Here is a 144,179-nt window from a genome sequence, read left to right as displayed (position 1 = left end):
ACATTTCTGTTCAACCAGTCCTGTACACGTTGCGTAGAGCTACAGCTTGACACGCCTGAGCACGATCGTAGCTCGCTCATCTGAACTGCTCGTTCTCGTTTTTTCTTGATGAATTCCGCTTTTTTCTGCTCACGCTTGAGCTCCAGGTCTTTCAGCAACAATCCTATCTTGCTCTAAGGAGACGCGCAGTTCTTCTTCCTCCAGTTCGTCGACGAGCTCCAAAGCTCTGATTTGACTTTGAGTAACCGACGCCGCTGCTTTGCTTTTATGCGATCGCTTGCTACCGGACGCGAAACTTCTCAGCGATTCCGACACCAACTTACTCTCTTTACCCTGCTTATTACTAACGCTATCAGCAACGCGAGACACCTCCGGAAGTACGGATTTTGTAACCGGGGTTCGCTGCATTCTCGGTTCTCGTTCTAATTTCGGGATTTCGATATAATAATCTACTAGATTTTTTGGCACTGTACCTGCGTTGCACCTTTTTGGCCGTAGCAGGTGACTTTCCATATAAACTGGACGTTTGTTCTCGAAGGACCAATGTTTCAGGGGCTCGCTCGGGGTCACACCGACAGGATGGGCTCACCTGGGAAACGGGAAAGAAGGACCAATGTTTCAGGGGCTCGCTCGGGGTCATACCGACAGGATGGGCTCACCTGGGAAAAGGGAATCGATTCTCGCTGAGAACACTGGATCGTCCTTTGCCGAGAACACGGAATCAATCCTCGCGATTCTTCACTCACTACTTTCTCTACTACTGCTACTTCTCGAATAATACTTCGCAAAACTGTTTTTCACACAACTGTTTTATTGATCTCGCTATAACAATGGTTGTTAGGGGAATGAAAATTTCTTACGTGGGCCTGTGCCATGGCTTACTTGTCGGCAACAGATAGAGTAACAACACACCCTATGGTTTTCCACCATAGCATTTATTGTAAATGTCATTTTTACAATAGAAAATGGGGGTTGTTATGTATCTTTACCATAAAAAAATCCTAAAATTCTGGAGCAAATTCAAGTCAACTACCATTCAATGTATGGTGTTTTTATAAGTGAAATCTCTAGTACCATTGATTTTATTGTGCACGTATTGTAGTTCCAATACAGCATTTTCAGCAGGAAAATACGTACACAATATAATTTAATGTTGAACAGACAAATTTATCATTATTCAATGGTCGTTTATGGTGATTTTATTGGAATTTTTTATCAGGGCGTTCCGGTCGGGAAAATTTTCTCGACTCCCTGGGCATAGCGTATCATTGTACTTGCCTCACAATGTGCAAATTCATGCAATGGCAGGCGAAGAGAGCCCTTCAATTAATAACTGTGGAAGTGGTCAAAGAACACTAAGTTGAAGCGAGGCTGGCCAAGTCCCAGTGGGGACGTAGAGCCATAAAGAAGAAGAATAAGAAGATAACCTTAAAACTACAGGAGCGTTTGGTACGGTATGTCCACGCATCCTTCCACCCCTGTGGATTAGAGAATTGGGTTCTTTAGGTGTATCCAGATTATTCCATAATCGGAATCTCCGTCCAAAAATTAGTCGAAATTCAAAATTTCATCATTTTTGGTGCCCGGGAACTATTTTTAAAATGCATTTAAAGTTTGTATGGGGAAATTTTTTTGTTCGGGATGAACTGTCATTTTATCGATTGAACTGTCATTCTATCCACAAAAATTAAAACTGTTTTATTTATTTAACCATCAAAACAAAGGTACCGTAATCCGGGGTAACATTGATCAGAATTGTCGATCTTTTTTGAATAATTCTCTTGTTAAAACAAATGTTGTATGTTTTATATTTTTAAAACAAGTACTGGCCCTCTGAGTATGTGTTAAGCTACTCGAAAAAGTATTTTAAAACTTTAAAACATGTTTAAATAGGCTTTTTATTTGAATTTTTGATTTTGTTGATTTGGGGTAACATTGATCAGGTCAGTGATCAATGTTTATTTGTGTTGAAAATACCCTTACTTACTAAAATTGGCGTCGCTGATTTCGAATATCTTATCCAAATTCTTACAAGTTATGTACTATAAAAGACATGATTGTTATGTTTGTGGTATTACCCGCATAGTAAAATACAGTTTGCCATGCCTTCCAAACAGTAAATTCCCTCTAACTGGTAATGTTACTCTATGTCAAATAGGCGAGTTCGTGTTTAAACATATGAATCCGAAAATTTCGTACCATAAATACTAATTTGAATCAAGTATATCAAACAGTAACAGTATGGCATAGTATACATGCGCTGTTAAATTATATGGGAATAAAAGTCGCATAAACTCACCTCATAACATATGGTTAGCTTTCATATTTGAGCAACGCACTCACACCTGCATGTTTCACTGTGCACAACATTTGCTCAACAGTTTGGCAAATTGTAACGCTCATTAGTAGTAGTGAGCGGCATAGCATAATTGACAACAAACCGCACTTCTTTCTTATCAAGCAGCAGCAGGCGACTAGTTTAAAGAAAATAATATCTTCAAAATTTGGCCTAATCAGCTCCAAGTTAGAAGGAATCTTCGTGAAAGCGTGAAGATTTGTCGGAGCGATAAACTGGATCACAAGGTAAGTTAGTTTTGAAACTGTTGAAGTTCGTCTTACTGAAATACTCTCGTACTCCGTTACAGCTTACGTCCTCGAAGGAAAATGCCACACGTCGGCTGGAGGACATCACTCAAAATGTGCTGCAGACGTACCAGCAGGTTACAAGATCTTGCGATTAGAAATCTGCTCCCACCGCAGGAAGTTTTAATCGCCGCTACCGGGTATACGATGGGTAACCCCGCGAATCGAGGAATTTCAGCAGCCCTCGGAATGGCCCGAGATGCTTCTCCTTCAATGCAGGTTGCGCTACTCGATATGATGGGAGGCGTAAGACCTCCTCGTAAGGTAAACCATCTTTTCCATCCATATAATGATAAATATTAATTGAATAAAGAAAAATATTCGGTGAACGCACAACAGCCTTTTTATTTTTAAACGGTTCAAATGCACAAGACCTGTATATCAAAAGCTTAAAAAACCATGGAAAACCATAAATCAATAATAACACATACAGTGTTCGTTTTTCTTCCAAATTTATTGTAAAACTGCTCTCTAACCATTTTCTATGCAGTGAATTGTCTGAAAAACTGGATAATATATTGACCGTATTCTTTACTGTATTGCGAAAAATTTGTTCGGGAAAACGAGCGATTTTTTATGGTATCCAATCTTAACCGCCTATTCCATATTCTGTAAATTGGCGGATAACCATTTGTCAAACTAGCAAATCTGTACCTGGAATGGTTAGCTTACTGTTATCTCCAATAGTTTGAGAAATGGTTAAATGACAATTGCTAATGGTCATCTACAGTATCAGAAACATTGCATTTACAGTTTGTGATTATGCGGGTATGCTTCCAGTTCAAAACCGAATTAGCGACATTTTTTCTTCGACTTCCGCTGCTTTTGCCAACACAAAAACACAATGTCGGAAGTGGGGCGCTGTATTGTACACCTGGTGCACAGCGCCCCACTTCCGACATTGTGTTTAACGCAAGGCAAAAGCAGCGGAAGTCAAAGAAAAAATGTCGCTAATTCGGTTTTGAACTGGAAACATAATAATGTGGGGGAAAGTTTCCAAAAAGTGTTCGGAACTTCGGCCGGAACGAGGGCCGGAAAGTTTCATTATTCATTACGAAATTTACCATGAACATAATGCAACAGTGAATAATTAAAAATTGAGCTGGAAATTATGATCCAAAATGAAGGAGGCGAAGTCGACAGTTGATGCTGGTATGGAATCGGCAACCAGATTTTATGCAGTGGGGGAAGAAAAACAGAAGCAGTGTACAAAGTAAATGGTGCGATAGGTGATTTAGTGATTATGGAACGTATTTGTACTGGGTAAGTCAAAATCATAATTGCTCCGTGTTCGGATTTTCTATGCTGGTTATTATGGCCAAGTATCGTTTTTGCTTCTGTTTGACGTTTGCTCACTACCGCCATCTAGTGGCGGTCCGGCCAAACACAGTACGTTTAGCATTGGGCGATTACGTTTTCGTGACGATGTTTTTTTAATGAAACTTGTTCTAAGTGTTACGTCTGTTTCTCTGTGCTACAACTATACAACTTTAAAATGATCGTTAAAAGCATGGTCGATGGAAATTTCGCAAGTGTTACGTCTGTTTGTCTGTGGTTGAATGTTCATTGGTTGGGGCAAAACCCAAGAAAAAAGCACTGTCAATGTCAAAATAAATCTCAAAACGAGTTTGACGTCTGACCGCCGTCGCATCACAGCTCCTGTATACAGAACGTTTGCGCAAGTACGTGAGTGTTTTTGACATATTTCTCGTCACTTGCGTGTGTCTAGAGCATTTTGATCAGTTGTCAGTTGCCCCAAACGAACGAACACGATTCGCTAATCGGGGCGCAGTCGTGACCCAACCAGCGAATCCAGACTGTACCCATTTTCAAGTTGGGCCGCCCAACTTGAAAATGGGTATTTTTAAATGGGGCCTCTTGAAGAGCGACAGAGATAGCAATGAAAAAATGGGTATTCTGACGCGAGCGTGTAGAGTAGTTTTCAACGAGCGTGTTCGATATAATCAATTTTGGGTAAAATGGACAGAAAAAAATAGGTCTTTTGAATTTTTTGTGTACATCCACTTTTGGGTAATGTAAATCACTCAAAATAGGTAGTTTTGGTTTTGCGTGTATAGTGAATGTTTTGACATTTAAATTTTCGATATTTTCGTCGATATTTTCCAGCTGTCAAAGTCGCTCGTCGGTCTTTTCGTTCATGTGTGCTTCTAGCATCAGCATTTTGTAAAATCTGTAATTCGCTGCTAAACAGTTAGAATATTGCTTAAAACAAGTGAATTTACTCAGAAACTAATCACAAAATGGTAGGTTTTCTAATTATTGCAAGATTTCCCAAAAATATTTTGAATTCTGTTCGATTTTGCAAGTGAAAAATATGCGAATAGTGTTCACACGGAAACATGCTGTCCGTCGTTCCCGTTGTTCCGCTGTGTGACCAAATGTTTCTTCAAATTAATTTTGTAGGGTATTTTAACCAATAGTGGACCCCTTAGTAGCTGAAAATTGTTCTGATCATTAAAACAGTATGATATTCCAATTAAATTGCCCCTGTCAACGTTTGCACAGCAAGTTCTATGTCTTTCCTGCACATTGCACACAAAAACCTTACCAAACCACCCTATATTTCCCATAAAATAATCATTTCAAATCTGGCTCAAATTATCCTATAGTGGTCCCCCCGGGGTCCACTATAGGATTGTTGGGGTCCACTATAGGATAAATCGTATTCTCTTACCATGTTAAAACGGAGACAATAGTGGACCCCCTTGGATTTAACCAATAGTGGTCCCCCAGATTTGTTTACATTTACAAATTTGTTCAAAAAATCAAATTATTGCTTTCCAGCGTAGCTCCACCACTTGTAACTACTGGCTAGGAACATGATCCATTGTCTCCCGGTGGAAGTTCACCGGTAAAAACAGATTTAAGCAGTAAAATTAGGAAACATATAAGGGGGTCCACTATAGGTAAGGGGTCCACTATTGGCTAAAATACCCTATTATAAATTTCTCCTTGCGTTACGAATTGTTTTCATATAATAAAAAAAATTGTGTTTATATCTCAGAATTGTGAATCAGAGTACCAAAATTCTCGCTTTTCAATATTTCTAAACAGAATATTCCGGAAAAATTGAAATGGTGTGGGCGCACCTACACTACTACACCACAACTTCATGTATTTTACGCAAAAAAAAAAAAAAAAATGATTCACCGCTGGTGCTTTTTAAACCGGCAACTTCGTGGTTGTCAATGATTTTAATTTCCGTTTCTATACTTTTTAGCAACCACAAATTGTTCTGTTGAAGGAAGGCACTGACACCTCTCAGGGAAAGCCTCAGCTGATATCCAACATCAACGCCTGCCAATCGATCGTAGATGCTGTAAGTACCTTTCGTGAATTAATATATCATTGTTGTATATATACCCAAGTATATAGTGATTTACTTAGGACACTACCCGTAATTGGGTGCGGTACCATTTGGGCAGGAAAAGGGTCCTATTTTATGCCCTTTCCGCTTATAACTAGATACGTTTTATGCCAATTTACTGGCTCTAAATGTGCCGTGGCTCCCGACCAAATAGTTCGGCGCTCTACATATGTTTTGATATAAAACGATGGGGAATTTAGAAGCTAATTCTTACTTTAATTTTATTATTGTTAGCACTAAGTTGCTGTCGGAAGTAACTTCATTGACTTCCGCTGCATTTCCTATGCGTTAAACATAACGTCGGAAGTAGTGTGCTGTATAGAGCATCAGATTTATTATACAGCGCACTACTTCCGACGTTATGTTTAACGCATAGGAAAGCCAGCGGAAGTCAATGAAGTTACTTCCGACACCAATTTGGTGCTAAATCCACAATAACACTTACATATAGACCTAGTACTCTTACTCTTACTTAGTAGTCAGATTTTTTTTTTGTACAATCAGCTTATGGCGTAATTTACAAGATGGACATTTCTATTTCCATCGCACTGATATGGATGAAAAATAATCGTTTATGCGCTACAATAAGTGAGCAAACATATGGATAAGTTCTATTACGATTTCCCTTAGAAGCAACGGGTTCAAACCGATATGCTTCCATTGGTTGAATGTTTTGAAATACCTACTTAGTTCTGAACACATCTCTCTTCTTGTTGCATAACAAACTCATAATCATGTTAAGAACCCTCATACACACGGAGAGACCAAACTACCCAAAAGTGAGTTCTTTCCACCCAACTTCGGGGTTGCGTGTGTCAAGCCAATTTTGACTTGATGGAATCGATGTTTTTGTTGGGTTGTTCCCGCTTGCTTCCATGTGAAAAAAATACCTAATTTTAAGTTTTTTCCACCCAACCGAAATTTTGACTAGGTTGTATTCACTCAAATTTGAGTACTGTGCTAGAAACTCAGTGTTGGCTTGACGCACGGAACTGCAAAAGTTGGGTTGTTTCTCTCTTCACTCTGACAACAATAGAAAGAGCGCATGAAAAGGGAGATGAAAAAGAACTCAAAATTGAGTTTAAAAGTACCTAATTTTGATTTTTTCAGATCTTCACGTTGATCGGTTCAGTAGGTTTCGATGTAATGACAGACAGACTGACAGTCAGAAATTTATTTTACCAAAACAATCTCCCCCTTCCCTTATCATTAATGTCAGGCAACCCGACGTCTCCACTAGACAGAAATGTCTTGCCATTTTGCTGGACAGATGTGTCATGACAGAAATGTTCTCTCGCTGTTTGCATGGAAAGCGGCGGTGTTGATCATTTCTGTTACGTTTTCTCTTTCTGGCAGCAAAATGGCAAGACATTTCTGTCTAGTGGAGACGTGGGGTTAAAGCCGCCGGACTGAAGAGGTTGCAATGTCTGCTCCCAAATTACACGGTGTATTATGAACGATGTAAGTTCTTGGATTTGCATTGGCGACTTAGTCACATGACTCTCATGCGCATCAATAAAATAAAATAAAGTTGATAAGCTTACACACTGCAAAGCAAACGACTTTTTGAGTCACCTCAGGTTTTCAATCAGTTAATACTGCTTTTACTTTTGACAGGTTCGCACAACCCTCGGTCCCCGTGGAATGGATAAGCTGATTGTCGAGAACAATGGCAAGGCGACAATCTCCAACGATGGCGCTACTATTATGAAGCTCCTCGATATTGTGCACCCAGCGGCCAAAACATTGGTGGACATCGCCAAGTCCCAGGACGCCGAGGTAGGCGATGGCACCACCAGCGTTGTGTTGCTGGCCGGTGAGTTTCTCAAGCAGTTGAAGCCATTCGTCGAGGAGGGTGTTCATCCGAGGATCATCATCAAGGCAGTGCGAAAAACGCTGAGCTTGTGTATCGCCAGGATCAATGAGTTGGCCTTCAAGATCGAAAAGCACGACAACGAAAAGCACCGTGCCTTGCTGGAGAAGTGTGCCGCCACGGCAATGAATTCCAAGCTTATCCATCAGCAGAAAGATTTCTTCTCGAAAATGGTTGTCGACGCTGTGACCACGTTGGATGTTCTTCTGCCACTGAACATGATCGGTATCAAGAAAGTGACCGGTGGTGCCCTGGAAGACTCGATGCTAATCGACGGTGTAGCTTTCAAGAAGACCTTCTCATATGCTGGATTCGAAATGCAGCCGAAATCCTATGACAATGTGAAGATCGCTCTTCTGAACATCGAGCTTGAACTGAAGGCCGAGCGCGACAATGCCGAGGTTCGTGTGGACAACGTTCAGGAGTATCAAAAGGTCGTTGATGCTGAGTGGCAGATCCTTTACGACAAATTGGAGAAAATTCACAAATCTGGGGCGCAGGTCGTTCTCTCCAAATTGCCCATTGGTGATGTGGCTACTCAATACTTTGCTGATAGGGATATGTTCTGCGCTGGGCGCGTCCAAGAAGAGGATCTCAAACGGACACTGAAGGCATGTGGAGGAGCTGTAATGACCACCGTTCAGGACATCGACGACAAGGTTCTCGGAACGTGTGCTCACTTTGAAGAACGTCAAGTCGGTGGCGAGCGGTTCAACATCTTCCAAGGTTGCCCGAATGCTAAAACGTGTACCCTGATTCTGCGTGGCGGTGCTGAGCAGTTCTTGGAAGAGACCGAACGGTCTCTGCACGATGCAATCATGATCGTAAGGCGCACCATTCGTAATGATTCGGTCGTAGCCGGTAAGTGAAACTTTGTTTTTTCAAAAAAGTTTTGTATTTTTTAGTGGAAGTTCGACTCATTTGCCTAAAACATATTCCAGAAGTTTTACATCAAACTATGATGCACGGCAAATTAGGTGTTTTACTTTTCCTTTTGTCACGTAATGAACAAATGGGATGTTGTGAACTAGTGATGCACTGAATATTCGGGTCGAGTATCAGCTAATTAAATTATTCTTGCTTTTCTCTTTGCCGTAACATCTCAACTGAGACATCATCTGCTTTTTAGCTTGTGTTTCAATGTTGTATGAGTATTCAACCCACAGTTATTTATCTGAGAGCTACCTTTGCTAAATGACCTTTTTACTTATTTACTACTGAATTCCCCAGGAAATCAATGAAATTGCCAGTGCGAAAAATTCCTGCTTCGACCGGGAATACGTCACCCACAGCATATGATATTGTTAAATATTCACGCTTTTACCAGTTTGATTATATGGATCTTTACTGAGTATTCGTTTAGCTGTAGCCGAGAGCAGCCAAAGCGAAGCGTGTTTTGTGCTTGTCATCGTCATTTGTTTCGATCGACATCATAAGCGGACCCCACACGAGCATCAATACTTCAATATAGGAACTTTATGTCACAATTTTCATCAAACCTTCAGCTTAATCGAAAGATTTTCCAAAAGTACATTGAGGAGTTTGACGGAAATTTCGACAAAAGGTACCGATATTGAAATATTGATGCTCGTGTGGGACTCTCTAAAGACTCAGTGTATAAAAATCATATTTTTACATATTTTTATGAAATATTTTGTGTTACTTCGCCAACTTTGCGTTTGAGGAATCCCCGGTCAACCAACTGGAATCTCTTTACCGATTTGGTTGCAGCCAAGTTTCACGAATACTCACCATCCATTGACACTCCAAGTGGTATAGATGATGCCGTTGATACTACAACAACCGTCATCATGGAAGCTTTTGAATGAGCTTGCCCTCTGTGATCTGTGAAGACCACAAAAGGAATCCCTTGGTGGAACTCTGATCTAGAGAAGCTCAGGAAACAATGTAGAAATAGTTGGAACAGACGACGTTCGGCTGGATCGGAGGCTTTAGGTCGGCTCGCCAGGCCTACCAGAAAGCTCTTCGGTCTGCTGAACGATCCGGCTGGAAAAAACCTTTGTACAAATGTTTCCAGTTTGAGAGAAGTCAGTCGGTTAAACAAAATCCTTGCGAAATCTAAGGATTTCGAGTGAACAAACTTCGTTTGCCAAATGGCGATTTTACTTCCCCTGATGAGGATATTCTGGAATTCTTATTCAGCACACATTTCCCCGGATGTACGAAAAAGCTTGTAATTAATTAGAAGGCACATAATGTTTCTAGCTGACACATCTACACCTTCCGGAGCGATGTTGAAGAGTAGGCATGAGTGTCCGACACCTTGCCGCAGTCCCCGGCGAAATTCGAATGAACTGGATAATTCACCCGAAACCCTTGCGTAGTTTTTCACACCGTTCATCGTTGCTTTAATAAGTCTAGTCAGCTTCCCAGGAAAGCCGTTTTCGTCCATGATTTTCTATAGCGCTGTGTGGTGGATGTTATCGTATGCCGCTTCGAATTCGATGAACAGGTTGATGCGTTGGGACCTGGTGTTCACGGCATTTCTGGAAGATATGCCATACGGCGAAGATCTGATCCGTTGTCGACCGGCCGTCGATGAAGCCGGCTTGATAACTTCCACCGAACTTATTCGTCTTAGGTGACAGACAACGGAAGATGATCTGGGATAGCTCTTTGTAGGCAGCATTCGAAATGGTGATCGCTCTGAAGTTCTCACATTCCAAATGGTCGCCTTTCTTGTAAATGGGGTAGATAACCCCTTTTCTTTCATTCGTAGTGCAAAATAAAATGCTTTTTTTTGTGTTAGGAGGATAGAAAAGACATGAAACAAAGGGGATGCGTGTTAAATAGCCATATTCTAATGAAAGCATATGCTCCCAAAGCACCTAAGCTTAGGGTGGCCATCTTGCCCCATAACCCGCTACCCTCTTCCAGGGTATATTTTCCTATTTCCCTGTTGTTATCCCCATCTTATTCCTTATGCCCTCCCGTTTCCCTCAGAGAGATGTTGAAATAGGTCTTTATTATGGCGATTGCCCAAATGTCCCAAATAAAGGATAACGTACTTCTGAAGCCGACCCGTTTGCAACTCACTTAATTTTAACGGAAATTGAACATGTACACATTCAAGTCTAACGAAATCATTTCAATTGCCTCGTCTAAACCCGCGATTAATGTGAGTTGATTTCAAGTCATCAATCAAATGAAATCAATTCAATTTAGTTTGTTTACGCACCGGGCGAATTGAACAATACTTGCTTCTACTGAGATGCATTCAAGAGCAGTCAAGTGGGAATTCAAATGGTTCTCCCAGTCTAAACACATTTAATTCGATTGAACATTCTTACAGAGTTTTCAAGTCAGATTCTCGTTTCATTTGAGCAGTGCAAACCAGGCATTAGGGGGCTCCCTTAACCTACTATACAGTTAAACGATATTTTTCAATAGTTCCCATTTTAACATTTCCAAATTTTGCAAAAAAAAAGGACGGACTAGTAATGGGGTCAGTGTATTACAGTAAAAAGTATTCAATTGAGCTTTTCCTTGTATTTCTTTTACAGGTGGCGGCGCCATTGAAATGGAGCTATCGAAAATGCTACGTGATTATTCGCGAACAATTGCCGGCAAGGAACAGCTGTTGATTGGTGCACTGGCTAAAGCTCTGGAGATCATTCCTCGTCAACTGTGCGATAATGCCGGTTTTGATGCTACCAATATTTTGAACAAACTACGACAGAAGCATGCTCAAGGTGAGATAATTTCAACAATTTTCGACTATTTCAGCTGCTCCCTTTGTGTGATAGTAGTTCAAAAATTAAAAATTGTCTGGTGTATAAACGAGTACTGCTTTCTTTCATTTACCTTGTATTGTTTTGTAAATTCATTAATTTATTTTTCAATGTCGTCCTTCAGGTTGTCAATGGTATGGAGTGGACATTCTCAAAGAACACATTGCGGACAACTTTGAAGCATTCGTCTGGGAACCGTCTGTAATCAAAATCAACGCATTAACAGCTGCCTGCGAAGCTTGTTGCATGATCCTTTCGGTAGACGAAACCATCAAGAGTCCCAAATCCGGCGGCGGTGAAATGCCACAAGCTCCTATGGGGCGCGGCATGGGACGTCCTTTCTAAAGGAAATAAATAGAACTATCTATTTAAGCTCAGTTTGTAGCGTCTTCTAAACTTAAATCGTCGTATCTTTACTTTTTATTTGAATCACATCAAAACGGATCGCTCCCATCTTATCTTAGACACCCTAATGCTTTAGCATCAAATATCGTTTGTTAATATCCTTCAGTGTTTCTTTCATACATACTCAAGTGCATTGCATTGTATTAACATATTTCTAACGTACGCTTTATCACCAGTAACGGCTTTGAAAAATAAACAACAAACACATTGAAAAACAGTAATCATAAAATAAAACGGAATCGCGCATATTGATGATTGCACATTTTCTGAACAACCCTTGTTTATTTTTTGTCTGAAACTTTGTATTTCATGATGACACCCCATCCCCTTCAAACACTTTTAGTTGACCCTTCACCAATAGCGAACCCGTTTAAAATAATCCTACATTACCAGTTCAAATTTGTATTTCATCGGTGAATTTACTAGAACAGTAAATATAAAGAAGATCGCCCTGAGACCTGGGACTAAAAAAGGTTTTGGAAACCCACCCGGGTAGACGACCGCGGCTTGGACGAGTTGTCTGGGGTTTTTAAGCTGGTACTCTTCCAGAACCGAGCAGTCCCAGCCCCAAATTAGAGTCTTATTGGATCCGTCGCCCAGAGCAGGAATCGATACCTCGCCCCATTACATCATGCGTGTGCAATATGCCTGTCCACCTTTTCAAAAATGTTCTCTGATTCTCAAGTCCACCCCCATATATTGATTGGCAACCTAAAAGAAGTAACTGGTCAAAATTTCTGCCAAATCCATTGAAATTAAGAGTTGCGTCAAATCAATTTTGTGTTTTCCGGCTATTTTTGATCTTCAAAAAATCATAACTACACTAAAACTTGTCAAAACTTAATTCTCTCGGCACAAATTGAAAGCTATACTTGTTTGCTACAAATTCTCCGAACAACGTTTACCAATAAAATTGAAGGAAAAATTTGTAATTATCACATTTGTAATAAGAAAAACCTTAACAAATTGATTTTTTGATTGATTTTGTTCTGGAACACCCTAATATACTTAATAAGTTGGATTTTTTTAAAACGGCATCAAATTCTCTAATATTTTTTGGTTATTTACTTCTTTGATACCAATGAATGCTGTAGGAGTTGAGCAAAAATTACCCAAAATTCGTGAAAGCCAAATGTGTCCTAAAAACTAGCTTTTTGGGGGCAATCATGCTTTGGCGCGCAGAAAGTGGGATCGCGTCAGCACTGATATTGATAGCCAACACCTGTCAACACGCATGTTTGTTGACACCCGTGGTAGGGTGTAGCCAAGGCAAGCTACAAGGAAGCAAAGCTACTACGTTCAGTACAATTTCGCGCCACAGCGTGATTGCCTCCAATTTGGAGGCTCCAAAAAGCTAGTTTTTGGGACGTCTTTGGCTTTCCCGAATTTTAATATTTTTTGTTCAATTCCTACAGCATATTGATGTCAAAGAAGGCAAATAACCAAAAAGCATTAGAGAATCTGATGCCGTTTTAAAATATCTAACTTATTACGCATATTAGGATGTTCCAGAGCAAAATCTATTAAAAAATCAACTTTTTAAGGTTTTTCTGATAACAAATGGGATAATTACGCGAGCAGGGAATGAGAACTAATTGAAAACAAATTGAGTTATTTTGATATCACGAATTTTGATAACAAAGTGAGTTTTCATTTTGTATGACTTAAGTGTTAACATAACAAAAACGATAACAAAATAATGTACTGGAATATCTAATTGAAATCAGAATGAGTTCTCTTTGATAACAAATTGATATCTCATTTTGTTATCCACAATTTACGATTTGATATTTCTCAGGGAGTTATCAAATCTATAGGGTAATAACTAAAAATTAATAACAAATTTAGTATTCATTTTGATATTTTATTAGGCATTAATTTATATGAATAAGTAAAAATTTAAATAAGATTTTATTTCAAATTCAGTAGAATCTCGTGATTGTAAATTTGTTTTGTTTGATACGATATCATTAGAATATGACCCCTATTAATGTCGTAGTATTATCGATTTTAACATTAACATTTCATCAACAGTCATTTCTAACACAAAGGAAAATTGTAAGGAAATCGGATATGGTATCCTCATTAGACTGGGTCAACAAAGTCGATTTTTTGGAACAAAGCTTTTTCGATTCCTTTTAGCGTCCAAAACAACTGTGCAAAATTTGGGAACGATTGGCTGCTTCCCCGTATTCCGCATTGCGATTGAAATTTGTATAGAATTTAGTATGGGAAAACGTGATTTTTTTTCATTTTTCTCATAAATTGAAATTTTTCGTCTAAAACGATATACACTCCCGTTCAAAAGTTTGGGGTCACCCCCTCAAAAACATGTCATTTTTTAGGCCCATATCTCCGCCAATTTGCGTCCGATTTCAAAACCCTAGGTTTCATTCAAAAGATAATAAGTCAAAGAAACTTTGAACATGATTTAAAAGAAACTTTTTCAAAAAATTGTGTATGTAAACTTAACCCAAAGTTGCCAAATTTTCTAAAAAATGAATATAAACTTACGGCAGTGTCACTGAAAGTTGGGTCGACCAAATTTTAAGATGAGAGCGGTAATATGACCCATTTTCTATTAGCTTTCAACTGCTTTTTACAGAACTTAGCTAAAAAATCTAGAAAAAAAGATATTAAGTAAATTAATCCTTGATGTCATCGACCAAAAGTTTGGGGTCACTCCTCAATATGCTGTATCGGCCAAAAGTTTGGGGTCACTATCGTAAAACATGGAAAACGGATTTGTTGATATCTTTGTCATCTTTCATTCAATTTTAATTCTTCTTGGCTTATTTGAAACAAAATGAATGATACTTACTGCATAGACATTGAACCACACATATTTGTTGAAATTTACATACTAAAACATAACGTAAAGTTGCCTCATTTTTTGAAGCGTGGTAAAATGTGCTAACTTTACATAACATTTTTATATACAAAAATCGTTAAATACGTTAAGTTGAAGACATCAAACGTAAATATAGTTAATTATCTTTGAAATGAGCCAAAAATAATTAAAATTGAACTATAGATGACGAAGATATCACCAAATCACTTTTCCATGTTTTACGATAGTGACCCCAAACTTTTGGCCGATACAGCATATTGAGGGGTGACCCCAAACTTTTGGTCGATGACATCAAGGATTAACTTACTTAATATCTTTTTTTCTAGATTTTTTAGCTAAGTTCTGTAAAAAGCAGTTGAAAGCTAATAGAAAATGGGTCATATAACCGCTCTCATCTTAAAATTTGGTCGACCCAACTTCCAGCGACACTGCCGTAAGTTTATATTCATTTTTTAGAAAATTTGGCAACTTTAAGTTAAGTTTACATACAAATTTTTTTGAAAAAGTTTCTTTTAAATCATGTTCAAAGTTTCTTTGACTTATTATCTTTTGAATGAAACCTAGGGTTTTGAAATCGCACGCAAATTGGCGGAGATATGGGCCTAAAAAAATGACATGTTTTTGAGGGGTGACCCCAAACTTTAGAACGGGAGTGTAACTAATGACGTTGAAGTATATCCTAAGATATGCTGAAAAACTTTGCCGAAGACCACAAAATGATCCGACACTTGTGAAAAAAGTTATAACGTACAGATTACACGGTGGTGCTTAACAATTAACATGTAAAGGAATAACATCAATAATAAAATCTCAATTTTTGGCCTAAGTTACCAGGCGAATAACTTTTTTCATAAGCGTCGGATCATTTTGCGGTCTTCAGCAAAGATTTTCGGCATATCCTAGGCTATATTTTAACGTCATTAGTTACATGGTACTAGGCAAAATAATTCAACTTATGAGTAAAATGCAAAAAAGTACGTTATCCCATACTAACTTCCATACAAATTTCAATCGCAATGCGGAATACGGGGACGTAACCAATCGCTCCCAAATTTTGCACAGTTGTTTTGGACGCAAATACACCTAAACCTTGATTTACGTAGCGAAAAATAATTCTACCGGCAAAATAATGATCAAAATACACATTTTTATATTTTTGTACACTTCTCCTAATCACGAAGATGTTAATGTAAAACTGTTGAGTTTGCTCATTGTCTTAGCGGTAGAATTTTTTGTCGCTCAGCCAAGCATGGACGTATAAAAAGGACAAGGTGTATAGATTGAAAAAGCTTTGTTCCGGATTGATACGATCAAATTTAAAGTTTCTCCATACAACGTTGACCCACTCTAATCCTCATAGATATCCAGTATAATTCAACTAAATGGTTATGGATGATGTACATTGAAGTGACAAAGAAAAGTAAATTTGAAGTCAAATGACAACTGCACGTAATATTTTTGTATAATTACATTTCAGCTTTTCCTTCTGATTATAATGCACTGCAGTAAAACAAATGTGGGAGGTGTTCACTACATCCCAGAGGCAAAGGCATCGGGACTCAAATTGAATGACATCGAGCAACGAATTGAGTCACATTCGGCCTCTCAGCTCTTTCCCTCGTTACCCGAGAAAAAATGATGACATTGAAAAAATAAGGAATTCGATTGGAAAAATATTTACTACATTAATTCTATCGGGTTTGGCATAGTCTTTTGGCATAATGATCAAATTTCATAATCTGGCAGAACATTCGTTTGGCAAAATGGCCGTTTGGCATAACAATAAATTAAATGGCATTCATCATTTCCATGTATGATAAATATCTGTGTTATTTTCAAAAATGTTTCAAACATCTCGGGATTCATAATATTGGTACGGAGCTACAATGAATCCTTTTTCACGCAAAAAAACTTTATAAAGGTAAAATATGTGACCTTCGACAGTAGAATGACCGCGAATTACTTCGGTTGGCCTTATCCAACTTCATTTGTCTTTAAGTTAGAATTATGCCAAATGAACAATATGCCAATTGGCTATAATGCCAAATGACTTTATGCCAAACGACCTAAAGTGTGAGAAAATTTTGAGTATAGACTGTTTCAGAAATTATAAATACACTAACGATTGAATGCCATTTCAATTTGAGCACAATATCCAAAAAGTTTCTTCTAGCTCTTATAGTATACATTCTAATGAAGCAAATAATACCAATTTTGTTGATGTTTCTTGTAAAAGTTTAAAAAATGGGGCTCTGTAAACTAGATGATTAAAATTTGAAGTTACACAAAGTGGTCAAAAATGTAGCGTAATAGAAAAGAAAAAAAATCTCACAAATAAATAATTCTATTTCCAAACACAATGAAAATTACAGTTTCGATAAGAAAATATATGTCTCGATTGGATAAAACAATTTTTGCTAGAATATTTGATCAAGAACCATCATTACGGGCATTCTCAATGCATTGTTGTTTCAAATTTCTCAACAACTCATGTGGCAACAAACGTTTACAAACGAGTCTTATTTACTGCTTACTGGGTTTGTTTTTATGGTATGACAAGCTATGCCATCTGAAGGATCAAATTAGATGAAAAAATAAATTAGTTAAAATTAGATGTGTTCAGGAAAGCTAAACAACTGTGTAGTTCTTATGTTTCGATGAAAACCTTAAAAAATAAGAAACTTGATGTCAGAAAAAAAAGTTGTGCAAATGACTTTATCGATTTCTCCCAGGTTAAAGGCATTTTTTTGACAACTTGTGGAGAAAACGAATATGATAAAAAGTTAGATAACATCTTTTGAAAAAACACCTTTGTGCGAATGGAAATGTGGAGAAATAAGTTAATTGATAGAGAATTCGATTGTTCTTCTAAAAATCATGACAATTGAAAGGAAATACAAAAATGTGGATCACCATATGCTGTGTTCTAAAAGAAGTTGGTTGAAATTATCAGAACAGTTCATTTTATTTAATAAACAAAGTGTATTTATAATTTCTGAAACAGTCTATACTGTGGAACTCTCATTATTCTCATACGAAAGTGTGAATAGTGCAGTTTTCAAAAAATATAGAATTGGAGAAATAAAAATCAAACTTCAAAATATTCGGCAATATGTTTAGTTCAAAATAATTAATATAGGGGAACTTTTGTATTTACTCTGGGCAGTTTTATTCTCTTCGTTATGGAAGGCTTTTTGAAACCTGTTGAATTCAACGTTGGCCTCAAATCTTTCCCAACCAAGTTGAGCTATACGACCAAGTTTCAAGCAATTTGGCCGATGAAAAACCCCGCATAACGAAGAGAACAACACTGCCGATAATTACCAGTTACCCTAAAAAGACTTATTAAACCAATTTAAATCAATAGCATGACCATTACCCAGAATCAGCAATTGCAAATTATGTCAATATGGAAGTACAATACTCAGGTAGATTTAACAAATATTTTGTGAATATAATTGATGTTTAATATGCTTTATTATATTAAACCTAGTATTAAACCTATTTTTGATTTTTGAAATCAAATCTTGTTAACATCGAGTTTTTGAAATGATAACAAAATGATATCTCAATTTGATATGAAATAAAAAACAATTCGGAACAAAAACTTGTTTTGATTTCATTTTGTTATCAGTAACAAAATGAGTTATCAATTTGTTATAGGTTTGTTCTCATTCCCTGCTCGGGGTATGTTTCCTTCAATTTTATTGGCACACGTTGTTCGGAAAAGTTGTAGCAAACAAGTATATCTTTAAATTTGTGCCGAAAGAATTAAGTTTTGACAAGATTTAGTGTAATTACGATTTTTTGAAGTTCAGAAATAGTCGAAAAACGCGAAATTGATTTGATGCACCTCTTAATTTTAATGGATTTGGCAGAAGTTTTGACCAGTTACTTCTTTTAGGTTGCCAATCAAAATATGGGGGTGGACTTGAGAATCATGTTATGTCCAGAGTCATGTACGAGTAATACACTGACATAAATTTTGTTTGATGAATTCGTTCGATCAGCTTCTCAAAGTTTTCAATTACCAATGGATTCAGCGCCTCACAGCGGATGAGGAGCCTTAACCGTATAATACACAAGCACGCCTTTAGACGGGGTATAGTTTGAGCATTTTTGTAATTTTTACTTTGTGGACAATCATTTTTTTTATATTTTTGGCTGATATTTAGGACTGTTCTGTATATCTCAGAATGATTTTTGGTATCTTCCAAAGCGTTTTACATTTTGTAAAAATCATTTAAAAACCTTTCAGAAACCATAGAATATTTTGTAATGAATCGCCACAATTAATCCATTTTAATTTTTTCCCAAATCATTCTATCATAGTAAAAAAGTTTAATGAAGTCAAATACACTCTAAAGTTGTCAATGAAAAATAAAATAAATAAAAGTATTTCAACAAAAATCATAAAATCTCAAAATGTTTTCATCTAAAAAAATCCGTATCCCGAATTTGCTTTCAGGAAAAATATAAAAGTGTGGGGATGTTCAAAAATAAAAAAATAGAAAAATCAAAAACCGAAATTAACAAAATTGAGAATTTAAAAGAATCATCTTCCAAAACATGTTTAAATCGATTTTAGATGACGAAAAATGATATTTAGATCAACATAAAAAAATTGGGTATTTTTGAAAGGTCGACTGGATTCTGTCGGCGATCCTGTTGACTAGTTTATTTTATGACTTATATAATGAGCTTTGAAAAACATTTGACTTAACTTGGAATAATTATTAAGATGAAAAGTTATAGCAATTTAGTCAATTTTATGTTTTTTTGGTCCATTTTTGATATGCATCCCATTACTTTTTTCAATTGATTATCCGTTATTTTGTTACTTTCCTTCAAAACATATTAACATTCAAGGCAATTAGCGTGAATTTAAATGAACTATAATTTCCATCTCGAAGTTTGAAACTATATAATATTGATCTTTTGAATAATTTGGTTTTATTTGAGAAAATAATCTAATCATTATAATTTTCTTCCGTGTTAAGGACAAACTTGTAAGAATCTCAAAATGGCCGCCACAATGGCCGACTTTGGCACCTACTCACGATTTTGAGCGCACAAATCTCGTCGTAAACAAAACCAGCGCTTCTTATTTATTGCAAGTGAGCAAGAACAGAATAATGAAATGCACTGTTGTCTGATGTTTGCATCTTGAGATTTGTGCGTCTGAATTTCTGGTGCACTGTTCAAGCGGGATTTCAAGACGTTTGTCCTTAAGAATTTTAAGTTGTCAAAAGTTTTTCGTAGCTCATATAAGTCAATAATGCTTAAATTTTCATTGCATTCGGTTAATTGCATTCGGAGGCAGGGATGCCAGATGATTTTTCCAAAAATCTGTATCAGGATTTTAGAAAATCTGTATATGTCTGTATTTTGAAACTGTGACTGAAAGCCAAAAAAACACCAAGTTTCCGTAAATCCTGTCAGACCCCGTTACAAATCTGTGGGTTCAACATGTAAACAACATGTTTGTGTCCCGAATTTCGCATGAACATTTCTATTTGCAGTAAGTTTTTAATAAACGGTGTAAATAGCAGAATATTATGGTTTTGAATAGTAAAATAAATATGTCAATTCTTAATAATTCTGAACTTTTACGTCGCCGGATTTCTGTGAAAATTTCTCCAGGGATTCTTCCAAGAATTTTCATTGGAACTTTCCTGGGAGTTTCTCAAAAAATACCCTGAAACTGGTTCACGGGTTCCACAGAAATTATATTCGAAAATCCTTATGGGATTCTTTAAAGGATTAAATAGAAAATTCCTTCGGGGATTGCTACATAAGCTATGCTTGTATATTTTAATATATGTATTTTTTTGAAATATTTTTGGGGAAATTCCCCCAAATTTTTTTCAGAAGTTTTTCTATAGCATTTCTCCAAAAAAATATCAATGAATTTCTCCAGGGGTTTCTCCATGAATTTATTCTCACGTATGTTGAAAAGATGCAATTCCAGGAGATATTTTTCTTTAATGAACATTTAGAGATTCTATCAGAAATTTAGAAACTTTCAGTTTGTATGAAGAACTAGTATAAGTTAAAATACACAAAAATAGAGAGATTATGAAAAATAATCTTCAAGAACCATTCCAGAAATTTTTGCTTGAATTTCTACCTAAAGGATTACTCCATTTTTTCAGAAATTTTCTCGGGATTTTTTTTGGAAATCCCTCAAGAAATTCTCGAAAGATTTTTCTGTAAAGTTCCTCCAGGAGTTTATCCAACAGTTCCTTGAAGTATTCCTCTAGGCATTGCTTTGGAATTGTTCAGACCTTTCTTCAGGGATTTTTTTTCATTTTTTTCCAAAAAATTTTCTCAACAATTAGTTCTGCAGAAATTGTTGAGAGAATCTTTTGGAACTACTAATAAGCTTTATTCAAAGATTTTTTTCTAGAAATGTTTCGAAGTACATATCTTTGTGTCTCCAGTTCTTGTAGGTTTCTCAAAGATTCCTTGAAAAAAATCTCTTTTTCGATTTTTTATTGGTTCTATAAAATATTCTTCCAAGAAATCTCTTCATAAACTGCACGAGTTTTTTTACGATGAATCCTTCAGAAGTACCTCCAGCAGTTCTTGCAAGGATTCCTTCAGAAAATCCTCCAGGAAATCTTTAGAAACTCATTGAAGGATTTCTTAAAACATCCACAACTACTTTTGTCTGCAATGTCTGCATTTTTTAAAAAGATTTCTTAGAAATTCCCCCACGGATTTCCCAGGAATCACTACAGAAATTTCACAAGGATTCATTTCATTTTTTCTAAAAAAACTATGAAGGAGTTTCTGCAGGAATCACTGAACGAATTTCTTTGAATATGTCTTCACATACGAATTTCTAAAGAAATATAAGCAGAAAATTCTGAAAGAAATCTAACTCTTAAGTAAAGAAAAGTTAGTTTCTTTTAACTTAATCGGGTTAAATACTGTGCCTTTAAATTCCACTAAGAATTTGCATCCTTTGACAGATACGTATTACGACCTGAACTGTAAGGTCGTCTTCGGTATCTCGTACTTGACTCGACTTCAGTCAAGTCCAGTCGAGTCAAGTGCTGAAGACACTGAAGACGACCTTACAGTTGAGGTCGAAATACGTATCTGTCAAGGGATGCACATATTTAGTGGAGTTGAAAGGAGCAGTACTTAACCCGAATTTCTTTTTTTACATCATAGAAGAAGTACCTGGAGAAACATTTCGGGAAACCCTTGGTGGAACGCATTACACAACATTTGCAAAGATCCCAGAAATAAATTCTTCAGGAATTTCCTAAAGAATTTTCGTAGAAATTCTTTGGAAATATTCCTGAATGAATTTCTCAAAGAATCCGTGGAGATATCAATGGAGTTATCCGTCGACAAAAATTTTTCGATAACTGTTTAAACAAATCTCCTGAAGAGTGTGTAAAGTTTTTCTTGCTGGAAGGAACCCATAGAAATCTATTCAAAAGAATTCCTGGAGAAATTAATCAAGGAATATCTTAAGAATGCCCTCTAGAAATTTCTCAAAAAATCCCTGCAAGAATTTCTTAATAAAAACCCTTCTCATTACCGGTGTTCCATACACTAGACGCCTCTCCGCCTTTTACCGAAATTAGAAAAAAAACCTCCCATGCCGCTTTCTCTGTGCTTCAACAAGCTAAGATGGGCAAAATTGTTAGGGCGTGATATTCACACCCAAAGGACCTGAGTTCAATTCGCGTTCGCAATTCTTTTCTTCTCATCTGCAAGGTAACGTCATGAATGTTCAAATATTTTCATCACATATGATGTGTTAATTTTGCTACATTCGATGCATCATATTTTTGCAGGTTGTATTCGTACTCTGTAGTTTCCAAAAGCTCTATTGATTTTTTATCTTCAACACAATTTTGAAAAGGTGTGTACTGGCTATTTCTTCTCAGGTTCGATTCGATATTATTATTTAAAAAAAAAACTGTCATTATTTCCAATTTTCAACAAAAACATTATTCGTCGGTTTTCTCATTATTTTCATTCAAAATATAAGAATGAAAAGCATAAAGAAAACCAGATCTTTTGCTTAGCAAAGTTTCCAACTTTTATTTCATTGTTCATGTACTGAAGCTTAACTTTTCCTCACATCTTCATATTTCACTGGAAATTCGCAACTCTTGCAAATTGTCCAGCAAACAACAATACACATAAAAAAAATCAGCAAATATATAGTTTATTCGATTTTTCCTTATACTAACATAATATTTGAAAACTTGCTAAAAAAACTTCATTTTGGGCGAAGGTTAAAAAGTTTTATTTTACAAGATTAAGATTTCAACGTGATATAAACATAAAAAAACGCCCTTAACGAATGCTTATTACATATCTAGGACGTTTTATGTTTCGTTATATTTGTTTTATTAAATTCAATTCTAAAGAAAAATTTCCTCTAATGAAATGATTGAAAATTGAGGTCAAATGTGAAAAATATAGATAATTTAATGGGTTTGTACTCTCAATAATTTTTATCACTTTATTTTCCATCTTGCATAAATGTATGAGGAAAAAATATGTGGAGGAAAAATCTGTATCAAGATCATTAAATCTATATTTTTTTTCTGTACTCTGTATCCTGTCTGTATCAACCTCTAAAAATCTGTATAATACAGAAAAATCTGTATATCTAGCATCTCTGTTCGGAGGTCAATTGAACTTCAAAATTGGCTATCGAATAATTATACCTTTTCTATTTTTTTCTAACTTCGTGTTGGATTAGGCTATTCTATCTTTTCTAAATTTCTAAGTGACAATTTGAGATTTTTTATGCACTTTTCGAACAGTTACATCTATGTGACCATTTTAGAAAAGTGAGAATTTTGCCTGTCCCGATCGTTTTGAATCCTTGTAGAAGTCAAGCAGACAAACATACGGGCAATCTTTTGAATTCACACTGTAAATTCACAACTTCCGGTTTTACGTGCTAACAATTAAGGTGTTCTGTTAATTTTGTCATCAGCTATGTATTTCCAACGAGAATGAGAAACACATGGAGCCGCATGGTTGTTGGTGCCTATGCTGATGGCAACTTTTTAAATCACAAAAAAAAACGATGAAACACATTTCGTCAATATTTCTGCTAAAGTATTATCTAGTTTCTGTTAACACTTTGAATGCCTAACAAATTATATTTACTATTTATCATTGAAAACGACGAAAGTTTGAAAAATGGCATCTTACCCCACACCCTATGGCTTTTATTTTGACTAACCAAAACCAAGCTAGACGTATAATATATGTATAGGGAAGTGGAACCATCTCGGCAGGGGTCCTATTTTGGGCACTTTTCTGTTATAACTAAGCCAATTCTGAACCAATTGACACAATTTTTAGAATGCGATGAGATACGTATAGTATCTAGCCGTGTACAAAATTTCAAGCCAATTGGTTTGGAATTGACTGCGTTATAGCGAAGAGTGCCCAAAATGCCGGCCGCTGCCCAAGTGGTTCGCTACCCTACATATATTCATACGAATTGAAGATGTCCCATACACTGGCTTCTCTTGAATTTGTATGCATTATTTACGTATACTATAAGGTCGACTATAAGCTCCCATGTATAGATAGGTAGGTAAACTCCGGTCTCATATCAGACGGTAAACAAAACGTGCATACGAAAGTTAAGACGCAATAAACGAAGCAAAAAAGGCGTCGACGTGTGGTCTATTTTAAGCGGTGGTATTTTGTTGCTGTTGGGATATTCCAGATTGTTTGGGTTTCACCGATAGCATTTTGATTTTGATGTAGGTACGCAGAGTTTTGATATTGAAAAGATCGACGGGTAGGTGAAAATGAAAATCGATTCTCTTTTCTTTCTACAATCTGATTTTATGTAGCGTTCTCGCTTTGTATATCTGGTATATCTATATTTACTTCATCGTCGAGTTGGCGTACGTCAGAACTGGAACAAAACGTAACTCTTAGCTCAGTGTTCTATGAGCACTTTCACAGTTATTAATTGAGAGATTTCTCCTTCAATGGCCATCTTGCATAGCACGATGATTACGATTTCAATAGCAAAAGATTCTGAACCAACCGGGAATGCAGCCCGTCACCCACAGCATGGTCTTGCTGAACACCCCACGCTTATTGTTCCGTCTGTATGAGACCCTACTATTGAAACCAAAAAGTACGGCGTTGCATTTACCTAGATGCATAGGCTATCGGCGGCTATTCTATATTAGCATTTTGTTAACCATAGCAATCGATTTTTGGTTCACCTTTGTGGTGTATGGGTTAGCATGGGATACGCTTGTATTAAAACAAATCCTCGCTCAAGTTCGCTATTTGGGCTTCATTTACGTCTCATGTGAACTGTTCAAAACTCCATCGCAATCATTAAAGCCATATTTAAGTGCGATCGGTTCGGAGTTGCACATGCAATCAAAGTGATGTGATAAATATTACAAGATTTGTTTTTTCTGTGAGGTGAATTTGTACTACACTTTAATATACAGGGGGTGGCCAAAATGTTTGGGATAGGCAACTTTTTTTTCTCTCACAAAAAAGCTCAAAACGGTGTAACTTTTCATAGAGTGCATCAAAAATTCTCAAATTTCAACTGTTAGTTAACCTACTATATGTGCATCATTGGTACAATTTTGAGCTCGATTAGTTAATCTTTCGCGAAGTTAGAATCGTTCTCGTAAAACACTATTTTTTAGACAACTTATTTTTGAACTGTCATATCTCGGAAACCAGTGAACCGAATTTAATGAACTTTTGAACGTTTATCAACAATACATTGATGCTTCTCATGTCATTAAAACATTGGTACTTTTTGAACGTTGAAAAAGGTTATCATGGATTGAAACTTTTTGGATCTTTCTTTAAAAAATGTAAATTTTTTACATCAATGTCATTAAATTTTAGTGTTGATATCCGAAGATTTACTGCTTCTGTTCTGGAGATATCTCTGATATGATGTATTAAAGCCTAATTGGATTGAAAGAATAACACATTTAGTAATTTTTTGATGATATTGTAAATTTGACTTATTTTCTTCTATATGGGTGAAAATGTCAAACCGGTATAACTTTATTCGTCGTGAGAATATATTACATTTTAGATCGTCGTATCAAGTATCAAAACGTTAATAAATAAAAAAAAGAAAAAAAGAAAAAAAAAGGAACAGTACTTAACGCGATTTTCTTTTTATTTACAGATATTCCCCTAACAAGCCCAGGTTAATCATCATCATCATCATCAATATGTTGTTGATAAACGTTAAAATTTTCATTCAATTCGATTCACTGGTTTCCGTGATATGACAGTTCAAAAATTAGTTGTCTAAAAAATAGTGTTTCACGAGAACGATTCTAACTTCGCGAAAGATTAACCAATCGAGCTCAAATTTGTACCAATCATGCATATATAATAGGAGAACAAACAGTTAAAATTTGAGAATTTTTGCTGCACTCTATGAAAAGTTACAACATGTTGAACATTTTTGTGAGAGCAAAAAAGTTGCCTATCCCAAACATTTTGGCCATCCCCTGTACATGATTAAGAGCATAGGTTAGGTGGGGGTTATTGGGGAGATTTGCAGCCTGAGGCTGGTTTATCTCTTCAAGAGCAATTCAACCAGATATGCAAACAAAATATGTTTTGATGTTTCATATTTTTACAGATATGAGCAACCCAAATGCTCTTACTTTACAGCAAAAACTAAATTTCACGAACTTGCTGACGTCAACTCAATATAGCGAGGATTGATTACATTCGCATAAATTATGCGGCATAATTTCAAAACTTTCGGCAATACCTTCATTTACAAGAAATATAGTTTAATAAACGCCTACATGGTTGAACGTTTCAAGCGCCATCAAGCTGCAGAAAACTGAAACTCTGCCATTAATGCTGCACATGTGCACATGTATATGTTTACTAGTTTTTTTTTTCATATTAACTCCAAATTTGCCGAGCGTCACCTCAGACCTTATGAATTCCGCTCCAATTTGTTGCTGTTGCTTCTTCTTCTTCTTCTTTGTGGTTCTACGTTCCCAGTGGGGCTTGGCCTGCCTCGCTTCAACTTAATGTTCTTTGAACATTCTCCATCAACATCTTCCACAGTTATTAATTGAAGGGTTTTCTTTGCCTGCCATTGCATGAATTTGTATATGTATTGTGAGGCAAGTACAATGATACACTATGCCCAGAGTGTCGAGAAAATTTTCCCGACCGGAACGGGAATCGAACACGCCGTCTCCGAATTGGCGATCCATAGCCTTAACCACTAGGCTAACTGGAGACCCCTAGTTGTTGCTTAGTGCTGGGAAAAATCGCGAAGTTCTTTCTGCGGAGCCAAAACCATGCAAACCACAGCTACCCATGGTAATGACCGCAAAATTGCTCGCTACTGTAGGGTAATTGTTCCCATCGTTGCGGTAGTACCTATTGTTGCGGTAATGGCAATTGAGCACTTTTTCGACTGAAATGTTACCAAAAGGTATTTTTAATAGATGTATGGTGCTTAATTTATGAGATTGCTCCATTTGTTTGCTTGAGATTTGCCCAAAAACCTATTTTAAAAAAATATTTTCATAAATGTGTTTGCTGCTGTGTTCCTATTGTTGCGGTAGTGTTCCTAATGTTGCGGTATCCCATATGATTTCAATGGGATACCGCAACAATAGGAACAAAATACCGCAACATTAGGAACACATACCGCAACATTAGGAACACAATGATCTAAAAAAACGAACGAAAAAAACGAATAAAATGCTCATAACAACATCAAAGTGGCAATATTTCGTTATTTTCCCGTAGATTAAGGATGGATTTTATTATTTTCAATTCAATCCATGTAAAAAGTTTGCTTGGGGCGATACAATTGTGGTTTAAACATGAACCCAGCGCTTAACTCCTCCATGATCGGATCAATTACCCTAGCCTAGTTTGTTGAAATTCATCGGTAACCATACGTTGCTACGGTAGCTTGCTACAGTGGTCCACTGCACGAATATATTCTGGCCTGCTCACCCTCACGGAAAATTTGACGTTTTAGAGGTGCCGGCACCGCTCAAACGTCAAATTTTCGGTGAGAGTAAGCAGGCCAGAATATATTCGTGCAGTGGGCCGTAGGTCGCTAAACGACATTCTAGCTTCGACATCCGAGCAGTGAAGTCGACAAGTGTGCTCAGAGTCCCGATTAGCGATCCGCCCAAAGACCCACACGGTAATCTTAGGGTGCCGTTATAGTTACGCGTGAGAGTGAGAGTGCGCGTGTGCGAAGCCGCAAAAAAGAATATCAACAACAGCAAATCCACAAAAATCCTTTGGACGCGCACTCCCACTCTCACTTTGAAGCGGCACTATGTCATCGCCGTTAGGCGGACACCGCTGGTTGCTTACGGATTATCTGTTCTCGCTGGCCTGTTGGCATTCCAAGCTCGAAGTAAGTTTTCCCGCGCTTTTCCCCGTTTTCGCGTTACTCTCACAAAGAGATTATTCGCTCGCGTGACTTGTCTCCGGCACTTGCCCACCTGTTTGGTGTGGCAAGGGAGAAAAAATCGCTGCAAGAAACAGCAGCCGTTTTTCGTTTTCCCGAATCGCCGACGACGATGGGTCGCGGCAGGCCGCCGCCCCAGGACCCCGCATCGGGCCATCAAGCTGCAGCCCATGCCTCGGATCAGCAGCACCCAAACAGCAAGCGGCAACGCTTGGATGGACAAGGCTCGTCAGTGGAGCAAAACGCCAGACTGCTGGCGAAGAATAAGTTTGCCACCCTGCCGGTGGATCAAAACACCCCCGCGCCCCCCAAGCCACCGAAGGTACCACCGATCTTCGCTTCCACGAAGCAGCGCTCAGGAACGAGCTGGCGAAGAAGCAGATCCACCCGCTCTTCAAACTGTGCAGTACTGGGACGAAAATCGTCTGCACCACCATCGCCGATTACCAGGAGGTCGGCAAATTCCTGGTGGATAACCGTGCGGAGTTCTACACGCACGATGCCCCCGGAAACAAGCCACTGAAGGTGCTTCTACGGGGCCTCGAGGAGTACTCCCCGGAGGAGATAATCCAGGAACTAAAGGTCAAGAAACTGAAGCCCCTGAACGTGTTTCCCATCAGGCGAGGAGAAGGCTCCAACGAACGAGACCGGCCGTATCTGGTCCATCTGGAGAAGGGATCCATCTCCATGAAGGACCTACGGGAAGTGAAGGCTCTCTTCCAAATCATCGTAGAGTGGGACAGGTACCGCCCAAAGAAACGCCAGGTCACTCAGTGCGGAAACTGTCTTGCCTACGGGCACGGCACCAAAAACTGCCACATGCGCCCCCGCTGTGGTAAATGTGCCGAAGAACACCCAACTGCTTCCTGCGCCCCGATGCTGGAAGGAACAGCCCCAAAATGCGTCTACTGCGGGGACACGCACGAGGGAAACAACAGAGCCTGCCCGAAGCGAGCGGAGTACATCGAAATCCGCAGGAAAGCGTCCGCCAAGAACCAGCGCGGCCGCTTCCGGCCACCACCACCTCCGGTGAATCCGGCCACCACCACCACCAGTGAATCCAACCCGGAACCCATCAAACCACCAGCCGGTCTCCCAAGTGCAACAACGCCTTGCGGCCGCCGCCTCTGCTGTGCCTGAGCAGAACCGTACCCCTCCTGGCTGGGGAAACCAAGGACGTAGCGCCCCCACCGCCCACCCGCTGGACGATGGCACACTCTACCCCCCGGAGGTAGTCACCGAGCTTGCCATGTGCCTGTTCGAACGGCTGGGAGCATGCCGCTCCAAGCGCGAGCAAATCAACGCTGTCACCATGACGGTCCAAACCTTCCTTATCAAGTATGGGCCCTGAGGATAACATCCGTATTCTCAACTGGAACGCTCGCTCTGTAAGGGCGAAAAAACTCGAGTTGGGTGAATTCCTCGCCCAGCACATAATCGACGTCGGAGTCGTGACGGAGACACGACTCAACCCAACTACCAACTTCTCGCTACCAACACACATCATAGTGCGACTGGACCGACCAAACTCCAACGGTGGTGGCGTGGTCGTCCTCATTCGACGGGGCCTGCGCTACAAAATCCTACCTCATCCCAAGACAACCGTCATCGAAGCCATCGGTGTCGAAATCAGCACCCTTCGTGGTGCCGTTACGCTGTTCGCCGTCTACGCACCTAGGCAATGCGTGGACAACAACGGGACATCGAATCAGTTCATGGATGACCTACGGAAACTGACCAACAACAGAACGAGCTTCGTCGTGGCCGGGGACCTAAATGCTCGCCATTCCTTGTGGAGAAACCACACCAACAACAAAAATGGGACCCTCTTGGCAGATCACCTCAGCTCCGGTACGTGTGCCCTACACCACCCGGACGAGCCAACGTTCGTCTCCCCGGCAGGCACAACATCAACACTGGATGTATTCCTATCGGACCTGCAACTGTCCAAGCCGGTCACCCACCAAGAGTTAAGCTCGGACCACCTCCCAGTTACCTGCGAGCTGGAACGCGAACCGATGTCGGTCCCGCCGGCAATGCGTCGAGACTACCACCGAGTCAATTGGGTGGCATTCAGCCGCCTGGTAGATTCCCAACTACCAGAAGAACCGAATCTCCAAACTATCGAAAGCATCGAACAAAACCTGGACGTGTTCGAGAACGCCATCCACTCGGCCGAGGACTCCTGCATCCGGTGGGTCCCAGTGAGATACAATTTCACGAACATCGACGACGATACCCGTCAGCTGATCCAACAACGGAACACCGTCCGAAGGCAGTTCCGACGGACCGGCTGCCTGCTGAAAAAGCTGGAGGTCTCCCTGCTAAACAGCCAGATCAAGGACCGGATGGACGTGATCAGGAACCGGCAGTTTTCGAACCACCTCGGCCAGCTGAGTGACCATTCAAGACCCTTCTGGAAAGTGGCCAAGATCCTGAAGAAGAAGCCTCTCCCCGTACCCCGTAACGCCATCGCCCACAAATTGGTCGAAGCGCACAACCTCGGCGCGAGCATGCAGAGCCCCCACGAAGCAGCGGTTCAGCAAACCATCGCCCAACTCGAGGCGAACAACGCTGCACCCTTCGACGACCAGGTCACAGAGGACGAAGTCATGGCAGCGGTCAAACGGACGAAGAACATGAAGGCACCGGGCAAGGATAACATCTTCAACCTGGTTCTGAAGAAGCTCTCCAGAAAGGCGTACCGCTTCTTGGCGGCGGTCTTCTCCAGATGTCTACAACTGGGCTACTTTCCATCCAGGTGGAAGGTAGGCAAAGTGATTCCCATCCTGAAGCCCGAGAAGGACCCGACCAACGCGTCAAGCTATCGGCCCATCTCCCTGCTATCAGCAGCTAGCAAGGGTTTTGAGCGCATCATTCTCCAGCGCTTGATGGAGCACATTGACGAACACGACCTCATCGTTCCGGAGCAGTTCGGATTCCGACGAGGGCACTCCACCGCTCACCAGTTGGTTCGAGTTGAAAACGCCATCCACCGCAACACTGCCCTATCCAACAACACGGCGATGGTCCTCCTGGACGTCGAGAAGGCCTTCGACAACGTCTGGCACGACGGCCTCGTCTACAAGCTGGTGCAGGCAGGATTTCCGACCTACCTGACGAAAATGGTAAGCAATTATCTCGCAAATCGATCTTTCCGAGTCCATTTCGCAGGAACAGAATCCGAACTGCAGGCGGTCCCAGCAGGAGTTCCCCAAGGCAGTCTCCTGGGCCCGATACTGTACAACCTGTACACGTCGGACATCCCGCCACTCCCCGGTGGGTGCATATTGGCACTCTACGCCGATGACAGCGCGATCGTAGCAAATGGTCGAACGCCCGCGATCTACAGATCCCGGCTCCAGCAGGGCGTAACGGCCTACGTCGGCTACCTCACGAGCTGGAAAATAAAAGTCAACGAAGCCAAGAGCCAGGCCATCGTCTTCCGGCATCGACCATCACCGAAGCTCCTCCCTCCACCGGACTGCTACATCCGGATCAACGGCCACATTGTTCCCTGGTCGGATGAAGTTGGCTACCTTGGGGTGGTCATGGACAACAAAAGGACATACCGGACGCACACCGAGAACCTGAAGAACAGATGCATTGGTCTGCTAAAGTCTCTGTACCCGCTGATCTCCCGGCGGTCCCGACTTTCGCGACGAAACAAGCTAGCCGTCTTCAAAACCGTCATCGCCCCCGTGGTGAACTACGCCATGCCTGTGTGGGGAACGTGTGCGGAAACCCACAAGAAGAAGCTGCAGGTGGTCCAGAACCGGCTGCTTTGCCTTATTCTGAACGCCCCCTACGATACTAGGATCAGCGAGTTGCACCGAAACGCAGGCATCAAGACCGTCAAGGAACGGATCGAGGAAGGAATCGACGGCTTCATCGAAAGCGCTGCTCAATCAGAACACCCGCTCATCCGAGCGTTGGTTGATTAGGATTTTTCAAATTTTTTAGGATAAGTAGGTTAAGTAGAATAAAAAATTGAAATTACCAAGTTTGTAAACACACAAACACACAAACACAAGACACTCGTTATGAAACTAAATTAAAAAGCAACATCAAAAGCAATCAAACAAAAATCAAAGGATGAAAAGACAAGATCTGTAACACTTAATCATAAAATTTATTGTAAACACAAAATGACTAAATAAACAAAATTAAAAAAAAAAAAAAAAAAAATAGGTCGCCAATGTTAGGCAAATTACCTCACTTCTAATTGACTGTTCGTAGTAGTGAACCGTGGAGCCGTATGTAGGATTCGGACCGTGATTCGGACAGGATTCTTATCGCCATCGCAGTCTCGGGACAAACCGTACTCATTTAATCCAGATTTCCGAACAGATCAAATACATCCAATTCACTGACTGCGTTTTGAGAGAGGAGTTAAACGGGCTTCTTTTACTGGGTATTCAGAGAAAACAATGCTTTGGAGCGGGTTGGGCATGTCTTAGCTGTAAGAATTGGTTGGGCTACCGGGACAAGGTGACCCGGGGGAACGTAACCATTATAGTGACAGAAAGGTTTTCACTGGCAGAATCGAGCGGACAACCGCGGATAAAACATTTTGAGAAATGGCAGTTCGGTGAAGGAACAGACTCTCCTGCTGCACGGGCGAGGCCTCGGAAGGACCTATGCTTGGATGGCATAACGAGAGGTTGTTCGGTGGAAGAATCAGACGGGCGATTGGTAATCGTTCCTCGGAAATACAGTGGTCCGGTCAGGGATTGGTCAGTTAAAGGGGAATGAAAATTCAACGAGCTCTACATATTTTTAACACGTTGAGAGTTTTAATAACGAATAAAGCATTAAAGGAAAAAAAAAAACTACTCCTAATGAAGTACGTAAAACGAATTTCACTAACACTCGTGTGGAGCTCCCGCACTGTGGCTGCTACCGTAGAAATGGTTTAGAACGCCTACTGTATTGATTCAAAAAAAATTCTCCCGGGTTTCCAAAGACAACGATTCAATCATGAAATCAAAGCAAACTACTGTTACCATTCCCAGCACTGCTTATGGCAGTTTAAAACATCAAATTCAAGTGAAGATTTTCCTTATAGATTTCTGGGCCACCCTAGTACAATAGCATAGCTTATAAAAGTTGGAATTTCCATCTTCCAGTTTTTCTGGACAGCCGAGAAAATGCAAATAGAAGACAGCTGTATAAAATTTCACGACCATCCTTCTTTTTTTTGGCGTTACATCCTTACAGGGACAAAGCTTGCTGCTCAGCTTGGTGCTGTGTTATATGAGCACTTTCACAGTTATTAACTGAGAGATTCGTCTGCCAATGGCCCTTTTTATGTGTATATCGTGTGTCAGGCACGAAGATACTTTATGCCAAGGAAGTCAAGGAAATTTCCATTACGAAAAGTCCCTGGAGCGACCGGGAATCGCACCCGTCACCCTCTGCTTAGTAATGCTGAGCAGAGGCGCGACCACATCCAATTGGGTGGCTAGGACAAATGTATGGAATCATAGGCATGTTGTTAGATTTAGTCCTCTAAAGATGAAGTTCATTGTGAAACTCATGCAAATTGTAGGCTATACAACCTTGATTAATTTCAAGCGAAATTCCATTTCAGTTCCAGAGAAATGTACAAAAAAAATCTGTAGAAGCCTTCTACGAGCAACTACTTAATTCTTAGAAGGGAAGAAAGTTAAATGTGAAATTTGTGGAAGATTATAATAGTAATTATTCTGGCAATATCTGGAAAAAATATTTATAAAGCATCCCTAGAAAAATATTCGATGAAGACCATGTAGCAGCTTATTTTTGGACCCTACTCCTTAGAAAAATCCTGGTGGAATCCATCGAGAGCTTCCAGATGGATTCCCAGGAGCAATTTCTTGAGAAGGATAATCATTGCTGTATTTGTTTCTGAAAAAATTCAATTATTTAAATAATTCTTTAACCCTCTAATACCCAAATTTTTTATTTTGATCTAAATATCATTTTTCGTCATCTAAAATCGATTTAAACATGTTTTGGAAGATGATTCTTTTTAATTCTCGATTTCGTGAATTTCAGTTTTTGATTTTTCTAATTTTTATTTTTGAACATCCCACCACTTTTATATTTTTCCTGGAAGCCAATTTGGGGAACCGATTTTTTTAGATGAAAACATTTTGAGATTTTATGATTATTGTTGAAATATTATTATTTTAAATTTTTTTCACATAAAACTTGATTTTCCGTGTAATTTTAGGGAAAATAATTTTAGAGTGTATTCGATTCGCTTAAACTATTAAACAAGGATAGAATGATTAGGGAAAAATTTAAAATATATTAATTGTAGCGATTCAATACAAAACAAACAATGACTTCTAAAAGGTGACTAAAACATCAATTTTTCAATAATTTTTAAAAAATATAAATACGCTTTAAAATACATCAAAAATCATTGTGAGATATACAGAACAGTCCTAAATATCAGCCAAAAATATAAAAAAAATGATTTTCCACGAAACAAAAATTACAAAAATGCTCAAACTATACCCCGTCTAAAGGCGGGATTGGGTATTAGAGGGTTAATTACGATATCCCTGAACTATTTTTTAAAGCGCTTTATGGTCAAATCGTGACAGTATTTCATATGGAATCTCGATCGAATTTCCTATTCGTTGGGATCTTGATTAAAATTTACAGTTTTTAAAGTAATTCGAAGAGAAATTACTACAGAAATCCTGACAGGGAATATCATTCGAAAATATTCGTTGGAAACATGGAAGGATATTCCCATCACAACCGCCCTGAACACGCGTCATTTTTCGCTTTTCTTGCAACAAAAACCCTTCTTAGATATACCATACAAAGTAATGATCAACGATCGGAACACGTGGAAATCTGGTGGGCCAACAGTTTCATTGTATTTTACCCAGACGGATCAAATTAATGATAGAACTGGGGCTGCAGTGTATGGACGCAGCGGCGTGGATGGTAAACAACGGCGGGGAGACAACGGCAAGGCGGAAACGGTGGTGGCTGGCAAGGTTGGCGTCGATAGCCACCGAGAAAAGGCCATGGTTTCTGCCATCCGTGGTGGCCGACTTCGTTTCGAGGAAACAGGCCCGAGAGGACTGGGGGTTGGGCAACTGGCTTGAAAGGGCTGCCACCAATCGGTAGGTTTCTGAGGAAACTATTTCATAGGAATGAACGGAATATTCATTGGGGAATCCATAACTTCTTAAAGGAAGACTTATGAAAGACTCTATGTGGTAACATCTGAATCTGAAAGTATGCATATCACAATCTTTGAGGAAATCCTGATCAACGTATCTAAAAAATCTCTAGGGGAATTGCCTTGTCTTACACTAACTTAACACTCCTGTTTTCTTTTAGGAGTCCATCCAATTTTTCCTTCAATTATTCGTCTAGAAATTATTGCAGACATGGGTTTCTTCAGATTTTTTTATCCAGAGATTCCTACAGAAATTCTTCCAAGAATTCCCTAAGGAAACTCTCCTGTGATTCCCTTAGAAAATCCTCATGGGGTTTCTTCAGAAATTCACACGGGAATTCCTTCTGTGATTTTTTCTGGAACAACTTTCGGAATTATTTAAAAAATGACTCCAAGAACTCTTCTTGGGATTCCTCCAGAAATTCTTTCAGGAGTTGTTTCAGGTTTCCTCTGTAAAGTCTGCCAGGTATTCCTCTAGTCTAGATATACCTCAAGCAATTCCTCTAGAGATTCCACCAGGGGTTCATCCAGGAACTCCTCCAGGAATTCTTTCAGGGATTTGACAAAGAATTCCTCCAGGGATTCTTCCTGAAAGTTCTCCAGTGATTTTTCATGAAAACCCCCCAGAAATACCTCTAGGGATTTCTCTAGAGATTCCTCCAGAAGTTCCTTAGAAGATAGCTCAAGGAATTTCTCTAGAGATGTCTCCAGAAATTCTCTCAGGTATGTCTACAGGAATTCCTTCAGGAGCTCCTCCACACATTCCTTCAGGAGTTCCTCTAGGGATTGCTCTTGAAATTCCTCCACGAATTCTTTTAGGAATTCCTCCAGGAACTATTTTAGACATACCTCGAGGCACTACACCAGGGATGTATAGAGTGTATAGGGATTCCTCCAGGAATTCACCCATGCATTTAATTCAGGATTTAATTCTGGGACTCCTCCAGGAATACAGGGATTCCTTTTTGAAATTCTTTCAAGAATTTCTTCAGTAATTCTTCCATGAGGATTCTTCCGGGAATTCTTCCAGGGTTTCCTTGATGAATTTTTCCAGAAATTCCTCCTCCCGGTATAATACAATGCACAATCGAGATCACTTGTGGCCAAAACATAGTCGTTTGTCCAGATGTAGTGATGAAAAAAAATATGCTAGAAGAAAACTGTTTTCGATTCCGTAAAAAATATGGAGGGAACAAGTTTCCACAGGGATCAAGTCTCCTCAGTCTGTCCTATGTAGTATTATGGTGCTGTTTGTAACACAAATTGTAGTAATCTGCATTGGAATCACAGGAAATCTACGACGAAATCGAATTCCAGAATTGTTAAATTTAGGCGGGACCTATTGCAATTTATTATATTTAGAGGAACACAGTTCAAAATGCCAAGGTGAGGTGAAACTGTTACCTTTTCAAATCATTCCTGTGATTCATTCATGCGATTTGATAATTACTACTATAATTGAATGGTGTCCAGATATGTTTGCAATAAAACATTCTTCTAGAAACCAGGCAGGCAAACCCACAGAAAATCTTTTGATTACCGATGAAAATTTGGTAATTTTCGGCTTTTCTTGCTTGCAGTTAAGGTTTCCTGATGATTTTAGGATCAGCCATTTGTTTCAAAGGAGATTGAGATACACATGGAGGCGCATGGTTGTACCACTCTGTTAGGGGTCATTCAAATATGACGACCATCGTTTAGGGTGGAGGTGGTCTGTAAAAGTGTGACACTCTATGTATTGAGTATACGAAAAAGCTGGACATAGGGAGGAAAGGAGGTCTGAAGAGCCTGAAAAATGATGGACTTATTTTTTGAATGTTTTCATACGATTCAGTTTTGAAAACGATACAAATGTAATACTTTCGTGAATGTTTCTCTGCTGAAGTATCAAGCAAATATTGTTTAGTTGCTGTTACCATTATAGAGGCCTAACACATGAGGCTATTTGACATTGGTAAAGGTGGAAGTTTAAAAATGCCATCTAACCAAATCTTACCCTAACCTGACTGAATTTCCTGTGATTTTTTTTTTACAGAAATAGATTAATTCATAGCTCCTGCTAACAAGATTTTTTTGCGAAGCTACTGAGATCGGCACAAAAAAGATCCACCATATAGTGGTTTCAGTTTCTAGTGAAAACTACATGCAAAAATGATAAAATATATCTTTCAATGAATGCATTACATCCATTTTACATTGTTTTAGTAATCTGTGTTGAACAATATTTTGTTTTTGAGGAATAAAAATGATTTCTGATGAGATTGGGGAAATTGCTTAAAAATTGGGTATGACAGAAAAAAATATCCACTTGGCAATTAATTCTGAAACTTCAAAATTTCACCAAATTTTCACACGTTTTGCTTCTTGGTTTATGATGTTGTGATGTTTTTGACATGTGAAATTTGTTTTGACACGAGTTTCACCAATTTTAGGGTGATATGGGGCGAGTTTATTGTTCATGATTAACATAATACGTAAAATTTTCTCTACACTAGAGAAAGTATCTGTAAGCAAGAATGAACGCTATTAATATACAATACAACAGAGGTTCCCAAACTTTTTGCTATCGCGGCGCCCTTTGATATTTCCAAAAAATTCGCGGCGCACCAAGGTTTTTTTTTAAATTTTGGACAACATTCACTTTACAGTGTGTAAGACAAAATCGTGAAACACTTCTCTAATATCATGTTTTCAGAATTCAATATTTGGAAAACTAACTATTTTTTAAATTAATTTCTCAAAGATAGTTTAAATATTTGCAAGATTTAAAAAATCATGTTGATTTCATCATAGAAGTTTTAAAAATAAGAAGAAACTCAGATGCAAAGGTAAAACAAGCTGCTGAACTTCAACAATTCAGCCAACAATGAAAATGACTACAAAGAACTTAACCAAAGCTTCAACTTTTTGCGGAAAGTAACACTTTTATTCATTTTACAAAATTTCGGTAAACTGGGACACATGAAGGGATTGTAAAGACCTGCCAGATGGGCTTTGATTGAACTTATTTTCATAAATTTCAACTTGGTCCTTTAGACCTGGATTGGCCATATATAACCCCATTGATGAAACCGAGCATAACAAACTTATTCGAGTTCAGCGAGGTTGCGGCAGTACTGATGCAACAGTCCGGTTCAAAAAGGTCAAAGCTAGCTCTTCACACTACCAGATCGGCAAACCTGCATGCCGCTAAGCTGTTCCAAAGACCTTGTAATTATTCTGAAAAGAACGTAAATAATGTTCTTAAAATTAAAAACTTTGGAAAGTTATAGTAAAATCTAAAGCTAAGCTAAAGCTTAAGAACTCCAAAAACAATTTCAAAAACTTGAAATTTTAAAATGTGGTTTCAATTGATATGTTTAAAAGGATACCAAAAATCCTATAGAATAATCAAAGAGTCAGGAAAGATTTAAAAAAATATGTGAGCGACACTAGTTTTACTATTAAAAAAATTAATGGTGTTCCGCAATACAAATGAAGAGTTTGTTTTTTTTTTTGTTTCGTCACAAAAGCCAAAATCCTGCGGCGGACCTGGTAAAGGTTCGCGGCGCACCAGGGCGCCGCGGCGCACAGTTTGGGAAGCACTGCAATACAACAATAATTCAGCTTGCAGACATACAGGAATGTACTTTTTTGAACAATTTTTATGAGTTTTGGTCGACTAACGCAAAGAAATGCACATGTTGTGAAGATTATAAAGGATTATTTGATATTATTCGATATTTTTTGATAACTCAAAACACTCTCACGTTTGTGTATCGCTATGATCACCTCCATCTGCTTGAACTAAAGCTTGCTGGAGGTATATTCCATCATATACACTTTGATAATTACTAAATTTCAATGTATTGTGAGTGGTACAAACGGGTGTTCAATCATAATGTTAACTTTAACCATCAAATTCCACTGTCGCTTCAATATACCCATTCTCAGAATCCAAAGTTTACAAAAAAATAAAGCGTCAGATCATCTGGCTGCCTTCTGCAATATTTTTCGTTGGAATTCAAGGAATATATGTGATGAAGACACCAACATGATTTGACGTTAGTCTCTCTTGCAATCACTCATTTCATGTATGCGCATAATTTACCACCAGTTTGTTTTTATTTTGCAAGTTAACATTATAAGTGCGCACCATGTGTACCACTTGTGATACATTGAAAACTTGTAATTATCATTGTGTATATGATAAAATATACCTCCCGCAAGCTTTAGTAAAAGCAGATGGAGGTGATCAATGCGAGACACAAACGTGAGAGTGTTTTGAGTTATCAAAAAAAAAAAAATCGAATAATATCAAATAATCCTTAATAATCTTCACAACATGTGCATTTCTTTGCATTAGTCGACCAAAACTCATAAAAATTGTTCAAAAAAGTACATTCCTGTATGTCTGAAAGCTGAATTATTGTTGTATTGTATATTAATAGCGTTCATTCTTGCTTACAGATACTTTCTGTAGTATAGAGAAAATTTTACGTATTATATTAACCATGAACAATAAACTCGCCCCATATCACCCTAAAATTGATGAAACTCATGTCAAAATAAATTTCACATCACAACATCATAAACCAAGAAGCAAAACGTGTGAAAATTTGGCGAAATTTTGAAGTTTCAGCATTAATTGCCAAGTGGATCTTTTTTTCTGTCATACCCAATTTTTAAGCAATTTCCCCAATCTCTTCAGAAATCATTTTTATTCCTCAAAAACCAAATATTTTTCAACACAGATTACTAAAACAATGTAAAATGGATGTAATGCATTCATTGAAAGATATATTTTACCATTTTTGCTTGTAGTTTTCACTAGAAACTGAAACCAACTGAAAGGTGGATCTTTTTTTGTGCCGCTCAAGATCTGTTATTTTTTCTCCAAGTGTTGAAGAAAGTCCGTAAGTTGCTAGACAGATAGATGCAGCCTTTTCATGAAAACCCGAGCATATCACCACCGACGGTGGTGATTCACCATTACAAAAACATACTGCCAGTACACAGTTTTATATTCAAAGTTTAATAAAAGTCTAAGCAAGACATTTTTCTAGCATTATATTTTTCTTTATTTCGTGAAGTAAAATTTGAGGTGGGGTCCCTGAAATGTGGAGAACCGGGCCCGCCACACCTCCCACAAATTTGGCACAGTTTAAAAGTAAGAGAGACACCAAGTTTAGCATTAATATTCAGATTACTTTAGATTCATCTAAACGATATAAGATCACACGATCAAAAGGAAGTCATTAGGCAGTGATATTTTCCTTGGATACTTATTTTATTGTATATTTTTAGCGATTTCGGAGGTCATGTAACGATCGATTTAGGGTCGATTTCTTCACCTCGGCTTTACGGGTAAGCCAGGCTTACCCATAAAGTTAAACCTGGTTTAACGCTTAAGCTAGGGTGAAGAAATCGGCCCTTAGGGTGATTGATTATGTTGTTGCTCAGAGAATTCTTAACTGAAGTTAGCTAATCTTACACTGCACAACATGAGAAACAGGGCTGTGATATACAATGCAGCTTCCAACTTTATTGAAACCTTTAGCGATGAGACGCACATTCCTGATTAGTCGGATCATCCTGGTGTCCACCGTGAAGTGGCTGGGATGTGACCATCTTGGATCGATGCGATGTAGGAAAACTCTTTTGAATAACTCTTTACAATATTTTTGGTTGAACTCCACGCGTTTGGATGTGGGAATTATGAAGAGGGAGTTCACGTGGAGTTCGGGGAGGAAAAATGGATCAGGGAAATCTGGAATTTATGAGGAGTGTTTAGGATGGGACTTGTTTTATTGCTTTTTGGAAGGGAGCGTGCCAAGGCACATTGTGGGATTGAGGTGGTTATTGGGTTTGAAGTATATTTTTTTCTTTGTTTCTTTTTTGCAGAGCATGAGATGTCTTTTTTTTTTGCTCTGATCTTTTAATGAATGGACTGGTTTTTTTTTCCATTCGAATGTTTTTTTTTCTGTTTTACAAATAATAAGGGATCACAATATTTGTTTTGTTACAAATTGATAAAACAAGTAGACTGCACCTGACTATTTAAGACCAAATTTAATACATGTTAGCGATTGAGAACTATTGTCGTATGAAATACTAACTTGTTAGAATAAATTTTGAATTTTGTTTTGGACCAATATGAAATCGTTTTCCAAATTGAAATTTTATAGGAAGCTTTGAGATATATCAGGACTACAGTAGTTAATGATTGTTGATACAGTACATGGCAATTTTGTCTCTTGTTGTGAGGATTGGTTCAAATTTCACTTACTTGTTCGTTTACAAAAGTCTAGTACAGATTAATCGTAGACGTGATTGACCAATTTAAAAATTCATCAACCACAGTTTTAATCGTTACTGCTTTTTTACTTCTACTAGCGATTTCCTATTCCTTTTTTTGTGAATCCATCCAACAATTTAAAAATTCCTTCTCATTACATGTTTGCCTCGTTGAAAAAAGCAGTAACATTAAATGAATAGGGATCACAGAACAATTACGAACATTTCTACCTTTTTGTCTCGTTTCTATAGTTTATATGCTAATATTTATTACGCTTACGATTCTAAAAGATTTCCTCCTTCGTTTATTATTACAATCTCATTTTTCAATGTGTTTGCCTTTCCTTTTGCCTATAGACTTTACCCATTAAAGCAAAGCAACACTCACGCGCAGCATACTTTTTATTTTACTAAATTCTGTCTCGCTTTAAATGCTCCATAACTCTAGACGCTTCTTTTGGAGACAACATTACGTTTCTGTAATATACAGAAGAAAAAAATAATTGAAATGCGATATCTCGTATGTGCGTGTGAGTTTACATGACTTTCTCATTCTAGTTGCGAAGAAGACAAATGGCTCACAACGGTTCGCGGTGCCATTGTCGACAACGTACTCATTTCATTTACTTTCGCTTCACTTGTCTTGTAATTCGTTCTTCTTTCTATACGGTTCATTTGACATTGTTTTCTTTTCATCATACAGCTTACCATAAAAGTGTAATTCTGTTCAAAATAAAAAAAAATATTTTAGCAGTATTGGCTGTATTTCCGTATCGCAGATTAATTGTTTCTTGTTTTTCGTTTATTCTTTGCTTGTTTATAGTTCAGTGGAAATTATGCCCATCTATCAGAACACTGAACGAGTATTACTGTCTGCGTTGCTGGTTTGTTTCCATAGATTCAAATCGTGTGATCAATATTGTGTTTGTGTGGTTCTAAACTATTGTATGATTAATTTGAATTTGCCAGCAAAATGTTATTTATTCAGACATGTCGATGATTTTGATTTTTTTTTATAGTTTTTATAGTTAATCATCGGGCAAGATTGAAGTGTAACATATTTGAATGAAGTACGCATTTTAACTCGGAACAATCTGTCACTGGTATTCAAATTCTGCGCCTGTATTTGCTATACATATTTTTCTCAGAAAACATCATGAAAAATACGGCCGCAGATGTTTGTTCACACTGCAATCTGAAAAATATGTTATTCAAATTAACACCATTAAAAAAGCCATCTAGCAAGTAAAACCTCACTATCTTGAAGGCATAATTAATAGTAATACTTTGAATTACATGTTATTCAGTTTCCAGTCTGAACATGACATAATATACACATATAGAATATTGACAACTTGCGTACATTCTTATTTGTACTCGGATTTGTTGAGCTTACGACAAATGCTTCAGTCGCACCCGTTTCCAAGGTAAAACATAAGTATATGCTGTATAAGTTCAAAACAACATTTAACTTCTGTTGTTTCCAAATCATTTGATATTTTAATTTGTGGTTACCTTGTTCGCGGACAGTAGATTTGCCACATTTACCGCTATGAATTTGCGTAGGGGACAATATTTGCAATGTGCAATATATGTTTTGATCCATCCGAGAAAATGTCTCCTTTCTTCAATGTTTAATTTTCGGTAGAATGAGAAAAGATAAGAAAACATCTTCTAAGCTGATTCGGGAGGAAATGGAAAGTGGGATTCCCTTTCAGAACAGACCACCTTTAAGAAAATATAACAGATACATCGTTGCAAATAAGCTATTTTACTTTGTAGTTTCACCAAATTTAATAAATATAAGAAGATCTAACCTGAAAAAACTAATTTCATTTTTTTGGCATCAAACATGTCTGAATAAATTATTTTGCTACATGGTTTATGCCCAAGAACCTAAAATTACGATACTTCGTATCAAAAATTTACTTATTGTTCTTTCAGTATATAAATGAATAAACACTCAACATTAGATGTCAGCCAAACGAATCAGTTTACAATTTTCCTACGCACTTAAGGGACCAAAAAATGTACCAAACTTGGTATGTCGTGTTTGTGTTTGTCGTTTGAAAAGGGGCGAATGGCATTGTTGCAAGTGTGTGAGAGTAACTATCTTGTAGTTTCACGTGTTAAAAGTCTGATAATATATGTGATTATGTTTGAATTTCCTTGCGCTCTCTAGTTTCTATACAGTATTTACTCCGTGTAAATTTTCTATGGTGTATCAATTTAGACGCGTTTGTGACCCAACCTTAAAAGCTAAAAAGCAATATAAAAACAAAAATGATAAGTTCTCTTAATCTTATTTAAGTTACACACGTTCAATAATTCTTGATCAACCTAAAACAATACGTCATGAGCGATTTTCTCAAGTGTGATTGGATTATCAATAGAGGTGAATGTCTTCGTATTATCAGGCTGATCAAACCTCAGGATATCGCGTGTTTGAAACAAAATTTTATTTAAGAAAAAAAAAATAATAATAAGAGGACATATGAGATCAAACAAATATTTGCAGTTGGGAAGTAAAAATCTGATTGAAAATACTAATTTTAATAGATATAAACGTAGGGTCTAGATTGCAAATATTACTTTTTTGTTGTTGTCACAAGTTTCGCGCTGTCTCTGCTTAAAAAAAAATACATGTGGTTTTTGGTTTTGTTCTAAATGATAACGAAAGATTGACCGTTGTGTGCATTTTTGTTTTTCAAAACACTGAGTTTAAACATATTATTTTCGAATATAGTATATTGCACTGGGCTGAAGCATACTTGCTATATTTTTGGGACGTAATTGTGCCAGTAAGTATTTTGAAAAGAAAAATGGAGCCTATTCTGAAATTAAAAATAGTTTGTTCGTCAAAGAAAGAAGGTGTTGAAAAGTTAATTTATGTTTATCGGCGAATTCATTGATTGATATTCTAGGACATTTTGGTAGCAAAGACACACATAAAAATTATAACGTCGTTGGATTTTTTTTTCATGTAAATTTCCAACATTTCCATTTATTGAACAAAGGTGGAAGCAACGAATGAATCGTTATAAGGTTGCAATGATTAACAACAACTGCTACTTACACCGAGTCATTAAGTTCCACTTTCGTCGGGGAAATTTTTTAAGAGCCGACATTTCGAAAGCATGACGGTATGGGTGATGGTTGTCCCGACGTTCATTACATTACGATTGCTGAACCAATGTAGAATAAAATCAATCCTACGTCGAAGCGACAGGTATAATGTAAATCGATAACATCAATTAACCTATTGCCACTACCGTCCCCTTCAGACTTTCGTAGTTCTTATTTATGACGCTACAGAAGCCAGTTATGAATTTTTATGTGACGCCTTTGATTACAACCGCATGTCATTTCAATCAAATCTGATAAAGTCCTTTTTTGAATTCAAGGGCGGAGTTGTCTCTCATTCACAAATTTTCATTTTCAGCGCTTGATGAAGGGTTTCGTCTACTCTCCGTTTGTAAAAAGTACTAGAAGGCACACTCTCTTCTACCATTTACGGATTTTAAAACTGTGCTATTTACAAGAAATTAATCCCTTCGTAAGAAGGCAAAATCAATTAGGATTCTATAAATGCGAAAAAAAATCAGGAAAACCATGATTAAACTGATAGGAAAACAAGAACAATAATCACTGTTGGCAAAGTTTATAAACTCCGCCCCCTGAGAGATGGCCCGATGTCTCACATTAGGTGTAGTGTGTTGCCCACAAACTATCTCCCCTACTATGCGGAGTTCACCAATGATTGAGTAAACGGGAAAGCTTCGTCCACCTCGGTTCAATTGTCGACGAACTTTCGACTAACCCTCATCGTAAGCATTCAATGTGTTGAAATTGATTTGTTATCAGTAGTGATAAGTCTTTCGATTCTCATTTTGTTTTTATATTGTCACACACACACTTGATCATCCTCTCGTCAGTTCTCATTTTTTTCGCTAAACAATATTTCTTGCATTTTTGCTTGATAACCCTTTACCTATTTCTGTCTCATGTTGGTGTGTTGATTTTCTTCTTAACACTTGTTTTCCTCTTCATCTTGTTCATTTCATTCGTCCATGTTTGATTTGCTTTGCTGATTATTATTGTAAAACATACATTTAATAGTTCGATTTTGTACTGTAATGTTATATTTTCCGTGAACCTTTCGCTCCGTTGCGTCAAAGTAAACTGTGCAGTTTACAAACTCACACATGCTTTTGCTATCGTACAAAACTGAAGCACAATGTATAATTTAAAAGTGATGTCTATGGGAGTGTCCGTTTTTATAAGCCTAATAAAAAAACGCTTGAACGCGATGTTCTTTTAAAATTCGACAAACAGTGTTTCAATAAACCGTATGTGGAATTTTCAATTTCATCACTTTGGTCGCGTTTTGGTAATACATATATTTGAAAATTTTGATAATTTAATTATTTACCGTAAACGGTTCTACATTTGAACGTTAAATTATACATGTGCTTGAATTTTGATTAGAAACGTTCAAATTTTCTCCGATAGCGCTCACAGTGCGTTTTTGGTCTTTGAGATATCGTACATTTTAGCGGTTTGTATTTAATTAGTCATCGCCTCTTTGAGAAACGAACCTCGATCAAATATTGCCTCATATTTTCAGTGAGAGTTCGTACACATATAATTAATTGAAAACAATGAAAATGACTATGTAAATAATGCAAAAGTAACAATTCCCCTGCCATATTTTACGGCATTTCAACGATCGATTCAGAATTTGGACCGCGTACTTTCCGGATAATAACTAAAGGTGAGAAAGTGTAAAATACAATTTGTAGATCTTTGTTTGCAATTCAGATTGATGAAATGTTTGTTTTTGTTTTAAAGGACTAGAGTAAATACCTTTCTTTTGGAATGGAATGAATCTCTGTTGCTAAGCAATCAATCCTTTCACTTCGATCGTTGCAATGCCGAAAAATTAGGCTCACAAAAATAATAAATTTAGGATTTGTAATGGCCGATGAATTGACCAGAAAATGTCACGCTTCAAATTAAAATAAAACATTTAAAAAAGGATGTATATCTATAAACTAGAATTGATAATCAGAGTTAAGTTCGTAAATTTAACTCACTGTAGCCATCCTATTATGTCTCGTAGCTGCTTGTGATCGATGATTTGAGTGAAATTCTGATTTTTTAAATGTAAAATAAAAAATAAGTAAACATATCCTGGTTTTGATGCAGATTGTTTGGTTGGTCGTAATATTTGTGTGGTGAATTTGGTACACGGATCGGGTAGATGTGATCTTGGCAGCACTCAACAAAGCGGATCGGTAGATTCATCTTCAAATGAACGTTTAGGTTAGGCTTGCACATTAAGTGCCGTTTTGAGGTTGTGAGTGAAATCAACCCTACGATTGACCTTAGCCGCAGCCGCAGCACAGGACATTGCTGGTTTCACAGCGGACTTTACCTTGGACCTAGACGTTGTTATTATAGCTGAGGAAACTACCGATGAAGGTCCCTTACTATTGTAGGCACTCCTAGCGTTGACGATGGATGCTGAGGTTGGCTTGTTGGTGGATGATTTCGAAGTGTTTAAAGCTGATGATATAGTGACGTTGGATGAAGCAGGCGACGTCCAATGTACAGGTGGTTTTGGCAAAGCGGTGGGCGCTGGAGCATCGTAACATTTGCTACCAGCAAAATGGGAAAAGTTTGGTGGGGAACCAGAAAGAGAACCGGGATATGATCCGGTAGAATTGTTGAAAGGGCCATTACCACCTGGACTTGATCGCTGGCCATTAAAGCTATGATGTCGTCCACTGGGCGAAGTGGAGTTGTAGTAAGTGCCATTTTTACTACTAACGGGTGACGTGGATTGTTGTACTATCGGGATTGCATTCGAAGTCGAAATGCTCCTGAAGTAGGTCGAACTTGGTGACTTCGGTGTTCGGCCTCCATTGCCTCCATTGCTGTTAGTAGCGTTATTACGCTTACTACCGCTACCGCTCAACTGCTGTGGACTGTGATTGTTGAAGAACCGCTCAGCATAACTGCCGTTTCTACCACTTCGGTTGTGCGAGTTTGTCATCTTGGACTTTCACTTTTCTTCCACTTCTTCTCTTGCAGCTCTGAACACTCACTCTGACGTATCAGTCAATTGTTTACGGGTACGATTCCTTGTTTAAAACTATTATCACACTTTATCATTAAATTGTTAAATATAAACTATATTTACTTTGTATTTTCAATTATACTGCTTCAGTTAATGATTACTGTTTTCTTTTAGTGTAATTTTTCTTGTTTTGATATTGTTTTATTATAAAAATATCTCGATACTAAAAGAAAATGCTGGGTACACAACATAACCGAGTGCAGATACACGAATTCATATGTGGTTTTGCGTTCCACTTTGCTTCACGTTACGATTCTCCCACTTTAGCTTCGTTGTTCGCCTTGAAGTGTTTCACCACTATTTTTCAACTGCATACGTGTTTTTACTCCAAGCAAACACCACTAGATCTGTAGTTCAGTGTCTTTCTTTTGATTACCTTTCACTTTCAACTTGAGGGATGGATATTCAACTTTTCACAAATACTTTCCAGAGGTTCCTCATGCATAAATGCAAGGAACCCTATCACAGAAATTGTATGGAATCGGTAAATACCTCCCTTGAGCACTGCAGCTTTCCAAGAACACACTCGTTATCCCTGTTATTTTGACGCAAAAGGTCCGTTTCTTTGTTCTCTTGCTAGCACACTACACTCATATTGATGTGTATTAACATGTGTGTGTGTGAGTGTACGTTCACGTGAGATTGTATGCGTCAACAGTTTGGGTTTCACTAGGCGTTCTTCTCCGCAGGTTCGTCAACTGTTTCCACAGTACAAATTTACGTGATGTAAAATCTGTAGGAAACACTTCCAAAACTCGTAGCAAGTGCGTGTGTAGTAGTGAGGGGCCGTTGTCGCGCTCTATAAAGGTGGAGAGAAAAACATAATGTAAACTAGTTTTGTGTTGAGTTTTTATTGAAGGCTACAATGTAAAAAAATAGATCGAATTCGTGCTAGTGTACGTGAGATTGCATGTTTCGATCGGTAGGGGTACACTGGCCATCCATGTACCACCATCTGAATAAGTTGCTTCGCAAACCCCTGATGTGTTCGAATTTAGCTGCGCTCTTGTGACGTAAAAGAAACAAGATGGCGTCCTTAGAGCAAAAAGATTTTCCTCAAACATGTAGCCTTCGTTTCAACATTTTATAATACATTTCGAAATTATTTCTTATTCACAAAAGAGGAAAACTATTTAGATTACCTTTTAACTAATGCGAGCAAAGAATTGCACACTGAATCAACAAGATCAGATTGGCGCTTGCCTTTCTACGTTTCGGGCTATCTCACTCCCTTTGACTGTATTTTCCAATTTTTCATGAGTTGTAACATCAAATTACGAAGATAGTACTATTTTAACTTCTTCTTGCCAATCACATACATTTGTTACACGATTTGAATTTCTAGATTTACTGTATTTCGCATCAATTGATGAGATTTTAAAAACTACACTATTCGAAACAAGACTTTTCCACTGACAGGAATTTTTGAGATGCATTAAAACAGTTTACCAGCCCAACAATAAGCAAACTTTCTAATATACTTCCAAATTTGCACGGGTTTCACTAGATCTTTGACACTCACTGACTCTTTTCCAATCTTTTCCGACTCAAACTGGACGAGGGAGGCCTCACGATCACTCTGACGCTCTCTGCCTCGTTTCTGCGATCTGTTCACATTGACTCTCTTCTTGCAACTGGCAAGGTTGTGAACGGGCGAGCTCAATCGACCCGTTTAGGTAGGGATTCACATTCATTACCCACCACTATTTAGGGTTGCCTGTGTCGACGATGTGGTGCATTATATTGTACACCAGATAGCGCCTTGATACAAACATGATTTGATTCTGATATTTGAACGTTTTATTGGTTTTATTTATTTGTTAGCTTAATTAAACTATGAAACAAAACATAAACTTTTTGGACTGTCACTTAAGTTTTCTTATAAAGTCGCTGGTACAATCAATAAACCTCCGTTACTGAAAGCGTTACCAGCCGTTACCTAATGGTTATATGAATGAGGCGAAAAAGCTCGGTTTCCACCCCACCACAACTGTACATGGGGCGAGCTTGAAAATTTATTGATGAAAATGAAAATTACATCTGTCATTCATTCAGTTCGCAGAAAACACAAAGAGAGGTAATGGTCGCTCGTATTCGTCGATATTTTTCCAAAAAATGGCTATTCATTCTGTTTTAAACTGGGTAATTGTTGTCTCAAAGTGTAGCTAAGTTGTTTTGCTTGCGTTTGATAGTATCGAAAGCCGTGGAAAAGTTCCGTTAAGTTGTGAAAATTGCGCTCGAAAAAAGTTGATTCAGGCTGTATGGAAAAGTGATCCGCACCTACAAGTTTTGTCAGTGGATCAATATATTGTGTTTTTTTATGTACATAAGCTGCGGACCGAGCTGTGAAGCAGTCTCACACGCCTCTTTCTATACATAAAAGCTGTCTTTAATGGCTGTTCTGCTGTATGGTTATGTAGCGTAATCACCATCGATGACGACAAAATTATGCTTGTGAGCGTTCGGAAAATTAAGCAGTGCCTATCATTTTACATTGTTATAGGAAATTCAGTCGTTACGGTACTAATCGAAAAAAAGAAAAGAAGACGAAGACAAGTACCATATTCCCATTGTATTACTGTGATATTTTAGTTATTGTTTACGAAAAGCATGCGAAAGTGAATATTGCTGTGTTTGTGTAATAGCGCTTAGAAGAATTGATTGAATCACATGAAGACTGTGAATGATTCTATATCAAGTAAAAAGGTGATTGCAAAGAAGAGCTAAAAGTTCAATGCTATAGAATAAGTCTGCTTGTTCCAAGGAAATCGAGTGGTGAATCAAAAGCGTAAAACAGAAAGAAAGAATGAAAACAGTAAGTTGCTTAAATTTATTGTTCACCTTGTTGTTTCTTTGTTGAGAGTAGGTATCGTGGCTGATACAAAAAAAAATGCAGACGGTAAGATGGTCGATGTTAAAGTATGGCTGCTGACGCTGAGTTGTTTATGAATAAAAGGCAATCATACAATTAACCATTTTGAAGCAGATATAAATTACTTCTGCACGCAGTTTAATTTGAAGATAATTGGCATATTTTGGCCATATTTTCTAAAAATAGGAATCTGTTAAAATAGAGAGTCCAGATACCTAAATAAAATTAGATTGCCAAAATCGCAGCAATGCATATTAGCACACATATTTACCGAATTATTGACTGTTCATTTAGTTCCTGGCCCTGAAGTTTGTTACAAAATTTAAATGTTCATAAAACACCTTGACACTGTACAGTGCATACAAACGTTTTTTCCCTTTTTTTAAAGTAAAATCATCATTTGTAAAGTTCAACAATGCAAGCCTTTACTCAGATTCTAAACATCTAGTTTTAGTGATTTTATTCAGATTTGAAGTTATTAGGAAGACCGAATCAAAATTTCATACACTCCTAATTTGCAATCAATTGGAGTTTAGTTATTTTCAGTCATGACCTGATTATATTCACCTGCTTTTGACGACCCAAACTAACGAATCAGCTGTATACTGGCATGAACATATTATTTATGATCAGCAAATAATTCAGCCTGGAAAACGGTGCAGTGTCTACCGAGTATGTCGCCTTAGCTCTCTAGATTAGACACCTTTGAGAAGAAATGTATGAGTGTAACAAAATATTATGATGGTGACTGATACACTTCTTTCCAGATAGCCAGACGTCCACTTTTTCACAAGAAGAACATTGTGTTTAAACTTTCATATGTGGAAAATTACAAGCAATCGTAAGATCACTTGGAGCAAGGAAAACTTTCTTATTTCTATTCTTTTAGTGCATGCACTGCACAGCCAGTACATATTGAAAAGCTGTTTTCGTCCATCTCTCATTACTTAACATAATGACGACTTTTGCTGCTGTTTAAAACTAACTACTTCACTAAACATTCGGATCTGTTGTTTTTTGTTTCGATTTGATTCACACACAAATCTAAACATATTCTTCGGCCCTTTCCGGCAGGACGACAACCGGCACAAAAGTCAGCGAAAAACATAGCTGCGGCCAATTCATAACTTCCGTTCTCGAGATCTGATTGTGAAAACTGCACTGCGTAGTGACGAGTTAGCTCCAACCTTCATTTTGCACTACAGTTCACCTAACCATTTTACATTCAGTGAAATTAATGTTTGAACAAAATGTTACGAAAAAATAGCACCGCATACCAAAATATTCTAACGTTCACATTAAAATTCTCCGAGCACGAGCAAAACCTTGACAGCTAAATTCAAAACGTCCACGCGTAAAGCCTGCAGTGATATTTTCAAAGATCACCTTGTGTCGATCAGGCGTTTTTGAGAATCCGTTTGGAGATGGTTGCGGTAAATAAACCGAACAACAAAACGTATTTCCTGCTGAGATTCCCAACAGATATGTTAATTAACAGCACATAGATTTCTGGTAGTTAGTCCAGAAACGAGTGTAGCGGTAATTGTGTTATTGATAAGAACACTTTCTCGAGGTATGACACGCGAGTTTGCAATTTCCTTTTTACTGAATATAGCAAACATCGAGTTCACAGAGTTTCCTAGTTAGAAATTTCCCTTACGAAAGTTAGGTTCTTGGACTTGGAGACCTGTTTTGCTACTCTCCGCATCGATTAATGTGACGCTAGCTTCTATGCCGTTAAAAAGTTAATCGCAAAAATATTGCATAGCAAATAGCATCTGAGTAATTCTCGCTGAAACCAGGCCGCCATTTACATAAAGTCTGGGATTTCAATTTTTTCTTGCTTATTCGCTAGAATATGATAAAAAAGGATGAAAACCACTTTGGTTGGGTTAAATTGATGGACCCCTCGCTTGACAAGGGGCTGACAAGGTGACAAAAATGACGATTTCTCATCAAATTGTACCTAATTTATCGTATATCTCAAAATTTAATGTAATAGCATGTACAAAACTTCACTTCTCTATGAAGGGAAAGTATAGACCTTTCATTTGAAGTTGAAAAATGTTTAACAGCCATCTTGGATTTGGTCGCCATTTTGAATTTTATCATTAAATTGCGATTTTCGCTGTGTTCGCAACCACCGATTTCAAATCCGAACTCTTCATTAGAAACCTGAGAATCTAAGCTTTCCAAAACATTCAAAAACTTAGGTGTGCATTGACCGCAACAATGATATATTGATGAAAACATTAGGCGACCTCCTATTCTCCCATACATTCTCACGCACGCATCTGATCTATAAGATTTAGCTATATGCTATCTTCGGGCAAGTTGCTTCATTTTTGTTGGCAATTTTTTCCAATAATGTGACATTAGGGTAGTCAAAATGGTTCTCAAGATCACAATGTCATTTTTTTACCACAGAGAAACAGACGTCACACTCTCATCCCTTCCCATGGATCACCTAGTTAACGGTTGATTCAAATATGCATTAGTAGTTTCTCTGTGTTTTTACTGTTTCCATATAGAGCAATGAAAAGCACTTAATTTTAAACAACTTTCGTGTCCCAAATTGATTTCTCTGATAGATTCAGAGATATTTTATTTAAAACAATACACACTGATCTTTCACCTTACGCCTGGCATTCACGCACCAATGTGTGAACCCTCAGTCAATCATATCCCTCCGACGGTTGTAGGACAAAAGGTCGACCCTCGACCAGCCAAAGAGTGGTGGGACAAAAAGTGAAATAAATATTTGTAACGGCCTTATTGTATAACATACACATATCATCCTTTTAAACAATGGCAGTTCTTTGGAATAAGATATTTACGGCTATAGGCGTGATTACCATTACTGATGTTTCCTATATAATTTTGCCTTCTTTGAAAATAGCTGTTCTTTCTAGTAATGCTTTTTGACTTTTTGTCACGTACTTACTAATAATGTAATTGTTCATAATATTTTGCCTTCTTTTAAAATAGTTCGTTCTTTCGACAGTTATTTTATATTTGACTTAAGATATTTCCAAAGAGATCTCCCTTAAGGATCTACTAAAATATCAAAAAAGTAGAGATCTACGTCACGTTTTAATTTTAGATCAACCTCTAGTTCAATGTACTTATTAGACATTGCATTTTTTGATACTTTATACGTAATGCTTCTATTCATTTTGACCATTTCTTTTTTATTCCATCCAAATATTCATATTGATTATGATTGACGAAAAATATTTATGGTGAACATCAGTATCTGCAGTGCATACTTGAATAAATTTGAAATCCACTTCTCGAACCTAACGAATCCTGGTCCCTTCAGATGTATTACTAACTACAGCCTTTGAGGTTTTTTTTTCTTTCAACCTTCTTGCTTTCGACGTTTTATCCTAGTTACAGGGCTCTACAGAAGGGTCGATTTGGAAACCGCAAAATCCGCGCCAAGCCAAATGAAATCCGCGCCGAGGTCACCAAATCCGCTCCAGTACAAAAACATATGGTTTTGATGAATCAAACTCATATAATACAAGAATTTTTTTGAGAAAATTTACTATTCGTGACATTTGTTGAAATACATATGAAGAGTATTTCTATTAAAAAAATTAGAACAAGAGTTTGAGAAACGTTGAAGGCAAATTAAAGTTTTTTTGAATTGATTTAAAATTTTTTGATTAATAGTTCCTTGATTGCTTACTAATCAGGATTCAACGAGAATAGAATTTGCTGCAACAGTTTCAAAAAAGGAGCATTCTTGACGAAACTTTTGAATTAATTTATAGTCAACATAATGGTAGAAATCTTGAAAAAAGTCTGGAGTAAGTCATAAAAGCTGGTTCGGAAAAATTGTATGATCATTTTCAGAAACTTTTGAGAAATTCATGGATTACTTTTTGTAGACATTTATATTGCGAAGATACAAATGGAATAATACTACTGCAATTTTTGTTTAAATGACCAATACATTTTAATCCCAAGGGAAATATTTCTGAAAAAGGATAAACTATAAAAATGTCTGAAAAGTTCAAACATTAGGCAAAAGGGGTAAAAACGTATTATTTCGAGAAAATATTATAAAAAGAGTTTCTGGCCACACCTAACCCGTGGAAATTCAGTGAAGATTTCAGTGAAAATGACCTCAGTCATAGGAATCCGAAAACATCGACGATTTCTTCAAGTATTCTGCAAAAAAATACTTCAAAAAATCTACCAAGGAACCCTTTAATAACTGTACCTGCAACGAGTAATTCGATTGGAAATCAAAGAGAAATTTTATCATGACTGCAGAAGTTTACGTATTTTCAGATTAACTTTATCAGAGTTTTGAGTGAAAAAATCGATTCGACAGAAGTTCGACTATTAACTGATTCAAGAATTTAGTCAATTTCGTCATTATGGAACTCTTCCATAATGAATCAATTAAATCCTTCATGTTTTTTAAACTTTCGATAAAAATTCTTATGATTAATATTCTTTCTAGAGTAATTCTAAAGCTTTTTCTATGAAATTCTTTAAAACATCTAGAACGCCTTCTCAAACGGAATTTCAAACATTTTACGACATAGTGTGTCATAAAATCAATTAGATTGATTTTTTAAAACACACACACAGTCTACAAAACCAATGACTTTGTTTACCAGATTCTGCAAAATTTCTAACGAAATTCCACCAAATGTTTACCCGAAATTTCCGGTACTTTTTTTTGCAAATTCCAAATTCTTTTGACACGCGAAAATCGATTTTTCTCCCAAACCGTGCGTCGGGCGTACGTCGGGCAAAGTGCGCTGGATAGAGGGCCAGATCCGCTGCCCAGCGCACTACGTCCAACGTTAGATTTCACGTATGGATTTGGAGAAAACTTGATTGTCGCGTGTGGGGGAACTTGAGGTTTCAACCGCGACGACAATAACATTGTTTTTAGTCATGCGCAATATTCCTAAACTGTTATTTAAAAAAAAACATTTTTTTTTATTGTTTCATGTTATTCCAATACTTGGATAACATGATTTTAATACTGTTTTTTTATGTGCACAATGCTTCGAACAATCGTAACTTCCATCACAACATTGAATTTTCAGAGTGCAAATCTACGTAGGGTATCGCGCCACTTGGGCGGTGGCTTCTATTTTTGTCTGTTTTCCGCTATAACTCAGTCAAATTTGAACAGACGAATATAGAAGCTACCGCCTAAGTGGCGCGATACCCTACGTAGATTTGCTCTATTTGAAAATTCAATGTTGTGATGGAAGTTACGATTGTTCAAAGCATTGTGCACATACGTAACAGTATTAAAATCATGTAATCCAAGAATTGGAATAACATTATGAAATGATGCAAATCTGTGTGAAGCGAAGTCGTCGCAAATAAGGTAGATAAATTGAAAATAACATTACTACCTCTGTTCTGCAGAACTTAAACTTTTTAAAGTTTTTCATGGAAGTTTTGACCCCAAACTGTAATGAAATACTGTAGGACTTAATATATGCAAGCGTAATAAAACTGCAGTAAAGCTTCCGAACTGCTTTCATCAAGCAATCATGCGACTTTTTTCAAAATTTGTCTTATGATGTTTTAAAAACATCAGGATAAGACCCAGTTTCTAGGATTTTAATGTAAAGTAGTGCAATGATTTCAGAAAAAGGTGTCATATATGTTATTACCAGATCTGTTGGAATGTTAGCATAGCCTCTGTTTTGTTTTGCTATTGAGCTGGCTTATTTACGTACTTCATTAACGCAGGCCTCAAAAATATTGAACTATCAACTTGTTTTACAGTGTTTAAAATATCGCAGTTGCTGCTCGGAAGTTGATTCGCCAAATTATTCCCGATACAGGAGAAAAAAAAACTGGTATAATCACTTCTGCAAAATCACGATCTGAATTTAAATAATTGCCATCAATTCGTCATTTTATTCGTTCATTTATTTTAGTGCGGCTAAATATTTGGGTCTAGTTCTTCCATACAATAGAATGGCTTGAACTACGTATTTAAAAATTAAAAAATTTTCATAGTCTACTGCCTTTTGCAGATAATTTTGGAAATATAGATTTTATCATAGAAAAGGGCCCTATGTACGAAAATATAAGAGATGCGAGTTTGTCGTCTTGGACAAAAATGTGTAACATATTAAGTACAAAAAGTGTTCAGAACAACATATTCCGAAAAAAAAACCAGGAACTAAAATTCTACACACTTGCCAAAGTTAGGTCCGATGCACGGATTTTGAGAAAAAATCTATTTTTGCTCGCACTGCATCTGAAATCGGGACACAAAAGTACGGCTTGGTACGGCTGTAACTTTGCAATAATTCGGTAAAATTGCCCAAACAATTTATTGACGGAAAACTTTTTGATATATGTTTATTACAATAGTTTACAAAATAAAACGAAAGTCGTGAACTTCTATCAACGACCAAAGTTTTTGAAGCATAATTTAGCGCTGATTTCGAAACCGTGCTTAAAAAAATTTAAAGCAGAACAGTTTTTGAGGTTTAGCTCAATATTGAGTTTTACAACTTTTTAAAATATAAAATTTAATAAAACTCAAATATCTTGCGTTTTGTTCAACTAATTTTAAATCTTTTTCCATGAATTAAAAGCTGAATATAATACCATTCGATCATCTGAATGCAGGTTTTGCGTCGGATTGATGAAATTCAAGATATTAGCGAGTATTGGAGACGATCTCCTTAAATTTTAGCAATTTTTCCAAAAATATATGAAGAAATGTATTTTTTTCAATAAGAAAAAAAACAATTTAAAAATTCTTTCTCAACGTTTATTTGACATATCATATGTAGGCGAGTTACAGTAAAAAAATTCAGCTCAATCGTAGCATTGAATACGGAGAATGAGATGTGTGAAGTAAGCGACTTTGCTTAAAAATGGAACAAAAATCGATTTCAAATCTTCAACCTTGTATGGAAAGTCGAAAAAAATTTCCGGTCTACTGTAATTTTTTTTCCTTCGCGTTTTCGAACTCAGGGCATGATTCTACATCAAAAACGATCATCAGCTTACCGAGTTCAAAAATGCTGTAAACTAGTGTTATTTGTGTCAAACTTTATTGTAATCGGTGCATTACTTAAACATATGGCTGAAAAACAAAAAGACAGGCTTTCAAGCATTTTTGTACAATAAATGACATTTGCATGACATTTTTAATAAAGCTGACAAGCTAAATAAGGTGTTGGACAAAATTTTTTCGTGCACATTCTATTGTTTCATTGCTACAACAAAAAGTACTGCACCGATTTTCATGAAATTTGTCTGCAGATGTTTCCAGACCAAGTTTATCCGTATTCCTGTGTTCCGATTATTGCGGATACAGTTTTTTTTGGCAGGAAACTGACGATAGATCGTCGGTTTTCTGAAATAGGGACACAACTAAAAAATGTGAATTTTCAGAATAAGCGTGTTCGGACAGGGAAGGGAAACGATTTTGATAGCAGCTAACACGCAGCTTCAAAGCTGAAATATATTGAATTTAATCAGTTGCGTCCAATGATATACAGTATTACCTTACATTTTCGTTTTCTTCTTTATTGTGTCTGGTCCGAACTGATTTCTTTTGTGTTTGCATGTACTGTCCTAGATTTAATAAATTCATTTCAATTTAGCTCTCTTTTTTGTTAGGCTACACTTACTTGCATGTAACTGGTATTTGCGTGGACTACTGATTAAGAGTAAACTAACTGCCGTACTACTTAGAACCGTACTAATAGTTTTAGCTAGAATAGGTTTAGGAGTAAGTTTCAAATAGCACGTAAGAAAAATGCATGTTTTAGAAATTCACCTAGGTTTTACAATTCAGTTTGATTTCTGACTCTCACGGCTGCTTACGAATAGTTATTATAATAAATTCACTCAGTAGTAATATCAATAAATTAACGCAATTCACTTAGTGTTAACTTCACATGCAAAGCAGGTCAATAGTTCTTGTCGGTTTTTCTCGGTTTATGCTCCACATGACACTTCACCACGCTGTCTGTTGGCCTGACGTCTATGCTGATATGGCTGTCATCTGGGGTGGTACTGAACTCACTCAGCTGCCGGGCGAATATGCCCAGTGGTTTCGCAACATACCCCCGCCCGTGTAGTTCCGGACCGCCCAGATGTCCGAAGGTCCAGAGGCGCCAGCTTGACTGCGGGCCGACTTACTAAACCGTTCTTCGTTTGCACAACTGCACGTCGAACTTGTCCATCTGCTGCCGTAGACACATCCACAATCCGACCTCGTAACCAACCGTTCCGCTTACCCTCATCTATGACAAGTACAAGATCCCCTGGTTCTAACGGCTTGACTGACTCGAACCACTTAATACGTCTCGCGATGGTTGGCAAGTATTCACGAATGCATCGACGCCAAAACTGATCCGCCAAGAACTGCGCCAAACGCCAACTGTCACGTAAACTGCTTCCGACGGTATTCAAAGAACTGGCTGGTTGATTGACACCCTTGGTTCCGTAAAGGAGAAAGTGGTTCGGCGTTAAGGCCTCCTGTTCTGAAGACTCCAGTGGAATATAGGTCAGGGGCCTGGAGTTGACAACCGACTCTGCTTCTGTGATGACTGTCTGTAGCACCTCGTCGCTTGGAGAATGTGGGTGTTCTATTATCGCTGTCATTGCTGTCTTTACTGAGCGCACCATGCGCTCCCACGATCCGCCCATATGCGGAGCCGAGGGCGGGTTGAAATCCCATCTGGTTGCTGAATTGGTGAAAGTCGTCGCACAGTCTTCGTGGATATCCTGGATCTGCTTCGACAAAAGGTTGCTGGCTCCCACAAAGTTTGTTCCGTTGTCGCTGTAGAAAACATCTGGAGAACCGCGCCGAGATACGAAACGCCTTATTGCCATTATGCACGATTGGGTAGACAGACTGTGCACCAACTCCACATGAACGGCACGAATCGCTAGACACGTGAACAGTGCCACCCATCTTTTCTCCAAACTGCGTCCGCGTTTGACCTGAATCGGCCCGAAATAGTCCACTCCGGTGTGCGTAAATGGACGAACACATCCAGTAACTCGTGCCTCTGGTAGTGGTGCCATAGTAGGTGGTTGTGGGACAGCTTTCTTGACGCGACACAGCATACACTGCCTCGACACCTGACGGACTAAGTTCCGCAAACCTGGTATCCAAAACCGCTGACGTATCTCGTTGCAAACTGTCTCTCCATTTCCATGTAGAAATCGTCGATGATAATCGTCAACAACAAGATACGTTACATGATGCTTCTTCTGTAGTGGAATCGGGTACTTCGCATCTGCAGAAATCGCTGGGGCTGCGCTGAGTCTACTGTTCATTCTGATGACACCGGTTTCGTCGATAAAGGGGGACAGTCGATACAGATGGCTGGACTTTGGAATTGATACTGGGCAATCGAGTTCCGATAAGTTGCGTTGTAAAACAGCATACTCGTCTGGAAACGTTTCAGTTTGTACCTGTCGCCACAGGAGATTTTCGGCATCATACAAATCCTTCTGTGTCAAACGGTTTGGTTTGGACGCTTTTTCCCCTTTGAATCGTCGTACTGCCTGCAGAACGGTAGCTGTAGTTCTCAGTAGTCGGTTCCAATTAGAGAATCTTGAGACGTCGATGAGCGGTTGCAGGATAGTGCTGTGAAACAGGAAAGTTGCGCGTAGCTCGATGTCTGTCTCCACTTTACGAGAAGGCTCTACTGGCCACTGCTCTGGCGGTCTGAATAGGAACTCTGGTGCTTTATACCATGGATTCTTCGGGTCAAACCTTGGCCCGTCCTTCCACTTAGTAGCCGCATCCGCCGCGTTCAGTCTAGAAGGCACGTAATGCCACTCATCAACGCTGGTTGTCGTGAGAATCTCTCCCACACGAAATGCCACAAACTGATGATAACGTCGACTATCGGATCGTAACCAACACAGTACAGTAGATGAATCAGACCAGAGATAGCGCTTAGTGATCTGGATGTCCAGCGAAGTCAGCACCGAGTCTAGCAACCTTGTTCCTATCATCGCTGATTGGAGCTCAAGACGAGGCACAGAAAGTGGTTTTAAGGGAGCAACCTTCGTTTTGGCTGCAACAAGCGCACATCGAGGTTCTCCGTTACCGACAATACGAAGATAGAGGACTGCTGCACAAGCGACTTCACTCGCATCCACGAACAAATGAGCTTCCACATTTTCGATTGTAGAAGGATCGACACTCTTGAAGAAACAGCGCGGCACTGCTACTTCCTCCAGCCGCTGCATGTACTGACACCAACTAATCCACCTTTCATGTAGTTCTTCTGGAATTGCTTCATCCCAATCCGCACCGGATCTCCAAATCTGCTGCATGAGATTTTTTCCGTGTACGACAAAGTGGGAAATCAATCCCAGCGGATCAAACAAGGACATTACAGTACGCAGAACTTGACGTTTGGTGGGCATCGTCGAACTAGTAACCAGCGTCCTGATCTCTTCGTTGATACTGCTCAAATCGAAGGTGAAAATGTCCTCGGCAGGCTTCCAGACTAGACCCAGTACACGTTCGGACTCTGAAGACTTATCCAGATTCATTGAAACTTCCTGTGGTGCACCGCGTTCGCCAATTCTCTCAAGAACTTCAGTTGAGTTGGAGCAGAAATTGCGAATTTCAAATCCTGCCTGGGAGTGGATGTATTTTACTTCGTTGATCAGTGTCACAGCCTCTTCTTCCGTATCCACACTGTCCAGAAAATCGTCCACGTAATGGTTGTCTGTCACTGATTTAGCAGCCCTGGGAGAAGTTTTGGCAAACTGTTTCGCATTTTCATTCTTCACAAACTGCGCCAAGCTGGGAGAACATGTAGCCCCGAAGGTAGCAACGTCCATCACATAGATCTGCGGTGGCGATTCTGGATGTGGTCTGAACAGGAAACGTTGTGACTGTCTGTCTTCATCACGGATGCGGATCTGATGAAACATCTCCTTTATATCGCCAACAATGGCAATATTCCTCTGTCTGAAGCGTAGTAGAACTGACATCAGTGCCACTAGAAGGTCTGGACCTTTAAGCAGCATGTCATTGAACGATACTCCTCCAGCTCTGGCCTTGGCATCCCATATCAGTCTCACCTTGGCCGGGTTTTTCGGATTCTGTACAACGCCCAGTGGTAGATACCAGACTCTAGATGGTTCCGTAGACTGCAGCTCCTCAGGTGTAATTCGATGAGCATATCCCTTGGCCTCATAGTCTGCAATCTGCTCTTTCACCTTCTCTTCAAGTATTGGATCCTTACTCAACCGTTTTTCCAAAGCGTTCAGCCGTCTCACTGCCATTGGGTAACTGTCCGGGAAACTGATGTGATCGAACCTCCATAATAGTCCCGTTTCGAAAGCACCGTTCACCCGTCGAGTTGTTGCTTCCATGATTTCCCGCGCTCGTGTGTCTTCTTTGGGTTCTGGTTTTACTGTAACACTGGATTCCTCAACTGCGAAAAATTGTTTCATCCACTGATGTAGTTCTCTATTTCCAAGTTCGCCGTCCAGATGGAGATTCAGCTGTTCTATGACTGTACTACTACCCGAGCTTTTCCCGAAGATACACCAACCGAGGCGTGTTTTCGTAGCAACTGGCTCGTTGTCTTTTCCCTCTCGAAGACGCAGCGAAGTCAGCAATCGGACATGTTCGATTCCGATGATGATGCCAGGGGCAGCATCCGCATAACTGCGAACTGGCAAACCTTTTAGGTGATGGTAGGAACGCTGCAACTCATCGTAGCACATAGTCTGTCTCGGCAGCCGAAGAGCCTGTACTGTTCGGACGTTGTGGAGTTTAAACTTCTTGCCTTCACCGCTGATGACAATACTGATTCGTTGCGATTCCTTCTCCTCTCTCGATATATTTCCGGTCCAACTTAAACAGAAACCGTCCGTAGGACCGTGAATACCCAGCGCCTTCGCGATGCCGGATTCAAGAAGCGTAGATGAAGACCCGTCATCCAAGAAAGCGTAGGTTTTGACCTGCTGACCGTTACCGTGGATGGTTACCGGTATATACCGGAACAGCGAGTAGGTCATCGAACTGTGACGATTGTGGTGCACTACAGTTTTTGGATCCACGGTGGATCGTGAAGCTTCAGCCACTTCGGTGTTTCCCAGCAGGACCACTTGCAAAAGAGTGCAGAAGTTTATGGTGAAATGTTTTGCACCCATCTACGCCGCATTCCTTCCTAGCACGACAGGGCCATCGACGATGAGGCACAAGACAACTTCGGCACAAGTTCTTCAGCTTCACAGCTTTCCATCTACCGTCAATGTCAAGTGCCTTAAACTGTATACAATCCGCTATCTCGTGACTTGGTTTGTCGCAATACAGACATGTCCTATTCGCTGATTCCTTCAGCTGTTTGCCTACGTTGACTGACGACGACTTTCTTTCCTGTTGGTCCTCTGTATGAACGTACAGCTTCGGTTTCTCCTTTCCAATTTTACTCGGTTTGGAACTAGTTGCGAGGCTATCGATGGGAAGCGTAACATCCGAGGCCATCACTACTATCTCGGACATGAATGCGCTAAATGCCGCCAGGTTGACATAAGCGCATCTACTTTTATGGTACGACCACTGCATTTTAAGCTGAGGGGGCAATTTCTCAACTAACTCGTGGAGTAACGAGGGATTCCATAAATGATCAGCTAAATTTGCGATTGACATGTGATCCACAACATTCTGAACCGCTAGACCAAATGTGATCTGTGATTGCAAATTATCGGACTTCGGAGAAGGAACTGCGCGTAACTTTTGAAGAAGAGAGTGGATCAATACTTCTGGCCGCCCATATAACCTTCGCAATATGTCAATCACGAATGGCACCGACTGTGGCATCAACAACCGGCTCTTCACTGCTTCTAGCGCGTTACCTTTCAAGCAACGTTGTAAACGCGCTAAGTTCTCCGAATCACTAAACCCGCAGGCCTTCGTAGAGTTGCAGAATGAGCTATAGAATAACGGCCAATCCTGCGGGTCGCCAGAGAAATTTGGGAGTTCTCGGGGCATCACTTGTCTCGCTGCCAGTTGTTCGTTGGATGGTCCCCGTCGTACTGTTGCTGCTCGTTGTTGAGGTTGGCCTACCGAAGGGGTACTGTAATCTGCAGAATTTGGCATCTCGACCTGAGTTGGTGCAACGCTGGCTGGAGGTGGCACGGGGTGATTGAAACCGGCCGGAACTCGCCTGCTGTTGACGAACATTGGTGCAGCTTGCGTTGGAACTGCCGATGTAGGCCCATACACACCATCGCCACCAGCACCGACGCTGATAGGGTTACTGTTCATCCACGTTGAACTGCAAGCGGAAGTCAGCACAGCACTCACTATGGGAATCGACGAAACAGGATATTGCAAAGGATGCGGGTGTACTCCAGCGAAAGAGGATGCTGATGGCCCGGGTTGATTCTGACCCAACGGTGGCATTGGTATATAACTGTTACCAGAATCAAACGGGTTGTTTGCCATAGAATTTCCCACCACAATTGTCCCAACCCCAACTGAAGTCGCAACTGTATTATTGCCACACCCTAACGTACCTCTACTGGTGATTGGAACATTATACGATGTAGAGACTGACTCGAAAGGTAGCACGTTAAACGACTGGTGGGGGTAACTGATCGACGGGGGAGCACTTTTATTTTTCAGTGGAGCAGACGTTGGTCGCGTTGAAATGAAGGAGCTTATTCCCACCGGGGAATCGTATTGGGTCAACGATGTACTTACCGGTGGCTCCCGAATTGCTATTTGCTTACGTGAAACAAATTTACCGGTATCCAGCAGTTCAGGAATAACACTTCCATCCGTGGGTCCGGTCCTTCCGAAATCATCCGTAGAATTCGGCGTGGAAGTCGACGTTGGAGTAGGGGCAATTATCACCGGAATATTTCCAGTATTTGCTGTCGTGAGCCCGGGTGTGGTCATGGCTGGTGCTGTTACGGAGATAGATGCCGGAATCGTCGACTGCTGAGCTGCTTCTGGAACTACGGCCGATGGCGAAATGTTGCTGGATTGCGCTACTGTCACTTGTTGTGATGCGCCGACTTCCTGTCCACTAAGCCACGACTGTACCTTCTCACGACTAGCTCGACTGCTCAGTCCCGATCTCCTACTGACTCCATCCTCCGCACCATCTGCTTCTGCGAGAAGTAAAGCATACTTCTGCTTTAGAAAATTCTCCTCCTCTTCGGCGATTTTCTTTCTCGCAGCCACCTGAGCTGCCTCCTCCTCCAGAATCCTCATCCTGATTACCTTCTGCTCCTCCAGCATTCTCAGACTGAGTTCTATACGGGATGAACGATGACTTGCTGACGAACGACCAACTGACGAATGGCAAACGGAGCCTTCCACCTGCGGGCGACATCGATCGCACTTCCAGGTTCGATTCGGATCTGCGATTGAATCCGTTACTCCCGCACAGCCAAAGTGCATCCATGTCTCGCAAGTGTCACATCCGACGAGGTTATCCACTGTGTCCGGCCGATCGCATTTGGCACAGTGTTTTCCACTTCTGCTATCCATGATCCGGCGGAAAATCTTTGAAGATTGTTCGGACAGGGAAGGGAAACGATTTTGATAGCAGCTAACACGCAGCTTCAAAGCTGAAATATATTGAATTTAATCAGTTGCGTCCAATGATATACAGTATTACCTTACATTTTCGTTTTCTTCTTTATTGTGTCTGGTCCGAACTGATTTCTTTTGTGTTTGCATGTACTGTCCTAGATTTAATAAATTCATTTCAATTTAGCTCTCTTTTTTGTTAGGCTACACTTACTTGCATGTAACTGGTATTTGCGTGGACTACTGATTAAGAGTAAACTAACTGCCGTACTACTTAGAACCGTACTAATAGTTTTAGCTAGAATAGGTTTAGGAGTAAGTTTCAAATAGCACGTAAGAAAAATGCATGTTTTAGAAATTCACCTAGGTTTTACAATTCAGTTTGATTTCTGACTCTCACGGCTGCTTACGAATAGTTATTATAATAAATTCACTCAGTAGTAATATCAATAAATTAACGCAATTCACTTAGTGTTAACTTCACATGCAAAGCAGGTCAATAGTTCTTGTCGGTTTTTCTCGGTTTATGCTCCATATGACACTTCACCACGCTGTCTGTTGGCCTGACGTCTATGCTGATATGGCTGTCATCTGGGGTGGTACTGAACTCACTCAGCTGCCGGGCGAATATGCCCAGTGGTTTCGCAACAAGCGTTTGAAAATTGGGAATCTTGAAGCATCTTCTACAACTTCACTTATTTCACTCATCATTTGACAAAAGTATACGAATTTTTACTGTTGTATCATAGAAAGGGACTGAATGACTACTTGTTTCATAAACTTGTTTAATGGACTATTATACAATTTTTCAACGACTGTTGAAAAAGTTGACTGATTTTGAGTTGTGCTTTTATTGCAGACAATTGGTAAAAATGCTATTTATTGAATTTCGCGAGTCTCTACGGAATTCGAAATGGATCTTTGTGAGATGAAAGTTTGCAATCAAAATCTCAAAAATGACAAAATTTTAGTATTGTCCTACTGCAGGAAAACGACGATATATCGTCGGTTTCCTGCAATAGGGGCACAACTTAAAATTTGTCATTTTTGAGATTTTGATGGTAAATGATGAAAAATTTGGTAAACTTTCATCTCACAAAGACCCGTTCCGAAATTCGTTGAGAAACGCAAGATTTTGGCATTTTTACCAATTTTCCGCAATAAAGGCACAACTCAAAATCAGTCAACTTTTTCAATAGTCGTTGAAAAATAGTTATCAAAAATTCATGAAACAGATAGTCCTTCAGCATCTTTCCATGCTACACTAATCAAAATTCGTTAGTTCTTGTCAAGAGATGAGAGAAATAAGTGAACTTCCAAGAGGTGCTTGAAGGTTGCGAGCCCGAATAGGCATCGTGATTCAATAGATTTAAATAGAATATGCAATATTCTTGATAGCGCTAGGAACCCCAATTCGTCCCCTTTTTGAGCTCTATAATATAGCGCATTTAGTTCACCACTGGACTATCGCACTAGTTTTCACGAGTGCGAAAACGCTAATAAAAGTGCGCGATTGCATATCAAATCAACTCGGTGTCTTCAGAGCACTTGTTCACCATAGATTGAAGAAATAGTGCGCCTAAGACATCAACCTGATTTGATGCAATCACGCACTTTTATTTACGTTTTCGCACTTATGAAGTCGCAGTTCGCAGTCCAGTGGTGAACTAAATGCGGTATATATCCAAAGACCAATGAAATACGATTATGAACGACGAAAATATTCACCATTTTCAAAACTAGGTATCTCAGTGTAGAATACAAGAACTGAGTGCTATAACTTGGTAACTACCCAAGTAACAATTTCAATACCTTTTAGATTTGATTATTTTTATGGAAGCTTTATCACAGCATGACCAATTCATGGAACATTTATAGTTGTTTTTATCAAGAGAAAACAATATTCGTTTGTTTGCGGTTTTTAAGTTGTCTTCAAGTTAATTTTGAAATTCGCCCATAAAACAACTGAATTTACAAGAGCATTAAATCTTATAATAAGTTTTAAGGCGTATTTGAAGTTATTTTCAACACATAACATCAACATATTTTATAAAAAGTTTATGCTTCGTTTATTCAAGTGCATTTCATTTGGCTAATCCTCCTTTAAAAACTTCTTGAAGCCTTCTATTCTTGAGCTAGAGCCATTACTCTGGAACAAGAACTATGCGAAATAATGATAAGACAACGAACTATTTTTCAATCCAAATAATGAATGCAACAAATTGGTTGAAAAAACGCGTTCTCATGCAAATACAAACACATAAACATGTTTGCTCACTGATAATTTAGCCATTCTTGTGCTAAAAAGTAATCATGTCAACGAAATAATGATTTTACGGCCAATAAAAAATGCGAGTAGCTGGCTGCTGTCGTCCTGCCTTCAACCAGTTCCTCACACAGGCCACAGCTATGCTCAAGCTCATGCCAAATAGTGTAATTGTAGTAAGTTGCACTTCATTATTAATAGCAAAAATACAGGGAAACAAAATAGAATTGGCACATCTCGACGCGAAACACCGCGAAATGTTCAGAGACAACTTTCAAGCATCGGAAACGTAAACAAACAATTGTCAAAGGCTGTTATTCTTGTATAAAACGATTAAGTTTCATTTAAGACGAACAAATCTTCAATAAAGGCTGTAGCGTTCATGCAAGGGGACTTGGTTCCATCATTGTTTTGAGGGGGTTTGGATTAAAGGTAATAACAATTGATGGCGGCTGCATGAGTTTTGTTCGCTTGGAACGGCAGCCATGCTTAGACAGAATTGAAAAAGTGGCGTAGCCTTTTGTTTTTAAAGGAAATTTATGTCTTCGTATATTAATGATTGATATTATTTTTCAGGCGCTTTGTAATTTTCGTATGTTTTGGGTGGCATATCAACGAAAAAGTGGGTATGGCACGGAAAATTTCGATTCCCTGTCATCAATGATCTGTCAGGCAATTTAAATGTTTTAGCCATTTCAATTTGATGAAAATTAATTCGCAGTTCAATTAATATTCCATCCATGAAACCAAACTTGTTTACATCTGCCTAATGCTTAGGTAAAAGATTTCATTTATTATGCACTGTTGACACTTTTGAGAAAGACAGCTAAAACACAGACAAACAGACGTAACACTTTGAACGATTTTCATGGAAATTCATCGCCCAGTTCACACTACCATCACCTGGTGGAAAAGTTGCACGAATCACTGTGTTGTGCAATATCGTTAATAGAAGGCGCTAGTGTGAAACGTCAAACGCATAGAAAAACGATGCGCGCGCCTCTGGTTGTGGAAGCCATAACTATGAAAATTTAAAATGATCGTTAAAAGCGTGGTCGATGGAAATTTCGCAAGTGTTACGTTTGTTTGTCTGTGGCTAAAAGATCAACATGCCTCAAGATATTCTTGTTAAAGTTTCATGTTTATGTTTATGTTTATTTATATGTTTCATCTGACAATATGTCTTAATGAAAAAGTAATAAAAATAATAATAATAAAAAAAACTCCTAACATTGACATTAACAGGAAAAAAAAATCTCACCATAAGTAGTCACAATACACAAGCACAATAACAATAATCAAATAATTAAAATACTAAGAATATCTAACGAACTATCATAATCAATGCTGACGTCTATTCTCCTCATGCAGCAGCCGTTCAATCCGATGTCGGAAGCTTAGGGTAGAGCAATTAAAATCGAACACTACGTAGTACTCATTAAAGCGTGACGACATATACCGTACAGGGTCATGTAGTGCGTAATTCGTTGCTCGAGCTGGGAGATACAGAATGTTCCTAGTACGAAGGGGTCTCTCTGGAGCATATAATTGTAGTTCGGCAAGAATTCCAGGAGAATCAATTTCACCAACCAGAACTTTAGCTACAAATACTGCTTGAGCGATCGACCTCCTGTGTTCCAGCGTGTCTATACCCAGCAGCTGACAACGGTGTTCATAAAAGGCGGGAGGTTGTTCGGATCGTTCCAAGGCAGATGGCGCAGGGCATACCGAACAAATTTCTTCTGGATCGACTCCAATCGAGATATCCAAACTCTTTGGTACGGGCACCAGATGATCGATCCAAACTCTAACAGAGAGCGAACCAGAGAGCAGTACAGTGCTTTAAGGCAAAGTGGGTCACGAAATTCGTCGGCAATCTTGAATATGAAACCTAGTTGCCTGCTCGCTCGCGTAACTATGTCACAGTAATGGGGCCTAAAGGATAGAGCGGAGTCCAATAATATTCCGAGATCGCGAGTAACTTCCACGTGCTGAAGTGACACATTGTTGATCGTATAATCAAACAATATTGGTTTTTGCCTACGATGGAAACTGATGAAGTTGCATTTGTGCACGCTGAGTGTGACGAAGTTTCTACTGCACCATTCACTGAAGTCATTAATAAATTCCTGCAGCTGCAAACAATCTAGAAGGCATCGTACTACTACGAAAATCTTAACGTCGTCTGCGAAGAATGTGCGGCATCCATTTGGAAGCACGAACCCCACATCGTTCAGGAAAATGGAGAAGAGAAGTGGTCCCAAGTTACTACCTTGAGGAATACCCGAGCTGTTATTAAAGCAGTCGGAGTGAGCTGATCCTAATCTGACACAGAGTTTGCGATTTGTCAAGTATGATTTAAACCACTGCACCAAGCTCGACGAAACCCCAAGTTTTCCAAGCTTCGCTAGTAATATGGAGTGATCCACACGGTCAAATGCAGCCTTCAGGTCGGTGTAGATGGTGTCCACTTGCGCTCCCGATTCAATATTGCGTAGGCAAAGAGAGATGAAAGGAGCAAGGTTCGTCGAGATCGATCTTTTCGGGTAGAAGCCGTGCTGGTCCGGTGATATGTAGTTTTTGCAGTGACCAAAGAAAGCATCGTAGACGATTATCTCCAGTACTTTGGAGCAAGCACAGAGCGATGTAATCCCTCGGTAATTCTCTGCGTTCTGCTTGTCACCTTTCTTGAAAACTGGAAACATGAAAGAAGATTTCCACCGGTCCGGAAATGTGCGCTGAAGCAAGGACAGATTATACAGTTTTACTAATGGCAAGATGAGCTCAGCAGTGCATTTCTTCAGGATACATGGTGGGATATTATCTGGTCCTCCAACATTAGAATGCTTCAACTTGTTGATAGCCAAATCAACCATCTCTGGAGTAATAGTGAAGACGTTGAACGCGAAGACATTGCTAGGTGTATTGCTGAGTGCCAGATCAACTTGATCATTAGTGGCGGTGGTGTCGTTGAATACTTGCTTAAAGCGGTCTGCCAGCAAGTTACTCTTGTCGAGTGCAGAATCAGCACGTCTTTCACCCAAGAAAATTTCGGCAGGAAGGCCTTCCTCATTTTTCTTGGTTTTCACGAACGACCAGAATGCCTTAGGATTACGATGGAGCCTATACTGCATGCGTCTTGTGGTCTCTTGTGTAGCGTTTGTAGAGATAACGATTGTAGCTGCGATAATCATTGCTTGCCAGGGCAAAGGCGCGTTTGGTGAATGCATTCTTATTTACACTATATTTCCTAAGTGCTTTGAACCTTAACCGTTTCAACTTTCGCAAATGTCCATTACCCCATACTGGCTTGGGAGTTGGACGTCGTTGAGGAACATGATCTGCAATTATCTGACTCATTGTATGAGTAAATTCGTCAACAGCCTCATTAACACAAGAACACGTGTCGAGAAAATTCCAGTCAACTTGCGTGAGTGCTTGCGTTATGGAGTCAAAATCCGCTCTGGAGAAGTCCAGAGCCAGCGCATCTTCAATATTTTCGTAGAGAATGGGAACAGAGATATTAATCGCTATTTCTAAAGCGGGATGATCAGCATCAAGATTGACCAAGGGCACCATCGCTTCGGAAACAGAACAGTCAGAGAGAGCAGCTTCATTCACAGCAAGTCAAGCATCCGAGAATTGCGATTCAAAACTGTGTTGATCTGGACCAAGCCATCTGAAGTTCTTATAATCAATCATCAGCGCATGTACATAAATACAACTAGTTTCAAAGCAGTCTTTAAAAGCAGCTTTAAAGATCTCCTGAAGAGTGGGCCAGATTAGTCTTATGGATGTTTTATACCTATTTTATCTCAGATTTGCAGAACAAAGAGCTTTATTGCTAAGTTTTATGATTCTATCTTAGAAATTACTTCAGGATTGCCACAAAAGTATAATTGTTACTTGGGTAGGAAAATCATATTTTGCGTGCACCTTTTTTGCCCAGTCTAAAGGAAATCGGTTTTATAAAAATAACCAATAATCCAATGAGAACTACCAATGTGTTAAATGAAAGGTTTCAATCTATATATTTCTTATGGGAGTGGCCAAATTAGAAGCACCCTGGCCAAACTAGATATATGGGAGCTGAAATATTTTTTTCTTACAGTTTTTATTCTAAATGTATGGTTTTCACAGCTGTTATCATCATATTATATTAGAATCTACTAGTAAAAAATAAATTTATGCCGATTTAGATCGTAACAGGCTGAACATCGCACTATGGCCAAAACTCCGGGCTGGCCAAAACTAAAGCTTCTACCCTATCTATTTCCAACCACACAGGTAAAAAGCTATCGGACGTTTGGACGTGGAAATGTTACTTGTCTTTCTTTTGTTAGTAGATTGAAAATCTAGTATTGTTTTTCATTTTAGGCCTAAAAACATGAAATATTTGATTTAGCTAAAACTGTGATTGTTCGTAGTCGATTGTTTTATGAACATTTTGAAGTGTCATGTGGTGATATGGCAGGTATCCTAGTAAATTCAGTAATTACACGTTAATTTCAATAATTTGCATTACTGCAACAAGAAAACTGAAAATAATGATATCAATAGTGGTAAAAACTAGGTATCTCAGAACATCTCCACCATTATTTATGTTGCATTTTGAGTGTTATAACTAGGTAACGCGACAATTTTTCAACCAGTCATTGTTTTTATCTAAGGTTTAAACCAAAATAGTTCAAAACGTTTATTTGTAGCAGAAAGAGAAGAAGCTGAATAAGCAATCAATGCTAAAAATAATTATTTTAAAGGCTCCATACCTTTGGAACAACTGCATGAAAAATTGTAAAAATTTCAAAGTCGTTTTTATCGAAACTATGATTTTCGAGTTAGGTAGGGGTAGGCGGGGCATAATGAGCAGCTTAAGCATTTTGCCACCAAATTCAGTAAATTAAGTGCAACCAATGTGTAATTTTAACGTTCAATCCTCATTTGAACCTTAACTCACAAAAGCTAATCGTTGAAATTCCGAACAAAGTTATAAATGTTGTAGAATTTTATGTTTTTAAAAACGTATAAAATCGCGGGTTGCGTTTTGGTGGTGGGGCATAATGAGCACCCTAGATGGGGCAGGATGATAAATATCAGTTTTGTACACAATCAAATGCTAATTGACTATTCTTGTCAATGATAAAGCATACCGGCAACAATCAATGAGAATTTGAAGGGAACTGTGGGGTTAAATTTGTAGGGAACTGTGGGGTTCCAATGAGTCTTCTATTGAGGAATTTTTAAACGGTGATAATATACAGATACTGAAATTTTCAAGCTAATAAATTGAAAGTTACAGACAAAACCTTACTATATGCATCAAAACAGAGAAAACCAAAATTAAAATTTGTTTGTTGACGATGTTTACCATTTTCATTATTTTTTCACTAGTTGCTCATTCTGCCCCACCCTACTACCAACTCTTTGAAGCATATTTTTACAACAAAATAATTATACAAATAGTTGAAAAGTGTTACAAATACATTTCATTGGCCTAGGGAATATCAAGAAAATCGATAGATGCCCACTAAGTTGTGATTTCGATACCCAAAACCTTATTTTAGGTCACCTGATTCATATAATATTTTCCCAATACATGACCACTTTACGCATTTTGATTAATTTTTCAAGGTAAACGGATTTTTGCTACAATCAAGCAATTTGTTTTGTTAATTTGAAGATTTAAAGTGAAAATACGAGGTGCTCATTATGCCCCACTTGCTCATTATGCCCCGCCTACTCCTACCTAGTTCTAGCATTAAGGGGACGAATTCAGTAACAAATTTTGAAAACGACGTTCAATCAATGCAACACCATTGATTATACGTCGTTTTCAAAATTTGTTACTGAATTGTTGTTTTGTTCAGCATAGCTGGGATAATTTGCTGCTTGTTGAAATTTATTTCTTCAAATCTGGTTATTAGACTCTAACAAATACCCTCTGTCTGTCAATGACCAAATAACGATTATTTTTTTTTTATTACGGCTATCGGTAGCTGAATGAGTGATCGCGGTGATCGTAGAATCGAGCAGAAAGTTCTCGCCGTTGTGCTGGCGACTAGTTGGTTGGTGTGGTATTGAAGGTAGGTACCCACCAACTCTTATTGTTGTTGCTTCACACGAGCGCACTCGTGATGCTGAAACAAAGGTGTTGAGCGGGTGCAGCTCCACAAATAACCTTGGTAGAGGTTTCACTTCGAGTTGTAGAAGTGTTCAAAGTATACTTGCACCCATACGCTCGCAATGCCAGTAGCAGACAGGTTTAATAATAATGAAGCATTCAGACGTTTCCCGCTTTATAAAACGTTTCAATGATGAATAAACTTCTACATCAACGCACAGCAGAGCGAAACAAAGATATAGCAAAAACACAACATTTTCAATGACAATCGCAGCCAGCATAAAATTAAGCGTGAAGATGATTTTTTTGCTTTATTATTGCTAAAACATCCCCTCGCTCGGTGTATATACCTAACTGTTGGCATAACACATGAAGAGTTGGCTAGACTTGTTCACAGTTCGGTTCGAGGCCATCAGCTATAGCTAGGAATTGCCAGTCGAACGCCCGCGTTTGTTGCTTGCTGTTGGTAGACATTGTTACAGCATAGCTGCCGTTCGTCCTCGGCCCGCATGATGGGGTTTCAACACGCGGAAAAATACAGCACACGAATCAACCCAATATAAAAATGCCCCATCGACGGGCGAGTAGATGCGATGCGATACACGACGAAATACTACTGTATGTAGGTACATTTGCAACTTCATTCGCGTCGTCGTCTGCTCGATACGGGTTAGGTGGCTTGGCGCGATGATGAAGCATTGCAGAAATGGTAAAAATCCCAACTTTACGAAATGTTCGACGGGACTGATTCATTGGGGTGGCAATGTGGCCGTTGTCATTTACTACGTTCGTAGTATTGTATGTCTTTTGGTGGTTGTATTCTTACTCGAACATGAACTTTGCTGACTTCCTGTGTTGGACTTTAGTTTTGTCGTTTCCTAGTTGATTATCGCAGGCCATAAGTTTACCTTTCGTACGTGATTGTTCCACGCAGACTAACCACACACATTACCATGAATCAGTGTTCTGTTTCAGTGAAACTATAAGCATTGTTCCCTTGGCATGCGTTACAGACTAATTATTTGCCTTTGAAGCATGTTTACTAGTGTCAAATTTTAACACGTGTATATGTCGCAACTTAACGCAAAACGCAACACAATGACGGAACATTTGCTTCTTTTGGTCAATTGGTTGCATTGAAGGGTAATGAATAAAATAGATAATAATCTAATTATCATATTGTACCAATACATTTGGCCCAATGGCCCAGGTAATAAAATGAATTTTGTTACATTTTTTTCTGCAATGTTGAGTTGATTTATATAATTAACTAGTACACTCCCGATCAACAGTTTGAGGTCACCCCCTCGAAAACACGATAATTCATTAAACCAATTTAAAATAAATTTTAAACATGACTTACATGACATTTTCCAACAAAATTTTGTTGGAAACTGAATATTTTCTGTGTCCATTTTCTTTGCCAACCACGAACGTCATAGAACTCATTAGACTATAACTAGCTTTAGATGTAACACTCTAATCCAGGGGTTCCTAACCTTTATGATCGGAAGGCCGGCTCCAGAGGCACGTCATCCTGGTCCCAGGATTTTGTGCCATCGCCATGCATATAAGCCTATTTCGACACTGATTTTTCATTTGGGCCTAACTGACAATTTCGAGTTCTCTTCATCGATCCTCTCTTTGTGCTACCACAGAATGTGTATTGAGTTTTCCAAAGATTTATGGTTGAAATGCGAAGAAGACGACTACATGTTGCACGACTACATGAAACAAAAAGAATAATGATTTTGTTTGTTTTGATCAAGTTATTAGCGAAAGAGAGAGAGTCGACGAAGAGAAATCAATCAAGTCAGTTAGGCCCTTATAAAAAATCATTGTCGATTTCATCATTTACCTGAGGGAGAATGGGACAAGGGATGGAATGGGATTAGGAAAGGGAATGGTGGTGAAATAGGAAGGGGTGTCCTAGAAGTCATTGCGCAACGAGAGCTCATAGCCCACATCACAACGGATTTAATCAGTACCCTGAAAAGGACACTATAAAACGAATAGGCGTAAAAAGAGCCTATACACAGAGAAAAATTTCTACGCAGTGGCTGAGTTGGTCTTACTCAGAAATCGAAAAATCCTTTGTTTTCTTACTCAGTTTCCGTTAAAAGTGGGACAACCCATTGCCAATGGGTTGTCCCACTTTTAGCCGAAACTGAGTAAGAATACAAAGGATTTTTCGATTTCTAAGTAAGACCAACTCAGTCACTGAGTAGAAAATTTTCTCGGTGTAGCTCATTGGAGGTAGCTTGTGAAGTCATGCGACTTTCAATATGATATTGAAAGGCATGTCATCGAAAGCATCCTCAATATTCAAGAAACCACCTAAGCAAAACATTTTTTGGTAAAGTTCCCAAGTAACAATTCCATTGATGGTTGGTTTTGTTTGATTTTTATTACGGTTTTATTATAGCAATGATTAAAACTCACAATTTTACCAAAACCATAAATGGAGGGCTTTACAGCATTCTTGAAAATATCCGTATAATCAACATTCAAGAGTAAACATAACTCTTAAATATGGGAAATTTATTATCGTTTTAAACTAGCAATAAAAATACCAGAACTCTCAACAGATTAGAGATGGACAAAACAGTTCTTTCAAGGGCACCATTCTCAACTGAACAGTTCCTCAGAAAGTTCTTTTGAACCGTTCTTCCGTTCAGTAGTTTTTAGGGCTGTTTTGTGAACCGAAGTTTGACGTTGGTACGTTGCCGTATTTTACACGTAATATGTGGCCAGCAGCAGTCAAAGCAAATCCAACTCCGCAAAAATATATAGGATTTGCCATACTGTACATTGACACATTATTTATCAACTGCTGTCTTTTGACCGACTTCATCGAAGCACTATTTTACAAAATGATTGCAACATTCGCTCTCTCAGAACCCAATATTTGTTCATCGGAAAAAACAGAATGAAAAGTTTTGTGGGACCTTAATTTTCTCGATTTATTAAGAGAACGGAGAACTACCGTTCTTTTAAAATGAACGACCGTTCACTCGTTCTTTTCTTAGAACTAGTTCTTCTGAACCGTTCGCCCATCCCTACAACAGATGGTATTTCGTTCGATTAGTCACGACATCTGTTAGTAGCTAGGCAGAAGTCATGACAACACTGGTCATCTTGCTTACGTTCAATTTTCGCTAACCATGGAAGTCGCTATATTGAATAATTAGAGAACGTGAATGGAAAATAATTCATAATGATGATATTCACCGTTTACGAGGCGTATTAATTTTATGCTTCTACAGTCCTAATATTCAGTTTGGGTTCGTTCAGGATTGAAACAATATGAGCTGTCAAACTTTTTGTTGATAAAAAAACACATGTTCATCATCATAACCGCTGAGGGTGGAACATTTTTTTTAACCTAGTTTTAAAACTGCTTTATTGCTACTCTTATTACGGTTTGCAAAACGTCTCCGAAGGTGGTCCATTTGGCCAGAAGATACTCTTGAACAGGTTTTGATGTATGAATCAGTTTTATTGGAAGTTTAATAAAATTGGTTACGAAAATCTCATATAGAGCAGAATAAAACTTTTAAAGTTACTTGGGTTATAGATAGGATAGCGAGCCAGAATCCCTGCCGAGATGGTTCCTATCCTATTACAATTTTGACCAAGTTAAAAAATATCATGTTGAAACTGACCCATTTAGAGCAGTTTTTTTTTCTGAATTACCTTAGGGTGGTTCAATAAAACAGGTTTTTTGTTGTCTATACCTTATTTGATTAACAAGTTACCGGAGTTTTTTTTCTCTTTTATCACTCTTTCTTCTTGTGTTTTGGATCAATTACGTGAAATTTGGAATGCAATATTTCCTTAAGTACCCAAACTGCTAATGTATCTTTCTAGAATTGCTTTACTCGAGACGTAGGGTAGTCAAGGAAACCTTTATCGGGGGCCTCCTCTTCCAGGCCCAGGGTAATTTGGGTTGTGCGTCTTTTCATTTCTTCTCTTAGACATTAACACGCGTCACCGCCACAATCTCAGATTCCGTTTGTTTCTAAAGGCCCAATGAACCTGAACGTCCATAGCAGTCTTGTAAACATTTGACACTTTTCACCACCTTCATTTCGGTGCTGCAGTCGGATGTCAACTTGCTTTGTTACATTCATGCGCTACCGTTACCTCTTACACACAACACGAGCGGTAGGACGAAGATCAATAAACATTAAAAAGAGTCATCAATGTCGTCTGACACGATAACATTTGTCCAATTCTAGCTTTTCGCATGGATTTCAGCCAATTTCGATTATGAATGTTAATATTAGTTTATTCTTGCTTGTTGAATTGAATACGACACACATATCGTCGGTTTCCTGCAGTAGGGGCACAACTCAAAATTTGTCATTTTTGAGATTTTGATGACAAATGATGAAAAACTATGTAAACTTTCATCTCACAAAGACCCGTTCCGAAATTCGATAAGAAACGCGAGAATTATGCATTTTTATCAATTTTCCACAATAAAGGCACAACTCAAAATCAGTCAGATTTTTCAATAGTCGTTGAAAAATAGCAACCGAAAATTCATGAAACAGATATTTCTTCAGTCCCTCTCCATGATACAACAATCAAAATTCGTTTACTTTTGTCAAATGATGAGAGAAATAAGTGAACTTGCAGGAGGTGCTTCAAGATTGCCAATTTTCAAACGCTCATTCTGAAAATTCACATATTTTGAGTTGTGCCCCTATTGCAGGAAACCGACGATATGGGCAACACAGCACTCATGGTGGAAGAAGAAAGAAATAACAAAAGCCGAACCGTCTCCCGAAGGCGCCATCGTGGTCAAGTGCATTCGTTTGACGTTTTTGTTTCGTACGGTAGTTAGATTGCTTGTGTTGCGAATGTCGGAGACAAAGACGGCCGAATATCGACGAAAATGTGTCATTGACTGTGATCTCTAACAAGACTGGTCCATAGTATGTTTCGAGTGTTCAATTGTAATGCACCATTAGAAGTGTGATTTTAAGCAGCTATTATGCTTGTATTTGTATTTTGTGCCGTTTTGGTTTTGTATGCGCACACATGATGGAAATTTTTGAAAAGTATAATTTTGGAAATATACGAGGACTTTTACTTTATCGTATAGCAAATTAATGCTGTTGCCATTTAATTATTGGACTCCACAAAACAGCCACCATCCTGAACCTTTATTCGTCATTCCAGATTTTCTGATCATTTCTTTTGAACTCTCCCGATAAGACATCATCGAGAGCTGCATACATGCTGATTGTATACATTTTGCGTTGAACAACGAACTCCCGCCAACGATTCTTCCCAATCTAACCGCACACACCGGAATCAAAAGTTCAAAAATGTTGATTAGATAACTGACGATGGCGAATAAAGGTTTAAGATGGTGTTTGCTCTATGGAGTCAAATATTTAAACAATATTAAAACAGCATTAATTTACTATCCGAATATCTCTAAACCTTTTCAAAAGATTTTCATCATGTGTTAACTAACAAAAGCAAAACGGCACAAAATATAAACACTTGCACAAAACCTGCTTGAAATTTAATTTCTCATGAAATACTCGACAAATGCAATGGACGTTCAGGTTCATGGAGCCTTTAGAAACGGATGGGCTGACGCGTGTTCAAAATCTAAGAGTAGAAATGCAGTGGCTGGTCCAACTTTTTGTTATTGTAAACAGTAGCAGTTTTTTTTGATACATTTTCGAGTAGTAAAAGTTTAAATCAGCCAACAATTGATCAAAATCGAAGAATCCGTATTATAGAAGTGGTTGTTGTTCTAGCTGAAGGGGGTCCATCAGTTTGAAAAACTAAACAGATTTACATAACTGCTTTAACGAGAAATTTTAGAAATTCACCATCAAAAACATTTTCAAAGACGGGCTGGTGAATTACTCAGTTGTTGTAGCGAGTACTTGAAAAAGATATTTCTTAAGATTTTCTACGTTTATGTTATCATCAGAATTATAGTCAAATAATGAACATTAAAGCCTGTATCCGCAATATTCGGGACACAGAAATACAGCTGTAACTCTGTCATAGATACATTAAAATTGCTCAAATTTGGCCCAATAACATCTTTAGATGTGTTCATTTCACCTACAAAATTTCATGTGAATCGGTGCAGTACTTTTTGTTGTAGCAATGAAAGAGTAGAATGTGCGCCATTGAATTTTGTACAGCCCCTAGTTTTGCTTGTCAGGTCTGCAACTTTTTAATTCGGCAAAGAAAATGGCTGAAATTTTGAACACAAACCTCTCAATCTACATTCGTTGCATAGGCAAAATTTCAAAAAAATCGATGCACTATGAACAACGTTATAATCGAAACATGTATTGGGACTGAACGTGATTTTAGCCCCTTAGACAGCAATTAGTCAGCACCCTTTATTGTTTCGATTGTACTATTTTTTTTTATTTTTTTATTTATTTTTTTTTATTTTTGCAGGCATAATATACACATAATCAACTACTTTCTGTGGAAATTTCATTAAATTTGGTAAAGAAATTCAAAAGTTATGAATAGGCAAACATCGCACATGAAAAACACGAAACATTTTCACTAACACTCAGCCCTATCAACACCAGTAGCTTTCGAATCAATTGACAAAAGTTGATGAAATTTTGCAAGAAAGTGTATCTATAAGTATCATAACTGCTTACGAAATTTCATAATTATCATTACAGAACGTTGAACTGTAGCGTAAAAGAACCATTAACTATGCGAATGAAAATTGGTCATGATTGTACAAAATGCTTAAAACCACGTCTGTTTGTTTTTCATCCACAGTTAAAAGTAATGCATCGATTTTTATGAAATTTGGCACAAATAATAAACATACACCAAATAGATCTCAGTCAATTATTTGACCAATTTTACCGATTCATTACAGAGCTACAGCCGTACTTCTGTGTCTCGATTATTGTGGATACAGGCTTTAAGTTTCCTCAGACATGATACTATGAAGTCTTAATATGATGTTTTAATGTGTCAATAACTTGCATTGTCGATTTCGCAATTGATTATGGATCTGAAACAGTCTGCTAAATTCAGAATGCCAAATATAAGAAAGAGTTAACGAATTAGCATTTGATGTAGATCAACAAAAATATAAATATATAACACAAATATAAATATATAACCCATTTTTGTAATGAACAAAACCGTGAAATGGCGAAGGAAAAATATGGTTGTGTAAATTTCACAGGCTGTTTGTATCATCCCAAAAGGTTGTTTTTTTTTTTTTCAATTATGTGAATCTGAATGAAGCGAAAAACAAGATGACAGTTTTGCTAGATTGTGCGACAGAAGCAGATCCAAGTTTTGTTTTAATTTTTATTATCTTCAACATCTGTTAGATATTCTGGAAATTCTAGTTCAAGTCAATGTAGTAAATTGAAAGCATGCTGCCAAGTTAACCGTCATCTGCAATTTGTAAAACATCTCAACAAAGAAACACACCGATATTAAACGTGCATCCAAAGAAAAAGAGCATCACACCCGTCGGCGTTGGTGAATAACGGTAGGAGGGACGTGATTTGCATGCTTGACACCATTCTGCTTTTTGTTGTTGATTCAATGAGTAGGTATGTGCATTAAATGGTTATTCAGACGAACGGAAATCACTCCCGATATGTGTATCTTTGAGTGCGCGGATTGAAACCCTCTTTTAATTTAGCAAGGAGATAAATAAATAACAGCAGCAGAGCCGCTTTGTAGACATCTATTATATGAATGACTAGTTTATGCGGGTTGTCTTATATTTGTTGTTCATCTTTTTTCTTGGTTTCGGGAGGTGTATTAATTGACTACAATCACAGCAACAATCGCAGCCTTTGGCATTATACACAAGTTTCAATACATTTTAATTCACCTAGTTAAACTAACAATCAAGTGTTAAGCTTAAATTAATAATTTTAAATATTTTTTGAGGAACGTTACCCTAGGCTTGAAATACGATATACACTTTAACCTCTTTTTACGCCCATCCTTGGTTGGTATAAAATAATGACTATCTTGAAAACAATGGCAAAACTAACATTTTAAAATTGTCTATGAATCACCAGTTAAGAGAAAGTTTTAATTTTACTATAAAAGAAAGTGAAAATATTTTCGATCAGTCAAGGATGGACTTAACAAATGGTTTAAGTATATTAGCAAACATCATTCTACCGAATTGTGAATTAATCTCTTTTTGATTCATACAGGAATGCTAAAATTTGGTGCAGTAATATTGCATTTCTACAGAGCTAAATATGCTTGCTTATTTCTGGGTTCACAGTTCGGTAGCACATTACGGAATGGTAGCCATTTGTTCTGTTTGTTTGAAAACCTATATCCTGGTATATTTACAGTTTCATGAGTTCATCGCATTTTTTGTATATATTCATTGTTTTATATTAAATAACAAATTCCCTTTTTCTCTTTCTCTTTGTTTATCTGTTTATTTTTTGTAGACTAAAGACTTAACCAGATGGCGTTCTATCAAAGTTGTGTGTCTCTCTTATTGCACTTCTGATTCTATGTATCTGTCTCGTTCTACTGTTCCCCGGCAAGATAATAATGCAATAAAGTGTTGCGTTGCGTAACACCGAGTGTCTGCTTGAAAGTGTACGCGAGAACGTTGAAGCTGAAATGCATTGCTGTGCCACATGCAATGAACTGCAGCTAGAGGAGACTACACTGTAGGAAGTAATGATCACAGCGCAATTTGTGTGTTTTCTCTTTGATAAGAACTTAAACAACCATACGTTTTCACCTTTACTTCACATTATGATAGTAGGACAGAACAAAGCAAGCAAACAAATAGACACCAAAAAACATTCGATTATAATATTGGTAGAAGTTCGAACACTATGTGTGCGTTTTAAAGTGATGTAGTAGTCGTGAATGAATCATTATAAATAACCACATATGGAAATGAGCACTGATTGGCTTCATTGGCTTAGCATCGTTTTCGGTTTGCGGTAGATTTTAATATTTGTGCGGCAACAATGAGCAGACGGTATATGGTGTCGGATACCAAGTAGAGTGCGGCTTATCTAGAAATGGGGAAACATTCGAATAAATCGTGTCAACCGAAAAATAAACATGACCCAATGCATACATTTGTCGCGGGTTGAAAGCTAATAAACATTTGAACGTCGTTTTGCTCCTCATACGCTTCAATGTTTAAAATCGAATGGCCGTTATTTTGTAGAGTTGTAAATAAAATGTTGCCTACCAAGGGAATCGTTTAAATTCTAAATAATCGTGTTTTCATGGGTCAGGTAAGCAACAGCGAGTTTTTTGCTAAAGAGTCATGTGATTTGCGCTTGACGAACTACAGAGTATTTGAACTAACGATTAGCCTGTGCACGCCGGCAGGATCGACATACAAATGACACTAATGAGTGGAGCTTTTTTGTCGACAATTTAAAGCTTTCAACAATGTTCGACATTCGATAAGAAAATCTTATTGGAATCTTATTGGAATCGTAAACAACAGCTTTCCCCATTGAACCCTTATTGACTGAAATTCAATTCAATCGTTATTTTGTAGTTAAAAATATGATTATTAAATAACAGTAACAAATTTTGAAAACGACGTATAATCAATGCTACACCACAAATTTTGTCACGCGAAAATCGATTTTTTTTCGTAAACCGTGTGTGTGATGGACGTACTTCGGGCATGTTGCGCTGGATAGAGAGCCAGATCTGCTGTCCAGCGCATTACGTCCGACGTTATGTTTCACATATTTGAAGAAAAATCTATTATTTCTTTGGAAAAGTTTTTTTTTGAAATAAGCAGGAGCATTAATTTCTAAGAAATTAGTAGAGTAATTTTCCAATTGTTGCACAGCTAAAACTCGTCAATAGTTGCACACTCCATGTGTTTCTTATGGAGTGTGCAACAATTGGCGATTTTTCAGCCGTGCAACAATTGGCGATTTACCCTAATTCGTTACAATTCCGCATAGGTAGTCGAAGCGACACCATGTGACGGAAATGCTTCGTTTCGGAGTAATTAATTATGTCCCGCTAGATAGCGATCCTGGCCCCCAGTGCATTGTGACAGCAGTCGAGTTATGTCAAACATTTTCTTTAACCTGGGTTGGAACTAGATTGGCGGAAAATGTGTAAACAAACAACGTCAAACAAACTTTAGTACAAGTAAAACCGAAGTCGAGTAGGGGTTGAAACTGTGATCTCATCCTCTTCCAACCCAGGTTGGAACTGGATCAAAAAGAAAAACGGCATTAATGATCCATTAAAAGGTATTTACAACACGGAATACACTCATTCGAAGACGATATTCTGCTTAGAGGAGACACTGAGGAAGATCATAAGTAGTAGTCTAAATACGCGTATCAGTCAAAAGATAAACATTAGAGGGCGATATTAAAATGAACAGTACAAAACTAATTAATTATTAAGAAACTAAACAGTTTAAATTGCTGCGAAGCCATAATTTTCTGTTATTTGAAATGTTTCATGAAATTGTGAATGAAATAATCAAAGATTGCCTTGGCGATCGCGACCTTTAATCAGAATATACTTTAATAAGTGATTTACGCTGTCAAGTGAATCCCCTTATTAATTAATTAATTGATGACTTTGTTAGATAGAGGTCATTACAATAAATAAATAAGTAAATTAAACTTCCAACCGTTAAAAAAATCACCGTTCTAGTTTGCAGTTTTGCATTGAATTAACGACAAAAAAAGGATTGAATTTCCAGCTATTGTTATACTTGCCGTAATTGTTTCTAATTAATTCTGTTAATTCTAATCTAATTTGATCTTAAATTATTTTTTTCATGTAACTAATGATAATCTTTGATGTATTACTTACCTTCACGTTAGTCTATTGTCGTCACGGTTGAAACGATATTTTTTCCTTCAAATAAATATGTGAAACATAACGCGGACGTAATCATTGGACAGCAGATCTGGCCCTCTATCCAGCGTGATATGTCCGAAGTACGTCCATTCCACAGTTTACGAAAAAAAAAACGATTTTCGCGGGACAAAAAAAACATATTTTCAACTACAAAATAACGGTTAAATTGAATTTCAGTCAATTCAATGGGAAAAGCTGTTGTTTACGATTCCAATAAGATTCCAATAAGATTTTCTCATCGAATGTCGAACACTGTTGAAAGCTTTAAATGATCGACAAAAAAGCTCCACTCGTTAGTGTCATTCATAAGTCGACTACGCCTGCGCGCACAGGCTAATGGGAGAAACGTAAGTAAAACGTCTATTTTTATGTGTATATACAGGGACAGGAAACATTTTAATTTTTAAAAAATGGTCAACTAGCTGTAACTTTTAGAAAAGTGCATCAAACAATTTGAAATTTTTACTATAAGTTGATCAACTAGTTGCCTATCAATGGTCTAAATGGGAATGTTGTTATTCTTCATGAAGTTAACAAGATTATACTGCCGTTCTACGCCCGATTGTACCATGTTATATGGGAATCGTATATAACATGGGACAATTATGCGTAGAACGGCAGTATAGTAAAAGGCATAATTATCCGATAGGCGACTTTGAACTTTAATATCTCCGGCTAGATTCAATGAACCAAATGATATGAAATTCTGAGCATACTTGGCTTATAAAATGAGCTTTGTAAAACAATTTTTAGTGGGTAAATTGATCTATTTTTAAAATGCATCACAATAGTTTTTCAATTTATTGCCGATTATTGTTACTTATTTACTTATTATATACTTATTGTATACTTATTATTATTATTTACTTATTGTATACTTATTTGTTACTTTCTTTGAATACATATTTATATACACGTCATTTGGAGGAAAGTTAATCTATATATATAAAAATGAGTTCAAAATTCCTTTGAGGCAACAAAACTCACGAACGGGTGAACCGATTAGCATGACTCTTGCACGGTTAGATTTGTATTCGTGGCGGCTGTGTTTATATGCAGAAAAAGTTACGAAAATCCTTTGAAAATTTACGAAAATTAAGAAAATACTGATTTTTGATGAACCGGGAAGAAATTTGGCGTGATCGAAATGAAATCAATCTAGAGTGCGTTGCTGCGATAATCTCAACAGTTGTCAAACCACCACAAGACTGGCAAGACAAAGTTTGCCGGGACAGCTAGTTATCTATAATTTCCAACTTGAATTGTGAACCGATTCAACTTTGTTCAACTTTGTTTTGGCTTATTTAGTGTAATAATGTAAGCGCTATAATTTTGTTTCCATGTTGAAATTTTTAAGTTAAGTCAAAAGTTGTTTTTATTAGTTATGAACGATCAAAATTAAATTGTATTTGGTTTATTGAGTCCGGAGATATAACATTTTAACCCTCTAATACCCAATCCCGCCTTTAGACGGGGTATAGTTTGAGCATTTTTGTAATTTTTGTTTCGTGGAAAATCTTTTTTTTTTAATATTTTTGGCTGATATTTAGGACTGTTCTTTATATCTCAAAATGGTTTTTGATGTATTTTAAAACGTATTTACATTTTTTAAAAATCATTGAAAAATTGATGATTTAGTCACCTTTTGGAAGTCATTGTTTATTTTGTATTGAATCGCTACAATTAACATATTTTAATTTTTCCCAAATCATTCTATCCTTGTTTAATAGTTTAATCGAATACACTCTAAAATTATTGTCCTTAAAATTACACGGAAAATAAAATTTTCTGTGAAAAATATTTAAAATAATAATATTTTAACAATAATCATAAAATCTCAAAATGTTTTCATCTCAAAAAATCCGTTCCCCAAATTGGCTTCCAGGAAAAATATAAAAGTGTGGGGATGTTCAAAAATAAAAATTAGAAAAATCAAAAACTTAAATTCACGAAATCGAGAATTGAAAAGAATCATCTTCCAAAACATGTTTAAATCGATTTTAGATGGCGAAAAATGATATTTAGATCAAAATCAAAAATTTGGGTATTAGAGGGTCAAAGTAAGCTATCCGATAATTGTGCTATATATAACTATAATCTTTCTAACTTCATGTAGAATATCTATCTAATGTGGACCATTCATAGACAACTATATTAAACTACATTCGGAGCGGATATTCAGCAAGACCACAGACAAACAGACGCAACACTCTTCAAAACGGCTTGGCACATGCATTTAACGAAAAAAAAAAACAAATTTCATTTGATTTCCGCGATCCTTCCACCAGAGGCGCTTGTGTTCGATAGTTCCAGTTGGAACGTTGTTATAACGTTCGTTGGACCGTTGAGCCAGAAATAAGGAGAAAAAGAAGAAGATATTCTTGACTTCTTTGAGTATAGAGTATCATCGTACTTACCGCACGATACACGAATCCATTTTGCATCCAACTGCGAAATATAAATAATCTAGCAGACCCAAAATAGCTAGCCATGTTTTACAAATTATCTTTCTTTGACGTTTGACAATTATCTTTCATACATTGTGTTTCATTTTGGGACTTTTCAAATTTTTATTGTTCCTCGGATAAAGAAGATCCTAGAATCTCCTAGAAAGCAAATATCCAAAAGCTTCATTAGAAGCTTTTGTATCAATGCACGTGTGAAACAATTCAATCAGCATTGGGCATCACGTTGAGAAGTGCCTGAAGGTATGCTGTTATGTATCCAACCTTGTTCATGAATGATTGTCAACCAAAGTTCATGAATAACTGTTGCTGGACTCTTATTCATGGAATGAAAAAAACTTTTAGAACATTCTACAGGATTGATACAGCAATACATTGCTATACCATTCCTTTACAACCAATATGGCGGGGCGGGGCAAGATGGGTCAGTGTCGTTTTCGAGCGCATTTACTTATGTTTTGATTATGCTAATAATTTTGTTAGGTGACCAGCATGAATATACAAAAGTTGAAGGTATTTATGGAAAAAAATATTAAATCTCATTAGAAATAAAAAATAAAATGGTTTTTAGTTATTTTTCATATGCGATACATTCCATATAATCTCCATATAAATGACCGCGGGATAATTTTGAGCGTATTTGGAAGCATTTAAAAGTGATTTATGTTTTATTACAAAACTATCCCATAACTCACTCCAATTAGGCAGAGGAGCGCCTAAAATGATAACATTCATAAATTTATGTTATGTATTTTTTTTGAGAAAACATAGATTTTCAAGTCATCTAACAACCACTGATACCGTTTTTTTTAATTTTCCAAATAAGTTAATAAAATATTTACTAGTAGCTCTTGTTTATTTAGTATGGATATGGAGCATATAGAAATACAGGACAAATCGTATATATTGCCGTTTTTCGTTGAGAAAATCTGAACTAATTAAAAGATGATCCATCGTGCCCCGCACTTTTTTAAGGTCCAAAATCGGTATTTTTTCAAAACTGCTCGTTCAAAATCTTGTTTTGTATTTTGTAATCTTTTTATCGACCTTCAGCATAGCTAACTAATGTATTGAATACAAATCATACTTTTAAATTAGGTAGGTACGTTAAGTAGTTATTCTACAAACGTTTTGGGTCACTCACAAAAAAAAAACATGTATTTGTTTTGAGTACATCTTATCTCTATCGCTTTATTTCGGATTTTGATTCTTTATGTCTCATAATAACAATATATTGCGTAAGAAACCTTGTTTATCTAAACTTTATCTAAAACAACAGCTCTTTAAGAAAGTACTCTGTCTGTAATTAAAACTTGAGAAACTTTGATGATTCGAATAACATGTCCACAACATACATAGTTACAACGAACGTTATAGGTCACACAAAAAATCAAAATCTGACAAACAACGATAGAGATACCTATGCATAATAAAAACAAATCATGCTGCTTTTGCGTTTGACGCCAGGCTTTTGCTTTTTCGCACCATATTAACCTTTCTTTTGCATCACGTTGGCTGCAGTCCGCTGACGTAGTGTACGGTTTGGGGTCAAAAATGACCCTAATGCCAAACGAGGTTTGATGCACGGTAACTTGTAAACTGATTCATTATTTTGAAGGATGCTTCTTTGTTAGGATAGCCGATGCGCATGAGTAATCAGCAACACCGTGCTGAGGGTGACGGGTTTGATTCCCAGTCGGTACAGGAACTTTTCTTAAAGGACATTTCCTTGACTTCTTTGGGCATGGAGTATCTTCGTGCCTTCTATAACATAAACATGCAAACTGGTCATTGGTAGAGGAATCTCTCATTGGAAGTACTCATAGAACACTAATCTGAGAAGCAGGCTTTGTCTCTGTGGGAACGTTACACCAAGAAAAAGAGATCTATCTTTTTTGACCAGTTTCTGAGAAAAATGCATTAATTTTTGGTACGAAGTTTTCAATTTAAAACTTTGATACCTATACAAATTGCGACTACTTATAGCTAGGAAGTTTTGCATTATTTTTGCAGTCATGCATTGGGAGAAGCATGGGTGAAGTATGCATGACAAATATTGTCATGTTTTTGAGGAGTGACGCTAAAAGTATTCCATTGTTTCGTCCACCTTATACGAAATCTACGGTATCAATGTTTTCGCACCACATGTTGAACATTACTGCTAGTCAAAAGTAATCGAACGCTGCAAAGAGCTAATCAGTGTCTTATTTCCATATCACATAAAAAATCAATAATATCTGTGAGGGTAGGTGCATTTTTACCATGAGTATTGTTCAATTATATATTTATTCCTGTTTAACACCATAATTCGCTCGAATTGCATGACTTGCTTCTACACCTAGGCATAGACAATTGATAGCCAAGAATTTTGTATATATATACATGTATTATTTAATCGATTACTCAAACCAATGTACCTCTGTATCACGAAAAAAGGATATTCAAATAAAACTGTGTTCATCCATAGAATTTGGGCGTTTTGAATAAATTCCGTTTGCATCACTAATCAATTTCGCTGCATATGCAATTCTGGTAAAATGGTTCCTTCCACCTCTTTACATGTTGGTAATAACTTGCGTCACGCAGATTATAGCCGGTTTGCCCTTGATGATTGTCGCAGGCGAGCAATGTGTACAACTAACAACGGTTTTTTTTATTAGGAAATTTAAAAAAAAAATGCATATCAACCAGAGAGAGGTTTTAGATTTCGATCAACAATAATTACCACTGCCACCAGATGAAAAACTATCAAGAAAAACAGATTCAGAATAAGAAAATTTCAATTAATTTAATCAGAATCGCTAAACACGTATGGTTTATATTGAAGCAGCAATTGAAGTTGAAGGTTTCTGCCAATTAACATTCTCATTCACAGTTATTTTAGAACGACTAAAATATTTGTGATAAATATTGAGAATGAACATTCTCCTACTTCTAAAGAGCAGAAACGTTTTTATTTTTATAATTGGCCTAAGAAGATGAAAGTTATAAGTCTTAACTTCTAGCAACTTGAAGTATAGGAAATATCTTCCACTACAATATATTTTCATTAAAAAAACTTGATTGTTGAAATGTTACCTGATTTAAAAAAAAAAGTTTTGTTACACATTTTCGTTTGTAGACTATTGTACTGCCACGGCTTCGACAAGGGCAAACGACTCTAATCCGCTAGGCTTGCGTGCTTTCTCCGGTAGCTATTCCTTTGCTTTTGTGGTTTTATCTTAGTTTTGGTCGTGAATGTGCCTTTTTTATATCAGTGTTCCTAGCACACCGACACACCCCGGGTAACAGCATTTTCTGCATTGTATGCAACCGCTTGATCAATCATCAGTAAGTAATGGTTGAGTATACAAATAATGATATGTTTTTGTTTACTGAATTTTAAATTCTAATATCACTAGTCCACTGTATTTTTCATTTTTTTTGCAGGTGCAATGCAAATCAACTGCTGCAGTGCTTTTCGTATACGCACATCCGACTCACTCTAACTATTTCTGTATCTCTAACATTTGCACTGTATAAAAAAACCTCAAATGTTTCAAGCTGAAACAGCATATCATCTTTAACCTCCAGCGAATCCTGCCTGCCCTCCCCTGTTCGATACCACATTAAACAATTATAATTGCATTGCAAGACGCCCGAACTTAGCTCATTTGTAGTTAAAACAGAGTGGGATTACACCTTTATATTTGTAATGTTGTTTGGCGGTGTTTGGTGTTACGGTAGATTTCAATCATCTTTACATTTTTACTGCTCGCGGTGACAGGTTGGTATATGTTCGTTTACAAATTGTTTTTACTTTGGATAAATAGTTTATAGTTAAGGAATGATTTATTTTTAATATGGTACATTGATAAAAGTGCTAGATGTGCAAGTATTAGATATGAATAGATTTATACACATTTAAAATGCTGCAACTTTCTGACTAAGGCTTATACAGTGCTACGAAAGAGTTTGGTATTTACTTGGTTAATTAACAATGGTCTTAAAATACGATTAACTGTGTGCAACTTAATATTTTGTAAATTCCATTTAATTATGACAAGGCAAATATGTGAACATGAAGGAACAGCTATTGTGAACTCGAGCTTCTCTTGTCGCTCATCACTAATAACATATGAAAAACATCTTGTACCGACTTTTCGAATCCTAAAGCAGAATACCCTCTTCGAATGAGTGTTATCAGTTTTGTACCTATTACTTCCGCCCTATTTTGCTTATCCTTTGACAGATACGCGTATTTCGACAAGTGATAGTCGAAATACGCGTATCTTTCAAAGGATAAGCAAAACAGGGCGGAAGTAAAAGGTACAAAACTAGTTACACTCATTCGAAGATGGAAAACATCGTTTATTTCTGTTTTTTTTTTATTATAACTCTCATCGTTAAATATCATCGGTAGATATGTTTTCTGGCGCCTTCTGCATTCAAGTAATCATCGCTAATTTTACTTGGAAAAGTGTGATCAATTTTTTTTTTGTTTTGAAATTTTTGCAGAATTTCTGCAAAGTGTGAAGCGGATGGCTGGGGTTGAACAACATTCTCGTTCAATGCACAGGAATGTGTAATTACAGCGCTCAAATATGCAACGCGAGCTCAATTTCGACGCAAGTCATAATTGCTGCCAATGTTGAGCTCTCGCTTTGTGTGGTCATTAGAAATAGTTAGCTATTCGAAGAGAATAATTTATTGGTTCTCTGTTCAATTTCATTTATTGGCGTTAATCAGAGAGTATTGATTTTATTATTTTGTCTTGCCAGGTGGTAAAACTCGGTCGAGCTTCTGAGGTTAGGAATTATCAATATGGAGATTGTTAGATCAATTCCTGGACCCGAGAGTTTTTTTCTCGACTTTTTCCTTGACAGTCCAACGCATTGGTATTTCGACTAAATAAAGTTCCGCACTGCTTTTGATAGGTTAAAAAATATAGTTTTTAAGATTGAATACCGAGGGTTTGATACGATATGGCGAATCACCTTCAGACAGATCCATACAAGTATTGCAATACAAAAACACATTTGAAACGTGCCATCCCCGGAACATCTCGAAATTTTGATAATCTATGAAGGTATTGTCTAGAATGAAGCGAATGTATATGATCAACTTTACTGAAGACGATATCCTCGTCGTGAAGTGATCATTACCGATTCAATGCTGAATCGCTGCTTCTTCCCAAGCAGGTTTTGCATACCTGACTACAGCTATTTTCTCCTGCTCGCGTTAAAGGACACATTGACGTGTCCCCTTTTTTTCTGATTCGATATAAGTACAAATAAAGAGAGAATTTATTGGTATGTTATGCGGAAGGGCACCTGCACAATGTTTCTACCAGTTTCTGTAAGAAATCAATTAGAAAAATTTGTGGAATCATGATCAGCTTGCTGTTTTAAGAATTAAGAAGCGCTACACGGCTTTACACCATTACATTCAAACACTTATCTCCAAGCCGAGAAAAACCACCTGGCATCTAAAAATAACTTTCGCTTTGCTTTAGGAACGACGCGCTGGGCTTTATGTGCTATTGTCTGCTGGTATTTTTCTGCTTGAAAACTTGAAGTTTATTTCGACTACTCTGACTTAACAATTTACTAATTTTAAGGAAACTGCCTTCAAAGACCTGCACTAATTTTTGTAGCATAAGCAATACAGTAGACGTTCGATAACTGCAACATGTTTATGTTTTACTTAGCAAGCGAAAATTCGATAACTACAACGCCTGACTGTGTCAACGAACCATCAACTAACGTTGAATGAACGTGAACCTCATTCGACTGATCACTTGGACAAACATGACGCACCATTCTGACATTAGGCGGTGCAATAACTGCAAATTTGTTGCACTCACCGAACTTGCAGTTTAACTATTTGCAACGAAGGAACGCCTACTATCGATACTGTTTGTAAACAAAAACAACCACGCAATTTAAGTTCACATAGATTTTTTTTCTAGCTCACTTAAACAAGGAAGTTATTTACTGCTTGAAATTATAACACAAAATTGCTTCCCAGGAACATGTACCAAAGTTTCTCGGTGGAAAGTTACCACTAAAAGAGGATTAGAAAATTATCATTACTATCATCGACTATCATAGAGTATCCATTGGTACATGTATTGGTTAACAATTCTTCATTTGAATTCACCATATTAAGTGGGTTTGAAATGCATCGATGGGATAAAATGGCCCAACGGACAACATCATTCCTGAATGTGATTTGATCATCACTATAGATGAATGATGCCAAGATATGTTTGCATATAACATCCTTCTTGAAGCCAGAGAGGCAATTGTATGACAATTCTTTTGATTCCCCAATCAATATTGGCAACATCCGGTTTTACGTGCTTCCAATTAACGCTTTCTGATGATTTTGTTATCAGCCATGTGTTGAGAAACACATGGAAGCGCATGGTTTTTATTGCCTGTGTTGCCCATGTTAGGTGGCATCTTACCCCATGGTATATAGTCTTTTTGTAAAACTTCCGTTTTACGAAACATTTTTTTAAACGCTAAAAATCAATGAAATGCTATAGAATCATGAATGTTCCTGCAGGAGTAGCAAGTCAATATTGTTTAGTTCTCATAAACAATTTGAATACCTTACAAATGAGACTATTTATCATTGAAAACGACGAAAGCTTGAAAAATATTTGCATGGTACTTCAGCGGAGCAATTCACGAAACTAATGATTTTTCATCGATTTAAAAAGTTAGTTTGTAAAACGGAAGTGGTGCATAAAGGTCATCTCACACCAACAACCATGCGCCTCCATGGGTTTCTTAATCTAGAAACACATGCCTGATAAACAAGTCATCAGAAAAACATTATTAAGAAACCCGCAAGTTGCCATTCTCCGATGATAAATCAATAGAATTTGCGTGGGTTTACCTGTATGACTTCATTAAGGAATCTTTATGCAATAATATCATCGATTTCCTGGGTACAACTCAAAAAAATGTGAATTTTCAGAATTAGCGTTTGTAAGTTGGGAATCTTGAAGCACCTGCAACCAGTTTATTTATTGTACTCATCATTTGTCAAAAGTAAACGAATTTTGATTATTGCATCATGGAAAGGGATTGAAGGACTATCTGTTCCATGAGTTTTGGATGACTATTTTTCAACGACTATTGAAAAAGTTGACTGATTTTTAATTGTGCCTTCATTGCAGAAAATTTGTAAACATATCAAAATCTGGCATTTCTCAACCAATTTCGGAACGGGTCTTTATGAGCTGGAAGTTTACATCGTTTCGCATCATTTGGCATCAAAATCTCAAAAGTATGACAAATTTTGAGTTGTGCCCAGAAAACCGACGATATAGAAGCCAGGCAGGTAAACCTACACTACATATTTTTTTTGCTGATATTCAGCAAACTTTGCTGTTTTATATGCTGATTGCATTCAGCAAAATAAATTACTGAATATCAGCAATTATTTTTCAACTTGCTGTACCATCCAGCAATTTCGACACTTGATCAGCAACGTTGTGCTGAAATTCGGCAAAAATGGATATTTCATTTGCTGATTGTTTTTTTTTTGTGCTGGAAGCATTTCTGAAATTTTGAGGAACACATGTAGGTGTATGATTGTTATTGCCTATGTTGCCCATGTTAAGTGGCATCTTGCCCCATGGCACACGGCCTTTTTGCACCACTTCCGTTTTACGAGCCAATTTTTGAAAACGCTAAAATTCAATGAAAATACTATTGAATCGGTAATGCTTCTGCAGGAGTTGCAAGCCAATATTGTCTGGTTGTCATAAACACTTTAAATGCCTTACAAATGAGACTATTTATTATTGAAAACGACGAAAGTTTGAAATATGGTATCTTACCCCATCTGACCATAAAATGAGCTGATGATGCTGTAGGGTGAGGTGTGGTGAAATGCCAAACTTTCGTCGTTTTCAATGATAAATAGTCTCATTTGTAAGGTATTCAAAGTATTAACAGCAACTAACAATTATTTGCATCATACTTCAGCGGAGAAATTCACGAAACTAATGATTTTTCATCGATATAAAAAGTTGGTTTGTGAAACGAAAATGGTGCAAAAAGGGCATCTGCCATGGAGTACCAACGACCATGCGTCTCCATATTGTTTCTCAATCTCTTTGGAAACACATGCCTGATAAATGAATCACCAGAAAAACTGAATTGCAAAAAAAGGAATTTTTTCTTGCCATTTTTCATTGGGAAATCAAAAGCATTACCGCGGGTTTTCATGTATGACTTCATGAAGGAATCTTTATGCAATCATATCTTAGCACTTACAGACAAAGCAAGGACTACAGTAATGATCAAATCATATTTAGGACTGATTTTATGTGTTGGACCATTTCACCCCACCGTTGCATTTTGGATCAAGTTTCCCCTAGTTGTAAGTACGGGCGCTCGTTCATGCACAGCCACGTGACCACATGACGTGATTTTAGGAAAAAAATGGAGACTCATGGTTATTGATGCATGTACTACCCATGTTGAATGGCATTTATTCGTTTTTTCGAAACTACACTCAAAATTGCTGGAAAACGATGATGATGCATTTTCTAGCAAATATTGTTAAGTTACTGTTAGTGCAATTATAAAAGCGTTCACTAATAAAATGATACATATTTGATTGTGTGCTCATATTTTATGCAATTAATCAATTCCCTTCAGACTTTAGTTAATGTACAAATCGAATCAAATATTTGTCTGCTATTTCCACTAGTAATTAACCAAAAGTATAAAGTTTATAAATTTCACTGAAAGGACAGAACATGAACGAAGCATAAATATGTTTCCAAGCATACGCAAACAGTGAACAGGAACCCCTTCATGCTCAAGTGTATTCATCCCACCTCAGAACGAAACACAAAGAGCATAACGATGTATCATTGTTTCCAAACAAATCCTCGTCATCGTATGCTGCGGGCTTTCTATACAAAAAAGATTTCATATTCTTTCGTTTCGTACCTACTATCTAAAGAAACCTTTTATACACGCCGTAGACGGCTGTCCGGATGACGACGGAACGAGAATCACGAGGACGCATGAGCACAACTCCGGTACCGCGCCATGCGCATCATCGAGGCCACTGCCTTCTGGTGCCGTGGTAGCCCAGGCCAACATAAATCCTCACATTTCGTAGCACTGTAGTGAGCTAAAAAGAACGTCGCGCGTGTAAACGTCATGCAAATGCTGGAGTGAATAATAGCTATGTCGTACTTCTTCTCTTTTGCTCCGCTAGAGCCAGCTGTTTGTAACTCCGAGGAAGTTTATATTTTCTCAATGTTTTTATTTACGCCCTTGTTGATAAACGATTCAAAGTAATGTAACGATGTTTGCGTACAACTGAGTTCAAATCAAAATACATGCCAACGAATGCGAGCGCATAGAAGAGACCTATCTTTCGCGTCCGTTTTGTGCCTCGGTTTTAAGGTTAAATCTATGCGTTTTCTTATATAATAATTACTGAAGAGCTTACCGCATACCCAGCGTGGCGGACACATTGTACACTGAAATCGAAAGTTCAGACAGTGAAATTAACATTTTCCCATCGTTTCTCTCCGTCTTCTTCTCCGATTCTCTCCGGCAGACTTTTTAACCAGCGTCGTTGGCTGCCCCCCGCGATCTCCAGTAACTGAATGCCGCGTATCGATTCGTGAAGCAGAGACCAGGCGACCGTGCAGAAGTGTTGGTGTGAAGCCAACAAGAAGCTCCCTGGCATCGGACCGACGACGAGGACAGCGCTGGACAGAAGAGCAGGCCCTAGCTGCGGTATCACCGTTAATCCGGAAGCAAACAAAGCTTGAACGATAAATTGCTGCAGTATACGCAGCACGCCAAGTTCTCGTAGCGTTGGGACGCTTACAAAAGCCAACAACGTCACATGCGTCTTGCTTCTGTTTGCACGGGTAATCTACATCAGCATAGAAAGAACTACATCCAAGCCATTCCATGTCAAATCGTTTGAAAGCCAATTTGTCGCTTTGTAACTTATCTTTCCAATATAAGTAAAAAAAGCTTGAATTTATAAAGATTGCTATTAGACCGTTCGCAATGCTGTTTTATTTTGTATGGCGAGTTTTAAAATTTTAGTATCCGGAGTAACATTAATCGTTTTATTTTGTAACTTGCTCTACAAAAGCGTACCATGTTTCATGATTTTAAGGTTGAAGGATTCGTCATTGATTTCATCATCATCTTTGAAATTTCGAAAGCAGTTTTCTCGTTTAAAACACAAATATTCTTTATGAAAATGTATTCACTGCATTCCACTCTCTATCTGAAATACAGTGAATACATTTTCATAACGAATATTTGTGTTTTGAACGAGAAAACTGCTTTCAAAATATCAATGACGAATCCTTCAACCTTAAAATCATGAAACATGATACGCTTTTGTAGAGGCCTTCTCAGTGCGTTTTAAGCCACAGTAAAAATGTGAATGTTTGAACATATACCTATATACCTTTTGAATCTTATTTTACGTTGATTTGGGGTATCATTGATCAACTAAGTGAACGATGCTCGTCTGTGCACTGTGACACATAATGCATCGGACAAACACCGGAGTCATCTATTTGTAAATCTTTTACTGACACAGCTTTAATTTTTCTTTTATGTCTGAAACCTCTTGAATGATATACAACAAATTGAAACTTTTATTCAGACCATGGAAAGAAAGTTACAAAGTTACAATTATTTCAAATTTGATAAGATACATGATTCAGCATGGAATGACTTTTACCTAGAAGAAAAACGGAACACGTTGCCACTGCACACATTTTCCGCTCGTCCGCCTTCGCGGTTACCCTTTTCCCTTGTTTTGCGTCGTTATTCAATTTATCACATGTTTGCTTCCAGTGTTTTTCTCTATTGTGCATCCACGGTCGTGCAGGACAACAGGCTCCTTGTAATTCAACGTCTATTACGTATGACTGGGTAGGGCAAGCCTCGAAGATCGTATAAGTTTTGCTTTATGAATGAACTGTGCCGAAGCGCAATAATCAAACTGAGTTGTGAATCGAATCGGGTTCATACGAGTGTGATCTGTTCTTAAGGCCTCGATCGGACAAAGTGCTATGTGAAAACCAACCAAGTAAGACCATTTTCAATGTGTGCAATAAAGACCCGCTGTATCGTCGATTGCAAATAAAAAGACTCAGCTTCGTCGCCAGCGTCAGTGGAGAAAAATAAACATTAAAAAAATCTCAACAGAAGCTTGAAAAATAAACAATAAAAAAGAGAGAAAAAAAAGTATTCAGATCGTAGAAACCTACGCCATTCATTTTCCTCGCTTGGAGGAAAACTGCAGCAGAGAAGAGTGATTCGGGATTGCTGTTTGAATATAAATCAGTACCGCAGAGAGTGAAAACAAAGAAGACCATTGCATCGTATTTTCGTGCTGTGTGTAGAGCGATACTTTCGAATAGTGCAAAGCAAAACGGAAGGGATATAGAAACCGAGAAATAGCGGTACACATTCAACGATGAATCCGGGCCATTCTGGAACGTCAAGGCGACCGTACTCACGGGGTGCCGCCCCAAGGAATCGCTCTCGTATGCCATTCTCTCCTCACCATTCGCATCATTCCAATCGCAACCATGGCGGCGGCCACAGCCAGTCCTGGTACAACAAGGACATGGAAAACAGCTTCAACTATGGGTGAGTGTTTTGCATCAAAAGCATGGTCGTGCGCGGAGCTGTGTATTTAGTTCCTGCGACGGCATCATCGTAGCCTTACACTAGTAGATTAATATGGTCAGGAATGAAGAGATTTGTACTAAATAAAGGAAACTATACTTTTTTGAAAGCATTTGGTCAATACGTAAAGATAAAATTTAAAAATCCATATTGTACATATTTACAATTTGTCACGTTGACTGTAATTCTTACAGCTTTTCTATGAAATCGCATGAAAGGTATAGTTTCTTTACAATTATAAACATACACTCAGTGGACTATCAATGCGGCTTACAATATTCATTTTTAAAACTATTGTGGATTAAATTTCATAGCTACAATTTACTAAAGACATATTTCGTTCATTGGGTTGTCTTTAGGTAGGCTACGCTATAATTGAGAATTCATTTTCATTTATTAAGCGTTGCATTACAATTATACTAATGTACTTTGCGGAATTTAAACGAAAATAAACGTTACTTTTTGACGTTAGTCCAATTTGTAGAAATTAGTAGTGACGGCCGACGGGAACCCCGTTTGTTTAAATTGGTACCAATTGGTAGTACATTTTTGGCAAATTTCAAGCTTTTCAGACCTATTTCAAATTTATGTTTACGTAGGTTTTATGATTATAGTTGGAATTGGCAATTGAAGAAAAAAATATTGAGCCTCATTTTCTTTGTTTATTGTCACTTGCACCCTCTGCAGGGCCCCTATAGCCGAGGCGGTAAACGCACGGGTATTCAGCATGACCATGCTGAGGGTGACGGGTTCGATTCCCGGTCGGTCCAGGATCTTTTCGTAAAGGAAATTTCCTTGACTTCCTTGGGCATAGAGTATCTTCGTGCCTGCCACACGATATACACATGCAAAATGGTCATTGGCAGCGGAAGCTCTCAGTTAATAACTGTGGAAGTGCTCATAGAACACTAAGCTGAGAAGCAGGCTTTGTCCCAGTGAGGACGTTACGCCAAGAAGAGGAGGACCCTCTGCTTCTTATCTTCTCTAATGTACTGACCGGAGAAATAAAAGATGCATTTGTTATTGGATGTGTACAATGTACATCCCTGTACATCACATGCAACAAATAGTTGTGTGTCTTTAAATGAATGCGATTTATTTATTCTATACACATTGTTTTAGTTGATTTTTCCATAATACATACACACCAAAAATAGATTGAGGGTTTCAGCAAAACTTTGCTGAATTTTGTCGAGCTGAAGGTTTCAGTAAACATTTTGTTGAAATTCAGCAAAATTTTGCTGAAGTTCAGCAACATTTTGCTGATTTGTTCAGTTAACTCTGCTGATCACCAGTAACGATTTGCTGAAATTCAGCAAACTTTGCCGGAAGTTCAGCAAAAAAAAATGGCTGAACCCTTCAGCTCGGCAAAATTCAGCAAAATATTGCTGAAAGCGTTTGGTGTGTACAGTTATTTTTTGAAATTTATAGCATTTTAATGTATTTTTAATTTGCCAATCAAAGTCATTAATAACTGGAAAGCAGTAGAACAGAAAACTGCCCTCCTCTTAGGGTTTATTGGCGACACAAGTGGAATTGTAAACCGCACAGGTACGAACATTGAGTGTATTGATTTAGTTTGTTTGTAAAAAAACCACATAAATCCAATAATGTTACCTAGGCAACAAACGTAAGGCTTACACCATTTTGTCAAGTTCACTCCACCAGAGACGATTACCCAATTGTTATCCTCTAAACCAGCTAAAAACTCAAAGGCCAGTTCTGTTTCACACAGTGGTTTTGGTTCACGTTGTGTTAGTGTAATGCTATTGACTAAGCCTACATGCATTTTGTTTAATATTGGGATATGGAATTCAAGAAACATTAAAACACTTACGAGCGCAACATTATCAATAACAATTTACGAATGCATCCTAGTACCTGTTTTTGAAAGATGGAATATATCTCATCAGTGTTACTTTTTCTTGTGTAGTTTCGAGTTCACCTTTCTGCAGCCAAGTTCTTCATTTGATTTTTATAGCTCAACTAAGAGTGGACGAATTCTTTCAGCTTGTTTGTTACATTCTCTCGCCGGAACACGCAACTTGTTTGTATCATATAGAGTTAATGGTTCCTTTAGTTCGCATTTTACACCTCACACACTAAGCGCATCAACTGGTTAGAATCGTTTACATGTGCTTTTATTTCTATAGATTTTTTCCCACCAGATTTAATCCCCTTTTTCCAGTTCTTAGGCTAATAGTTCACTATTTGACAAATGTGCAATATTTGATAACTTTTGACAGATCAAGGTGCACCGGGCAAACAAACCATATTTGCCACTTTCAACGAAACGAATAAGGGTAAACAGAGCCAATCAATAGGCCAAATTTAATCTGTCAAAAGTGGTCAAATATTTGTCGTTCATAAAAAAGTGTACTCGTAGTCTTACAGGGTATAGCAATCACACGAAACATCGTTCAAAGCCCTAACGGCTATTTGCTAAAACCAAAAGAATCTGATCGACGGATAGGGTACATGAATGTATGTGTGCGAGCGTTCGTATAATGAATGCGTACTTATGAGTGTTACCTAATAAAACAACTTCTTTTCTCAGCTGTCTGTCAACACGTAAACGAAAATGACCGCCACAATAGACGCCTACGTCTTGCAATTTAATTAATTTTCCAGAGAAAAAACATCTGATTATCTAGTAGGCCAGTAAGACTGTTGTTGCTTGCTTACTCACAAATAGCATTGATTCGTATTTTTAGCTGGCATTTGGAGGATCGCCAGATTTGTGCCCACACAAATTTAAACAAAATGCATGATTTAGAAAGCGGAAGGTTATAATCCTCACCATAAAACCCTTCTAAATTTTACGTCGATTGTACTTTTGTTACCGAGACAATTGTATAGAAATCAGAAGAAGTCGTTTAAAAATATTTGAAAAAAACTTCACTTACACTTTGGAACTTTAAGTAGAACTTTTCTATTGAAATCTCTAGTTGAAATTTACTATTGCTTACTTTACTTTTGAAACTTAAAAAAAAATAGAAAATGATGGGTAAAACATTCTTTAAAAGATTATTTTTTTTAGTTTTTCTTTTTCAAAAGTGAAGTAATATTAAAGTGTTTTTTTTATTTTAACTAATGATTCAAATGTTTGAAAAGTTAAATTTTCTCCAAATTCACAATTCTGTGTGAATCCGTATGCTTTTTTTGCAATTGATAAAATAAATAGTATTAAGCGAATCTAACCGAAACTTGTCGAGTTGCATAAATACGAAGAGTCGAGTTTTGCAACGATTTGCATTGAGTATTGGGTAATTCTTGCGAAAGTTGCCATAAAAATAATGAAAATTACACGTCATGCAAACTTCATTTTTGTCATGTACACTTAGTGTTATGATGGTTTACATGATCATATAATGGAAGTTTACATGACATTTTATGACTTTTACATGATATGTCATGTAAACTTTTGGGCAGTGATGAGAATAGGAAGCAAACAGTGAAGTACTAGATTGAAAGTAGTGAGCTGGATTTTTGTATGGTGAGATGATCAGTTCTCCATTTCTGCAATGAAATGGTGCAAACAACGTGGGTTATATGGTTTCCTGCCTAATTTGATGCTGTTTGAGCAAAAGTTTGGGTAACTATGTTGTTGAAGTTGCAAGAAATAAATAATACAACAACACAGTTTCCCAAACTTTTGCTCAAACAGCATCAAATTAGGCAAGAAACCATAAAATCCACATTGTTTGCACCATTTCATTGCAGAAATGGAGAACTGATCATCTCACCATACAAAAATCCAGCTCACTACTTTCAATCTAGTACTTCACTGATTGCTTCCTATAGGAGGCAATCAGTGAAGTACTAGATTGAAAGTAGTGAGCTGGATTTTTGTATGGTGAGATGATCAATCCTCCATTTCTGCAATGAAATGGTGCAAACAGCGTGGGTTATATGATTTCTTGCCTAATTTGATGCTGTTTGAGCAAAAGTTTGCGTTACTGTGTTGTTAAAGTTGTAAGAAATAAATAATACAACAACACAGTTATCCAAACTTTTGCTCAACCAGCATCAAATTAGGCAAGAAATCATATAACCCACGCTGTTTGCACCATTTCATTGCAGAAATGGAGGATTGATCATCTCACCATACAAAAATTCAGCTCACTACTTTCAATCTAGTACTTCACTGATTGCCTCCTATTGTCAGACAAAAGAGGCACAAAACAAGCAACAAAGAAGACGCGGCGATTAATCTTTATCCCAACTGGTAACAGATAATGACATGATCTCGAATTTTTTTGTCGCAGACAAAACGGAAGCTGAATTTGTTGCGTACTTTTCAACTCGTGAATAATCAATTATTACTAACCCAAAATCGAAACTTTTTGATGATACATCTTCAGCAGCGTTGCAGTGTTTACCGACTATAAGTTACCACTCGAAAATCACAATGCAAGGCTTAAAAATCTCTAAACTTGTGGTGCACGATCTTTGTCCTATTCTGTTCAAGTTGGGATAAACGTATGTCGCATTGGGTAGAATGTCGCAACAAGTTCAGGTTGCGACATTGTCGTTATTGTTGCGCGATGGTTGAATTTTGATTCACTGCTTTTGGGATATCTCACGCTCCAATTATTTGCATCATATGTCACAGATTTTCACACTCGTCACGGAAAACCCGCTCTACCTCCAATATTTAAGGTAAATGTCATCGACTACCTTCGGAAAATGCCCTTTGATCTGTCTATGAATTTTGACTACCCTTTTCTTAAGTAAAAACCTAATCATGCAACATACAAAATGTAACAATATGATTTCCATCACTTTCGAAATACTTTCATCAGACATCTTAGCATCAAAGTTCACACAGGAGTCAAAACAAGTCCAATTTAAGTCATAAGACTCGTTGCCTCTTCGAAGTACTAAACCTCTCCGATACAAATTACTCCAGCTGTACATATTGGTAATATGAACCACTTATTATAGTAAACTGTTACTCCAATTTGCGGTAAATGTACAGATCAGTGGACATTTCCATAATAGTTATTTATATAACGAGTTGCAAAAATTTGATTTTTCAGCACGAGTCGTACATTTATCCAACGAGTCTTGCCGAGTTGGATAAATACGAAGAGTGCTGAAAAATCAAATTTTGCAACGAGTTCCATACAACATTTTATGCAATTTTATTTTTCATAATGCAACCCATTTGAGTTGCATAATGTTCATAATGCAACTCAAATGGGTAGAATTATGAACAATATGCAACTTTTTTTCATTATGCAATTCATTTTAGTTGCATAATGAACCAGCACGGAAAAATAGGTCATTATGATACTGAAATGAGTAGTATAAAATAGAAATTATGATACTGACTTGCATAAAAAATGTTACCGTACGCTGGTGATTTTAATTGTCGAGCAGTTCAGTTATTTAAGTTGAAGTGAAATTTCACCGAAATCAGATTCATTCCACAAAACTCTTTCAGTTTTGCAAATTTGCGGATTGAATGTAACGAAAATTTAACGTTCTTTACCTTAATTACGAGTTGTAGGTTTTTATTGGCGTAAAAAAATCATGATCAAAAGTTTTTTTATAACACTTTCTCAATGCTCATAATTCTTAATAAGCTTAGCAAAACATTAGAGGGCAAACACGAAAATATTGCAACAGTTACAACTGCCTGCAACTTTTTCCCTGTGGACAGAAATCAATCAAATTTTGTACAGTTACTATTTGACGTACATCCTGTAAATTGCTTAGTTGTGTGGTTTGTTGCGGTCAAGATGGAAGTGATTAAAGTGAAAATGAGTGAAAAAAAATTGTACTCTCCAAGGAAGGTCCAGAGCTGTACCAACTTGCTTTGAAACAAGATATGCTGCGAGACTATAATTGAACCTTAAGAGTGGAAAAGAAGTCCAAAGATTGGTTGACTTTGGAGCACAACGCGGAAAAGAATAAAAAATCGAAAAATATTGAAAAGATGCGGTATACCATAATTTTACAGCTCTTATGGATGGCGTTAAGTGAAAGTTTCGAGAATTATTCCATACTAAATTTTGCCCCTAATTACTCTTCCAGTATATTTGAACTGAAGTACATAAATCTATATATAAAAATGCCCTGCAATTCTGGTTATTATCCGATCAATACATGAAATTATAAAGAAAATTAACGGTGTTGCAATAATTTCGTGTTCGCCATTTACATGTAGCCTCAAGTGATGAGTGGGATATTATATTCACAGTACATATTTCACATTTAAAGGAAAGAGGAATGAATGTGTGTTGAAAATGCTTTGACATCCATGTGCACAACAGAAACATGTGCTCGATATCGAGCACATGTTTCTGTTATGCACATGAATATCAAAGCATTTTCAATTGTGTACTTTACACATGGCTTGGTGGGAGCGGACCTGGTGTGGTGGTTAGAACACTAGACTATCACGCCGAGGACCTGGGATCGAATCCCACTCCCGACAAACTCCCTTCGGAAGGGAAGTAAAGCGTGGGTCCTGAGATGAACTAGCCTAGGGGTAAAAATCTCGTTAATACAGATAAAAAAACATGGGTTGGTCAGCCAAAGCAAAAATCAAGAAATTGACGTTTGTAATGCAGCATGTCTCTGTTGATTTTGCCGTGTAAAGAGTCTAATTCAACTGCATTGATTTTGCACATAAGTTGATGTTTAACTCTAGACTAATACTTATGACACACATGTTATACTGGAATCACTATACAATTGGGTTTTTAAATTTTCAAAAATGTATCGATTTTTCAATCCTATACAAAAGAACACCTTTTTCTGAGCCACTATGATTTTTTTAAGATTTTTAGAACTTTGTTTTGGTACCTAAAATCAATTTCAAAGAGATTTTTTGAAATCACCTTTTGACAGCTGGGCAACTGCTTGACAGCTCCGCCCAGTACAAAATGCGACGAGGGGTGATTCGGCAAATCGCTCCCATACAAACTTCAAATTGATTTTTAAATGGGTTCCCGGGCACCAAAATTCATGAAAATTTGGATTTCGACTCAGTTTGGCATGCAGATTTAGAATATGGGATTATAGAAGCCAATTGGCTTTTTAAGCGATGTTGAGATAATTCCATATTCTGAATCTGCATGCCAAACTGAGCCGAAATCCAAATTTTCATTAATTTTGGAGCCCGGGAACCTATTTAAAAATCAATTTGAAGTTTGTATGGGAGCGATTTGTCGGATCACCCCTCGTCGGATTTTGTACTGGGCGGAGCTGTCAAGCAGTTGCCCAGCTGTCAAAAGGTGATTTGAATAAATCTTTTTGAAATTGATTTTAGGTATCAAAACAAAGTTCTAAAAATCTGAAAAAAATCATAGAGGCTTAGAAAAAGGTGCTCTTTCGTTTAAAAATATAAAATCATTGAATTTTTCTTAATTTAAAAACCCAATTGCGCTTGAAATGAGTGCCACACCGAAAATTCTCTCCTTTCAAGTCAGTCTTTATAAAATTTTCTTGAAACATCGTACCGTTGTACGTATATCACACTCGTTTCACACGTGTGTCCGGGGTATAACATGTGAAAAGGATGTAATAATTATTGCGAGTTTCTGCTTCTCCCGTTCCTTCTGGGTGTATTTCTAATAATTCATGTAGGAGACGTCGAAAACAAAGCTAATAAAGCCTGTATCCGCAATAATCGGGACACAGAAGTACGTCAGTCGCTCTGTAATGAATCGGTAAAATTGGCCAAATAATTGACTGAGAACTCTTTGGTGTATGTTTATTATTTGTGCCAAATTTCATAAAAATCGATGCATTACTTTTAACTGTGGATGAAAAACAAACAGACCCGGTTTTAAGCATTTTGTACAATCATGATCATTTTTCATTCGCATACTAGATGGTATTTTTTAGGGCCCATATAGCCGAGGCGGTAAACGCACGGGTATTCAGCATGACCATGCTGAGGGTGACGGGTTCGATTCCCGGTCGGTCCAGGATCTTTTCGTAAAGAAAATTTCCTTGACTTCCTTGGGCATAGAGCAGGGTTGAAAAAATCACATTCAATTGAATGACATTTTGCTGAACTGAATGCTTAAGGCATTCATTTTCAGCTCCACTGTGCGATACTTGAAAGTGAACACAGAAAAACTCAACTACTTTGTGGACGTAATGACTCCACCGTCATCAACACACGCTCTGCGCTGATGGATGCTTCATGTCAACAACGGCTGCATGAATGCGACTGGCCCATAAGCAAGCGTGGTGAATTTTCTCTTTTGAGTGCCAATGACAGGGAAAATGTTGTTATTGAACCTCGCCGTCGCCACGATGCGAGCGACGAGAGAATTTTTATTCTCTTCTCCCCGCCGCCGTGAAGGAAAGAAGCTTTAACGTCAGAAGCGGTGTGGTGAAAAGACAAAAATAAAAACTCACGTTCGTTGCTTGCTTTCATTTTTTTGCAACCCTGGCATAGAGTATCTTCGTGCCTGCCACATGATATACACATGCAAAATGGTCATTGGCAGAGGAAGCTCTCAGTTAATAACTGTGGAAGTGCTCATAGAACACTAAGCTGAGAAGCAGGCTTTGTCCCAGTGAGGACGTTACGCCAAGAAGAGGAGAGGAGGATGGTATTTTTACGCTACAGTTCAAAGTTCTGTGATGATAATTATGAAATTTCGTAAGCAGTTATGATACTTATAGACACTTTCTTGCAAAATTTCATCAACTTTGATCAATTAGTTTGATAGCTACTGGTGTTGATAGGGGTGAGTGTTGGTGAAATTTTTTCGTGTTTTTCATGTGCGATTTTTGCCTAATCATAACTTTTGAATGTTTCTGCTAATTTTCATGAAATTTTCACAGAAGCTCGTTGATTATGTGTATATTATGCCTGCAAAATTTGATGATTATTGATATAGTACTTTCAATAGTTCAATCGAAACAATAAAGGGTGCTGACTAATTGCTGCCTGAGAGGCTAAAATCACGTTCAGTCGTGACATGTATGACTATAAAATTGTTAATAGTGCATCGATTTTTTTGAAATTTTGCCCATGCAACAAATGTAGATTGAGAGGTTTGTGATCAAAATTTCAGCCATTTCCTTTGCCCAATTCGAAAGTTACAGCGCTGACAAGCAAAACTAGGGGCTGTACAAAATTCAATGGCGCACATTTTACTCTTTCGTTGCTACAACAAAAAGTACTGCACCGATTCACTTGAAATTTTGTAGATAAACTGTACACATCCTAAGATGTTAATAGACAAAATTTGAGCAATTTTAATGTATCTATTGCAGAGTTACAGCTGCATTTCTGTTGTCCCGATTATTGCGGATACAGGCTTTAAGCGCTATTTCTTTTGTTTTGTTTTTTTTAAATTTTATTGTTTTGTTGGGAGTGAGCATTTATGATAACAAAAAGGACGGAAACAACAGATGCTTAAATCGCCGGTTTTTGGGATACGACGAATATAGGGGCATATGCTGAACAAGAGTACTGATACTCTACTCTTACCAGTAACAAATAGAGCAGACTCCCCTCTATCTGATAACGGGATAAGTTTGCATTAATACATTGAAATGAGCCTAGAAGTAACGGAAGAAGCTGGGCCGTGGAATGGTTGTTCCGACCTTTCCGCATGTTGGTCTAAAACTATTGTTCAACAACATTGCTATTAGGTGATACTATTTTCATGGTGAGAATTATTTGAATCGTAAGCTGTTCTAAGAGCTACGTCTAGTTATCTGTGGTCCAATTCATAGCAATTAATAATCATTTCCGTACAGATGAAACAGCAGCCGCCGCAGCAATGAATTCGATCTTCTAGCGTAGTTACAATTGGCAAAATCAGTTTTTCTTAGTTTGATATCAAATGATGACCCCTCCGCATACCTAAATGAATTCTGGTGTATATTTCCCTAGTTATGTGGTTGATTGCAATTTGTGATATAAATTATGTTATATGCAACGTAGTCAGTAATTTGTTTCTGTGGGTTCAGAATGTTTGCACATCTCAACTAACATTCATGCTTTGGTTTGAACCTCCTCGCATTCACGGTGTACGGTTGCGTAGTTGCGAATCGAATCTTACCGTTTCGCATTAGCCATCCATCCATGTTTTATATCACAAATAGCTTTCCGATTCGATCAAACGTTTCCAATCTCTTCATATAACAGTTTTGTAGGCAACGAATATTATACATAAGCTTATTGTAACTGTAATTTATTTTCTAATTAATATATGATTGTTTTTTGATTTTTCTTCCGCATGCTTTTTGTCCGTTGTGGTAAATAAATTGCAAAAAATGTTCAAATACACACGTACTACTACTTATTTCCTCTACTGCTACTACAACTACAACTACTACTACTACCACTATGCAGTGATAATAACGGGAGTAGTCCTAAAGAATCCTTCACATACTCACCAAAATCCCCACCAATGCAATTACATTCCCCTCCAATCACCAATCGTCCAATTTTAATGCCTTACGGTGCTACTGATGATGGTAGTGTTAATAATAGATCTCAACAAATTCTTAGAGCTGGACCAAGCCATAATGACCGGCGAAATAACATGAGTATGCAGGATAGAAACCGGCATACTAATAGTGCATCGACCTTGGATCGTCATTCGGTATGTAATCTGCATTCACAATTCGAAACGTCGTATGTTAGAATAAGGTTGGGTTTCTATTGACACCATTGCAGAATCATTTCGAAGGGCCATCGAATTCCAGAGGATCAGATTTGCATCTGGATGCTAGATCAGTCCTGTCGATAGATTCGATGCGAAACAGTCGGGAGAATAACCGAGAACGCTTCAGTCCGCCATATCATCAGGGTAGCAGTTCACATACGAACAACAACCAAACACCAAGTCCATCGTACAACTCAGACGGAAGCAATGGAATCAAATCGGATAGTCCTTCGCGTAAAAGACGTCGTGTATCCAGAATGCCTAGTCAATCTCCGCCGGCCATTTGGGACCATCGAAGGTCTCCACGAAACAACAATAATCACCACAACAATCACCATAATCATCAACCGCAACAGCAATTGCAGCAACCACCCCACATGAGTCAACATCATCAAAGTCAGCACAACCATTTACACCTGCCTCAGCATCAATCCGGCCCGGTACCATTACAACAAGGCAGTCCACCGTTGCGCAGACCAAGATTCCGTGAACAACCTCGTCCGTGGGAGCCAATGCCGCAGGTTTTCCAACAACCGTCACCACCTCAACCACAGCATCAGCATCCCTCACTGATGGTTGACATCAACCAAGTTCCTGTTAGCCTTCCATTGGGTCACCACGAGCAACTATGGACGTATTCTGCTGGGCCGCATATTTCCATTTGCTCAGGGCACCCAGCCGCACCACATATGCCACCTTGCCAGGTATTCAGTTCCAAAACTTTTGCAAACGAAATTCTTACAAGCTTTTTGTTTTCAAGGTCCACGGAGTCTACTCGCAACCCTTTGCTCAAACTTGTAATATTGGAGGACATTTCGGAGCCTTTGCATCGACCCCAGCAGCGCTTGCTGTACCGCATCCTCACCCCCATCCTCAGCCGCATCAAGCCCACTATCAGCATCCTCACTTGGCGCAACAGGTAAATTTCTTAGGAGTAGATGGGGTCAACTTGAAACTCTCGAGTTTAACACCATAAGGGCGTAACTGCAGTGATTGTTTTTTCCTAAATCATCTTTTTTGATTTATGCGGGATGTTGATTCTCATTTTTTAGGCTTTCCCTTTGTGGGCAGTTGAAAGCCTATTCTCGACCAACATATTAACGAAGGTTCCTAGGTGAATATCTGATCTTGGAAAACCACCATTCTGGTTTACATCAACAGGACGTGCGACAGTATCTTGTACGCCTAAATAACCCTCCTTGTGCATTAGGGTTATTTTTTACTCCACGCGTACACTACGTCAGCGAGTTGTTTCCGTGATGCAGTAGGGAGGTCAGACGCGCCAGCTTGGTCAAATTATTGGGGGGGGCAAAGCCTGGTTTTTCTGATTTTTTGTATGGGAAAATCGAAAAATCGTCAAATATTGGGGGGGGGGGCAAAACCATGCTTGCCCCCCCCCCCCTAAGTTGGCGCCTATGAGGGAGGTTAAGAAGAATGATCCGTTTGCAATTAGCACGCTCCAATCTGTGCATACTATCATAGTGATAAAGAGGTCCAAGAACTCCAACCTGGGCGATTATCAGCCATCGCCTTGGCTAGTGGCCAGGCCAATTTCCAATCTACTTCTTGTTTTCTTTGTTTAGACTTATATTCCGCAGGCATCTGTTGTTGAAGACCACTAGGCCAGAAGCCGTTTCTCCACTGATAGGGTATTGGTTCCCTTCTTAAGCATGTGGCTCCCATTTTCATCCTACGAAAAACAAAGGATTGAAGCGCTGTTTGTTTAGTTTCTTATTTTTGTATTTTTTTAGAAGTGAGCACCCATGAAAACAAAAAGAACGGAATCAATCGGTGCCGTAATCGTTTGTTTTCGAATAGGATGAATATGGGAGCGCGAGATTAATGATGGAACACATACCCTACACACCTAATTTCAGTGGCACACTTTTGGTTCACCTCCGGTTTCTTGAATGGTTTTATGAGGTTTTGGGAACATTACATTGTTGGCGTTAAGTTCCCTAATCATCGTGATGTAAATGCCACCTTTGGTAAAGCTTTCGGTGGGGGCGCATTTCATATTCTATCGCTGGATTCCAGCACAGATGCTGTTTGATCCGCATCCAGTAGCTGAAGTAGGACAACAGTACTCATTCATTTATTTAGTTAACATCAAATTCATGATAATACTGATTCAAATCAACAATTTGCCGCCATAATACTCGATTTACAGCTGCAGCTCTCCAACGTCGGTCACGCCCAACACTCGCAAGATCACGCTCCACCTGGTCCGCCCATCGTGCTCTCTGCGCTCCACGCCTTCTTGTACCAACCGGATGGTTAGCAAACACCAGCTTTGCAGGGTTGTTGTCCGGCATTCTTGCAACATGCCCTGCCCATCATATCCTTCCGGCTTTGGCTACTTTCTGGATACTGGGTTCGCCGTACAGTGCAGCGAGCTCGTGGTTCATCCTTCTTCGCCACACACCGCATCGTTCTCCTGTACGCCACCGAAGATCGTCCTCGAAAACTCCGAGTGCTTGCAGGTCCTCCTCGAGCATCGTCCATGTCTCGTGTCCGTAGAGAACCAGCGGTCTTATTAACGTCTTGTACATGGTACATTTGGTGCGGGGGTGAATCTTTTTTGACCGCAGTTTCTTATGGAGCCCATAGTAGGCACGACTTCGAATGATGATGCGCCTTCGTATTTCATGGCTCACGTTATTGTCAGCCGTTAGCAAGGAACCGAGGTAGACGAATTCTTCTACCACCTCGAAAGTATCCCCGTCTATCGTAACATTGCTTCCAAGGCTTGTCCTGTCTCGCTCAGTCCCACCTATCAGCATGTACTTTGTCTTAGCCGCATTTACTACCAGTCCGACCTTTGCTGCTTCACGTTTCAGGCGGGTGTACTGTTCTGCCACCGTTCCAAATGTTCTAGCAATAATATCCATGTCATCCTCAAAACAGCCAAATTGGCTGGATTTCGGGAAGATCGTACCCCGGCTGTTGAGCCCGGCTCGTCGCATAACACCTTCCAGGGCGATGTTGAACAGTAGACAACAGTACTCAGACTGCACAAAACTCTTAGCTGGCGATATGGTAGGACCAGAGCTGTGTTGGACGCTCTTTCCAGGTTGCCGACTCCCCATTTTTTTAGTTACAGTACCCTTTCTTGTAAATGGGGCATATGAGGCCAGTTTTTGAGTAATTCTTCATTCTTCATAATGATGTTGTAGCAATCTGCATTTGTTGTGACAATTTGGCATTGGTTTGTCCCAACTTTAGCAGAGTATGATAAAAAGCGCTGTTAGATATTTTTACGCCTCGCTCTACGATTTTCGAGGCGTAACTTTGAGCTGGAAACATTGCATCACAACGCGGCTATTAGCGGGATTGTGTGTTCAGACTTCAGATCATTGCAGATGCAGGATTTATTCGCATTTCATATCATACAGGCCAGTACATGGCTTACGTTTAAAATATTCTCCGAGCGAAACTGACTAGTTTTTATTCAGAAATTATATGATTTTGCTTGAAATCAGATGAACTTGCTTTGGGATGAAACTATCGTTTATGAGTAGAATACAAAACTGTTGTTTTTCGAGACGGAGATGAACGCCAAGAACAAACATAAAACAATATTTTGTCTTTCCTAAACAGCGACCCGATGGACTGTCCCTCGATGGCTTGGACCATACCGGTGCTTCACCACTACACGTGTCTCCACTTACCGCCGCACACATCCATTCCTCGCCTCAAATGACCCAGATCTCACCACCGACGCCAATTTACATTTCGACCGAAGTAAGTATACTAGATAGCAAAGGACTCGGGCGTTTCAGATGTTTCATATTATTTTCCAAATATCGACCGTGTTGAATATTCTCCAGGGACGCACTGGTCAGTTCGAGCTGCTGCACAGAACAGCCCGCCGCGCCATCACAGCTCCAAGACGGAACTTCACCCGATTCCACTGGCCAGCTCCGCCCCCACCGCCTCATCCTCACGCTCATCCGGCACATCGCCATCCAAGTCTACAGCATCAGACTCTCGCCCCCCAGCCCACACAAGTTTCCCTCTCAGCTACACCGTCTGCCTACTCAGGCATCCTGTTGAACTTCCTGTAAGTCGACTAGCTGTTCATTTGAGTGACTTAGCACAGTATAACTTTTATTTTTTTATTTTTTCATACTAGGGCCATGTTCCCACTGTCGACGTACGGTCAGCCAGATTTGAACTCACCGGACTCCAACGAGACGGAGAATTACGAAGCGCTGCTAAGCTTAGCCGAACGTCTAGGTGAGGCGAAACCACGTGGTCTCGCTCGACCGGAAATCGATCAGCTTCCTAGCTACAAATTCAACGCAGAAACTCATACAGGTATGTATCCAGAGTGGTTTAATGAATACGATTAGCTACTTGATCCTAATCGGTTTGTCTTTTCCTGCAGGGGATCAAACGTCTTGTGTAGTGTGCATGTGTGATTTCGAGGCACGTCAAATTTTGCGAGTGCTACCGTGCTCACATGAATTCCACGCAAAATGTGTGGATAAGTGGCTGAGGGTAAGTAGATAACGCGGAGGTATTGTGGTCTGTATCCCCGCATTTTAAATAGTCAAATAGATTTTAATTTATGTGTAATCCGGATCATTCAAATGTTACGCATCTCTTCCTTGACGTAACATCCAAACTGGGATAAAGCCTGCTTTTCAGTAGGCTTGACGTACCCGAACCAAAATTTGGACTGTTTTGTTCTACATTGTCTGACAACTATAAGTAGATCGCATCAAGGGAGAGTTTGGTTTAATGTAGAAAGAAACCTCAACTGACGTCTAACGTATGACTTTCTTATACATTCGCAGTCGAACCGTACCTGTCCCATCTGCCGTGGGAACGCCTCGGAATATTTTGAAAGCAGCGAAGAACAATAAGTCGTTCCAGTGGTGGTGCCAAGGTAGACAAGAACCGCCAACGCTGGTAGTAATACCTGAAGCTTTACCCTCCGTCTCAAAAACCATGTAACAACGCCTCTTAACGGCTTTTCTGCTCTAGCGGATACAAAAGGATGATACCGTCGCTTACGTACTATAACTTGGATGCAAAATCTCTTGATAGTGAAACGAACATACAAAAAATGTCAACAACTGCGGCTTATCTATCATTCGAACAGGACAACAATGATAGGGTTGCATTGTAGAGCAAGATATAACAATATTACGTACACGTATCCCTCGGTTTGAATATTTTTTTGGCTATTACATGAGTTATTCGTAGCATTTCAAACAAGAAAACTATCAACAAACACATAAACAACAAAATACACGTTAATCACTGTGGGAAGCATTCATACACTCGTATTTATGGTTTATTAACAAAGAATGTGTTAAAGTTTGACTGGTAAGTTTAACCATTGGCATAAAAAGAATCTATTATATGGAACCATGGATAACTTGAACATTATTCGGATACACGTTGAACCGTCATCGTCTAGCTAGATGCACCAGCCTCGAAGACATTCTCAAGTAGGAATAAAGCAATTTTTTAATCCAGTGAACAAGATTTTTAGAGCGAAGAACTAGAGTTAAAAAGGTTCTATGAAGTGTAAACGTTTTTCATCTTTCCTTACTAGTAATAGATAAATTTTAAATTTTTATATATTTTCAAAATATGGTACAGTAAAACAACCACTACAATTACTCGTAAAACAAACCATATGGCGTGAGAAACGATACAACGCATACTGTTTAGCTTTACTTCCGTAACCATTTGGAGTATAGTCCCGCATTAAGCGTAAGCAAAAGAAGAGATCGTTGTAGTTGAAGTGTTAGCAGCCTCTTTTTCGGCATCTTTTTTGCGTGCATACTAAAACGAATAATTGACAAAAAAGGTCAAATTCCTTCCAATTCAATTTTATTTCAATGTTTTCCCATAATCCCAATTTGTAGAAAAGTGTTATCCAAGAGTGCAGTGCAAAATTATGCGTGCTTTTTCTAAGAATGAATCAATTGAGTAAACGACAGCTCTATTATAAGTATAATAGAAACGTTTAACAAAGTGGTGAACAAAAATATAATAATAAACAGAATTAAGATAACAATGTTATAGGAATTTCCCTTCGTTGATATAATTTATCTTTCAACCAAATCTTAACTTTTAGTAGATTACAATGGAGTTCTATCTTTAGAACTTAGACTTTATCATTTGCACGAAATTTTAATTGCCTAAGTACACAAAAAAGATGAGATCGGATTATAACACTCGCTTACCTGCATTCAACAACTAATGAGTAGTTTGGCATACTTTTAGCTTCAAACTGAGAATTTTTGACCAAAATGTACGTATATGAGGTGTGCTATTTCCCTATTGTGATAAAATTGCTGAATATGAATTATATATGTATAACCAAATTTTGTGATGTTTGAAGGCAGAAGAAGAAAAGAAATAGTAGTCGTAGTTTTGAACTATACTTATCGGTCCAATACAATCTCTCGTAGCGTTTCTAATTACAAACACACGTCTCATCTATCCATCGAACCAATCCAATAAATGACTGAATCTATCGAATAAAACGTTACCGTAAAATTCTACGGCTTTAAACTTTCCTCTCTTGCGTAGCATTGAAAACTCTATTGATTGTTAGACTGGCAGTGAACAGCACAAGCACAATACTCGAATCAAAACCGATTCGATAAACAACACCATAGAAACGTTTTCGAATTTTGATCCAGAAAATAATTGTCTTCCTATTAGTCTACTTTCTTTTTCGGCTGTCAACGATTGTTTTACTCAATTGCCACACTGTGTCAAACTTCGAAAGCGTATCCACCGGAATCGTCTCAACAGCAATATCAGAAGAAAAACATTAAATATAAAGTACTCTGTGCCATTTTGTATTTTGATAGTTACAAGTCAAACACTTACCAGCTTGAAAATGTGAAGCAACATAACAACTGAATCAAAACAAGACACAAGTTACGAATATTTTCAAAAGTGGTACTGTCCTAAACTGTAGACGAAATACATATATAAATGTGAGGTTAATTTGTCTAGATTTCTTATAAGTGGTAATTCTCTGAAATAATACAGGAATATAGATTTCTATTGTCAACAGAAATGCTTATTGGAAACTAACGTAACAGAAAATAAACAAAAAAAAATCAGGTAAAATAAAATTGCATAACTTAGAAACGATTTGGTTTCATTAAGGGTTAGTACAGTTCTGAAATAAGAGCATCGCCAATCATGCGCCTCAATGTCAATGAGTGCACAGCGTAGTGTTAACGGCGCACGAAAATGAATCGGTCCCAAGGCCTTAAGACAAGAATAGCATTGATCCAAATCGTTCGCATTACATATCAGTAAGTAAACATTTTTGTTTTTCTTTTAAAACTTTCTGGGTAACTTTGGCCGGCTTTTCCCTTTTTAGTTATTGTATAATCCGTCGATTTACTGCTGTAGACAAAGAATCTTATTAACATTGCTGTGTTCTGTTTTCTACTTTCTGTAACAAAAATAATATAAGGAACAACGCTAGATCAAATGTCAGTGAAGTGTGAAGTACATTTTTTTTTTCTACAGACAAATCATTCCTCAGTTTCCATCTTGTTTGGTGTACAATGTGTGTAAAAATCTTGGTAAACATTAAATATAGTGGGTATTGGCTATTGACAGATAAAACTATTGGATAGTGTATTGTAACAAATTATTAAATCATTGTTGCTATAATTATTAATTGAATTAGTCCAAACAAGGCTCGCCAAGCTGAAAATGTAACGAAAGTGATGCTAACACTTCTTTCATGGAATTATTATTTTTTTCTTCCTGATGCAATGCCCCCCAAATTTGTACACGGTTTATGCAACCAACACTTCAGATGCTAAGTAAATCTGCATTACGTAAAAATCCTGAACCATACCGAGAATCAAACCAGACACCAGGGATGGGAACACTCACTTGCGAAGAGTTACACTCACTTGCTGTTTTCTCAGCTCAGAAGCGTGCTATCAAAAAACGATGTACATGTATAGACGACTTTTGCCTTTTGGTTTCGTCTAAAAGTTTGCCGAACAAAGTAAGGGTCGCACACGCATATCGAAGGCGCGAGGGAGCTGCGAAGGCAACTCTCCACGATGTGAATGTAAATTACACTCACCTCGTGGAGAGTCGCTTTCGCAGCACTGTCACGACTTAGGTATGGGTTTGCGACCCGTACTCTATTCGACAAACTTTAAGAGAAAACCACAAGCCAAAAGTCGTCCATACATCGTTTCTTGATAGCACGCTTCTGAGCTGAGAAAACAGCAAGTGAATGTAACTCTTCGCAAGTGAGTGTTCCCATCCCTGCCAGACACCTTCAGCAAAGTTTCGATTTGTAGCTACGAATGTTATTCCTATGCTAAGCAAGACTAATTCCTTGGCAACACTAAACTTTGAGCTGCTTTTCCAATGTCTGCATCTGTCGAATGTTACATCGAATGTTAGTGTCTTTTGGCTTCAATATTAACCTTACAAATTGGATAGTTTTACCTGTCAATTACCATCGAAGTGTCAGTATAAGTTGTATTAAGAAATGGTTGTGTCTCTTTTTTTCGAAATGGTAAATCATATTAACAATAAAAATTTGAGAGATGTGCTTCTTGGACCGGTTTTGTTAACATATAAGTTAGTTTTGTTTTCAAAAATATTTGTAAGACCCCAGCTATGTATGTGATATGAGCCTCAAATCATTCATAGAAAATTTCTTTTAACATTTTTTTTTTTGGTTACGGTGTTTAGTGTTAGTTAACATTAACTTTTTGATTACCATTACCACTTACATAAGTGTTTGAGTTAGGTTTTTTTGTGAAGCATAGGTTCCCAACGACATTCGAATAAAACACATTTCTTTGAAATGGCGTTTCCGTTTGAAAGTTGAAACGTCAAAAAACATCAATGCTACCCTTATTAGTTAACATTTCGAAAATCTTGCGAGAAACTGGTGTTCTTATTAAGTACATCTGTTATTCAGTTTTTGATTTCGAAAGTGATTCTAAAAAACATATTTATAGAATTTTCACAAGCACAGTTTTGAAGAACTAAATAGTTAATTACACTTCAAAGTTGATCGATTGGTCATCCATTCGATCAAATTTTCAATGCAAAGCACGTCATTAGATTTTTCAGATTTGTGCTCTTGAATTTATAGTTTGACTTCGGTATATATTCACCTCAATCTAAAAACACAATGAGACCCGCTATAGGGGACCGAATGTTTGGGAATCTATGTGAAGACAGGTTAAAGTTTATTTTTTCTTTATTAGCAAATAGCCCCAGAATCGCATGGATTAATATTTAAGTTTTATTCACGCATTAGGAAGTTTGTTACCACTATAAAAAGCAAAATTGTGATGGAAACGTTAGAAATTTTATATAAGCTATGTTTTACCACCTATCTTCATTACCACTTGATCTCTTTTCGTTAGAAAGCAAATTATATCCTTATTTCTGTGCTAGACAACTATTTCATGCGATTGTATATCTTTCTTTATGTTGGAGTTGTCTGTTATTTGATTGTTTTAAATCTGATAACTTTTCTTCCAACGTTCTTTGTAACAGTTTATTATAATGTGTATGCTAGGTTTAGCTTATTAAGGGTAACATAGGAATTTATATTTTGCTAAAAACTGACATACCTAAAATGATTTTTGTATTCGTAATCCTGCACTTTAACTACAAAAGTAAACTCATAGTGTGTTAAAATACTGCTTTCCTGAAACATTCCACCGCAGCTGACTACGACTTTCCAAACTAAAATGCTTTAATCCTTCTGTCAAGCAAGACAAATTTTAGTGTAATGGTTTCTATTACTTGATGCATTTCAATCCTGAATGTGATACCAAAAAGTAAATCATTAAATAGTAGCCTATAAATAATAAACCCATCACTCAGAATATGACCGTTCGCAATAGAAGAGAGCTTGTTGAAACTTATCCTCGAAGTGAGACGCGGAGTAAGGCATATTTTGACAATTGTGAGTAGTTGGTTTGCCTTGTTTTACATTGATACGAGTTTTACTGTAATCACCAACAAAACTACTGTTTGCCATTAATACCGATAAGAATCCTTAATTGTTGTTGTCACTGTACATACCAACTCTAAGTGTTTTAGCCCAATAGAAATTTTCACAAAACAAACAAAAAACTGATGTAATCTAAACAAAAACAAAAAAAGACAATTGAAACGAACAAAAACAACGGATTGTATATATGCTGAATCCAAACGCAATAAGACATTTTAGATACTATTAATAACGTTTTACAAAAATATAAATGCAACTTCTAGATGCAAGCAACAAGCAAAATGAAACAAAAGTAACGACTATTTTGGGTGTGCCTTTTTATACATTGTACAATTTTGAATGTGGCCACATGATTGTATTGAATTGATTAGTCATTAACATCTAGAAACTTTGTACTATTCCATGCTCTTACATCACATCAACTTGTTTTCATTCGATTATGATTTGCCTAACCTGTGTAATGAAGCTGCTATTTTGTTTTCTCTAATTATTATATCACACATCCGTTCAAATGCATTATACAACGTTTATTGTACACGATATACTTCTATTACTACTATTATTCAATTTAAAAGCAGGCGTGAGCATAAAACGCAAACAGGTTTAGTGGTGTAACACGCATGCATGGTGTTTTTCATGTTGTATAGCAGATCAGTACGAACTAAAATAAACCCAATAAAACCAAACAATAACAAAGAATTATCTAGTGAGAAAATAATTTTTATTATATTTTAACAGTATCAACTATAATTATACACAATAAACGATTATTGTAATAAAATAAGCTTTTTGTACCATTTCCTTATAGTAATGTGCTGGTTCTACTCGAGAAATTCACCACGTATTTTACATGTTGCTTTTTCACATTCTTCCAATCCCGCTTGCTTCGGTTAATTTCTCTGAGAAAACAAAAGTGAACATTGCTCTCAGGTTTGACCCTGGAAATCTTTTCTATATTGTTGATAATTTACCATGTCTTGATTCCTCTCTGTATTGTCTATTGTGCAAGATAAATTTCATTACACACCACGATGATTGTTTTTTTTTTTTCAGATGTGCATCAGGGAGCTATGTTTCTTCTTTGTGTTAATAGTTGAGCAGTTTTCTTCCATCCTTAGCATGGTTTTTCAACTTTCGCTTTACCTTTATTGCTAATTACCAACCTCATTGCCATACTTCAAACCAATTTCTTAATAAATTGTGTGTCTATTTTATGGTATTGAACAAAAAACGAAATAAAAAGACAAATTATTAAAATACGAGTCTATCAATAATTATTATATCCGAATTTCTTGTAAAGAATTTACACAGCAAAATGCCCTTATGCACTATGCAGTCTTCTTTGTATACAGTACACATTACTAACACGCACACCTATATACCTATATACTAATGGATTTGTGCAACTATAAATATATGTTTTGGTCATACAGTCGAGTCTCCTATTAAACGCTGCCACCCGCTTTATGCTGACTGCAATTTCTCAGCTGTCTTACATCCATGCAGCTGATTTTTTGTGCAGTTAGTGCTTACTATAGGCTGATCACATACAAAAAATCAACTAAATTGGTTGGAGGACAGCCTGAAAAACACGGTGGGCGTAAAGTGGGTGGCAGCGTTTAATAGGAGACCCGACTGTATTTACTTTTTTTCATTATGAAAAAAAAAATGGCGTCGAATCAAGAACACGTGCGCAAACTACAGTCATGACTCGCTGGTTGGGGGTTTAATAGTTGGGTGACTTTTTAGTTGGGACCCCGTTAGTTGAGCTGTCAGCCAACCAAAAAGTACCTGGATGTCATAATTCAATGTCAAACTGAAATGACAACCAATCTGTAATTACGAGGGGCGAGCTAATGAGTTTTTGGTTGCTTTAACTTTACTGATAATCGAGAAAAAAAATTCTATTTCATATTTCTTAAAAAAAAAAAAGAATATGTACAATTACTTCGAAACAAATGCAAAACATCGGCAATCTTTATTTTGTCGATCATTGAAAGTGTTTTGTGCTTGCTTTTGGTCCGGGTAGTTTCATAAACATCTATATTTTCACTTCACCGACTGAAAATGGGTGAAAATAATTATTTCTCGCTTTGGCCATATATGTATCTTGCAAAACGTATCAGTTTTGCTCTAAATGTAAAACAAATTGAAAATTTTTCCTTTTTACTTCCAACCTAAACATGATTTAAAAAAAAAACAATGCGCACGCCCCTTGTGCTGCTGTCACTTCACCCAACTAGCGAATCGAATTCGTTGGTTGGGTGGAGGTTGTGGCTCAACGAGCGGGTTCCGACTGTAATTGTGCACAAAGCAGTAAAAATCCAGATATGACTCGCTTAAAGCTAATGACTGATACTTAACCCTTATGTGGCCGGCAGAGGGTACCCGGGTACCCAGCACCCATTTAAAATACACGGTGTCGAAAAAAGCAAAAAGTTTGCCGGTCACATAACGGTTAAACGGATAAACTTACGTTAAAGAATGTCGAAATAGACGTCTGTTGCCTTTCATTCAGAATCATAACGGTTTGATGATGTTCTGACCTGATTTGGTATTTTGCAACTTTTGAAAACTGGCTTAGAATTACTACAGGGAAGTATAGGTACCAAAAGAGTGCCAAATCCACAAGGTTTTGATTCGGTGGAGTTGATGAGTCCGAATTCACTACACTCTGCCCAATTGAAACGAATTGGGCTCTGATCAAAAATAATTCTCAACAAACGAATAGCAGCAAGCGTTATAAGGCAATCTAACGATTATCATCCTTCTCTCTCAAGCAGCAGCAGAAAATAGCAATTTTTAGTTTAATATTTTCATACGGAAACGTTTCCGTATGAAAACAAATCAATGCTTCTCGGGAGCCAAAAAAAAAAAAAAAAGGGTGAACAAACTTCATCTAAAACTATGTTCACTTAGAATCCGGAATCATGTCACATTTTCTAGTGGCGCTCTCAATGAACATAACCATCATTCTTTTGCAGCACTCTGATCATACACTAATCCTCTTTAACCTTCCTTTTGCATCATGTTGGCAGCAGTACGCTGACGTAGTATACGGTTTGGGTCAAAAATGACCCTAATGCCAAAGGAGGGTTATTAAATGGTGAAAATTTCATCGATTTTCTTGCAACGAGTGAAAAGTTATTTCAGATTGAAGACAAGAGGAGGAAAAAATCTTGCACAAACACGTTGAAAATTTAGCGTGGTCAAGTACGACAGTCGCGAAAAATGTTAATATCGTCAAAACCATTATGTGTTATGTGCACAGATGTTGTTAATTATGGCATAAGGAAGTGTCCTCGGAAGAAAAAAGCTTGGGTTCATTGATAAATCTGCTTTGAATTTGAAGATTTGGCAAGGAGTTCGAACTCTGGGCATGGTTTTTTTCGCAACAAGATGATGAGAACCAATTCATACAAGGATGACAGCCTCAAGAATCGCGTGCTGCTTTTCAAAAACGCACACAAGGGATATGTAGAGGTTTTACCTATTTTGATGAGCTGCCATGACAGCCGGAGACGTTCAGTGGTATCGTCACAGATGGGTAGTGTTTATCAACGAAAAAAAAACTCAAATTTCGCGTTTTCTCAATTCACTGAATTGCCCCTCATTTCGAAAAAAAAAAAGTTTGGCAATTTTTCTTCGGAATCCTAGTGAGACTAGTCAAGGCACTCAGGAAACTGCATAGATGACCTGATTGTTGATTGTTGCAGATTTTTAGAGAGGTCAACACTGAAAAAGTGAGAAAATGTGTGAAAAATAAAAATATATAATTTCAATGATATTTTTCCATGAAAGTACAATAAATAATCTTTGTTTTGAGGGCTTCACCTTTTATGTTTGTTATTCCATCCCTAAGATATACGTGATTTTGTCATTCCTGATTCTAAATGAACATAGCTTATGCGCAAATAACGAAATGCTGCAAAATTAGTTTCGGGTGACTCTGTGCAAAAGTTCAAAATAGGAGTCAAACGAAAGGTACGCGCATTTCAATACAACACATTGAATTGATTGAATTTTATATGTTGTATCTTTGCAGTGCACATTCTTTGCATTGCACATTTTTTACATTGCACGAATGTTCAAAATCGATTTTGAAATTTAAATAATTTCGATTCCTAGTCAGATGAAATGGATTTTTGTGCACACTTTTGTTAGGCCTTAAAGACAGACTTGTTAGAAGCTCAAAATCTAATGTAAGGCGAAACTGGAAGCATTTTCTCATTTTTTTTTTGGTTTTTGATTTTTCATTAAATAACGAATCCCACTCCCGACAAACTCGCAAAATGTGAGTTCTTCCTTCGGAAGGGAAGTAAAGCGTTGGTCCCGAGATGAACTAGCCTAGGGCTAAAAATCTCGTTAATACAGATAAAAAAAAAAAAAAAAAAAATAACGAATCAATATTTTCAAAATCGGTTTTCGTGCTCATGTAGAGTATGCATCAAGGTATCTTCTGATTTTTTTCGTGGTGGAAAATGTTTTTCGTTTTTGCAAAAAGCATTTTTTGTGAAATTGTGTTAAAAAATGGTTTCTGCAAAAACGAAAACATTTTTCATCTTAAAACAAAAAAAAAATCAGAAGATACCATTATCGATACTCTACATGTGCACGAAAACCGATTTTGAAAATATTGCTTCGTTGATTAATAAAAAATCAAAAACCAAAAAATAAGGAAATGCTTCCAGTTTCGCAGGAATAGACAGTTTGGTAATTAAACTCTGTAACAGTGTACCTTAAAAAATACAACACATTCTTAACGTTGAACTTTTCGTCATTGAAATCATCGTCATCATCAAACATTTGAAAGCAGTTTTTTCTTTCAAAACAAAAGTTTTTGTTTTGAAAATATATTCACTGTACTCCACATAAGGAATATAAAGCAGTGAATATATTTTCACGACCCTTGTTTTGATTTGCAGCGAGAAAACTGCTTTTTATTTTCCGAAAAATGATGACGGATGCTTGAGCCTTAAGAGAAGAAAAATGCGATTAAAAGGTTGCCCGCCAATAAGATCTGCAATGACAAACTAGAAAGAACAGTCTATAAATTAAAAAAGGGCAAATCCCTTACGGGATCATTCATAAACCACGTAGACCAAATTTCGATCACCTCAGTCCTCTCTCCCTCCCCACCGTAGAATTTTGTCCATACTAAAAATTGGATTTTTCATGGAGCGAAGACTATGGATAAACTCCCGTCCCACTGAAACTCTACGTAGTTTATGTACGGCCCCTATACAGAAATCTGCAAGGGTCAACAAACCACATAGCTACCAAACAACTCTGTAACAATATAAGTCGAAAGAACAGCCCAATTTTCAAAGAAGGAAAAACACCAGATATAATTAATGCATTGGTCGCCAATCAACCCGGTAACGATGTAACTAGAAAGAACAGCTTATAAACTGTAGAAGAGCTAATCTCATATACAGTAAGCAGTTCAACTGACAGTAAACTATACAACTGCACCTAGAAGAACAACCTTTGAATGGAATTTTCGAAAAATGGGACATTCCGGAAAATAGTATTGAACCAATTCTTCATAGTAGGGCGACAGCCAATGCATACTGATAGACTCAGATACAGAGTTTATATGTCAACTGGATCGCTACACTCCAGCATAGCCACGAACATTGAACAAAGTGATCATTAGGCTGAATACATGATAGAACAATCAAATAGCAGGCCTCGGAAGGACAGTGTATTCTCAAAAGAAAGAAAAATATCAGATCAAGTTGCCAGTTTTGCCACCAGCAGGGATGGCATTCGCCATTTGCAAAGAGTTACATTCACTTGCTACTATCTCAGTTCATAAGCATGCTATCAAAAAACAATGTATGGATGACTTTTACCTTCTGTTATTCTGTTATAATCAACGCACCCCCGGGCCGTGGCCAATCTGCGTTGTTTCGCTGGGCGATACGTCTACCAGTAGACTTGTATCTGCCCTATGCTAAACCGATTAGCATAGCAAGTCCTTTCCACTGATGAGTAGGCTCGAATGTTCCGCCCTCCCTATAACCCATAGGGGGAAATAAGGAGTTTCCAGTTTCAAGTATTGTATTGATTATGACACCAACTCTTTCTATTCCTTGGGAAGATAAAACACTAGACTTGGATTATCAGACTACTATTAATAATGAACATAATTAAGATACAAGTTTACATACACAATAGTAAAAGCAGTGTTAGATACTTTACTATTACTTTAGAGCTTTTAGTAGAACTTGTTACTTCAGACTCTAGTTTAATTTAAAAACACTTCACGTAAACACGTATTTTTTCTAAGGCATTTGACACAATCTCGCATGGTATCTTATGTAGAAAACTTCAACACAACTTTGGTTTTTCATGTGATGCCGTACTTTTGATTAAGTCGTACCTATCAAATCGTTTTCAAGCTGTGCATGTTAATAACGAGTACTCTGAACTCACTTCTGTTTCATCTGGCGTACCGCAGGGATCAATACTGGGCCCAATATTATTCTCGCTATATGTTAACGATTTGCCAAATGTTCTTAAATATTGCAAGATAGAGATTTTCGCAGATGATGTGCAGTTGTACTATGAGTTTACAAGTTCTGATGCGGAAAATATAACAAATAATATCAATGCAGATTTAAAAAATGTGTTTAATTGGACCATGAAACACAACTTAAGATTGAACGTAAATAAAACTCACGCTCTGTTCATAACCGCCAACAATACCAACGTCTCCAAGCCAGTAATTGTAATAAACGGCAATGTAATTGAATATGTTCAATCGGCGACCAGTTTAGGTTACACAATTCAATCCAGTTTAGATTGGGATCCTTTTGTACAACAGCAATGCGGTAAAGTGTATGGAAAATTAAGATCTCTGCAATTGCAAACTTATTTTTTGTCAACAGAAATGAAGCTTAGCCTATTTAAGACTCTCATATTACCTCACTTCTTGACATGCGACTTCTTAATCATGCAGATCTCTGCTATTGCTTTCAATAGATTGAAAATTGCTTTAAACGCTTGTGTAAGATATGTGTTCAATTTGTCCCGGTTTTCCCATGTCTCACATTTGCAAAATAAATTAATTGGTTGTTCGTTTGAAAATTTTTCTAAACTGAGATGCTGTCAACTTGTTTTCATGCTTACCAATAACAAATGTCCAGACTATCTATACAAAAAAATTAGTCAATTTCAAAGTGAAAGATCCAAAAAATTCATCATTCATAGACACCATACTGCTAAATATAGTAAAAGCTTTTTCGTACGAGGTGTTTCTTATTGGAATACCTACTTTGCCAAATGAATTAACTCTTATTTCATCGGGGGCAGGTTTTAAGAGGAAATGTATCGAACACTTTAATTAAAATATGTATTTTAGTTGAATAAATGTTGGTTTATTAAAATGAATTCAATACAGTGGCACTTTTTCTATCTAAATTAAACAATTGTAACGATATAAAAGACGTTTGTCTTATGTTACTGAATAAATGAGAATAAATGAATAAATGAAAAAATGATGATGAATATATTTGCTGAAGAGACGAAGTGTTTTTAAATTAAACTAGAGTCTGAAGTGTTAGATACTTTAAGTGAATTGAAAAATGTAAATAAGATAAATTGTAAACTATTCCGCGGCGACACGAATTCTTCAATAGTGTCATAAATAAATGCGCAAACAAACAAATAATTGATATTGAAATATGCATATTGCATTATCTATTAGCAAAGTAGTAGAAAGAGTTGGCTGCCTGATTATAAAATTGTTGTACTTATCTTGTGCGTTTCGGACAAGTCCCGTTTGTGTTGGCCATTGGGACACTTCTTGCTTCAAAACGGTCGTTTCTGGAATGGAGAGAGAATAATTGGCCGCACAACTCCGCAAATGGGCGGCCCGCACATATTAGTATAATGTTGCAATGATTGAAAATAATAGAGTATAATTGTTAATCTGTATGAATACTGCTACTAGTTCAGGTTTCTCACAGTAATTCTCCAGTTTCTCCAGTAATTCAAAATTCAATGTAGCGAAGATCTTGAGTGGATAGCATTCATTGATAACGATAGTGATTATTTTAATATGGCTTAACAAAAATTACTATTCAATTATTTTGAATCGGATTCGTCAATAAAATTATTGTTCATAAAGAGCTCTCGTGTTTCAATCAATGCTGTCATACTATCTACCAAATCTTACAAAGAGGATTGAGGAAGCTATGTAGATATGTTTGGTTGTTTGAACTACTACTATTTACTATAACATCTTTAAATGGATAGTGTAACTACAGAAAACTACGGAAGAGGTAGTGGCTATTGAATTAGCCTGAGTTACGTGTAGTCAACTAACTGTTCGATCAAGTGACAGTGGCTAAAATCATGTTGGAGGCATCAGAAATCGAGTTGATTTATAAGGCATTATTTGAGTCCGATCATTAACCAAGAACTAATTTTTAACGAATTTTGTTTCAATTAATAACTAATTTTAATTATATGCCAACGTCAATCCTATCACAGACTCCAGACATCTAACAATAAACAATGACCCAGTGCTTACCAGTTTGGCACCTTGCCAGGGGGACTTAGCCTTGTATCTACAGGTCAGAGATCAACTCAATTCCGCCAATACAGCAAATTGTTCACAATACTCTTTTGTGATACTTTGACGGAATATTATTGGAATAATTTTCTGAGACACACAATCCGGGCAAATTGCATCGTCAGATAATCAGTGCCCTTTCAGCACCAGGTGTCACATCTCGATCATTGATATACAGGAATATCAAAATTACAAGATGTGATAGGCCGGAAGATTTGGTAAGCAACTCCCCCCTAGAAAAAGAATTTGTATTATTGGAGTGATATACCCAATGGGTGCCCCAGAAATAAAAATCCATTAACCCTCTTATACCCAATCCCGCCTTTAGACGGGGTATAGTTTGAGCATTTTTGTAATTTTTGTTTCGTGAAAAATCTTTTTTTTTATATTTTTGGCTGATATTTAGAACTGTTCTGTATATCTCAAAATAATTTTTGGTGTATTTTAAAGCGTATTTACATTTTTTTAAAATCATTGAAAAATTGATGTTTTAGTCACCTTTTAGAAGTCATTGTTTATTTTGTATTGAATAGCTACAATCAACATATTTTAAATTTTTCCCAAATCATTCTATCCTTGTTTAATAGTTTAAGGGAATCGAATACACTCTAAAATTATTTTCCTTAAAATTACACGGAAAATAAAATTTTCTGTGAAAAAAATTTTAAATAATAATATTTCAACAATAATCATAAAATCTCAAAATGTTTCCATCTCAAAAAATCCGTTCCCCAAATTGGCTTCCAGGAAAAATATATAAGTGTGGGGATGTTCAAAAATAAAAAATTAGAAAAATCAAAAACTAAAATTCACGAAATCGAGAATTGAAAAGAATCATCTTCCAAAACATGTTTAAATCGATTTTAGATGACGAAAAATGATATTTAGATCAAAATCAAAAATTTGGGTATTAGAGGGTTAATTTGATTCAACTAGGAGTTTGTTCATAAATCACATATACTCCATGAGGAGAGGTGAAGTTGTAACTTCATGCAATTTTGGTTTTGCATGGACAAAATTTTATGAGGGAGAGAGATGAAGTCAATATTCGGTCTATATGTTTTATGAACGGACTCTAATATATGGATTTGCAGCATAGCTGAGCCTTTTCGTCATAAGACTGACGAAAACCAATAGTTTGTAATAAAATTGTCCGCGTGGATTTGTAGTACTGAATCAATTGCTCGGCATGACCCTATGTCTCACATACGATTATGCTAATGACTCATTAAAAGATTAAAATCTGATACTCATCTCATGTTTGTCTTCAAAACTTTGTCATATTTAGAAAATGTATGCTTTTAACACAGAGAACAGACATCCAGGCTAGAACAAATTTCATTCAGAAAGTTGTGTAAGGATTTGAATCTTCACTTGAGTGAGGTTGCAAACCAATACACGATGACAACACTAACGCCGCCAAACACCATATCACAGAGAACAGACATCCAAGTCCAGTTTCGAAACTGTGTAAGGAATTTAACGACCATTTGAAATCAGCAACTCAAGTGGCAATAGCGCGGCGCTGCAATCGGTTAATTTCCCATACTAGTTTAACTCACCACTTGAAATGTTTCAATTCACCACTGACTGTGGCAATATGGTGTTTGGCGGCGTTAGTGTTGTCATCGTGTATTGGTTTGCAACCTCACTCAAGTGAAGATTCAAATCCTTACACAACTTTCTGAATGAAATTTGTTCTAGCCTGGATGTCTGTTCTCTGTGACCATATTGCCACAGTCAGTGGTGAATTGAAACATTTCAAGTTATGAGTTAAACTAGTATGGGAAATTAACCGATTGCAGCGCCGCGCTATTGCCACTTGAGTTGCTGATTTCAAATGGTTGTTAAATTCCTTACACAGTTTCGAAACTGAACTTGGATGTCTGTTCTCTGTGCTTTTAAGGTTTAGCTCTTAAGCTATCTTACCTTTGGTAATAATTTACTATTTACTGACTAGATAGTCAAAGTTAGAATTCACAGAGAATGAGATTTATAGTACTACAGCACCATAGGAGATCACTCACACTGCGTTTTCATATAACGGCATTTTGTTTTACTAATAACAAACAGATGCTACTGATCTCCCTTAGCATAGATCCGCAGCCTAATGCACGCGCCCTGTCGGATTTCATAAGCTTCGGAGATTATTACCACCTTCAATGGTATTCCCATATACTATCCCACAGTATTGCCCCATCAAGGGTCTGACTGGGCTCATAACCCCCCTCAGTGGTAATATTCTCACCAGCTTGGAATTATATTTTCCCGGTACATAAGTGATTTCGACAACATTCCGTTACACTATGCCGTAGTATGATTGGAATCACTATATCAGAGGATTGAATTATCTGATTTCAAAATTTACCATTGAATCTACATTCAGTTCAACCAATCAACACTGCAAAGCACAATGGTCATATGCCAAAAATCAATGCTTCCTGGAAGATATAAACCAAGCCTCGGGAATGTATGGATGACTTTTACCTTGTAGTTTTATTTGAAAGTTTGCCAAACATCATAAGGGTCGCACACGCATGCTTAACTCTTAAGCGAGCTGTGAAAGCAAGTCTCCACGCCGTGAATGTAAATTACATTAAACATTACGGTACTCAATTTCACCTTCGCGATAACAAAATTACACATGATTGTGTACAACAAGATTAGCTTGATCCTCACCGCTGGCGCTGTGTCAAAATATGCTCAAATTTCTTTTTCTGGCTTTTTCCCCTTCCGAAAAAAGTTTGTCGGGAGTGGGGCTCTTCCCTGACATATGGATCTTATCTCCCAAGGACGTGGTTGGCTTCATAAAGCTAGTCTCGCCAGAATGGTGGAGTCACATACTGTAATTGGGTTCTTTATGGGTATCTGGATTATTTCAGATTCGGATTCTCCGCCCAAAAAATAGTCGAAATCCATAATTTCATAATTGTTGGAGTCCGGGAACTATTTTTCAAATGCATTTAAAGTTTGTATGGGGAAATTTTTTGTTCGGGTCGAACTGTCATTTTATCAATTTTACTGTCATTCTATCCACGAAAATTAAAACTGTTTTGTTATTTTAAACATCAAAACAAAGGTATTTGAATCCAATAAAATCACGTTATACTCAGAAAAATGAGCTCCTTCGATTAGACTACAGAAAATATCAATATTTTATTCACTAAACAACCCAATTCAGGATCTCTATTCATCAATAATAGATGGTCTAGAGTTCAGTCGATACCAAGGTACCTATCTCAGTGACAAACATGTTACATGAGATAACTTGCGTACCTTACAGCAAAAGGGTATATCACAATAGTTCTAAAATCTGGCTGGACGCAGTGATCTTCACCCGACAAACGAGAGAGAAAAAAGAGAGGGGCTCTTCCCTAGGTTTTCGGCAAGAAAGACATGTATTCTAACCGTCCCACCAGAACTGCTCCGTCCAAATTTGATCAGTGTAACGCTGTTTGAGGTTCAGCTTGATTCGCCATAAGCATTTCGATTCCCCACAATAGAAGCCCTCAGGGATAATTTTCTTTTTAATGATAATACATGCTAAATATGATACTCTCACTTACCTCAGACATATATTTAATGCAACGATTATTAAATTGTGCTTAAAAACGATCAACCAACTGAATGATATAAGCCTGCTCTTGCTCTCGCCAGTCGGAATCACCGGCATCGCCCAGATTACCAGCATATTCGCGCATAACGTGCCGAATAGTTTTCATTGAAGCGTTTCTCAAGTTCAAAATCTGAAGAATGCGTTGTTTCACCACATCGGTTGAACTTACCTCTAGTATGATGTAATCAATTAGCTGTAGAGTGAACAGCCCTCCTGATAGTCGTTTCACGTAGATGGCATCCTCGTCTTCGTCAATTTCACCAGCATTCTGAGGGGGAAACATGGGATATTCAGTAAGTTCATTTGAACAAGATGACCGGCAGGAAATATATACACTCCTAGGTACAACCAAACGCTTTAAGACGTCAGTTTCAAGAATCATCCACAGTTATATCATTCGATACTTGTGTGTATGTATGTATGTAGCCACCATCCTAGCATGAGTCGTGCACTGCGTGAAGTTTCTTACCTTAACAGTAAAGATACATTTTATTACTGTCCTTAGCTTGTCAAACGAATTAATCGACCATAAGCTTAAAAGCCACTACGGACAATATGTAAAGAAACGAAAGAACGAGCAGTAGAAGGAGTAATAATTAGAGGATTCTAAGCCATGATTATCTGATTATTGAAATATTTCATGAAATTGGCAATAAAATAATCCAAGATACGCTGTTAAGTGAATCCCCCTAATGTCAGTTTTTTTTTTCAGCAGGCCTTATGAGCAACCGCCTATAAAATAAAGAAGAACGTTCATTCACGAGGAATCAGCGTTCGGTGAAAAATACATTTGGTGAAAGGTAGAACAACCGTTCTCCACGATGCACAATAAAATTCATGTTCGAAGAAAATAAGTTTGGAAGCAAGCCTGAAAGCTCAAGGATTGACATTAACATGTTCAACCGGTTCTTAACAGGATCAACGAAATGAACACGTGATATAGTTTTTAAACAAATTCGAGCGCGGTGGAAATTGAGAACGTATTAAACACGTGCAAATATTACAAAGAAAACATTTAAAAAACAATGCTGTCAAAAACTCTAAAATATTCGGAGACAACATACAAGGCCAAGACCGAGAAGTAATCTAAAGAAGAATAACACAGTAATGCATTAATTTATTTCGATTCAATAAGCATGATTTTCAGGAAATCATTAGGGGGATTCACTTAACAGCGTTATCCGCTGATTGATTATTATTCTGATTAAACGTAGCGTTCACCAAGGCAATCGTGAATTATTTCGATCCGGAGTCCAATTTGTTTGTCCCGATAAAGAACAGCTCGGTTTTAGCTATTTTGAGATTTGTGTGGCAAGTGATAAAAAAAACTATGAAACTTTCGTTTTACAGCCCCGTTTCAAAATTCGGTGAGAAACGTAAGATTTTGGTATTTTACGTATTTTTTGCAATTAAGGAACAACTTAAAATCAGTCAACTTATTCAATAGTCATTGAAAATAGTCATCCAAAATTGTTGCACTTAGCGGACTTGCAGCAGTCAAAAAAAAAACGTTGCAGTTAGCGAACGCCTACTATTAAAGTGCTGCCACTCTGAGATTCGTACAATAAACTTCCCCTTGATATGACTTTGTAGAAAGGGTAAATCTGGGTCTTTTCGGCCGCTTTTTTCCTTGTCATAAGGGGTTTCTGTCGGCGAAATTGCCTGAAACTTGGCCGTATTATTCAATTTGGTAGAAAGAGTGGAGAAAACTTTGAGAACAGCAAAAATAGTTGAAAATAGTGACTTTCCAATCAAAGAAGTGACTCTAGTTAAATCGTCTTGAAAATAGTGACTTTATAGTGGCTGACTTGAACATAGTGACCAAGTCACTAAATAGTGACTCGCTACCAGGCCTGTACTGCCGTGAATCGCATATCAGTCCCATCTTTGCTGGATTTCCTATGCAAATGGGACAGATATGCGATTCACGGCAGTGTTCATGATACCTTGATCACAATAATTAGTTCAAATCATCTTGGTCCTATGTCATCCGCTCCTACAACCCTATAGGAATGAATCATTTTAAGTGCATGATATACAGTCGGGTCTCCTATTAAACGCTGCCACCCACTTTACGCCCACCGTAATTTCCAGATTGTTTTCCAACCAATTCAGTTCATTTTTGAAATGTGACAAGCTTGTAGTATACTCTAAAGCAGAGGTTCCCAAACTTTCTGATACCGCGGCGCCTTTTGAAATTTTCAAAAAAATCGCGGCGCACCAACAACTTTTTTCAAAGATCTTGTATCATTTTGACCTCGATTTTAAAACACTTGGACGGCGTTAAGTCAGACCAGACCATGCGTTTTTCAATGCAAGGATGTGGGATATCAAATCAAGTACGTTGTTTTATCAAATACCAGCTATAATTCTTCTATGTAATGAAATATCTGCATCAAAACAACACCGAAATTTTCAGAGTTGTCGAACTTTTTTGCTTATCTTCGTCTGTCCAAAAACTCGCCAAGTCTACCATTAGGTCTAGGGTACTTAAAATGCATTTTATTATTGAAAGAAAAAATGCTTGAAGATTCACAGAACTTTAAAAATAAATAAATTTATGGACAATTATAAAACTTCAAAATTTCTTAAATAAAAAAGTTTGCCAAATTTGTAAAAAAATATAAATATTGATTTTATCGAATTTGTTGTCACTGTCACTGGTAATTGGTTATTTCTCTGTTTTCGTGCAAGAAGGACGAAATTTAAAATAGAGGTTTCCAGAATAAACACGAAATTGACATACAATTTTTTGCACAATTGTTTTACGATAGTGATGTAAGTAAAAATGTATCACGAAGCGTTTGTGACAGCGTGATGACGGAGAGATTGAAGCAATGGTTCAAAAAGGTCCTTGAAATATTTACTTTGTATTGCAAGCTGGACCTCAGTTCCGCTTGATCGAAAACTAAGCTATCATCAAATCATCAAAAGACCAAAAAAAAATCAGAATCTAGACGAAAATATGCAGAACCTCTGAAATATTAAAATTTGATGAAAATTTCGAAGTTTCATGAGGATATCAGAAATTACATTCGTGAAACATCCCTAGATTTTGAAATAATTTTTATAACAAATTTTGACCGAGGAAAAGCCCCTTTGAGTGATTTTTTTAGAAGTCTTCATAAAAAGGCATGAGTGTCAGGTGACCAATTATTACAAAACAAAAATAGGATAAAAGATGTTTCGTGTTTTGAATAGTAAAAGATTGTTCTTTTTGTTTTGGCTCAAAAGCCTGCGGCGCACCTGAGAAATGTTCACGGCGCACAGTTTGGGAAGCACTGCTCTAAAGATAGTCAAAAGATCAGTTTGATCGGTTGCAAGACAGCTGGGATATTGACAGTGCCTAATAAGAGACTCGACTGTAGTAATATCTTTTTGAATTTTGTAAGATTGCATCTCAATAAATAACCATAACAGACACAGATTGCTACATAAAAATGATAAGTTTAAGTAAGAACATACGATAGTTTGATAATAGTTTTTGATTATATACACATGCTATCACTATGGAGTGTATATTTTTTTTCTTCTGTCGGTCCAAGTAAAATATCAAAAGTATACTTACAACTTGTTGATCAATCTCGCGGTCCACAATTTCGACCTTATCCAGGTACTTGAAATGAAGTTCCATCAGCCTTTCAACCTTTTCGAAATTGTTTTCGGTGAATTTTGTCAGCATCCGCTGTCTTTGTCCGCCTTTGCAATTGCGTAACATTGATGCTACAATAGACACCACGTGTTCTTCGTGTTCGTCAGTGCTCAAAAGTCGTTTCTTATTGCGTTTTGGCGTCTTCATGAAGAGTGGGAAAATAGTTCGCAAGCCAAGGATGTCTACGAACTTGTTGCAATTGTCGCGACCATCTGGTCCGGACATGGCATGATCAAGCACTTTGAGCGATCCGTTACGCGAGAGCTTCTTTTCACGCAGCATCAGGTTCATCAATTGAAGTCCTTCGCCTTTAAGAAATTTGTCACGGTTTTCGGATGCCATCAGGGCGGAGCATAGACTGTTGAACAGATTTTCCATGAACTCTTGTTCTTCAGTAGAAGACGGATCATGTCTTTTGTAGGCCTAAAAAAACGGTTTTGCTATTATTGTTTAATGTTACGGAGCTACGTATCTTAAAATAAGATAAAGCGAAAGCGATCAAAAAAAGTCATCAACTGATTCATTTTTATACTCATACTTACTGCCAATTGCTGTAGAAGAACATCAATTCCATCCAAATTGCCCAGCAGAATTCTGTTTTCGTTGGTATCCTGTAGTAGAATAGATAAGATTTCGCTGCAATAGAGCTTGTTGGCATCGAACGGCATCTTCATTCGCAGCCGTTTCAAGATCCACTGCATCAAACCCTGTTCGGCTATTTCCTTGGCGATTTCAGATTTGATCTCCATCAAATTCTCAAAAATGGCCAACGTGTTATGCACACCATCTGCTTCCTCTTTAACTGTCTCATCCAATCTTTCCAAGTTTTGAACCAGTAGACCGGCAGCCTGCTGATTCCTCAATGCCTCGATAAGGGTTTCGGCACCATCCAGACTTTCGTGTAAAATATCGACATCCGTTAATTCTTGGATCAAATCAACAACTGCGACACTTATGTCTGTGTTCTGGTGTGATAACAGTTCCAATAAGCTAGAAACGCCATTCAATTCGACTAGCAGTGGATACAAGTCCGGAACCGTGGCCACCGAATGAAGCTCTTGCAGCACATCATTCAACTCGATTTCACTTTCCATAAATTTTTCCGGGTTTTCGGGAAACTTAATTCGCATCTCTTGATTTTTCAGCACTCGTTTTTCGAACAGCAGCAGAATCTTTTTCAGGCTGGCCTCGTCCAATACTTCCCCTTCGGCTTCCTCCGATTCAACGTACTTGAGAATGTCAAGCCGTTCTTGCTCACTGATTTGGGGTTCTTTTTGGGCCACTTGCGGATTTGCTGCCCGTACATTTGATGCTGCGCCATCTCGTCTCACTTTTGGTGGCGGTTCTGCTCTGGCGACCGGTCTAGGATCCGATGAATCTTCGTCGTCATCTTCATCAAAATCGGACGGTCGCTTCGGTGTTTGCTCTGGCTGAAAGTATAGAGGGATTTTCATGATAGGTTTTCAACTATAGCACTCAGTATTTTCTAATTACTTTAAATGAAAGAAGCTCTCCTATATCCATGATTTAGGAAATCGTGAAAAAATACTTTTTTATCTTAATCGAACTGCACAGCACGCACAACGAAGGATGTAAACAAAATTGTTTTGACATTAGGCAAACAGACAGGCAACCCGGAAAACTACACATTATTTTTAATACATCCCATGGCACACAGAAACTACTCCTCACCGGCAAAACACGCTTGATCGGAAATACTCATTAATGGGTGAAAAGTACACTGAGAAAAAAATTATAGTAAAATTAATAATTCAACCATGTTCAATATTACCATGCCTAAAAATAGTTATGATGAACATATTTTCAGTGATGATTACTATGTTTTACTTGCAATTACCATGCCTTGAAAATCATGCGCATAGTAATCAATACCATCAAACGTGGTTATCCTTATAATGATGTTCGTGATTCTCAGAACCATGGTCATGTTTTCTAGTAATATTCTCATGTTTAGTTTTACCGTCTCCGAAAGTTTTTCTAATTCTTAACGATTTCCGCAGACATTTTTGTTCAATAAATTGTTTGCGACGTAGTTTGTAATGCAGACGTAGCTTGTTTGGTAAATTACTGGTGAGTATTTTCATCGATTCATGTTCTTAGCGTTCAATAACAAAGTCAATCTATATCTGCCAGGAACCGCAGTAACTCGACCTAGTAGGTTACCGGATTCAAAGCCTTCAGGAATTCCGAAAGACAATCCTTAGGCTTCTTCGCCACCTTTGCCTTTCCGAGACGGACATCAAAGAGATGCTCTGGCTTGGTTCCAAGGAGAAGAAGGATGAGAACGTGCAGAAGAGGGGGACGGAAAGTTAGTCAAGTTGTTTTTCTGGAAATTCTGCTACATCCCTCACTACATTTTCAATCATCAACAGGTTTCATAAAACAGCTCGATTCCATAGGATCCACCTCCGGAACCCCCTTTGTATGTATGTTCAATTGTTCCAAATGCACCGCGGATGGACTTCGGCGTAATGTTCACTTCTACTTGAGTTCCTTCTACGCAGGTTCATCAGTTCGCGCCACCCGAACCCCTGAACCAAGCATGAAGCTGACCAATTCCTCCATCAGCAGCTAAAATTCCCAAACGACGTCGTTTTAATGCAAATGGACATTCCCCAGAACATTCAACCGAACCATCTTTCACCAAATCAAGCCGCCAGGATGGAATCGCACAAGTTTAGGATATTTATTTATTTAATCAAGAAACAATTGTGTTAATTTATTTATCTAAATAGACAGCAATACATTTAATTGTTTTTTTTTTGCACTTTTTTGAATGTAAACAACAAAGACGACACTACTATTCCACCACATACATTGTAAGTAGAACCAAAATGCCATAGTTAACCGTACTATACCGATTCTCTCGCACATAGTAAAATGAACTATGTAGAGAGGTTCAAAGCTACCATAAAATATAAATAAAAAGCAACATGGTAAATTGAACCCAGCACATGGTAGTTTCAAAAATAAATTATGGTCTACCAAAATCAAGTGGTAAAAATGTTTTAATTTCAACCTCGATTTGGTCGGCGTTACCATGCCAGTTTTTTCAGTGTACCCATTTCGTGTACACTGAAAGACGGCTTGCGGTAATTGATTGATGCACCAAGCGAAAAGAAGAAGTTTTGACATCCAAGCGGTGTGTCGTCGATTAGATCCTCGTCGCTGATTGGTCGATGGATGTAAACGGCACACCGCTTGGATGTCAAAACCATCAAAACTCTCTTCTTACCGCTTGGTGCATCAATCAATGACCACCATTAAAATGTTTTCAAAATTATAGATACCCGCTCAAAAATTTCAACTAGAAATCTAGTAGGTAGACAAACCAAAATATCTAGTAGATATTTAAGCAGATATCGAATACCAGTCTTCTAGAAATCTCCTTCCAGTGCAACATTTGTTGTGTCTACTTCAAATCGGGCGAAAACAATTAATATCATATATATCATATAGATATGTACTAGACATTGGACACGAATGCCAACTTTTTTTTGGTAAAGTGTCTTTAATAAAATATAATAATAGTACTCGACATGGGTATTAGAAATCGAGTAGCTGTCTAGCAGATTTCTACTAGCCTGAATTTTGTTTATTTTTCTTTTTTCTAATTTTATTGATGTTCTGTAAAAAAAAACAAAAACTTTTTTTGTTCATGAAAATTTATTTATTTCAATTAGTTTATCATTATAGGGCTGTTTGCAGATCAGAAGTAATTCAGCCTATCTTGATGCATGGGAAATTCCTTGCATGAATCGCTCAAGAAACCGGTTTTTATTGATCGCAGTAAGCAGTTGCGAAGAAATGACGGTTCAAATGGTATCAGGTATCAGTAGGTCGGCTCTAGAGGCACGTTCTCCTCCATTTGGGAAATTTGTGCCATCGCCATGAACACGAGCCTATTCATCATTTACCTGACGGAGAAGGGAAGGAAAAAGGATAGGACATGGGAAAGGACAGGTAAGGGAATAGGATCGTCATACTCGCAAAAGCGTACCACAATGGGTTCACATAGCGTCCTGAAAAGGACACTGTAATAACGCATAAGCGTGCCACAATGGGTTCGAACAGCGCCCTGAGAAGGGCACTGTGAGAATGCATAAAGCGTAAAGAGAGCCTATAGCTCTTTACCACAGCGGGTCAAGAACAACAGAACGTCCTGAAGATTCAGGTTTCTGAAGTCAGTTTCACTTAATAAGTGTTTCCCGAGCACTCGGAAACGCAATTGCGCAAAAACTGGACAGTTACATATTGTTGAGTGTGCAGTGATCGCCTTACATTTAGATAAACTGGCAGCACTGCCATTAGCGAATGAAGACACATCCGAGTGTATGTTGTGATTTGTTTATGTTTAGCTTTTAGTATTAAGAGAACCGTTTCACAAGAAACTTCAATAGGGTAAAAGGGTATAATGCGCCCTGTTGAGGCACCGCAATGCCTCAAACGGGTAGCTCTTGGATTCCTGGCGGGATGGAGTCTCGCAAGACCTGGGGTACCAGAAATCCTCCGTTGATCCGGCTCGAAGGACCAAAATGTTTGGGGCTCCGCAGTGCCTCAAACGGGGATTTTCTTCCTCGCAAGAAAGAAAACTCACAGCAAGTACTTTACACTAAAGCACTTTATTTCCTTCTAACTTTGCGTTGTTGAAGCCACGCAAACGCTTATACACTTCTACTTCGCGTTGTCGAAGCCACGCGAACGCTTGTACACTTCGATTACACTTCTCACTACTTGACCGTTAGCCGGGTCAGATGATACTATTTCGCTGTTCGGTGGTGGAGCTCTCCTTATATAGCACCCAGGAGTGCATCTAGAACGTTCTATTAGATTCTCGAATAAAACATTCTAGACCATTCCACAAATCTGGCTGCACTGCCTGAAGGAAGCCTCTCACCGGTCGCTCACGAGCGGCCTGCACAAGCTCGTCCAACTGGGTGCCGCCGCGATGACGCGCGCTCGCACACAGCTGTCATCATCAATCATCATCGCAATCATTGTTGGTGGTGAGTGGTCCCGCGCTGTCGCCGTATTTACATTTGTGGGAGCTGGAGTGACGCTGTTCATTCTAATAGGGGAAAGAGGGGCACATTTTCCACCGGAGCGCTCGATGAGCGCGAACATACTGCCCCCGGGCTGGAAGCATTCCTGTTGATGCAACGGCATCGGATGACGGTTGGCTTCTCTGCAATCGAGTTGAAGCGATGGTCGACTCGTCGAAATGTTTCCCTGTTGTCTTCGTCGTGGCGGTTGCCCGAATAAAAAATACAGTAGAAAAACCGAATGTTGTATTGTAACAGTACTATTTAGAACCATATTGTTACAATAAACACCACTGTAAAAATAAAAAATACAAAAACAATAAGATGTAATGTTAGACACCATACAGTGAATTGTAAATGAGATTTTTACAATATACTATACGGGTTGTTAAGTATCGTAACAATATAAAAAAATATTTTTCTCCATATATATTTTTTTACAAAACCATACATTTTATTGTAAATGAATTGTTCGAAATACTGATACGTGGGCTTTAATATACCGTACATTGTATGGTACACGAATGGTTTCAAACAATAAAATGTACCGTAAATATATTGTTTTTAATTGTAATTTCACTACTGGTTATAAATTTAATCATGGTTTTGGAATGGTTCTCTTTTGTTATGTTGTATTGTTTTACATTAGATAAACCATATAATGTTATATTATCTCGTCATGTTCCTTCGATAATGGCAGTTCTAGCCAAACTAACCTAAACTCGTCTAAGTCTGAGTAGCCTCTGATTGCATTAACAGTTGAAGCTTAAGCTCCCATGTCCCACCAGCCAGATAACCGGGTTTTGCAAACGGCATGATGGAACTATGCCGAGCGCGCTAAGTGTTATTAGACCACTAATGTAGTTGCATGAAGTGGGTGACGAGGTACATACGTATCATTACAGCGTGCTTAACCATTATTGCAATATTGAGGCTCCAATTTGACTGAACGATGAAATGTGTACATAACAACTCATTAGAAAACTGTCAAGTTCGATTCAACTATAAGTTAGGTTAAAAAGCGAAGACGAACTTATTTCAGAAGTCGTTTCAGTGTCCAGTCCGCAGTCCTTATGTTAAAAATGTCAAAGATAAATCGCATTTAATTTGGTTGTTGTACAAGGCAATTTCACATGAGAGAAGAAGAGAAAGAATAGTGTTGAACTCATCCACTGATTTACGGTAATCTGGCCTGCGTCTTTCCGGGTTGACCTACATTCGTATTCCTCTCATCGCACTCTACATACCTAGCCCACTATATCTCTTGCAGTCTTGCATCTCTTGCAGATATGCAGTCTTTAGGACACCTGGTTTACCACTTTATTTAAACATTTTATTGACTTTAAATAGATGTTTCAACTTATTCACTTTTTTCTCTTTCATTTCCTTTGCAACAAAAATGTCACGGACATCAACAAAACAAATCACGGAAAAAATCATAAACTGAATAAAAAATTAAAAATGCACGGAAAAATATTGTTTCGGAATAGTGAATGGTTCAAACGTAAGAAAAACAGTATAATATATTCTTACATAAAGATCGAATGTAAATGTATAATAGCCATCAATGTGCAAAGCTTTTAGCGAACTATTCCATTACAATACACTATATTGTAGCTGGTACACTGTATGGTACAGGAATGGTTTTCACCAAATACCCTATTGTTAGTTTTTATCCGGGTGGTGGCGACACTTGGTGGGCACTTTGACACAAGATATCTCCATCAGTTTGAATAATCCAGCGTGTCCTTCCTTGGATGGGCTGAGTTGCTCGACAATCATCTCAGAGCAAACTTCCGCACTGATAAACTCGCCCACCAGAGCAGGCGTCGAAGCATTCGCAGAAGTCCTTGGTGGTGGTTTCGATGGCTTGGTGTGCCACTTCTTCGTGGCCTTCAGTCTTTGAAGGTCATGGAACCTTCCCTTCTCGCTGTTACTGTCAAAAACCGTGACACGTACAGCAGTGTCCAGAGCTAGCATCACGCTGACTACTGTAACAGTTCCACACTCCATGGTCTCTGAGCCCTTGGGAAACACCGCTGGCTATGCCGATGTCTTCACATACGACGGCTTAAAGGGCTCCACCTGAGCGGATTCCACTTGGTGGAGAACTAGGTCGAGGACTGTCACAGGAGAGAGCTCTTCGTGTGACAGCAGACGCGGTTCGTCCAGAACGATCTCCCATGGGATTGCAGCTGTTGCACCACACAATGGCTTTACGTGCGACAGCTTGAAGCGCTCATCCTGAGCGATCTTCACGTGTCTCGGGGTTTCTGCAGTGGAATCTGGCAGATCATCACTGCACAGCTTGCAATGCTTCTTGTAAGCGGACTCTGGTTCTACGGCTGATGTCGCTGTGCGTAGAGGGTATTCTACGCAGGACAAATCAGAAAGCTCCTCCTGAGCGGACTCTGACCCTCTTGTGCTTGTCGTGGACTCGGTGGTACGTGTCTGGAGATTCATCAGCTCCTTTACAGACGGATTAGCCTGCATTCTCGGGGTGTAGGCGGATCCTTCGACGAAGGTTACAGTGTGAACGGGCTGTTCCACACTGGACGGACCAGAGAGCTTCTCCTGAGCAAGCTCTGGGCACTTCACGGCTGCCACTGTCACTGTCCTTATGCTGGACTCCACATGACGTAGCTGCTGCTTGCTACTGGTCAGCTTGGAATGCTCCTTCCGAGCGGATTCCGGATGATCGACGGGTGTCGTAGAATGCACGTTTGGATACGATTCTACTCTTGGCTGATTGGAGTTCTTTTTCTGAGCGGGCTCCGAGGGGTGTCGATGATCCACTTCCGGCTTGCAGTGCTCCTTCTGAGCATTCTTCGGTTGGTGATCTGATCGCACTCTTCGAGTCGGTCGTTCTATTCTGGGTGCGCTGAAGAGCTTCTTGCAACCACACTGCGATTGGTGGTGAATCTATGGCGTTCTTCCAGAAGGTCTCCAATCCTCGCTGACTGGTTGGATTTCCTGGACGGGTATCGCAGTGCCACTCGATAGCGGCATACAGGACTGCCTGGATTGCTTTGTCGGTGTCAACTCTGTCCGGAGGGAAGTCCGCTTCCAATCCACGCCTTGTCGATCTTTACTGCATGGTACGCCACATCTCGTTGTGTGACGCGGTTTCTTCGTACAGGACGACCTATCGTGTTCCCCGTAAATGTTGTTCGGTTGGTCGTTGAACGTCTCAGCGATTGCCGGCGGCTCTAGACTGGAAGAGTCGTAGAATTCTTCTGAGACGGACTCCACCTGATGCCGATTATGGAGGCTACCAAATGCTCGGCATTCTCTCGGTTGCGACTTGGCTGGTTGCTGGGTAGGTGTCACAGTTTGAATTGTTGGCGTCACACTGGACCAATTTGAGTGCTCATGCTGAGCGGACTCCACATTGCTGACGGTCGTCGCAACGTGATGTGACGGTTTCACGTTAGACTTGTCCGAGTGCGCCTCTTGAGTAGGCTCTGACAGCTGCCTGCTTTGGAAGCTTTCCAAAACACGACGCTCACTCTTGCTGAGTTCGTAATCACCAGCCAAGCTCGCGGATAGCTGCTCTATCCTTAGCAGCGCTTCGGTGTGCAGGCGGTAGAAGTCCATCTCCAAGTCACCCTGATCCTCGAACTCCGATGCCGGGATGCGATCCAAGATCTCCTGGTTAAGCTTGGCGTACTCCTGGTAGTACATGCTTAACTTCTTCTCGTACACCCGCAGGAGCGATGATGTCATCTTCGACGGGTCGTGCTCTGCCTCTACCAGGTTTCCCAAGATGTGCCGGGTCTTCC

At 38.0% G+C, this 144,179-nt stretch overlaps 5 protein-coding genes, 1 long non-coding RNA gene and 1 other non-coding gene across 8 annotated transcripts in view; 3 read left to right on the top strand and 4 right to left on the bottom strand.

Moving 5' to 3' along the window:
• LOC134290458 (uncharacterized) overlaps positions 1-80 on the bottom strand; it is a 1,344-nt gene extending 1,264 nt beyond the window's left edge. Inside the window, exon 1 of the mRNA XM_062857603.1 lies at positions 1-80. This exon is cut by the window's left edge and continues 1,264 nt beyond it. Coding sequence (XP_062713587.1) covers positions 1-80 — 80 coding nt within the window.
• A 4,668-nt stretch (positions 81-4,748) lies between these two features.
• Positions 4,749-12,335, top strand: LOC109403729 (T-complex protein 1 subunit eta). Its single transcript, XM_062843057.1, has 5 exons — positions 4,749-4,907; positions 5,885-5,983; positions 7,649-8,765; positions 11,429-11,617; positions 11,781-12,335. The coding sequence occupies exons 1-5, from the start codon at positions 4,905-4,907 to the stop codon at positions 11,999-12,001; spliced, it is 1,629 nt and encodes a 542-aa protein (XP_062699041.1). The 5' UTR covers positions 4,749-4,904; the 3' UTR covers positions 12,002-12,335.
• A 35,965-nt stretch (positions 12,336-48,300) lies between these two features.
• Positions 48,301-49,772, bottom strand: LOC109398936 (uncharacterized). Its single transcript, XR_009995729.1, has 2 exons — positions 49,130-49,772; positions 48,301-48,786 (listed from the first exon to the last, which is right to left on the bottom strand). It is a non-coding gene; the product is annotated as an uncharacterized LOC109398936 (transcript).
• Positions 49,773-49,919: 147 nt separating this feature from the next.
• LOC109403725 (RING finger protein 44) lies at positions 49,920-120,287 on the top strand. 2 transcript variants are annotated; one of them, XM_062843043.1, is made up of 13 exons: positions 49,920-50,064; positions 82,248-90,470; positions 90,570-90,906; positions 96,723-97,041; positions 97,994-98,794; positions 109,329-109,422; positions 109,497-110,189; positions 110,246-110,404; positions 113,086-113,229; positions 113,295-113,548; positions 113,621-113,805; positions 113,876-113,988; positions 114,288-120,287. In XM_062843043.1, the coding sequence occupies exons 5-13, from the start codon at positions 98,619-98,621 to the stop codon at positions 114,354-114,356; spliced, it is 1,887 nt and encodes a 628-aa protein (XP_062699027.1). In that variant the 5' UTR covers positions 49,920-50,064; positions 82,248-90,470; positions 90,570-90,906; positions 96,723-97,041; positions 97,994-98,618; the 3' UTR covers positions 114,357-120,287. The 2 variants fall into 2 exon arrangements, with proteins under 2 accessions (XP_062699027.1, XP_062699026.1); XM_062843042.1 differs by having other exon boundaries at positions 49,921-50,064; positions 109,170-109,422; positions 113,316-113,548.
• LOC134290457 (uncharacterized) lies at positions 58,897-65,083 on the bottom strand. The gene is made up of 2 exons (XM_062857602.1): positions 63,109-65,083; positions 58,897-62,966 (listed from the first exon to the last, which is right to left on the bottom strand). The coding sequence occupies exons 1-2, from the start codon at positions 65,081-65,083 to the stop codon at positions 58,897-58,899; spliced, it is 6,045 nt and encodes a 2,014-aa protein (XP_062713586.1).
• An 11,327-nt stretch (positions 120,288-131,614) lies between the features above and the next one.
• Positions 131,615-136,987, bottom strand: LOC109403735 (beta-catenin-like protein 1). The gene is made up of 4 exons (XM_019676604.3): positions 136,829-136,987; positions 135,877-136,764; positions 135,251-135,757; positions 131,615-131,950 (listed from the first exon to the last, which is right to left on the bottom strand). Exons 1-4 carry the CDS (start codon positions 136,856-136,858, stop codon positions 131,672-131,674), a joined length of 1,704 nt encoding a protein of 567 aa, XP_019532149.3. The 5' UTR covers positions 136,859-136,987; the 3' UTR covers positions 131,615-131,671.
• A 22-nt stretch (positions 136,988-137,009) lies between these two features.
• LOC134284284 (uncharacterized) lies at positions 137,010-138,106 on the top strand. The gene is made up of 2 exons (XR_009995730.1): positions 137,010-137,663; positions 137,728-138,106. It is a non-coding gene; the product is annotated as an uncharacterized LOC134284284 (long non-coding RNA).
• The last annotated feature ends 6,073 nt before the right edge of the window (positions 138,107-144,179 follow it).

The sequence above is a fragment of the Aedes albopictus genome, chromosome 3, assembly GCF_035046485.1.
Source record: "Aedes albopictus strain Foshan chromosome 3, AalbF5, whole genome shotgun sequence".
NCBI lineage: Eukaryota > Metazoa > Arthropoda > Insecta > Diptera > Culicidae > Aedes > Aedes albopictus.
Note: the sequence above shows the minus strand (reverse complement) of the source record. Positions and strands in the feature narration are given on the sequence as shown.

Excerpts from the sequence above, each read along its gene's own strand:
- LOC109403729 (XM_062843057.1), top strand. Across the intron at positions 8,766-11,428 it reads TAATGATTCGGTCGTAGCCG|GTGGCGGCGCCATTGAAATG; the intron begins GTAAGTGAAACT and ends TTTCTTTTACAG. Across the intron at positions 11,618-11,780 it reads ACGACAGAAGCATGCTCAAG|GTTGTCAATGGTATGGAGTG; the intron begins GTGAGATAATTT and ends GTCGTCCTTCAG.
- LOC109403735 (XM_019676604.3), bottom strand. The coding sequence starts at position 136,858 with ATGGATATAGGAGAGCTTCTTTCATTTAAA. Across the intron at positions 136,765-136,828 it reads GAGAGCTTCTTTCATTTAAA|CCAGAGCAAACACCGAAGCG; the intron begins GTAATTAGAAAA and ends CTATACTTTCAG. Across the intron at positions 131,951-135,250 it reads GCGAGATTGATCAACAAGTT|AATGCTGGTGAAATTGACGA; the intron begins GTAAGTATACTT and ends TTTCCCCCTCAG.
- LOC109403725 (XM_062843042.1), top strand. The coding sequence starts at position 98,619 with ATGAATCCGGGCCATTCTGGAACGTCAAGGCGACCGTACTCACGGGGT. Across the intron at positions 113,230-113,315 it reads CAATTTACATTTCGACCGAA|GGACGCACTGGTCAGTTCGA; the intron begins GTAAGTATACTA and ends AATATTCTCCAG. Across the intron at positions 113,989-114,287 it reads GTGTGGATAAGTGGCTGAGG|TCGAACCGTACCTGTCCCAT; the intron begins GTAAGTAGATAA and ends ATACATTCGCAG.
- LOC134290457 (XM_062857602.1), bottom strand. The coding sequence starts at position 65,083 with ATGAGGATTCTGGAGGAGGAGGCAGCTCAGGTGGCTGCGAGAAAGAAA. Across the intron at positions 62,967-63,108 it reads TAAGGCACTTGACATTGACG|TGGTCCTGCTGGGAAACACC; the intron begins GTAGATGGAAAG and ends CTCTTTTGCAAG.